Consider the following 144,179-nt stretch of genomic DNA (forward strand, 5'->3'; position numbering starts at 1 on the left):
CTCTCCTGAAGTGCAGGCACAAGTCACATGACCAGGGGCAGCTGGGAAATTGACAAAATGTCTAGCCCTATGTCAGATTTCAAAATTGAATATAAAAAAATCTGTTTGCTCTTTTGAGAAATGGATTTCAGTGCAGAATTCTGCTGGAGCAGAACTATTAACTGATTCATTTTGAAAAAAAAAAATTTTCCCATGACAGTATCCCTTTAATGAGTATTGCTGCAGTGACCATTTTCAAGTTAAAAGGTATGTGTACAGGGACATTGCACTTCAATTGCCCAAGAAGCAATTTTGAATAGGCAGCAAAATGTGCAGTTACTTTTAGGGGGGTTACTTACTAAACTCCGAATGCAAAAATTCCTGAATTATTTTTTTTATTTATAAAATCATACTTTTTTAAAAAATCACAAATATTTCAGAATTTATTTATTAAAATGGAAAAGTCCAAATCAGGAAATCTGGCGTCTCGGACCTATCAAGTTTGCATATAAGTCAATGGGAGCAGTCCCAAGGATTTTTTGATGTGCGCTGGGTTTCGTGCAATACCCCAAAGTTTTTGGGTAAAAAGCATAAGAAATTGGAGTTTTCGGGTGAAAAATCTGGAAAAATCACGAAAATCCAGTTTTTTCCCGCAAAGCAAATTTTTATGAAAATGTAATAATAAATAAGTGTAAAAAACCTGAGCAGATTTGATCGGCTTTTGTTGCAGAAAGTATTGATATAAAATCGGACTTTGATAAATAACCCCCTTAGACAACTGCACTTCATGCCTGTCTCTAATATAATATAGGGACTGTTAATTTTAAAAGCAACTTGGTGTTTTTTACGCTAAGTCACACACATGAATTGTCGCAACGCCACGTAAGAACAGGCAACGTTCTAAAAAGAAAAATAGATGCATCTTCTGAAATTGTTCAGAGACTTGAAGCTGTATAAAATTAAGGTTTCTGAGCTGCAATTTAAAGATAAATACATCCTACTTATATGCAGAAACTTTAAAAGAGGCGCATCAAGGATGTACGGTATAAAAATGATAGACACTGATGTCTTCCATCTTCAGGGAAATGTGGGAAGACAAAAAGGAGTAAAATGACGGCAATTTTAGATATTGCACATAAGGGCCGTCGGATTTAATGCACATGACAGCAAACTAAGGACGAGAAGGGAAATAGAGGCCTGATCACAAGTAGTGCACTTTCCTGCACTCTCTCAGAGCTCAGATAGACGATTAACCCCTCCTCTGCCAGAGAGAGCTCAAACGCATTGTGGCTAAAAGGTACAGGCTTTAAACAAACTGTCATATGATTTAATTCCCTGGCTAAAATCAGTGTAAATAACAGCAGCAAGAATGATAAAACAAATCAAGAAGCAGACCAAAATTTTTGTTTTTAACATTTAAAGAATTATGAAGAGAAGCCACCATGTATTTCTCATAATACTTCAAGAAAGAAAGAAACAAAAGTGATAAAGGGAAAGGCTAAAAAAAGCTTAAATGAGGCAAAAAAGAGGTTAGAGTTAAGGGAAGCAGCACATTAGAGGGGAATATATTTATATATATGTATACAGTATATATTTGTGTGTGTGTGTGTGTGCAGCATGGGCTGCAGTAGTTGTTGGAGTGAGATGGGGAATTGTATATGTTACACAAATACTATTGCCTTAAAACTGACAATGAACGTTTTTATACCCTCAGCTAAGGAGTAATGGGTGGAGACATAACTGGAGACATAACTGGAGACATAACTAGAGAAAAACTGATTCTTTATTTACCTGTGTAGATAATTCATATTGTCTCAATATTTGACAGCATTTGCATATATGTTTTATATCAAAAAAGGGAGGAAAATACAATTCACATGAAAACATGTTAAGCCATGTAGAAAATGCATATTTATAATTTTTTTATGATTTTTACTAAGGGGCAGATTTATCAAGGGTCAAAGTGAATTCGAGGGAATTTTCGAAGTAAAAAAATTCAAAATTCGAAGTACTTTTTTTTTTATACCATCGAAAAGCATACTACGACTTCGATTCAAAGTAAAATCGTTCGAATATATGACCATTCGATAATCTAAGTACTGTCTCTTTAAAAAAAACTTCGACTTCGCCAAATTAGATTAGATTTGAAATGTTTTATTTGGTTTTCACAATAAACCATAAGAATCAATATGATAACAAATAGTATGCAGAATAAGAAGATAGTTCGCCAAATTAAACCTGCCGAAGTGCTATGTTAGCCTATGGGGGCCTTCTAATGCATTTTTCTATGTTTTTCGTAGTCGAAGTAAAATCGTTCGATTTGAACGATTTAATCGTTCAATCGAACGATTTTACTTCGACCGCAAAACAGTCAAATTCGGTAAAAAAAACCTTTGATATTCAAAGTCGAAGTATAGCCATTCGATGGTCGAATTTCGAAGTATATTTCACTTCGAAATTCGACCTTTGATAAATCTGCCCCTAAATGTAAAATCTTACATTAAAAAACTGTAATAAGGGGTGGTTCACCTTTTAGTATGTAATAGAAAGGCTAATTCTAAGCAATGTTTCCATTGGTTTTCATTATTTATTTTTTATAGTTGTATCATTATTTGCTTTTTTTCTGCTGACACTTTGCGCCTTTCAAATGGGTGTCGATGACCCCATCTAAAAAGCAAATGCTCTGTTAGGCTACATATTTATTGTTATTACTACTTTTCATTTCTCATCTTTATAGTAAGGTCCTCTCCTATTCATATTCCTGTCTCTTATTCAAATCAATGCATGGTTGCTAGGGTCATTTGGACCCTAGCTACCAGATTGTTTATAATGCAAATTGAAGAGCTGCTGAATAAAAAGCTAAATAACGCAAAGACCTTATAATAATAAATAATTATAATAATAATAAAAAAAATTTTAAATAATTTTGTCTCAATTTGTCTCAGCATACCACTCTCTACATCATACTAAAATCTATCTCAAAGGGGAACAACCCCTTTGAGGAACCTGCATTGTTGATTTCAATGGACTATGCAATGTCTAGACTAGAGTGTTAAATACTGGTGCTATTTTACTTGTAACTCTGCCATACACACACTTAGATAAATAGTTGAATTGTAGAATTGAATAGTGTGTTTTCTGCTGTTTTTTTTTATTTTAAAGATATTAATTCTGTATTACACATTTATAAATAAGACTCCATATCTGGGATTAGGTTCAGACTGAATGCAAAATGTTTTTTAGCAAAAGTTGCCTTTATGTTAATTATTAGTGTGTTGCCAATGGGGATTTTAGACCTGGTTTCCTGCAGTTATTAAAATATTGCACACAGAAGCTGAAACAGAGATGATTACAGGTATACTAAATGTTAAATAAATGTATTGTTGCATTTAACTTGCTCCGACACCATTTTAATATGTAGATGATGGTGGAGCGTTGAGTTATTTTTCTTTTAATATCAGATGATTGTTACCGACAAAATGATCGAATACTTAAGTTAGTGCATTATATATGTATATATAACTTTATATTCACTTCACATTAACACTTAGGGGCAGATTTATCAAGGGTCGAATTTCTTCGAATTGATCATCGAATTGAAATACTTCGAATTCGAATATAGAATTTAAACTTTTTTCATAGAATTTGGGTATTCTGCGGTCGAAGTAAAATCGTTCGATTTTATCGTACGATTGTACGATTTGACTTCGACTTCAAAAAACGTAGAAAAATGCTGTAGTAGGTCCCCGTAGGCTTACATAGCACTTCGGCAGGTTTAATTTGGCGAAGTATTTAAGTCGAAGTTTTTTTAAAAGAGACAGTACTTCGATTATCGAATGGTCGATTATTCAAACTATTTTACTTCAAATAAAATTCAAAGTCGAAGTCGTAGTATACTATTCGATGGTTGAAGGATCCAAAAAATTACTTTGAATTTTCTGACTTCGAAAATTCCCTCGAATTCACTTCGACCCTTGATAAATCTGCCCCTTAATGAGTATTTTTAACATGCAGTGTCGGACTGGCCCACAGGGATACCAGGAAAACTCCCGGTGGGCCCAGGTGTCAGTGGCCCCTCATGCTGCTAAACATTTGGCCTATTTCATGGCCATTACCTATTTCTATGAGAACAAAGAGACTAAATAGATTGAATAATTGAATATATCATGTAAAGAAAAAAGACTAGCAGAATAGAGGTTGAATGAGGAGAGGAATTATAATAGTACTGAGAGTTGGCCCCTGATCTAAGGTCTTTTTGTGGGCCCCTGGTCTAAGGTTTTTGGGTGGGCCCCTGGTGTCCCAGTCCGACATTGTTAACATGCTGTCACTAGGCATAATTTGATTGGCACATGCTCACTTTATTACATTTGAGATATTTATTATATTTTAAACATGATATTTGGAGAACGATCTATAGCACTGTCACTTTAATACGTAATTACTCATCAATGATGTCACTCTTCACTGATTGGTTCACATAAGGTATATGTATGTAATTGGATTATGGACATGATTGCCTTGAGAAAGGTCCCTGATGGGACTGAAACGTCATGTCGGCTGCACATGAACTTTATAATACATTTATTTTAATTAATAAAAATACCAGTGTTGCTGGCCTTCTTTCAGTATATAGTGAATAAAGTACCCCCTTTTGTAAAATATAGGGATATTATAAGTTACCGAGGAGTTTCATGACCATATAAAAACACGAGGCCGAAGGCCGAGTGTTTTTATACAGGTCATGGAACTCCGAGGTAACTTCTAATATCCTCATATTTTACAACTGGGGGTACTTTATTTATTATAATACACAAATTTCAATGAGTCATGTGACAGAAATGACATCAGAACTCACCGTTTATAACTGATGACATCACTACTCACCGTTTATAAGGATATAATTTACAGGATATTCATGGCTTTTGTGTATTATATATATATATATATAAATATATAATGCACCTTTTACACGTTCATATCCATAAATCCCTTGATGTAGGATTGTATATTAACCCCTTTTATTCTGTGGCAAAAGAGCTACTTTTTTTGTGCCCTCAGTTCAAAGGCAATATCTGCACCCTTTGTAGTTACGGCCGTGCAACTACTCAGTGGACTACATCATCATCATCATCACCATTTATTTATATAGCGTTGAAAAGATAGTCAGTGCTTTACCTTAGCAGGGAATAAATGGTGGATAACAAACAAGTGTTTACAAAGTACAATAGGATTAGAGGGCCCTACAAATTAGAGTTTACAAACTAAAGGTTAGGTTACAAATAAGACATTAGGATTTTAGAAACAATTTTGTGATTAAGGGCCCTTACTCACAGGCGTTGAAGCTTGGTTTTTTTTTTAAAACGTTTGAATTCTCCTTTAGGGAGCGTTTGAAAATTTGAAAAGAAGGAGAAAGTACATACAAATAATATAGCCCCCTGGGACTCTCATTTGTTTCTGTAAACTATTCCTTTAACCTTTTCAGTTCCGGCTAGACAATAAAGCCAGCATTGAATAACTGAATCGTTTGTTCCGCTGTGCAATGAAAGCTGAACTTGCGCTGCAATATGCACAATCCTGCGAACTACACGGGCAGGTTTTGTGTTGCAACTGATGTGAACATTGTTTCAGTGTTGAGAAATGATACTTGGGGGCCAGGTAATTTGGGTAATTTGCACTAGCCTGATTCCATGAGGCTTTGCCTCCTATTTATTTTTTCTATGGCTGTTTCATGTGGTTCAGTTTTGCAGATGTAGGAATACAGTGCTGTGTTTATTTGTAGTGTGTTAACATACTCCACACCATAGTGCTATGGTAAAGGAAAGTCTGGGACATGCTAATGGAAGTATAAAGAAAAAGAATACAGTATATTCTATAAGTATCAAATTTAGCAACTCTTGCTTGTACTAATATACAATTACACTTTCTAATCAATGCCTTAAAGGGGTTGTCCGCCTTTGAGATAACTTTTAGTGTGATGTAGAGAGTGATATGCTGAGACAATTTGCAATTGGTTTTCATTTTTTATCAGGTTTTTGAGTTATTTAGCTCTTTATTAGGGATGCACTGAATCCACTCTTTTGGATTCGGCCAAACCCCCGAATCCTTTGCTAAAGATTCGGCTGAATACTGAACCGAATCCGATTTTGCATATGCAAATTAGGGGTGGGAAGGGGAATTTCTTTTTACTTCCTTGTTTTGTGACAAAAAGTCATGCAATTTCTTTTCCCGCCCCCTAGTTTGCATATGCGAATTAGGATTCGGTTCGGCTGGGCAGAAGGATTCGGCCGAATGCAACTGAAAAAAGCAGAATCCTGGCCGAATCCCGAACTGAATCCTGGATTCGGTGCATCCCTACCTTTTATTGAGCAGCTTTTCAATTTGCATTATAAACAATCTGGTAGCTAGGGTCCAAATTACCCTAGCAACCATGCCTTGATTTGAATAAGAGGTCTGGAATATGAATAGGAGAGGACATTACTAGGGATGCATCGAATCCAGGATTCGGTTCGGGATTCGGCCAGGTTTTGGCCTTTTTCAGCAGGCTTCGGATTCGGCCGAATCCTTCTGCCCGGCCGAACCGAATCCTAATTTGCATATGCAAATTAGGGGGTGGGAAGGGAAATCACGTGACTTTTTGTCACAAAACAAGGAAGTAAAACATTTTTCCCCTTCCCACCCCTAATTTGCATATGCAAATTAGGATTCGGTATTCGGCCAAATCTTTCACAAAGGATTCGGGGGATCGGCCGAATCCAAAAGAGTGGATTTAGTGCAACACTAGACCTTACTAGAAAGATGAGAAATGAAAATCAGCAATAACAATACATTTGTAGCCTTACAGAGCATTTGATTTTTAGACGGGGTCAGCGACGCCCATTTGAAATCTGCAAAGTGTCAGAAGAAAAAGGCAAATAATTATACAACTATAAAAAATAAATAATAAAAAACCAATGGAAAAGTTTCTTAGAATCAGCCTTTCACAGCTAAAGTTGCAGCAGTGCCTTCATAGTCTTGGCAATTTCTAACTGGGGAAAAACAATTCTAACAGGGCTTTCCACATAATATCAGTGATAGTACAGCACTGCTGAATATATTAAAAATATTTAATCAAAAAAGAACTCTACCAGGCAAATTTGTTGAAATGACCTGACCACAGACATCGTGCACTTAAAGCTTTTCAAAGTTTTTCTTAATTTCTTGTTAAGTGAAGTAAGTGAAGTAAGTGAAGAATGTACTATATATACAGTCATATAAAAAAAGTTTGGAAACCCCTCTCAGCCTGCATTATAATTAGGGATGTCGCGGACTGTTCGCCGGCGAACTTGTTCGCGCGAACATCGACTGTTCGCGCTCGCTGAATGTTCGCGAACGTCGCGCGACGTTCGCCATTTTGGGTTCGCCTTACCTGGAGCTTTTTTTTGCCCTCTCACCCCAGACCAGCAGATACATGGCAGCCAATCAGGAAGCTCTCCCTCCTGGACCACCCCCACACCCCCTGGACCACTCCCCTTTCATATATAAACTGAAGCCCTGCAGCGTTTTTTCATTCTGCCTGTGTGTGCTTGGAAGAGCTAGTGTAGGGAGAGAGCTGTTAGTGATTTGAGGGACAGTTGATAGTAATTTTGCTGGCTAGTAATCTACTTGATACTGCTCTGTATTGGAGGGACAGAACTCTGCAGGGATTTGAGGGACATTTTAGGTTAGGTAGCTTTGCTGGCTAGTAATCTACCTTCTACTGCAGTGCTCTGTATGTAGCTGCCTGCTGTGGGCACTGATCTCTTCTGATCTCATCTGCTGACTGCTGTAATAACCCAATAGTCCTTGTAAGGACTGCTTTTATTTTCTTTTTTGTTTTTTTACTTTGCTACTATAAGAGCCCAGTGCTATTAGTCTAGCTGTGTTGGCGAGTGGGACTGGTGTGCTGCTCCTCCTAGTAGTTCACCAATACCAGCACCAACCAGAGTCAAAATTGTTACAAAGTATCTTATTTGCACCTGTTAGCTGTTCTGAGCTCTCTGCCAAAAGCTAATTAAGTTAGAAACTGTTTTTTTTCTGGCTGTTCAGTTCAGAGAAAAGAGGGACTTTCCAGTACAAAAGAGGGACAGGGGGTTGAGTGGTCAAAAGAGGGACAGTTGGGAGGTATGCAAGTGCCACCTAGCTGTGTGAGCTTTTTCACATTCTGTCTAAATAACAATAATAATTCCGTGTCCGTAAACATCACCTGAGTGATGTTTTTACAGCAGCAATAATATATTCCGTACCCACTACTGTATACGTTGCCCTTGCAGGCATTGTTTGCCCAGTCTTTAACCAAGTGCCACATAGCTGTGTGAGCTTTTTCACATTCCGTGTCCAGAAACATCACCTGAGTGACGTAGTGTGATTTCTGCCCTTTACAGCACAAAACGCAGCGCTGTGTCAACAATGTATTTTTCAGATACATTTTTGCCCTTGATCCCCCTCTGGCATGCCACTGTCCAGGTCGTTGCACCCTTTAAACAACTTTAAAATCATTTTTCTGGCCAGAAATGTCTTTTCTAGCTTTTAAAATTCGCCTTCCCATTGAAGTCTATGGGGTTCGCGACGTTTGCGAACCGTTCGCATTTTTGACGCAAGTTCGCGAATATGTTCGCGAACTTTTTTTCCGACGTTCGCTACATCCCTAATTATAATTTACTCCACTTTCAACAAAAAAGATAACAGTGGTATTTCTTCCTTTTCCCAGGAGTACTGGGGTGTTTTCTGAACAAAGATTTTTAGTGAAGCAGTATTCAGTTGTATGAAATTAAATCAAATGTGAAAAACTGGCTGTGCAAAAATGTGGGTACCCCTGTAATTTTGCTAATTTGAATGCATGTAACTGCTCAATACTGATTACTGACAAATTGTTTGGATTAGCCTTGAACTTCATAGGCAGGTGTGTCCAATCATGAAAAGAGGTATTTCAGGTGGCCAATTGCTTATGTTTGACTCTCCTCTGAAGAGTGACAGCATGGGATCCTCAAAGCAACTCTTTGAGAACAATGATTGTTCAGTATCATGGTTTAGAGGAAGTCTACAAAAAGCTATCTCAGAGGTTTTTAACTGTCAGTTTAAAAGAATATAATCAGGAAATGGAAGGCCATGGACAGTCTGAAGCAGACTGTCCATGCTCGGCAGCCATCAAATTTAACTGAACTGGAGAGATTTTGTATGGACGAATGGTCAATAATACCCACATCCAGAATCCAAACACTCATCAAAGGCTATAGGAGGCGTCTAGAGGCTGTTACATTTGCAAAAGGAGCACAACTAAGTATTGATGTAATATCTCTGTTGGGGTGCCCACATTTATGCACCTGTCTAATTTTGTTATGATGCATATTACATATGTTCTGTTAATCCAATAAACTTTATGTCAATGTGAAATACTACTGTTTCCATAAAGCACGTTATATATTAAAAGGAAGTTGCTACTTTGAAAGCTCAGCCAATAATAAGCAAAACTCCAAAGAATTAAGAGGAGTTCCTAAACCCAGTCATTTTTTGCAAGATTCATATTTAGTCAAACTGGATCCAAACCCTAAAAATCAATTGACTTTAAACCTCTGGACACCTGAATGAAACAATTAAATGTTCACAGTTGATACTTTTTTTTTTTTTTTTTACAATTTTCTCAAATTTGAATATGTACAGTAAATTATAAATCTGGATACCTGAACTTTTTATGGAGGATTTGGTATTTTCTCTAAAACTAACTAGATATATTTTATCAGAGGATATATTTTTTGCACCAAGCATAACATTTGCATGACACATTTTTTTCCTTAAATCAGGGATAGTTGCTCTTATTTGGAAGACATTTCCCTTGGCTGCAGTAGAACAGGAGCAGAATCTGATTTATGTTGTGGCCTATAGGGTTATTGAATGGATCTTATATGATTTGGCCATACATATGCACAGCTGAATTGTGAGCTGAATGCTTGGAATACATGAAAGTACAAGCCCCATGGCTTCCAGGTTTAGCTGTAAATTCCCGCACACACCAGTGGGGGTCATCGATTGACTATATTTTAATTTCCAAGGACTCACAAGCTGATCAAGCTGTAACACACCAACACAGAGCAATGGTTAGTCATTTTGATCATAGATTAACATGTATGGCTGTTAGGGATGTAGCTAACTGTTCGCCGGCGAACTAGTTCGCGCGAACTTCGACTGTTCGCGTCCGCCGCAAGTTCGCGAACGTCGCGCGACGTTCGCCAATAGGCGTTCGCGTCAAAATCGTTCGACCATTCGACCATTCGATCGCTAAAATCTAACGATTTTCGTTCGATTCGAACGAAAATCGTTCGATCGAACGATTAAAATCCTTCGATCGTTCGAATCGAACGATTTTCGGATGTTCGAAGTTCGCGAACAGTTCGCGAACTGTTCGCATTTTTTGCCGGTGTTCGCGAACGGCGTTCGCGAACACATACTCGGCGGTTCGCTACATCCCTAATGGCTGTGGTAGACAAAATTAATTCATTATTCAAGAAATTAGGGACAGTATGAAATAACAATAGCTTCCCACAACCAACACTACTGAAAAGGCTGGACAGGATTATGCCATTTGCTAATGAACATAGGACAAAAGATTAAAAACCGACAAACAAAATCAGTCTTCAGAAACACCTATTGAGCTCCTCATTGTTGTATTTTGCAGACACAGATGACACTGTGAGCACAATGATCTCTGCTACATCTTGATAACATATCAGTAGACATATGCGCATGTAATTGCCTGTAACCTTTTTCCCTTACTACCAGTTCTCACTGCAGGATAATATTGTATATTTCTGAAGGAGTTCAACTATGTTTCAGGATCCACTTCATTTATGGACAATTTGGGTGAGATGGCATGTACAGATCAATGTAAACTTAATTCTTTTCATTCTTTAATTAGCCCTACCCCAATCATTTGTAAGATACGATTACAGATATCTGGATACATAAATAAGTAGTTACAGCAATATTATTCACTTTAATTCCCATTGTGAACCATAAGGATTGCACTTGACAGGTATGATATTTATTTAATTGTATGCTGCATTAGAAAATGCACAGCAAATGGAATTGTCATTGGACTGGGTTGGCCTATGGCAGCACAGTGATTATATTTAACAGCTTCAAACAAAGGTCTAATGTGCATTGTGATTCTAAATTACCCTGTCTCCTGACACTAAAACAACTAAAACCCAATAAATAATTCAGGGAATAACTACATGTTAACCCCGCCCTGAAGATATGTATTTATATCACAGCCCCAACTCTCTTCCATATATTTTATGTATTATACAGCGAAACCTCGATTATAAGTCCCCTGATTTTAAGTTTTCCTGCATTTTACATTTTTTAATTGTGGTCCCACCAATTTATAATGCATTTCCCTGATTTCAAAGCAAACGCAAACCCAAAATTTAAAAAAACCCTACCCCTTCCTCCTCCTCCAGCCTAAGTGTTACCCCAGGCAAATGCCCCTAACTCTTTACTTACCCCTCAGTGCAGATTCAGGCATCGGAGTTCATGGGCGCCATCTTCAGCCGCTTCGGTAATCTTCGGAATGAGACCGGCGCTTCTGCAATTTTCGTTATTTTCGTTGCATGCACAGTTGTCACAAGACAGAAAATTGTGAGCATGTGCCGCTCCGCCGGTCTCATTCCGAAGATTACCGAAGAGAAGACCATGGCGTCCATGAACTCCACTGGACAAAATCTGCATGGAGGGGTAAGAAAAGACATTTGCCCGGGATAACACTTAGGCTGGAGGAGGAGGGAGGGGGGTCCATGTAGGGTTGGGTTTTTTTAACTTTTGGGTTTGCTTCTCCTTTAAGTAATGTTTTCCCGGGTTTTACATCAAAATTTTGTCCTGATGTTCCCAAAAACTGCTTTTTCCCCTCTATGAATGTTATTATTAGTGAAATAAAGAGGTTTAAAATACTAACCAGATATTGTGCCATGGTTCTGCCTGTAAATGGTCGATTCCAAATAGTCTGCCCCTTATATAGTTCTGCACCAATCACTTATTGCTTTAGGTTGTGTATGTGACTGTCAGAGAAGACTAGCACATGCCCCCCATATTGTAACATTAACACTGCAATGTTTAACCTTGTTATTAACACAGTAAATATTGTATCTCAAAGTAAAACGGACTCCTGTGCTTATATCCTTTCAGTACTTGAACAAAAAGTTACTTTAACACATTTCCCTGATTTTACATTTTCCCGGATTTTACATATATATTTCCTGGTCCCCTGAAAAACATAAAATGGGGGTTTTACTGTATATTGGGAACTGTGGCCTGATAAGCAGAAACTAGGGGGGTTATTTATTATGGTCCGAATATCTGAAATCCAAACAATTCGTAGTTTTTGGACTTAAAAAAAAAACTACGAATTTTTCGTAATTTATTAAAGCCTGATGGTCTTAAAAGCCTGACTCCGAAAATCCGGCATCTCAAAGCTCTCGAGGTCCAGTATAAGTCTCCATTGACTTATACTGGACCTCGAGAGCTTTGAGATGCCGGATTTTCGGAGTCGGATTTTAAGACCATCAGGCTTTAATAATTTCCAAAAAAATCGTTGTTTTTTCTTTAGGGATTCACCGAATCCACTATTTTGGATTTGGCCGAATCCCCGAATCCATCTTGGAAGATTCGGGCGAGAACTGAATCCGAATCCTAATTTGCATATGCAAATTAGGGGTGGGAAAGGAAAAAGTGGGAAAAAATTGGTTTACTTCCTTGTTTTGTAACAAAAAGTCATGTGAAATCCCACCCTCCCCATAATTTGCATATGCAAATTAGGATTCGGTTCGGCCAGGTACAAGGATTCAGCCGAATCCGAACCCTGCTGAAAAAGGCCGAATCTTGGCAATATCCCGAACCGAATCCTGGATTCCGTGCATTCCTATTTTTTTTTTTAAGCCCAAAAACTACAAATTATTCGGTCCCAGCATCTGCACTGTTGTTCGTACTGATATCCAATAATTTCAGGGATTTTTGACCAAAAAGTCTGAAAATTCAGAAAAATTCATAGTATTGCGGAAAAGTACGAAAAATTCATACTTTTCGGGCAAAGCTCCGAAGTTATCACATTTTTACCTAAACCAAAATTTTTCTGACTTTTTAAATGATAAATGAGGTCCATTCGCACAGTCGGAGTTGATTGGATTTTTGTTAGAAATACTTAGAAAAATTCGGACCTTGATAAATAAGCCCCTAGATGTGAGGCTGTTATCAAGAAGTATGTGCTCTGGCATATGTATAGAGATGCTATATATGTGAAAAATTCCGTGGAATTTCTAAGAGACGCTGGAGTGAAAGCCTCATAACAATGCATTTGAAATTGGACCAGCTTTTCCAGCCTTTACTACTGCTTAGTAACCCAAAGGTGTCGGCTCCAGCTAAAATGAAAAAAATCGGTAAAAATGGTTATATTTTATTTTGCGCATCATAAAACATGTTGCAATTAACAGTTACGTTACCCACAGAGATATTTTGTTGGCCAATGTGCATTTCCTCTGTATGACGATATACTATGAAGTACAGCAACAGACATTCCTAAAGTTCATTTATAGGAATCTCCATAGTACGGGCTCATTGCCTGGTATAATATGTCTCCTTCTAAGTTTACAATATCCAGTATCGCCAATTCTTTCATGTTGTCATACCCCATTATGTTGAACAGGTGAAGTTATATTTTAGCAGCTTGTATTGTGACAGGCAATGAGGCCATGAATACAGATGATCATATTTTTGGACTTTTGAATATTCCTTTAACCCTTGCAGTTGCAAAAAGTGTTGTGTCCCATAAATAGCACGTATTAATCAGTGTAGAATGCCTCTCTTTTACTGCAGAGATGGCGCACGGTGAAATACAAAATTATTTGGAATGGACATATTTTTATATAAGGATTTACCAAAAATAAGAAACCTTTTTTTTTTTTGAGCATGAAAAAAAATCAGTTTTATCTTTTTAAAAGTTTTTTTTAAACTGTTCAGTTTAAATTTAAAGCAATGATCCAATATCATGGTCTATGTATGGTGCCACAAATAAACCAATGCTAAAAACGACATCCTATAACTTTCATTATTTGTGCTCAACATTACACAAGAGACTATAGATGGAAATATATTTTTTCTAGCATTACAGTATAGGCATTTGACCTGTTATCCAGAATGCTCGGGACCTGGGGATCTTTCTGTAATTTGGATCTTCATACCCTAAGGGGCAGATTTATCAAGGGTCGAATTACGAGGGGTTAAATCCCTCGAAATTCGACTGGGGAATAGAATCGAATAGGGAATTTACGCACTGGCGAATAGTCGAATGGGCGAATATTCGCCTGGCGAATAGTCGAGCAATCGAATATTCGATTGAAGGATTTTTATTTGATCGAATGAGTGATCGAAAGCCTTTTTATTCGATCAAAAACTTAGAAAAAAAGCCTATGGGACTTTCCCATAGGCTATTAAAGCAATTCAGTAGGTTTAATCTGGTGAAGTAGGCAGTCAAATGATTTTTAAAAGAGACAGTAATTCGACTATTGAATGGGCAAATAATCACAGCGTTTTTTCGCTCGATCTATTCGAATCATTCTACTCAGACGAATTTACGCCAATTCGAAAGTCGAGGAGCACAAAAAACTTTTTCCCCTCTATTCATTCATCCAAGCTTAGTAAATGTGCCCCTTAGTCTATTAGAAAATCATTTAAACATTAAATAAACCCAATAGGCTGGTTTTGCTTCCAATAAGGATGAAATATCTCTTAGTTTGGATTGAAACGAGTTACTGTTTTATTATTACAGAGAAAAACATTTTTGGATTTTTTGGACAAGTTTGGATTATTTGGATAAAATGGAGACTACGGGAGACACCCTTTCCATCATTCAGAGCTCTCTGGATAATGGGTTTCTGTATACAGATCTCACCCCTTAATGGGGTTGTTCCCCATTAAATTAACTTTTAGTTTGCTGTTGTATATAGTGATATTTTGAGACAATTTGCAATTTTCATTTGTGGTTTTCAGTTATTTAGCTTTTTATTCAGCATCTCTCGAGTTTGCAATTTCAGCAGTCTGGTTGCTAGGGTCCAAATTACCCTAGCAACCGTGCACTGATTTGAATAAGAGACTGGAATATGAATAGGAGAGGGACTGCATAGAAAGATGAATACAAGATTCCTCTGCACTCAACCCATTATCAATATATTTAAGACAGTGACATTTTGTGCATACTGCTACTAAAAAATGTCTTACCCTTTAAACAAAACAGGGATTGTTTGTCCATATATTGCAATATATTTAAGCTGGCCAACTACGTCAAAGTCATCCCATATCTGGCCAGTCCTATGCTCAATTTTCATTTGATTCATTAAGAATTCTATGGTTTCATTATACATTTTATAAAAGGGACGAATACGTTTTACCTGCAACTTACTTGCTGCTTTCAAAGTAAAACTCCCAAACTTGGCTGCCCTTTTATTAGACACCAGTGGGATCACCTGACTATAGTTGGAGAGGGTGGGAGCTACAACATGGAGCTGGTCACTGCTCCTGTATAAACTATAACAAACAAGGGAAAGTTGTGCTCACCACTAGTTTTTAAAATCATTAGGCGGGGGTGCAATGAGGGTGTGACGACAAAATACATATAGACAAATACAAGATTCCTCTGCACTCAACCCATTATCAATATATTTAAGATGGACAAACAATCCCTGTTTTGTTTAAAGGGTAAGGCATTTTTCAGTAGCAGTATGCACAAAATGTCGCTGTCTTAAATATATTGATAATGGGTTGAGTGCAGAGGACTCTTGTATTTGACTATATGTATTTTGTGGTCACACCCTCATTGCACCCCCGCCTAATGATTTTAAAAACTAGTGGTGAGCACAACTTTCCCTTGTTTGCATAGAAAGATGAGTAATACAAAATAACAATAACATTGTAGCCTTACAGAGCATTTGTTTTTTTTAGATGGGGTCAGTGACCCTCATTTGAAAGCTGGGAAGATCAGAAGAAGAAGAAGAAGGCAAATAATTCAAAAACTATAAAAAATAAAAAATGAAGGCCAATTGAAAAGTTGCTTACAATTAGCCATTCCATAACATACTTAAAGGTGAACCACCCCTTTAATGCAACATATAACTTATGCAACATAATTCATTACGGCCTTAGGCAACTCACGGGGGTTCATTTACAGTATATAAACACTGGGCAAATTAGCACCTGGGCAGTAACCCATAGCAACCAATCAGTGATTAGCTTTTTTCAGTCAGCTGTAGGTTGAACACTGAAAGCAATCATCTAATTAATTGCCATGGGTTACTGCCCAGGAATATATTTGCCTATTGTTGATAAATGAGTCCCACAGAGTCTATTTATGCCTTTGATACCAAATCTTACAGGTTAAGGGCTCATTTACCAATACTGTGTATATTTGCAAAAGTGCAGTAACCCATAGCAACCAAACAGCAATTACCTTTGATTTGACTTCTGCACATATCTGACTGGTAAAAATAAGTAAGTGCATTGTTGTTAATTTGTCTAGGAAATTGGGGCATTTTCTAGAATCCATTATGGGCAATCTTGCTCACAGCAGTTTAAATTGTACTCATTTAAATCCAACATAGACGCTAGTTGTCTTTAAGATGTGCAAATTGGGGTGACTCACCCTGCCTGCACAAAGTAAAGCTCCAATACAGAAAGGGAGGAACTCCACAGGCGATTTCGGCACGATCCGGCGTGCTGTGAAAAAAAGCGCAGGCGTCAAGTCGGATGCGACGGAAATAAGGTAAATAATGGAAATGTCGGATGAAGTCGCAGCGTTCATCCGACGCAACATGCACGCTGCGACACCATCCAACAATGCATTCACTTACTTTATTTCCGTTGCATCCGATTTGACGCCTGTGTTTTTGCACAGTGCGTCGGATCGCTCCAAAATCGTCCGTGGAGTTCCTCCCTTAGAGGTAGTGAGAGACAGTAGGTTAGGTATAGTAGCTGAAGACAACAGATAGATGAGTTGTAGAGCCTGCAGCTCTTCAGTCCTTGATGTGTAATTTTCTCTGCGTTGTCAGTTACGCAGTAGTGACGGGCAAATTTGGGGCGTTTCACCGAAAAATTTGTGAATTTACGGCGAACGCCGAAAAATTAGTGAAACTGCACCGGCATCCAAAAAATGGACGCCGGCGTCCAATTTTTTTTGACACCGCCGAATTTTGCGCTGGCTAATCGTGGCAATTCGCTGCAAATTCGCGCCTGGCGAATAAAGTCGCCCATCACTAGTTATGAGTTATAATACAACAACAGCTGAAAGCAACAGGTAGCATTCAATAAATTGTATGAACACATAACAGAACTTGCGGAGCATTTCGATGGCTGAGTTCATAAAATCCTCATTTATTGGGTATAGTTAAAAACATGTACAACCGGGCATGCTTCTGAGGAAGTGGCGAGACACCACGAATATGTATATGGGGTATTTGTCACAGCTATGTTGTACATGTTTTAATCTATACCCAATAAATGAGGATTTTAGGAATCCAGCTACCGAAATGCTCCGCAAGTTCTGTTATGTGTTCATATGATATTGGCCTGGACCGGAGGCGTGTTGCGCAAGCACAAAGGTCTGCTGAATCAAAGGTGCGGTGAGAGGGGGAGTGCTCCCATTTAATGCCTTTCTAGCATTCAATAAATTAAAGAGGTAACAAAAACACTCAGTATGGGATAGAACCCTCCCCCCCCCACAGCTAAAAAACAGTCTACATCTGTCATTACACTAAAATCAATAATAATAATAATAGAATAATAATAATAGAACATACAAATATAATCATAATAGAACAGACAAATATAATAATAATAATAATAGAATAGACCAAACAGAAGGGTGACAAAGGTTTTTGCTTTTTTTTATTCTAAAAAAAAAATTGTATGACTAAATTACTGAGAAGAGAGTAAAAAAATTAAAATTAAAAATTCCCCAAATTATGCACACACGTAATTCTTTCAGTCTGTTTTGATGACAAAAGCTGCAAATATCATATAATGTCACATGTAAACTCAGTAAAGAATTGGTAATCCTGAGATCTTTTAATGCAGCTATTATAATTTTTAGACATCTTGTTTGATCAATGGTGAATCGAAATGTGGTTGCATAAATGAACTCTCGCATACGGTTTGTGGTTTGATACCATTCCTTTCCAGCCTGGTGGTATTTTTATTGAATTGAGTTAGTCGAGTCAGTCCTTTATGTTTGTCTGCAGTCCCCAGTTGTTAGATGGTATCTGCAGGGCATAGTGGGAAACCACAACACAGGCCCAGATGCACACGCAGGCCGGGTCGAGGGATAGGTCAAGGTTGGAACGAAAACTGCTATTGATCTGGCTTTGAACGTGAGACACAGATAGCAAAGTGACTAAAGGGGGAGCTGTTAGACAAGACATTAACAGCTTTTAAAACTAACGATCAGAAGTGCCAGACAGCAGCATGCAAACGAGAATTAGATTATGTTAAATAATTCGGTTTTTTTTGGAAACATCCAAAGAAAAACAATAAATAAATTGTATTTATATTTCTTTTTCATTTCTACGGCATTTCCAAAACTATGGACAAAGATTTCTGGGTAACGGATATCTGCGTTTTTTTATTTCCGATTGCTGGGGGGGGGAAAAAAAATGTTAGATACATTTAGAAAATCATTTCTGACAGTTTTGGATTCTTAATCGGGTTTTCCAGACTGTATGAAATGATACTTAACATGTTGATTCATTTAATTGTCTCTGAGTGCATGTGTGTGTTGTGTGATAGGGTCTTTAGACTGTAAGCTTCACTGGCGCAGTCGCTGGTGAGAATGATGAACAATCTCAGTAAAGGACATAACATTGGTAAAGGATAATAAAAGTAATTTCAGTTAAGTGGTGCCCAGTGAGGTGTGAAGCTTCCTTGCAGACATCTTATACAATAGGAATTTAAAGAATAAATGTTGTTTTCAGATACAGTAAGGGGGTTATTTATCAAAGTCCGAATATTTTCAGCTACAAACTCCGATCAAATCCATTTGGGTTTTTTTATGCTTATTCATTATTACATCTTCAAAATCAGTTTTTTTTTTCCCGGGAAGCAAATTTTCGGGAAGAAATTTGCTTTCCGGGAAAAAAAATAATCCGATTTTCAAGATTATCAAGATTTTTTTTATCCAGTTTTTCGACCAACTTTCAAGATTTTCACGTTTTTTTCGGAATTTTCACCTGGTATTGCACGAAACCCAGCGCACATGAAAAAAAAAAATCATGGGGACTTCTCCCATTGACGTATATGTGACCTCGACGGGTCTGAGATGCCGGATTTTCAGATTCTGACTTTTCCATCCTCGAGGTTTAATATATTCCGAAAAATTTGTGATTTTTTTAAAAGTCCGATTTTATAAAAAAAAAGAAATCACAAATGTTTCGTGATTTTTGCATTCGGAGTTTAGTAAATAACCCCCCCAAGTGTCTGCATATCTGAGGACTCATAAAGCAGACACCTTTACATCTGAAGCTCCAGTCCAAAATATATGTAATTGTATATCATAAATATCTCCTTTTATTAAGAAATCCAAATAAAAAAATGGAGGCAAATAGTGCAAGATATACAAGTATTTTCTTTTTCTCTTTTGTTTTATAATTTTTTCTAGTTCACTACGCCCTTTTGAATTCATATTCTAAACTTTTCTGCATTCCTGACAAGGCTTATACGACCTGGGGGCATCCATCAATATGACAGCAGGTGGGGGCTGGGCATTAGCAGACCTTAGGTGAGAAAGGGGAGGAAAGACAACTGGAGAATTTTCTCAACCAAAAAAAAAACTGAAAGAGCTGTGTGAATGCGTGTTAGATCTACGAGACACACCTACCTACCTAACCCCCTCCCAACCACCACTTAGAACATCCCCCATTCATAACCACAGCCTTACAGATACCGGCAATTATATAATTAACTCTTCAAGGGCTGCAGAACAAAGCAGGTCATTGTTTTCCCTTGTAAAAGTCTCTCACTCATCTTTTACCACGTTAACTCTTTTCATAGTTGCAGCAACTTTCTTTATTATTCCACTGCTTGCCTTAACCCTTTGCTGGTTTGGAAAGGTCTAAAATAAACAAATACAGCCCAGATGAGATATAACAGCCCCCATGCTGGTGCCTTTAAAAGGATATATTAATATGGGTAAGGTCACACTGAGCATTTCGGGGAAATTTAGTCGCCTGGCGACTAATCGCCTCGTCTTTGCGGCGACTAATTTCCCCAAATGCCTTCCCTCACTCTGCACTGGCTAAAATGAAAAATCGCTGAGGCTAATCACACGCGGCGATTCATTTTCTGAAGTCGCCCGAAGTTTCCTCGCGAGGCAAATTCGGGTGACTTCGGGAAAAAGAATCGCCGCGTGTGATTAGTGCTGGTGATTTTTCATTTTAGCCAGCGCAGAGTGAGGGAAGGCGTTCGGGTCGCCGCATAGACAAGGCGATTAGTCGCCAGGCGACTAAATCTCCCCGAAAACGCTCAGTGTGACCGTACCCTACTAAGTTATCATGTGCTAGGCTGTGTTTGGATTCACAGCAATGTGAAATAAACCATTACTTGCCCCTTCCCCCCTTCCAGCCTAAATCCTGCAGTCCAGAGAGAGCCTTTGCTTATCACAAGAGGTTTAAAGGGGTGATGAGATATTGATGCTCATGAAAGAAGTAGTTGATATTTTTCATCTGTCCAGGTCAAAGAAAAAATGTCTCTGTATTCGCTACGACACAAAAAAAACCCCAAAACATGTGTATACAGAATATTTCCAATTTCTTTGCGGTTACGGACACCTATCTAATAAAAGTCACTACATTTAAAAGGTATGCATTTCTCTTTTCAAACTGAATATGAACAATTAAAAAATATTGACCCCTTATTATAGACATAATATAACAGAACAGCTTTGAAAATTTCCCAAATTGGACAGAGAGGTGAATAAATAAATGTGGATATAAACTGTTCTTCAGTGGTCATCGTGCAGCCTCCAGGGTAAAATTCTAGGTCTAATACGTGAATAAAGATTTTTAAATTGTCTTTCTATTTGCTTCAATTAATGGAAGTGATGTCACCCTGTGTGTGTGTGTGACGGAAATGTAAATAAATATGTTTGGGTGTATTTATACATGTGTGTAGCATGCTCATGTTTATGTGTTGGTAGAATGAATTCCTGTGCTCACAACATGTCCCCAGTGCTTTTAATTGTCTCCCTCAATCTCCTTTCTTCGCCACCTGCAAATCCTCTGCCTCTTGCATCTCCTCCATTCTGCATAATTCTTATGAGCCTCAGAAAGAAAAGGTGTCCTTCGGGAGAAAACGGCAATGATTTTTTATTATCTTATCCGTTTAATTATTACAAATTCCATGAATGATGCACAATATGTCACCGTGGAGGTATTAACTTTGCATTTTATTCCACGTTAACACGTTGTCGTTTTTTTTTTTTTTTTTTTGTAAAATCCTTTGAAATGATTCTCATGTATACATAGTCAGAGGCTGTTTAGTGTGGAATAAATATAGAGGCATTACATGGGTGTAATATTCACAATCAACCTTCAGTTGGCTGTGCTTATAGATAGAGATATTACCGTATTTGCCAGGATAATCTTATCCATAAGATGGCTACGGTATAAGCTTTTTGGGAAGGAAAAACACAAAGGTTGATATTTTAAAAAGCCGTAATAGAATGTGTCAGGTAGTACTGAACAAAAACATTCTTAAAAACAAAACAAAAAGGCACTGCATTGGAAAGTATCGTTTCCCACATCTTACTGGCAAATTGCAGAAATTAGACAATTGTTCTTTTTTGTTAAATAGACTCTGTATAATCGTCGGATGCAAGCCAATATAATTTAACCCTTTTGCCACACTGAGTGCAATGCAGAATCCTATACAGTATAAGCGCAGCCAGTGTAATGGTATTTCCTAGTGAAGTGGACAGACTAAACCCAGACACACATACAATGGGTTCTCTGCTTCTCATTATTCCGTGATTTACCCCATCTGTTTGGCAAGCAGTGGTCACCTTCCAGAGTTTATGAGTTCTGTGGACTTGTAATGGTATTTCCTAGTGAAGTGGATAGACTAAACCCCCTTACCCAGACACCCATCTCTGCTTTTCATTATACTGTGTTTTTCCTCTTCTGTTTAGCAAGCAAGAAGTCCATTGGTCACCTTCTAGTGCAGTGATCCCCAAGCAGTGGCTTGTGAGCAACCATGTTGCTCTCCGACCCCTTGGACGTTGCTCCCAGTGGCCTGAAAGCAGGTGCTTTTTTTTTTAAATTCCTGGCTTAAACGCAAGCTTTAATTGCATAAAAACCAGATATACTGCCTGTTAGCTTTAAGTCACATAGGAGCTACCAATACCCAAGCACAAACCTTATGTGGAAGCCTCAATAAAATTTGCATGTTGATACTCTCCAACATTATGCTCACTAGTAAAAAAGGTTGGGGACCCCTGTTCTAGAGTTTACAAGAGTTCTGTGCACTTGTAAATCAGGGCTAATTTAGCACAAAAGTAAAAGAATTCGGTCACTTATATAATAAATCATCTATTACCCTCACCAGGAACACAGCACACGTTGCAGAGACTTTTTTTTGTACCATAGAGCTTACACTTGAAATGTGGATATAGGGGACAAGTGCTCTGGGTACAGGACAAGGTGTCACATAGAACTGACCTGCAGCATTAGTATAGTGAACTTCCATCTCAGAATAAAATAATAATAATAATAATAAGAGGAGAAGGTGCCAGTGCTTTTCTTGCTACATTGGAGCTGTAGAGAGTGTGTGCCAGTGCATGGGTTTAGCAAGCAGTGGCTGCAGGAGAATGAGAGCTGTACAAAAGCCCTGTGCTGTAGGCATGTGGTTTTTCTTGTTGTGTTCAGGGTACAATGTTAAAAAGCCACCACTAGTCGCCCCCAGTGCTCCTACTCTTTCGGTCTTTTTGTCTCTGGTGCAGATTAAACGTCACGTCCGTACTTGAACTTGAATTTTATCCCATTGTACAGAGGCAGACCTAGCCACAGAGAGACAGAGAGCTCCCAGAGAACCAGGACTCCGCCATCTTCACATTACAATTAAATAGTAATAGCCAACAGCACAGCCCTGGCTCAGCAAGTCGTCCCAGTGGCAAGTGGAGCAGCGCAAAGTGCTGGGCGCTACATTCCAGGGCAGAGCCAGTGTAACTGCAAGGAGACTCTCTCTGACAGTCCCCCCTAAAGCAGCCGGGTCAAGCCTCCCTTTTTGGCATTATTTGGGCAATCGTAGTTTTTTTTTTTTTCCTTTTTAAATTATTACCATTTCTGTTTGGTTCCTGATTTTGCGCATTGATGGAAGAAGTGCCGCGCGCTGTGGACATAGGACGAGTGGACACGAGATCAGCCAATTCCTAATAAGTTGAAGATTGGAAGTGGAGAAACTAGTGCCCTCCTTGTTTGATTTCTTGCTGAAAGGAGGACGCTTATTGCCTTTCCTTGTCTTGCACAAGACACAAGAAGAAGAAGAGAATAAGAGAGAGGAGGAGAGGAGAAGAAGGAAACGTGGGGGTGGAAGGAGAGCAGGTCGCCTTTACGCACAACCGATCTCCGGGCGATGCCAGTTTAAATGCCAGGGCAATGTCCCGTCGCAAGCAGGGAAACCCGCAGCACTTGTTACAAAGGGACGTTATCGCACGTAAGTTTGCACGGGGCAAGCGCAAAGCTTGTAAGGACATGGGAAGGTAGAGAGGCAGGAGGGGGTCGGGCAGAAGACTTACCTGCTCCTGAGCTTTCCTGGGCTGCACGGCTGACAAGAAGCTGACTTGTGCAGGGTGCCTGCTTTTAATAAGTTGGCGAGTCAGGAAAAGTTAGCGAGCACATGGGATCCTTCTGACAGCCCGAATGGAAAAACTCCAAAGCCACTGTCAGTAAATCATGCTGCACACTTCTGCATTGGCCATTACAGCTGCCGCTATACCAAGCTCAGCACTTGCAAAACTGTTCTGTGCAAGTCATTCAACTCGTGGCCTGGGTGCGGTGCATTTAATTTGTGGCCTGGGTGCAGTGCATTTAATTCATGGCCTGGGTGCAATGTATTTAATTCATGTCCTGGGTGCAGTGCATTCAATTCATGGCCTGGGTGCAGTGCATTTAATTCATGGCCTGGGTGCAGTGCATTTAATTCATGGCCTGGGTGCATTGCATTTAATTCATGGCCTGGGTGCAATACATTTAATTCGTGGCCATGGTATTTAATCCATGGCCTGGGTGCAAAGCATTTAATTAGTGCCCTGGGTGCAGTACATTTAGTTCGTGGCCTGGGTGCAATGTATTTAATCCATGGCCTGGGTGCAATGCATTTAATTCGTGGCCTGGGTGCAATGTATTTAATCCATGGCCTGGGTGCAATGCATTTAATTCGTGGCCTGGGTGCAATGCATTTAATTCGTGGCCTGGGTGCAATGCATTTAATTAGTGACCTGGGTGCAATACATTTAATTCGTGGTCTGGGTGCAATGTATTTAATTCATGGCCTGGGTGTGATGCATTTAATTTGTGCCAGTGGCCTGCACTTACCATTTTTGCAGGCATGGGATTCATAGATTAGACTTGTAGTAATAATAATGATAATAATAATAATAATGAAAAGAAAAGCAGCAGTTGGCTTGATGAATCCACGGCAGCCGAGGCAGGGCAGTTGATTTGCAGTTTTGCTGCTGTGAAGTTGAAGGGGGCAAGGAAATGCTGGGGAAAGGTAGAGACCTGGGCAGGAACTGGCTGGGGAGACTTAATGACAAACACATGGCTAGGAGAGCGTTACAACTGTGTGGCTGCAAAATGTAAATGCATCGAAATTGGCAGCAGAGCCTGGGGAGGGAGAGAGAGGGGGAGTGGGAGAAGGGGGGCTCTGGATCAATTTATTAGGAGGGGAGAGAAACGTATGCCCTGGATGGGACATTAGCTTCTAGGATGTTTTTTTGGGGGGGATACCGTGGGGTCAGAGTTAACCTTAGAGCTATGAAGGTATGCTAACAGCAGGGAGAGGTGATGGATAGACTAAGTGCCTGGAGAATGTGGGCTTCCACAGTCTAACAATCTAACATATCCAAAGTAGGTTGAAGGAAAACGACAGGTCAGCTGAACTGGGAAGTGGGCTCCCCTCACACCTGTGTAATAGCATATTCTTCTTGCAAATGATACTTTATACGAATGAAAAGTTACAAACGAAGGAAAGTTACTTTTTGACTTTATTTTTTTAAGGATGTTAGTACTTCTGTGTAATGTCTAGGGATACGTTGAAAAATAGAGACTTTCCAGTTGTGTCAGAAGTGGGTGTCAGTGTGGCAGCTGTTAATAAGATAACGGGGGGCTATTGCATTTAATGATCTTTAGTTGGACCACCTTCCTGTCACTGACCCATTTAGGCAGATAAATCAGCCTGACCATAGATCCAGTTTGTTTAAAAGCAAGCTCACTGAGCTGACAATCTAATGGTGGTAGGTGTGCTGTTACATTGGCTTTCTGTGGAGGGATGGCTCCTGTGTATGGGCCTACAGCTGCCACTTTGCATTGGTACATTTTATACTGACTTGTAGAGAAAGGTTTGGTACCTAAATGAGAAATCATATACAGTTTTTAGCATTTACTGGTGTCAGTGTGAGCACATGGGCTCCATTCTGCTGATACAAACCGAAAGCAGCTCACAGCTACAAACAGGACTTTATAAAAGTCTTTTGTTTCTCTTTGCCCTCACCCACTGCCACTGTTTGGTTTGAGCTAAAAAGATATTCCTCACACACACACACACACACACACACACACACACTGTGAAATGCAATGGACTCCTCCATTACTAATTAATGTTATTCATCGTTGTAAATGTTCAGGGGTCACCCATGACGGAGGGTTTAATATCCCCCATGTAAAGTCCCTGGGAAAGTGACACGAGAGGTGACCAGGAAGACCTGGGTTAGTGGGGCTGCGTCTGTCACACAATAGCACACATGGCTTTATTATTTGGCTGCACTGTTTGTCTGGGAGCCGGCCCGGGGAAGGGGGGGAGATGTGTTTGGGGACATAACTGTTGGAGCAGGAAAGGTAAAAAAGCCAGACGGTACTCCAGGCTGATCTCCTTCCCTCCCACAGCTTCGTGCAAACCTGTACTTTGCACCCTTGTATCCTGCTGCACGGGCTCCTTAGAGCCTGGGAAGCTAAAGTGCAATAATAGTCCCCCGGCTTCAGTGCTCATTGGCCGGCCAGTTCCTCTTTCCCCCTGCGCTGCTGGCACTTCCATGATCTAGGTGTGAGGCGCCTGGGAGGGAGAAGGAAGGTGAATATTTATGGTAGATTTTAGCCAATTTAAATAAATAAATATATATAGGGATATATAAGGGGTTCTCCCCTCCCAGAGCTTGCCAGGAGAGCAGCCCTCTCTCTCTCTCTCTGCTGCTTGCTAGCCTGTGCTTTCTCCTCTTCATTCATTCTCAGATTTTTGTTTGTTTCGAGGAAGATTCTGAATTACTGAAAAAAATACCCATTTTTCTTTCCCTTTCCACTTTCCAGACCCTGTCTTTGCATTATGATGTTTTCTTTTTTTTTTTTCTTCTCTTAATTTTTTAAGCTATGTTGTAGAAGGAAGGAAGACAGGGATTTATTCCTCAGGAAGATAAAGGTGACTTGTATTTCTGTGCATCCCATTGCCCACGGGGTGAGGATTTGCTGTATCATGGCAATGAATATTCACTGTAGATTACACAGGCACCTGGGGCTCAACCAAGGGCTGATTTCTTAGGATGTTGGATGGGTGCAGTTTGGGCAGCTCTGGATAAAGCAGATGGCATGGTACCCAGTGAGTGCAGCAAGAATGGACCTTTTGGGAATAAGGCCTGTGTCTTTTTTTATTTTTGGGGGGGTGGGGTGATGCTGCAGTGACCCCTTCATTCAATGTGTCCAGTTAAAGGGAAGCAAGAAGCCACCAAGCAGGTAGGTATCATGGAGAATTTCAGATTATATGATATGAGGATCATTGATCAAGGTGTTTGTAGTGACATTATTGGCACCATTTGAATATTCACAGTGTGTTGGCCTCCTGAGCAACCCCTTGCCTGCCAGAGTTTCATGTGATACACTAGTTCATTCAACACTGGCAGATATGGTGTTAAATAACATTTCTGCCCCCCCCAGATTAAATAATTAACAGACTACTGAAATCTGTTCAGATTGAGGCCCTAAAACGAAATAATGGACGGTAATAGTAGTGATAATTCTAATGTCAGTGTGGAGCCTGTTGTTGTTTGTATGATAACTGACAGTTGGAAAACCAGGCAGGGATCCAAGAAAGCCAGACTTTGCCTATGTGTGTTCCACCTGGAGGATTTGGAAAATGTAGACATTCAGCCAGTAGCAACTGTAAATAATAAGTGCCACATTCAGTAGTCACGTAAGGCAGTGCACTTCTTTTGTAGCCTTATATGAATTTGCCAGCCAATCTTGTAAAATGCAGATGCACAAGGCCACCCATTTTAGGGTGAAGAGTTGAAGAGTGTTCTGCCAGGGCCACTCTTGTCATTTTCTGTGTAATGGCTGAAGGTTTTGGAAACTTATTTGCACATGGTTTTATATACTGTCTGTAGGTCTGCGTACATTCAAAACCTAAACCACATCTGCAGAACAATTCAACGGATGCATAAATACTAATACCAGCCTTGGTTTCACCGTGTTATACTCTGCAAGACTAAATCAAACAATTATATTTGATTGTGAGCATTTGGGCTTTCATTCAAGATGAAAAAATCAACTGCATATTACAAGTAGTGTAACAGTAGTGTAACAGAAGAAAAGTCAGTAAGTCATAGTTGATTGTAAGCTCTTCCGATGCGGGGGGGGGAATTTATCTGGGTTGGTTGAACGGAGGTGAAATAGCTGCAGAGTATTGATCGTGCTACTTCTTGTCTCAGATATGATGCTGTTTTGGAGTGTTTTGGCATCTTACGTATAAGCAAAAACAATAACCACTGCACAGCATTTCAGGCTGGAGGAGTAAATACAGTGTTCTGCTGCAACGTTCATAGTATGGATGCAGACAAAGGCCGATTATTTCTGATCATTTTAGGGGGTGCGGATACATTTGTTTATTAAAAGTATTCATGCTAGTAAGACATGAGGCTGAAACGAGACACTGTGGATGTTTTAGCATGAAAATACCTGTAGATTTAGTGGAGAGAGAGAGAGCTGTCAAACCAGTTTTTATTGTTTATTGTGTAAAAGCCTCTGGTTTCTGTTATATAGGAATCTGGTGACCGTGAGACCTTTCTGCATCCCTAAATGTTTTCCTTGCTTTTATTCCACTTTACCTGGATACATCCATTTTTCTATGCCTGCAGGGAAAACATGAAACATTTTAAAATCCTACATTTTATTAATTCATGATCATTTTGCATCTATTTCCCCCAATAAATGAAAGCAACAAAGGCCTATTACTTGCTTGTGCATCAGTCCTAAATGTTTCTCTTTCATTTAGTCGATGGAAAATTATTCTTAATGAGCATACGTTAAAGTTTTTTTAATTTTTATTTCAAACTGTACCGCGAAAGGGAATTTGCAGTGTGTGTCTGCAGAAAACATGGCAGGAATGTGCCATTAAATCGAGCTTAAAAACGTGTATCACTCTCTAAGACTTTACACCGATCTGTTATGTCAAAAATCTCTTTTTATATATACACACATATATATTAACATACTGTATGACTGTCCAAATGGGTTCTAAAGCAGACAAAAGTTTGTGATCGCCCAAACCTTAGAAATATTTGTCTGATATCTGAATCTAAACCTTTACTTTACCTGTAACCTACTTGTGTAAATGACATAATCCCAGCTTTAAGGTTTCATCAGCTGCAAAAGCTCAGAGGCAGAGACGTATGTTTATATCCCATGGGGTACATGGGAGAATATTAAGAGGTTGAGCTATGGTAAAGCTGAAAGCGAGAAAAGAAATTGTATTTTTTTTATTTTTTTTATTTATCTAAACTTAACCTCACAATGTCCGATACATTTGACACCTCTGTATAGTTTTCCTTTAGTATATTGATCATCTATTTAAAAGGGATATGGTCATGCTTTAGACATTGCATTGGTGAGGCTGTTAACCCCTTCACTGCTGGAACACCAACGGCCCCGGAAAATGATTGTGGTTAGCGTAACTCTTGCAGAGTTGAACGAGAAACATCAGTGCACGGGTACGACTAGATTTAAGGGTAAAAATACCACGTAAGTTGCTTTTTGAAGCACGGTTACATAGATTTCATGGCGGTAAAACCGGATTTAGTCTCTACCGGTTTACTTATTGTTGCCTGCGGTGATTTAGGTCTGCAGATTTGCTAGTTTTATTGCACATGCTAGTTTTTTATGAAGCATTTGCCTTTATTAAAAAAAGAAGAAAAAAAAAAGCGATACTAAAAACCACTAAAACCAACGCCACTTTGGTCTCTACTCAAATTGCTTGTCCTGCATCTGCAGAATGCTTGCCAGTGTGGGCAACACAGACCGGCTAGAAACAATGCTGAGAATAATTAAGATTTAATATAGTGCGGTGCAAAGAAGATTGATCAGATTATAAGCACCAAGGCCTTACAACAGTCATTTTTTTTTTATTATAACATTCCTTACTGTTGTCTTTACCTTTTCTCCTCATTCACCTTCCGTGTGACTGTGCTATGCATTGTTTATAGCTTTTTCAGTTTTAGAATAAACTTTGCAGTCTTCTTCAAAATATTTAATTTCTAAGAGGAGCATCTCAATTGTACCTTCAGGCGTTTAAGTGACAAACTGTGACTACTAGGGGGAGCTCAAAGCATGCTTCATCACTAGCTAGTGCTTGGTAGCGCTCTGTAGTCTCATTGTAGAAGACTGAAATCAACATTTATACTTTACAGCTTCATAATTCCAGGCAGAGAGAAGAGAAAAAAATTGTGAACATTGTCGGTTGCCAGCTGCATGCATGGTATTTTTTTTACTATGCTAATTAATTTATTACCATACATTTACTTTTTTTTTTTTTTTTTGTCATTTTATGTATTACTGTATTTTGAAGTTTTTCGCCGTTATCTGTAAAGTTCATTACTTGAATGTAGAATGCAAGCAAATGATAGGTACCCTTTCAAAACGATAAACAGGTAACCGTTTTGGATGCCTGGAAATGAGGGTTTTTGGAAAAAAAATGTACAAAAAACGAAGTTATAGTCCGACTTTTCTTATTGTAACGTTAATATTAACTAACTTTAATGCAAATGAGAAATAAACTTTTCATTCGGCTGCAGATACCTGCAGTTCGTTGTAAGGGTGCCCCAGGGAGTATAAGCGTTACGATGGAGCTTATGGTAATTGGAATGACGCAGAATACAGAATATTGCTTCTTTCAGTGAAGCATATAGACAATCTGGTCTCTTGTGGTATGCTTTCATTGTGAAAGATATAAGCAGCACTGTAAGGCTCCTTCGTTCTTTTCCTAGTATCAGATAACATAATTTATGTTCCTATAGATCTCTGCCTCCGGGAAGCCATTACATTTTCATTCTCATTTTTGGGTACGGGCAGGTAGACAGAGGGTTCGGTGTTACCCTTTTACAGGTAAGAGAGCTCTAAAAGGGAATGAATTGGGATAAAAATAGCTTCCCATTTACAGAAATACCTTAAATGTTAGAATATGCGGGGTGTGAATGTGATTGTAATTATGTCACCTAATTTAAACTTAATTTGTATGTGCCCAGACAAAATTCAGGTAGTTCAGACTTGGGGCTGAGAGGTGGGATAGGGACGATTACTTATAATGAAACATAAAACATATTTCTTATGGGTAGCCTTTATACCACTTATTAACTTGAAAATAAAGTGCTTGAAATAAGAGCTGTAGTTCTGCAATATACCTATTCGCCAATGAAGGCATTGCAGACTCCAGCACAAAAATAATGGGGGGTACCGAAATTATGCCTAAATGTTAAAAAAGGAACCTTACTATAAGAGCAAGCAGCCTAAAAATGATTATGCAAAAACGATTTAGTAAATCAGACTATAGATGTTGTTTATGATAAAACTGTAGCGATATGAGATTATTGCTGTGTGTGTGTGTTTTCTTTCCTTTTGCATATTGCATTCAGGAATCCAAAATATATTTCAGGATTTGCGTTCTCCTCGCAGCATATTTATAGTTTCAATAAACGCTTTTCAATAAAGTAAATTTATACTCTCAATAAGCTAGCATATGTGCTTCCAGTTCTGCTCACAAACTGTGAGGAAGCCTTCTAAAACGATTCTTCGCTCACTCTTAATTGCAAGCTCACTATACCAACAAAATGATGTATTATGTTGATCATTAGAATGCAACCCAGGGTAAGAATAAGGAGTTCATCACCAAACATCAAAAACATACTTCAGCCTGAGACACCTGCATATATATTTGTAGCTGTTCCAGTGCATTTCCGAAAAGGGTTTTTAATGTTATTAATTTTATTAATCTCTTCGCTTGTACCCCAGTACGAGCCAAGTAGATTTATTTGGGATAAAATGTACAAAAACAGTACTTTTGATTTATCTCAACCAGCCACTTTATCGTCTATAATTGGAATTGGCATCAGGAAATAAATACATTTATCACTATTATCATGAAGAAAGCGTCGACCTCATGAGATTATGTCATAACGTTTGTCCTTTGGTTAAACAGAAATAACACTGGGGATTTACTTTTGCAGGAACACGTTTTCCTTGTATTTATTTCATATCCATTATTTGGTATATATTCCAGATATCTATTTTCACAATAGATCCAAATTAGTGATGAACAATACACTGCAAAATTCATTAAGTGACAAGAGCATTCATAGTTTTATACCCTTACCCCCTAGTGCTATAACTTTCATTTGCACTTCTGCGCTGGAACATTCGTGGCTGCACTGAAAGCTAAAATCTGTGTGTTATAGATATCCTAATTTGCATTTGTTATTGGCTGCTGCAAATTATAGCAGCTTGTAGTTTTTTTTTACATTTGCAGTGATTTTTCTTTTTCTTTTGGCTGAATTTAATTTCAACAAGAGGATGTTCAGAATCTAAAGGGAAACATGCACCATTATAGGCAGTTGAAGTAAAAAAAAAATGCTTGTTTAACTTAAATACAGTAGTTGAGCTTTATCTCTTTTTTTTTGCAAACTGTGTCCTCTTTATTAGTTAAGTGCCATGTAATATATTGCTTTGTGTCATCCATTACAGGTTCTTCAAACAGTGAAGTGTTTGAGAATATCATTTTTCAGGCGTAGCACAGTAAAGTGACTTAATTTTAGTTTGCATGCTTAATAAGATCCAAAGTGTGTCTCTTAAAGAGCTCAGATCAATTGCAGATTTAATATTCTTGAAATGTAATACATTATTTAACCTTTCAATAACTGCATATTCAGTTCTTTACTCATAGCACACCATCAGTTTTGGTTAAACACATATTTTTTATTGTGACATACAATGCTATTTAATCTACAATCAGTTAAGGCATTTAATTAGTTCAGTCAATAAATCTGTTTTGCAGAAAGTTAAAAAAAAATAAAGCATTTAAGACACATGCAATATACAGTATCATGCAGTAACCTATAGGTTCTTTAATTATTATTTGTGTGCTATGAAAAGTTATTATGCAGTTTTTCTATGAACTCGCAATGTGCCAGCTGCTAATTCCTGTGCACAACACCAAAAAAAAAAAAAAAAAAAAGGAAAATGACAGTTGTTAACAAAGCAGTTTGGTTTCCATATAGCCTACATTTTCTTGTGCAATATGACTGCTAAGTCTGACACACTTCACAAGCACAGGTGCGTTTCTGGTTACCATATTCTTAAATGGATTTGTGCAAGAAAATAACTGCCGCAATGAAATGTTGAAATAAAAATAACTTGCAGGGTCTGTGACTGTCATTTGAATTTATTTTGCATTAAAAGGGCTTGATACTTGCACATGGACTCTTTCAGCAAACAAACAAAAAATTCTTACACTCCTTTTCATGCCAGGATGTGACCCTTTTGATTAGTGCATTAAAAAGCCTCAGGGGTTGACTTAAAACTGCAGTGTGGCATTGCTTTGCAAGCAGTGTTGTGTAACGTATAAATGTGATCAAGTGTAACACAAGGGAGTTGTGCGAATTGCAAGAACGGGTGCAGTGAGATGATCAAGTTACAGTACAAGGAACGAGAGCCCCTTAGTCAAAGTACAGTTTTTATTTGACTCATTTTCTGCATTGGGCATGTTAAATGTTTATAATATAGCTAATAAATGCATAAGTAGAAGGCACCACTTGCTGAGATGTTTTCATTGTAGCTGGAACATAGGATGATGACATGGCTCAGATGATGTCTCAAAGCCAGACAATAACTTGTAAAAGGGAATTTGTGACCTTACACTGTTATAATATATTGTTTAACAGCCACCTGGGCATTAAATGCAGTTAACCAACCTGGGGAAATGACTAATGGTCTAATGATGTAAAAGTGGAATTTGAGTATAGCGTTATGTTCATAAATACAATGAGAGCAAGTATTTATGCAAGGAGAAGGACAGATAGTTTGCAAGTAGGATAAAGGGGTGAACATTATATATGGTGCTAGAAATATATTCCTGACTCAGAGGGGGTTATTTATCAAAGTCCGATTTTATCTCAACATTTTCTGCTACAAACTCCAATCAAATCCTCTTGCTTATTTATTATTACATTTTCCCAAAAATTTGCTTTGTGGGAAAAAATACGATTTTCAAAATTTTTCACCCGAAAACTCTGAAAACTGAAATCTTTGGGGTATTGCACGAAACCCAGCACAACCTCGACAGGTCTGAGATGCCGGATTTTTGAATTCAGACTTTTCCATCCTCGAGCTTAGTAAATTCCAAAAAATTTGTGATTTTTTTTTAAAAGTACCATTTTATAAAAAAAAAAAAAATCATAAATTTTTGGGGATTTTTGAATTCGGAGTCTAGTAAATAACCCCCAGAATGTATAGTCTTGTATTTAAAGAGATACTGACACCAGAAATTAAACCTTTTTGTTAATACTAATCACAACTATCTGCACAAAACGGTCCACACGATCTATAGGTAACTTTGTAGTAGTAGTTTTTTTGTGTCAGTATCACTTTAACCCCTAAAGTGCAGAAAGGATTAGCAACTCCTGTCTCAAACATGATATAAATGTTTTTGTACTTTCACCCACTGGTAGAGCAAGTTTGGGAGTAACCAAGTGAGGAAAGGTCACTATTTTCATTCCTCCATTGTAAAGGTCTGTTTTATGAGGACTTAATAATAGTCAAGTAAAGGGGAGGGGGTAAAAAGTAAAATGATAGTGTAAAACCAAACCATTTCTTAACATAATTTCATTATAGTTCACATAACGCGGGTGGCTTTCAGGGCTCCAAATGCATCTCTGATACACTACTGATAAGACATAAAATGGCTCTCGTACACTAAAGAGGAACGCAGGTTGCAGGAAACTCACAGATTCAGATCTGAAGAAAGGTGGAGTATTTAAATAATAAATGTGTCACTTGTGACCCACTTGCAAACCTTTATTTCTACGGAAAATATTTTTATTTGCTATCGCACACATTTTTTTTTTTACATATGGCGGTCTTTTGGAAGAAACTTTTCAAAGGTTGTATTTCTTGTGGGAAATGAACATTTATTTCATATAAATGCATTTCATTTGTCTTTGTGCTGCTATTTATTTCCTAAGAGGAATTACATTTACCAACCAGATTATCGTGTTCGCTGACATCAATATTGTGCGGCTGCCACTGTAAAATGCTATAGTTGCCACTCTTTGGCAGTTGCGTTCAATCAAATTACACAAAATTGCATTTTTTATCGAAAATGTATATTTTTGCCACCGTAAAGTATATTGCTTTATTGTAGATATTTGAAAAAAATAATGGATTCAGCACAGTTTTTTTTTTATTTAAACAAAAGTTTGCCGGGGTCATGTAAAATCCTGTTTGTTGTGAAACCAGAACTATTTCTTTCCTTGGCAATTAATTTCGACCCTAAGCAATCTGCGCCTTTTTATCAAATACAACCTTTGACATTATCACAAACATTTTGGTAAAAAATAAATAAATAAATAAATATATATATATATATATATATATATATATATATATATATATATATATATATATATATATATATATATTAAACACTTTATCAATATCTTTCTATACATTTGTAAAATGTTGTATCTTCTCCCGTGTCGCTGCAATACCTCAAGAGAGAAAACATACGGAAGTGTGATTATGCAGAACATGTAAATAATCTAAGGAAAGAAATGAAGGTATAATATCAGTTGTATATATTGCTATAGGCATTCTGCATTTCTTATGGCAGGTGGTAGGCTAGCATTACATCCAGTAGAGGCTAGTCTTTTCTGGGCTTCTTTGTGGCATAAATGTTTCAACATTTATATCTCCTGGCATTCTTTATGTGAAAAAAATGGGTATATCCATGTGGACAGATTGAGTTTTCTGTAGACGTTACAACATATCTGACTTGAGTTAGCATGTGAACAATTTTTGGGCAATATTTTATCACTATCCATTTGAAATAAGAGGTTCTAAGTTTGCCAGGGTGCACTTACCCATTGCAACCAATAAGATGTTTCCTTTAAACAAGTAACCTGCTAATTGGATGCTATCAGTAGCAGCACTTAGGCAAGTGGCTTTTGTTACATAACTCCTAATAGTGTATTGTCAGCAAATAATATATTCATATTGCATTTAATTATTAAAGGCAGTTAACACAACTCAATATATATCATTTTTATTTTTAACAGATATAGTATTTGTGCGTGTGCAATTAATTTAGAAAGGTAGTTACATTGATGATGTGATATATGTAGAATTAAGTAGATTTGCATTTTTTTGAACACCGTGAATCTTCTTTTCAGATGTTTTCTTGTTCGTAAAAATCTTATTAAAACTTGGCTGTTGCAAGGTCTTTAAAACAACATAGTAGCCATTTTCTTTTGTTGCTGTTAACTTTCCCTCAAGCCCATGTTTTACCTTTTGTATAGATTGCATTTATTTTTATATAACTCCATGAATATGAATTTTATTTTTTTTTTGTAACAAATAGCACAAGACCACCACCACCACCTTGAAACAGTGATCACAGATGAGGAAGAGGCTATCGCCATCCCAGAGCCAGGAGCCATCAGCCTCAACAGCAGTGGGAGTGACCCAGACTTGTTAACATGTGGACAGTGTCAGATGAACTTTCCTCTGGGAGACATCTTGGTTTTTATAGAGCACAAGAAAAAACAGTGCAGTGGCCCAAGTGGGGTCTGTTATGAGAAGAGGATGGATAAAAGTAGCCCTCCTCCTTCAACTCGATCTGAGCTCAGGAAAGTGGCCGAGCCTGTGGAAATCGGCATCCAAGTCACGCCAGATGAGGAAGACCGTCTTCTTACGCCTACAAAAGGGATTTTCCCCAAGCAGGAGAATATTGCAGGTACAGTGCAATATACTGTTTACAGTTTATCAGCTATTGAGTGAGATACAACATTATATATACATATAACACATACATATTATACCCATATACTAAACTTTAGTATATTGGCTACAGAATGGAATCTCAGTCCTTACAGACCTCAATGAGTATATACTTACCCAAGATTTATAGACATTCTTTCTGTCTATTTATCTCCATCTGTAACTCTACATATTGATTTATGGATGAAGACGTGTTACAACACTCTTTAATCAATACTTATATGTCATATATAAATGTGAATAAATGTACACCTATTGCACCAGATACACATATAAATTACAAATAAAAACAGGCCCACACAGAAGTACTAATGCGATTCAGTGAAACATAAAAATCCCCAATGCTACAAGTAATAATTAATAAATAACGCTAACAATTTATATAATTTACCCTTCCTGTTTTCATTTTTTGGCACCCATCCTTTCATTATCTCATGGCTCTGAAGTTACACTGTTTTATGTTACAAATCTGGGGATTAGCGGTAATCCTAATGCTATTTTGCAAAAATCTTGTGAAGAATAGTTCTTTCTCTCAGGGTGCAGTTTCCTAGATTACATTCCTACAAATCGAATATTAACCCCGAGTCTTCAAATCTGTGTCAAAAGGGCTTGCATCTCTTTCAGTTGTCCATTTTACAATTATTATCCCAAATGGCGCTCCAATTTAAGCAAACCGGATCCCTCTTGTATCTCTAACAAATGCAAACAGTGTCTTGTAAAGTTTGCAGCTCAGCTCTATAATTTCAGCATGTTTCAAGCAATTGTAACAGAGGTCTCTCTTAAGGTGGTCATACTCGGGCAGATTAAAGCTGCCGATATCAGTCCTTTAGACCGAATTGGCAGCTTATCTGCTCATGTGTGGGGGCTCCCGACGGGACCAACCGATCAATATCAGGCCAAAAATCAGCCAGATATCGATCGGTCAAGTTTGATTTTTTGCACGATACAGGACCTGTCGGAGCCCATTCGTAGTATCATAATCCGATCGTTCAGCCCCAGGGCGGAACGTTCAGATTCACCCAATGTCGCCCAGCCGTTAGTGGGCATATTGGGTCAAGATCCGCTCGTTTGTCCACCTTGCCAAATGAGCGGACCTTATAGTATATGGCCACTTTTACTTAGGATAGATGTCCTGTAATTAAACTATACCTGATTAGGTGTAGAGGTTATTAATTTTCATGCATAAAAATATGACTGCCAACAATGTTTTAGTGCATTGTTGACTTAGCACTTTTGCATGCAGCTTGGCTACTTTGTTTTCTGAGTATTAGTGTGTTTCCTCATGTGCACTGCCTGAGATAGAGCTCATTTGTGACATGACAGGAGACATTCATAGCTGAACCCAGTAAAGCTTCCTGTTGTCAGGTACAGGCCATGCACAAGAGAATGATCCACCCAACTACTTTTTTAGAATTAATGTTGGAGTGACAAAAAGCAAAAGTTTCAGCTGAACTTTTTTTAAAAAAAAATTAAAAAAAATCACTTACCCTAATAGAAATTCTATGACACGAAACCAACACTACCATTAGTTCAGCTTCCTTAAGAACTCTCAAATTAAACTAGTGCAGATATCATGAAATATAACCTTTATGAAATATGCTTTTTGCATAGAGAAGATTAACTTCCGTGGTCATCCTTGCCTCATGGATGTCATAAAAATAACTCCGAACTCTTGTTGGTTCTCAGCTCACTTTCCTCGCTGTAGCTAGGCTCAGGTAAAACCACCTTAAAGGGGTGCTCCACCTATAAGTAAACTTTTAGTATGTTATAGAATGGCCAATTCTAAGCAACTTTTCCATTGGTTTTCATTATGTATTTTTTTATAGTTTTATAATTATTTGCCTTTTTCTCCTACCCTTTCCATCTTTCAAATGTGCTTCGCTGACCCCATCTATAAAGCAAGTGCTTTGTAAGGCTATCACTAATTTTTATATCTCATATTTCTAGTATCTTTCTCTTCTATATACATTTCATTTTCTTATTTGGACCCTAGCTACCATATTATTTATAATGGCGTCTGAACAGCTGCTTAATAAAAAGCTAACTAACTCCAAAACTTCAAATAATAAATAATGAAAACCAATTGCAAATTGTCTCAGAATATTGTTCTCTGCATCATACTAAAAGTTAAATCAAAGGTGAACAACCCCTTTAAAGGAACAGTTCAGTATAAAAATAAAAACTGGGTAAATAGGCTGTGCAAAATAAAAAAAATTTTCTTATATAGTTAGTTAGGCAAAAATGTAATGTATAAAGGCTGGAGTGACTGTGTGTCTAACATAACACAGCAGTTCTTCCTGCTTTGCAGCTCTCTTGGTTTCCACTGATTGGTTCCCAGGCAGTAACCAATCAGTGACTTAAGGGGGGGGGGGCACGGGTCATAACTGTTGCTTTCGAATCTGAGCTGAATGCTGAGGATCAGTTGAAAACTCACTGAACAGTTATGTCCCATATGGCCTTCCGTCAAGACGCTGACTAACTCAGAGTTAGAGAGCTGAAAACAGGAAGTTGTATTCTGTTCTGTTATGTTAGACATCCAGTGTCTCCAGCCTTTATACGTTACATTTTTGCTTTGAAACATTGTTTATTTTGCACAGCCTACGTATCTATTTACCCAGTTTTTATTTTTACACTGAACTGTTCCTTTAACAACTGTGACATGAATGTGTCCCTGGTGTCATCCGTAGTGAGAAAAAATGCTAGGATTCTGCCTGCAAAATACAAACGATTACTTCATCGCTTGTTGAAAAGATTCCCTAACAGAAATTCCTAATGTTTTTTAAAAATGTCTGCACTTTCCTTTTTTTTTTTTTTTTTTTAGAAAATCACAATGGCCAAAAACAATAACATAGCATTTAAGATGTAGAAATGTAATATGCACAAACTAAAACCTACCATGTTTTTTTTTTTTAAATGCAGACAAAACATTTATATCTCTCTTGTTTCGTAAAAAGCAAGGATTAAAGAATACAACCAGAATAGCTCAGATGTTAAATGTAATTTAATGTGGTGGAAGCATTAATTATTTTAGCTTAATTGAATTCTGAGCAATGCAGTGGCTGCAGTTTTGTAGAAGAGCTCTGTTTATTATTTTTTTTGTGTGTAGATGAGCAGTGAAGGAAACGAGAGAACGCCAGTTATTTATTCTGAAATCAAAATGAATACAAGTTACAATGAGGGGGCACCACGTAGAATTTGTGAAACCAAAGAGTCGTGGAAATAGCTTTTTTAGTGTCTGGTATGTTACCAATAGGCCCTACATAAAATCTAAAATACATTTAATAATACACTGCCATGTGGTAAATAGGAGTAGCTTGAATAACATAAATTGACTTGTTTTGAATGCTGCACTTTACAGTCACATTTGTTTAGTCTTCTTGGTATTCTACGCAGGGTACAAAAATGCATTAATGAGTTTAACTGCCTACCTATTGTCGGATCTTACAGTCTATGGTGCTTCCTCTTAAAGGGGAACTATCGTGAAAATGAAAATTTAACATAAGCTACAGCATACTGAAATAAGAAACTCTCCAAATAGAATCAATTAAATATTCTGCAGAGCCTCTGAAATAATCACGTTTATCTTCGCTATCCCTCTCTCATCATCTGTTTCTCTTCATTCTGTCTTCATGCTGCAGTTGGGTGTCAGATATTCATTGACAGTTAGGAAAAAAATAGAAACCTTTCCTAAGCAGAAGAACATCAGAGCAGCCTCTTTCTTTCTCCTGGTAGCAAGACAAAACAGAGGCGCCAAAAGGATAAAAATAGCTAAAAGCACTTAAAAACCCAATGGGTAATTCAGAGGAGGTAGTAATGAACTTACCTCCTCCACGCAGACACCAACGAAAGTGGTAATTTTCAATAATAGTTTATTCACAAAACAGTATTGCAACGCGTTTCGCAGGCATTTCCTGCTTCATCAGGCAATATGGAACGGGAACAAAAACAACAGTTTCTTTGTATAAACACGCCAGGCGCCTCTTTCTTTCTCCTGACCACTTCCTTGACTACTTGGTGGACAGCAGGGCCAGAACTAGGGGTAGGCAGAGTAGGCACGTGCCTAGGGCGCAAAGCTGAGGGGGCGCCAGGCACGTACCTGCTCTGTCGCCTACCCCATGTCCGTTCCCGTCTCTCCCCGGGAATTGTCTTCTGCGCATGCGCGGTGGAGCCAAATTTCGCTCATGTGCGGTGGAGCCAAATTTCGCGCATGCGCAGTCTAGCACGCACAGAGCCGGCGCCTGGCCGGGTTGGCCCTTCTCGGGTGGACAGACTGGTCTGAAACTGATCAGCAGGTGGCGCTGCTGTAACAAAATTCATTCATATTAACAGAACATGTATCCCTTAATATCTAGGAATTAAAACAAAATAAAAAATGTATGTAAATGACAAGCGAGCTTAGAATTTCACCCTCATCAATTTTACATTCACTCGTCAATTTTACATTTTAAAAGTTGACTTATCCTTTAAAATCAAGTCATCATGTCTCTCTACATGCAGAATTTGTGCAAAAGGCAGTCATTTTGTTAGATTTTGTTTGTACTGGAATCAGTTATTTGGATGAGCTCTAATTCATCTGCTATGAAAGGAAGCTCCCGTATAAGATATATTGGATCTAACTGTCAATGAATATCTGACACCCAACTGCTGCATGAAGACAGAATGAAGAGAAACGGATGATGAGAGAGGGATAGTGAAGATAAACGTGATTATTTCAGAGGCTATGCAGAATATTAAATTGATTCTATTTATAAAGTTTCTTATTTCAGTATGCTAAAGCTTATATTACATTTTTATTTTTGCTATAGTTCCCCTTTACTTGAGTGCAAGCACCTTAGACTCAACCTTTTTCTCTTTGGTCTATGCCATGCAGAATGTTTGGTGGCATGCAGTATGGCAGAATCAAAACCAAGCCTATACTCAAATGGTTAAAGATAGCCAATGTAAAAATAATGATTAAATGTCACTTCAGTTTCTCATTTAGACTGCTAGAATAGTATTTGCAACACATTGATGTTGTTGCTGTGAAATGTAGAATTATTTATAGAAATATGGCTTCTATCTAAGGTTGCAAAACTTAGAGGTGTAACATGGCTCAATATCTTTATTTATATCATATTTTTAAGTACTTTAAGGGGCAGATTTATCAAGGGTCGAATTGAAAATTTGAAATTCGAATTTTCAATTTTTTTATGGCCAAAACTGTAAAACTCATCAGAGTTTGAAAAATTTTAATTTTTAAATAAATTTCAATTGGTCGAATTTTAAATTTATGGGAGTTCAGGGGAGTTTTTAAAAACGCACATGAATTAGAGATTCAAACTTTGGCAAATATGCCCATAAATGTACATATTATTTTGTATTAAGCCTAACACAAGACAGTCACATGTTTGTTGCAACTTGTATCTTAATTTCGAAGTAAAAAATACTTCGAAATCCGACCATCGAATTAAAATACTTCGACTTCGAATATCGAAGTCGACGGATTTTTCACAGAATTTGGCCATCGAATGATCGAAGTAAAATCGTTCAATGGAGCGTTTAAATCGCTCGAACCGAACAATTCGAACGATTTTAGCGTATGATCGAACGATTTTACTTTGATGTGTAAAGACTTAGAAAAATGTATTAGAAGGTCCCTATAGGCTAACATGGCAGGTTTATTTTGGCGATGTATTGAAGTCGAAGTTTTTTTTAAAGAAACAGTACTTTGATTATCGAATATTCGATTATTCAAACTATTTCACTTCGAATCGAATTTGAAGTAAATTCGAAGTCGTAGTATCCTATGCGATGGTCGAAGTATCCAAAAAATTACTTTGAATTTCGAATTTTTTTACTTAGAAAATTCCCTCGAATTCACTTCGACCCTTGATGTATATTGACTAATGTATTCTAAGAAAAGGGATTAAAATGTCCTAAAAAAAAACAAGACTTCAGCAGATTTCTGTAGGGCATCTCCTCTGCAGCTTTTATCTTGAAACATTCAGAACAAGATTGTAACCTAGCCAATTCCTTTACCAACCATAATCACACCTAATTAGGGATGGTACTGAATCTACTGAATCTTTTTTAGAAAAAAAAATAACCAGGAAGGAAAAACAAAAACTAAATACAGAAATTCAGTCTATTGCTCTGTGAGCCTACCTTGGCTGGTGATTCATTAAATATCTTTGCTCTAGGATTGCCTGTGTCTTGCTTTGGGTTACTAAATATGAAAAGTGCAGCATAATCTGGAAGTAGAAGATAAACACTCCTACTGCCATAAATTAAGCCATCTGATTCATTTTAATTATTTTGTTACGAAATCGGTGTCTGGATGCAATTGATTGTTGAATAGAATGGTTTGGATAATCTTTTTTTGGTGACGGCTAATTATTAGAGCTGTCTTTGGCTAAAAATGCCTCTTTATTGCTCCATACCATGATGGGCATTAGGTGCCTGTGATGCAGACAAAGCTCTGACATATTTCATGTCTGAATAAGCAAAATTCAAGTACCGGTAGTTTTTCTGGTTTTGCTTCTTTATGTTGTCAAGCTGCATGTGGTTCTGTCAGTGAGTTTGCCTGGTCATCCAGAATGGAGTCCTGTGTTGACACCTAATGTATTTAGTAAAACAGGTAGGCATGACTGTAACTGCAGAAATGTTTTGTCAGTGGGTCAAAAGAAACTAAAAAATTAAAAACAAGCACACAATTTCCATGGTACGCAGTCTTAGAAGAGCCAGCTTGATTGCTAGTGTTTTGTATGGGGCTATAAGCAATTTGTTACTGGTTATGAGCGAATCTGACCCGTTTCACTTTGCTGCAAATTTGCAAATGGAAAAAAATTCAATGGGCAACAAATTTTTCTCGCTGCGAAAATGGGCGTCTTTTTTGCAGCGAGACCTTGCGAAAATATTTTACTACTACTTAGTACCGATCAGAGCACAATTCAGCTTTGAACATGGTGTATACAAATTTTTATAGTTGTCAATGCAAAGCAAGAAGTGATGTGATATGTAGTCAGCACCATATAGTCCTAACGACATACGATACAATTATTGTGTGTATAATGTTGTGGAAGTGTGACAGTACTACAGTGATCACAAGATTTGTTAATGGTAGCCTTTATGAGAAGTTGACTATAGCAGCTGAAATACTACGGAATGGCGCAATCTTATTGGTCAGGTGGACAGGGGTGGGATTTTGGAATAAATGAATAACAAACTGAAGCTCAGTCTCAGAACATGTAAAATCTCCTAGGTATGTTTAGTCACATTTGGTTATATATGAAAAGGCCCAAACGGATAGATCAGGGAAATTAGCAGGCACATTGCAGATAGGAGACAGATTGTTTAAAGGAATTGTTCAGTATAAAAATAAAAACTGGGTAAATAGTGCAAAATAAAAAATGTTTCTAATATAGCCAGTTAGCCAAAAATGTAATGTATAAAGAAGACTGGAGTGACTGGATGTGTAACAGCCAGAACACTACTTCCTGCTTTTCAGCTCGCTTGGTTTCACTGATTGGTTACTAGGCAGTAACCAATCAGAGACTTGAGAGAGGGGTACATGGGTCATAACTGTTGCTTTTGAATCTGAGCTGAATGATGAGGATCTATTGCAAACTCACTGAACAGTTATGTCCCATGTGGCCCGCCTTCAAGTTGGTGACTAACTCAGAGTTAGAGAGCTGAAAAGCAGGAAGTAGTGATCTGTTCTGTTTTGTTAGACATCCAGTCACTCCAGCCTTTATACAAGCCCTTTAGTTGATTCTAGCACAACTTGTATTTTTCATCAGAGTTACTTTCAATAAATTCAGTGTAGGTTGATTCTTGAAGGAAAACTATACCTCCCGAACAATGTAGGTCTCTGTAAAAACATATTGCATAAAACAGCTCACATGTAAACCATTTTTCATGTAAATAAACCATTTTCATAATAATACACTTTTTTAGTAGTATGTGCCATATAGAAATCATAAATCGAAAATTTCCATTTGCAAAATAGGGCCGCCCCCTGGGATCCTACGATTCACAGTGCACACAAACAAACAAAACACACCATCCATGTTAAGTCACATGAGCCAATTAATAGAGTTCTGTCTTTTGCTTCCACTCTTTTTTTGTTATTTTGTTTTTTTTTAAACTTCAAATCAAATTTGGACTATTCCCTAGTCAAATGACACTAAAATAAACTTGTAATTCGAATTTAAAAATTTAAATTTTCAATTCCACCCTTGATAAATCTGCCTCTAAGTGTGTCTTCCTAGTCTAGTATGCATTGCATCAGAAACAAGTACCTTATACTGTAGCTTTAGCAATGAGTGTTCTCACTATACTGCTGGTTACTATCATCTTGATGACGGAGAAAAGCCAGTGGATACTACTAAAGCCATAAATGGCTTCAGAGCGCTATAATGTTTGCAGTAAGATTTCTGGCCAGTGAAATAACAGCTGTGAAAATCCAGAGATGACTTATAAGATCAGAAATGAAATGCTTACTGCAGCACTGGCTCTTACTTGGTACAGAAATGCAAATTAACATATTAATAATTAGGCACTTTGTACAAAAGTGCTATTAATAGGTACTACAATATAACTCATTGAAAAATTGCTCCAGAAAGCTTCAAATTATGTAAAGGTTGTCTCTCATAGACTCCATTTTATTCAAATAATCCAAATTTTTAAAAATAAGTTTGTAATTCTCTTAAAACAGTAAGTTGTACTTGATCCAAACCTAGTTACCATTATTCCTTATTGGAAACAAAATCAGTATGTTGGGTGTATTTAATGTCATGAATACATGATTTTATAGTAAACTTAAGGTATGAAGATCTAAAACCCCAGGTTCTGAGCATTCTAGAAAACAGGTCCTGTACCTATGTGTTTAATCTCAGAAGTAACCTTCAGGGTGCATGCTCAATCTTTAGACATATAAGCACAATTTGGAATAAATAATTTCTGGACTGGCACTTGGGTCGAATATCGAGGGTTAATTAACCCTCGATATTCGACTAGGAATTAAAATTCTTCGACTTCGAATATCGAAGTCGAAGGATTTAGCGCAGATAGTTTGATTGAACAATCGAAGGATTATTCCTTCAATCGAACGATAAAATCCTTCGAATCGAAGGATTTTAATCCAACGATCGAAGGAATATCCTTCGATCAAAAAAAGTTAGCCAAGCCTATGGGGACCTTCCCCATAGGCTAACATTGACTTCGGTAGCTTTTAGATGGCGAACTAGGGGGTCGAAGTTTTTTTTAAAGAGACAGTACTTCGACTAGCGAATGGTTGAATAGTCGAATGATTTTTACTTCGAATAGTTCGTTTCGAAGTCAAAGGTCGTAGTCGAAGTAGCCCAAAAAAAACTTCGAAATTCGAAGTTTTTTACCTTCAAATCCTTCACTCGAAGTTAGTGAATCGGCCCCGTGGTGTCTTTTTATTTAAATATACACACGATACAGTACAACATTTTGGTCCTCATGCTTCCTTTTTCAAGAAACTTCGGACTACTGTATCATGTGTGTATAAATAAAAAGACACCACATCACAAAGTGAAGTGCTAGTCCAGGAATTATTTATAGTAACCAACATAAAGTGCACAGTGCAGTTAACCTAGAAAAGCCAAAAGTTAGGCATGTACAGTAAGCCAGGCACAGTGTTACTTTTTTCATTTGTAGACATCGTTTTGTCTTTGCTTGGTTGGACAAACAAAAAAGTAGTGTTATAGTACTATTATAAAATATATATATATACTACATGCACTACACATACACACATGCGGAACCAAAGCTATTAATCATATAAATTGTTGGTTGATTTTGGTTCTGTCTTGACTGCAGTTTTGTGAATTTTCAGAAACTTTGTCCTGTCCCTTTAACCTCTGTAAAGACCAAACTTGGCAGTATATATGTAACCTGAGATATTCTATACTGTTTGAAGTGTGTCATTTGGATAGCTCTGGTATGCATTTCTGGGATATGAAGCGGTCTGTTTAACACAGGAGTGAACACAGATTTCTCTTAGGAGTCATGTTTGCAGTGATGAAAAGTTAAATAAAAAATCACCCTGCCTTGACAACGATAGACAGCTTTTATATGTATTATTATTATTATGTAAACATATTTAAAGTATTACAAATATGACACACAATCCTTGTTTCTAGAGATGATTTATAAGAAATTTCAGCAGAATCCAAAAATGTCGAGGGTCTGTAGCTGTTACTAAAGGCTATTAACACCTTGGATGATGGCGAGGATTAGATTTCCTGGAAAAAGTCTTTTGAGAGTTAAAAAGCTGATTTAACACTGAAACCCCTTCATGCCTCTCAGGTTTGATTTCAAACTACTTCCATTCCTGCTCCTTGCACTCTGCTTCTGACCTTCACCTCTCTGCTTCTTTATAGCTTCATCTTATTCTAAACTGTAAGGTTTCTCGTGGGCTTGTAACGTACTAGTCAGTTAGGAACCTTTAAAAGCCGCGAGTACACTCGGATGCGCAGGGCACCCCTGTGGATTCCGGGTTTCACCGACGCCCTTTTGGGGCCTCAGGCTTTCTGCTGTGGACCCTACAAGGAGTGGTATAAAATAGAAACAAGTCCCGAAAACTAGGTACCGGCAAGGATTAGACAAAAACGTAGTCGAAGATCAGGCGAAAGGGCCAAGACAGGCGGCAAGAATCAAAGTCGAAAGTCAGGCAGAAGTCAAAAAACAGGAGTTCAAAAATAATTCAAGAATAACGCTTCGACAGGATCTGAAAACAGAAGCCAGCTTGGGCACTGTCAAAATGGAGAATTCCCTTTTTAAAGGGAATTTGGCGGCATCGGAGACGCGAGCATCATTACACTAGCGTCACTGCCAAGGAACCAACGCCAATGTCAATTTCCTGCTGACGTCAGTGCCTAGGCGTGCCTGCGCCTGGAGATGCCAGGAGAGTCACGCCGGGAGGTAAGAAGACTCTGGAATCTCCTGGCGCGTCTTACAGGGCTTTTGCTTGTCTCTGAAACTCCCTGCTATTAGACTCTCCCCTTTCAAATGCTCCCCAAAGCCCCACCTGTTTAAAGAGGCCCATTTGATGCATTATTCTGAATTACCAAAAATCAGCATTTAATAAAGAAGGTTCCAACTTTCACTGTTAATGAACTGCCGTTCAAACACTGTGGTGATAATGAAGGGGTTAATGCACTAAAGAATTCCAAACGTGGCACTTTTTCACTGAAAACACCTGCAGATTATCTGCATTAGCTCTGTCCAGTCCCCTTTCAAAATTATCTTCAGCAGCTATGTAAAAAATGTATAAATGATAAAAATAGATGAAGAATGCACGCTTTATATGAAGGCCATGTAGTGTGCTGAATCCAATGGACAGTTGTTTTGCTTTAGATTGATAGCTAATACATACAGTGGCGTAACTACCGGGGGAGCAGGGGGTGCGATTGGGCCAGGGCCCGCACCCCCTCAGGGCCCCCCTGCAGCTCGCGCACCACTCAGTTCTGCGGCCGTTTCCGGCCATACGGAGGGGGCGGGGCCCGGCTGCACGTCCCGCGCCAGGGCCCGCCCCCCTATAGTTACGCCTCTGAATACATACTTTTCATACACAAGATAAACTGCACCTTCAGCAGCCAAGTCACAATAAATAAAACCCATAGATTACCTTTCAAGAACTTTTAATGGGTCCTATCAGTAGGATAAACAAAAGGAGACAATATCAAATAATACTAATATTACATTGTACAGAGACATGCTCCTAAAGATTTCTTATTTATTAGACTATAAAAGCTAAAGTTTAGTGTCTGCTAGCAGCAATACCATATGTTGATTGCATTTTAGGTGGATTTTAAAATTTGCTATATGTTGTTTATAGTTATTGGTTGCATCTGTTCATGTAGCTAATGTAAGGGAACAGTTACATACATTAACATCTGACTTGCCTCAGCTTACCAATCTCCAAAATACCATATTCAATTTAGCGTTTTAAAGGAACAGTAACACCAAAAAACGATTTGTTTTAAATAGGCATGCACCAAATCCAGGATTCGGTTCAGGATTCAGTTCTGGATTCAGCCAGGATTCAACCTTTTTCAGCAGGATTCAGGCAACTCCTTCTGCCCGGCCGAACCGAATCCAGATATGCAAATTGGGGGCGGGGAGGGAAATTGCATGACTTTTTGTCACAAAACAAGGAAGTGAAAAATGTTTTTCCCTCTCCATCCTAATTTCAGGATTCGGATTCGGTTCGGTATTCGGCCAACTCTTTCTGGTAAAACTGGTAAAACTGATGTGTTTGCTTTAGAAACACTACTATAGTTCATAAAAACTAGTCACAATGGCGAAAATTTTAAAATGGCTATATGGCACAGGATAAATAGTGGATAACAGATAACATTATATATCTGCTATCTGCTGTGTAACCTGAGCCTTTTCTCCTTTGAATGGCTGCCCCCATTGCTACACAGCAGCTTATTTATATAAACAATAGTAGTGTTCCTGAAGCAAACACGCCAGTTTTACCAGTGCAGGGCAACACTGCATTATATTTTTATTACTTTAAAACAATTTTTCTGTTCCTTTAACAGGCCTGTATATCCTTATGTATTTCATTTAATACAGAGATCAATTGAAGGGCTACATCCAGACCATAGGCCTCTGGTTGGACAGCTATGCTCTGTAGTATGTATATCTATGTAGTTCTCTGACACTCCATCAGTCTATCTTTCTGTCAGTTGTGTAAGTGTTTTATGTCCACCCATCATTTTCATATATCTGTTGACATATTCAGATAGAGAGAGACTTACAGCATGTAATATTGTACTGAACTTTTGTATACACCCTGAGGATTTTTTTCTTTTGAGACTATTGTTTGGTCATGCTGGGTAAAATCTAAAATAGTGGGTGGAATGTCAGGGGATTTGGAATCTGGGCTCCAGAGCTAAGCCGGAAATCCCAGAGATGTAATGAAAACAGAGAGGACTTTTCACTCACACTGTGGCTTGCTGGCAGTGAGATCCTTTTCACGAGCCAATGTTTTCATTGTTGGAGTTCTCGAGAGTAGTGGGAATGACTCGTTAACCCTTTCACTGGAATAAATGTACACACCGCATCCTAACAGCTAAATAATATGAATATTATTATAAGAGTTTGATGTGTAATGATGAGTACTGGGACAAATTTACCATAATATTTCAACAGAATCACTAACTAAAGGGGTTATTTACTAAACTCAGAATGCAAAAATCACGAAGAATTCGTGATTTTTTTTTTAAAAAAAATCGGACTTTTAAAAAAAATCACAAATTTTTCGTAATTTATTAAACACAGAGTATGGAAAAGTCTGAATCTGAAAATCCAGCATCTCAGACCTGTCGAGGTTGCATATAAGTCAATGGGAGAAGTCCCACTCATTTTTTGATGTGCGCTGGGTTTTTGGCAATACCCCATAGTTTTTGGAGTTTTTGGGCAAAATTCTGAGTTTTCGGGTGAAAAATCAGAATTTGGATTTTTCACGATTTGTTTCGTTTTTTTTCCCGCAAACAAAATTTTCGGGAAAGTGTATTAATAAATGAGCCCAAAAAAAACCATGCGGATTTGGTTGGAGTTTTTTTCAGAAAATATTGAGATAAATTTGGACTTTGATAACCCCCCAAATGTTGATTTTATTTTCCAGGAAGTAAAGTGTATAACAAATTATATAGTCTCCATAACTTTGGTTACTTTTCAAGTGATTAGAATTTAAGGCACTGTGCAATTCGCATGCTGCAATAGGTAAAATAAAATGATTTTATTTGCTCTTAAACTTTTTTTTTTTAATCTAAAATCAGCTATTTCATATCCTACTTGCTGATTTAAAATATTAAAAAGCTGCACCCACCTTTTGAGTATTGTATTATTCTGCAGGCTCTTTCTACCCGGGCATCTCATTACAGTCATTCAGCTGTGGCATTATAAACATGGTGCATAACATTAGATCCATTCTGTGTATGAGAGCATCTAATCTAGTCTTTTAGAAACTCAGGGAGCAATTAAAATCATTACACCTTCCTCTGGATCGCTCTCTTATGTGAAGATGCCATGCAGATTCTCGGAATTTCAAGTCTGTGTATAATTTGGGGATAATTGCACAGCTGCTATGGGGGTCGTGCATCTCTGGGCTGACCTTGGTCAGTGTGCCTGGCCTCTGAATAGATGTTTGCATTCTGGCTTCCCCCTTTTTTGTTTCTCTTTGACAGTTCCCCCCACCTCCTTTCTACCCCTTGTCTGTTCTTATTCCATAAACACCAGAAACATTAGAAATAAGCTCCCATGGAGGGAAAAAGGCAGCTCCTTTGTGATTTTTTTCCTCTGTCTCTCAGCTTAGTGTAGGGATGGTTTACATTAAGGTCTTTAAAAAAAAAAACGCCTGTAGCCATCGAACTGTATTTGTATTATTAAACCAACGGAGGGCAAGCAAGGAAACACTTGCAATGAGCACTGCCTTGTTGTAGTGTAATCATTTATTTTCTTGGTTTTTAGGAAAAGCTCCGTCCTTAAAGCCTTGCCAATGATATAACAAATTTAGCGTGGCAAACATTAATATATCTAAACAGACACCACTTCCTAATGCAGAAAATCCGATTGTATGTACTCAGTCTGCAAGCTGAACTTTACAGGAAACAAGTCCGAAAATAACACATTAGAAAGTGTTAACGACAGGTCACCATGTCAGAAATGCATTTACGCTAGAGGGCGAAAGATGCAGATCGGAGCACACCTCAACATTGCAATAACTGCTTAGAAACAGTTGTGTTTGGGCTTTATTGCTCTGTCGGGGTTATAAAGTAACTATACTATTCTTTTCAGTCGCTGGTTGTGGGGGTGGGATTTTACCATCTCATAAAGACTACGAGATTGAGGAGAGGTTTCCTAAGCAGGAAGTTTTATTCTCATTTTTTTTTCATGGGTGGCAGCCAGACTTGGCACAAGGCCACTCTTTCGTTTGAAGGAGCAGAGAGCCATTCCAAGTTGAAATTTATTGAACAGACTGTAGTAAGTTCAAGGGCTGCAGGCCGCCAACAGTCTCTTTGTTTCTAATCAATTCTGCAAGCGCTTAAGCCAGTTTGCTTACTTTTTCCTTTCTACCCAGTAGACGGTGTCATCCTTAAGTTTCATGAACACATTTACTAAAATTCAGGGTGTTTTTAAGGAGTGGTTTTGTAAGTAAACGGTTATTGTCTAGTATAATGATGGAGTTTAAGCTGAATTTAGTCCATATGTTTTTGTTCTGATTTTGAAGGCTCTGCAGTATATTCTGTATAAATAAAAAAGGAGGCTTTTGGGTTTCAACAACTAAAGTGCAAAAGCTTTGTATTTATTTCTTGCCATGTGTATATACAGCACAGCATTTAACTTGCAAAGCAGTAGTTCCTAAGGAAACAGTTAGGGGCACTATTATCCTGTACACTATACCATTTTACTGAATATACTGTAAATATGACAAGGAATAGATATAAAGACTTTAAACTTAGCCTGCAACACCTTTGTGTATGTTCTTGTGTATGTGTGTATGTGTGTGTGTATATATATATATATATATATATATATACAATATCAAAACAGGGGGGTTGTGGGAGCACTCTAAAGGCTTTAAAGTATATATATAAGTATAATAAATGCTATTGCATATGTACCCAAAACAGGGGTTATTTTGTTACAAAGTTATGATCATAAAATTGATAAGCCACCATACCACGTCAAGGTAAACCCCGAATGGCGGTCCCTAACTTGTTTTATATTTTATGTGCATTTTAGCATTACCTGTAATGCTAAAGGATTTAGCCCTTAGTGAAAAAACAGCGTTCAACGGACATTGATTACAGGTAATGCTAAAATGCACATAAAATATAAAACAAGTTAGGGACCGCCATTCGGGGTTTACCTTGACGTGGTATGGTGGCTTATCAATTTTATCATCATAACTTTGTAACAAAATAACCCCTGTTTTGGGTACATATGCAATAGCATTTATTATACTTATATATACTTTAAAGCCTTTTAGAGTGCTCCCACAACCCCCCTGTTTGGTATTGTATATATATATATATATATATATCTATATATCTATATATATCTATATATCTATATATATATATATATATATATATATATATATATATATCTATATATATCTATATATATATATATATATATATATATCTATATATATATATATATATATCTATATATCTATATATATCTATATATCTATATATCTATATATATATATATATATATATCTATATCTATCCTTATTCCAAAATAGGTGCATGAAGAATGAAGTGTTTTAGGGGCCCATTTATTTAGCTACTTCGACTTTCGACTTCGAATCGAACGATCAAACTAAAAATCGTTCGACTATTCGACCATTCGATAATCAAAGTACTGTCTCTTTAAAAAAAACTTTGACCCCCTACTTCGCCACTTAAAACCTACCGAGCACCAATGTTAGCCTATGGGGAAGGTCCCCATAGGCTTCCTAGCAATTTTTTGGTCGAAGAAAAATCGTTCGATCGATGGATTAAAATCCTTCGAAATCGAAGGATTTAATCGTTTGATCGAACTATTTGCGGTAAATCCTTCGACTTCAATATTCGAAGTCGAAGGATTTACATTCGGCAGTCGAATATCGAGGGTTAATTCACCCTCGGTATTCGACCATATGTAAATCTGCCCCTAAGTGTTCTAAAGCAGAAATACAAAGATTTAAGGTGATGCATTCTATTAATCTGGACTGTTAATCAGGTACTGTGTAATTGTCCAACACCCGCCAACGAGCAGACTAGTCAGACAATGGGCCAGTTTATTGTTCCATGGAAGTAGTGTACATACATCTTGCACCTGGTTGTATGGACGTTCTAATGAGTTTTTATCAACTAATGTGTTTTTTGGCAGTCTTTAAGTTCAAAACCTTGGCTGACCTTAGAATTTAGGAGCTACCCAGCATTGCTGATATTTGTATGAAAAAATCACTTTTCTGCTAACAGACATCTTTTTATCACACACCGGTTTCAATATGAACATAGCTCCAGAATGATCTAGTACATCATGTGAGCAAAGAGGAGGATGTGGCTCTTCACTTAGGACCAGTTCTAGCTTGTAGGCAAAAGTCCCTTCGTAGTCTAAAATGACTAGACGTTTGTGATACATGCAAGCTTTTGGTCAAGCTGTGTTTGACTTTTTGACTTTTCTTCTAGCAAAATGTGGTAAATAGCTTATGTGACACTATTTTACAACATAACCATTTATTGCTAGTGTTGATTGTATAGTAGACTGCACTGTTTTATGGTATGGAAATCCTGGCTGATTTAGAAAGTAATGTTTTCTGTTTAAAATGAGGTGATAACATTGTCAGTAACATGATTTAGTGTTGTAGGGCAGACTGCACACATAACTTGAAAACCCTATTTTGGCTTGGCAATATAGTGGATGTTTTCTTCCTTGGCACTATTTATGCTAATTATGTAGAATGGTTGCACACGTTCTCCACTGCACATGTTCTACTTCCAAGGATCTTTAAGGGATGTTCTGGGGATGTTCACTACTTGTGCAGGCCTGTCGCTGGCTTGTTACATTTAGTGTTTTGAAAAACATTTAGACAGAAAAGCAAATATAAACTATAATTTAATAAATATACATATTCTGTGCTAACCAACCTTCAACACTCACTGATTGTAATGTGCCTGGTGGTGCATTTGTGTATTTATCTGTCCATTAGTAGAACTGCAGAAGCCTTATGTTGTACAGAGTTGCACAACTAGTCGTGACTGTGGTACCTGCAGTTGTTTAGAGTTCATCACATCAATCTATCAAAAGAGGTTGGAGAGAAAGTGTGAGACCAGGTGAGACACCACCTGTTAGATTTATTGCACCTGGATAAATACAATAGCAGACATCTAATCATTCCTCATCTACTGTATATATTTATTGTGAGACCACAGGCCTCATTTGCCAACAGAAAGTAGTGTACAAAGTGCAAAAAATGTCCACAGTTGGCCATGGATTTGTTCTTTGCAGGTTGCATTTCAGCTTTTGCAGATAGCCTTAGGCCTTTGTGCTCCGTTTTAGAGCACAGAGACCTGTGGACTGCTCTTAGAATTGTGTGTGGGACACTCGGCAGGGGCTCTTAGTCATCCTCCTCTCCCACCGTTTTGCTCTCATTCTGAGGCACAAGATAGTTGCAGCAGGATTCGGAACCCACTTTGGAAGCCCTGTACTTACTAGCCACCTTAATGACCCTTCATATCCCCCTCATTTTGCAAACCTTGTATATAATATATATATGTATATATGATAGCTATTGATGGATCCTTCAAAACCTTCATGCAGATTTGTCTATTCTTTTGACGATTAAAATGTTTGTCCCCATATGGTCTTGGACTTGGACCATTAGCCTCCATGTAGTTACAATGCCTGTGTGTCCTTCTAGTCATTTAGCTAGTTAGCTTACTACGTATTTCCTGGGAACACAGGTTAAAGTAACAATCTCTATCTGTCTTCTCAACGTAAGGGTAAAGCAAAAAATAGTTGTTATTATGGTTTAAATTTTTATAAAAAAAAAAATGTAAAACATAATCCAAGGAACCAGATAGAATACTTCATCCATCGAGATATTTTTTTCTTATGATACCTTACACATGGCCCCCACCCAAGAGACCCTCAGTTCTAGCCATCCTTCTACTCTGAACAAAAGTTTATCTAAAAGATACCCTTGATATATTTTAAAGGTTCCATCATTTTACCTCTTGATTTGCTTTGCTCTGATAAGGTATGTTCATGTTGTCTTTCATTAGGTTTTTAAATATATCAGCTTATGCAGATTTACTTAGTCTTCTATTCCATTCTATATGGTGGTGACTTTGATGCTTTGTATGTTTCTGAGCTTGTTTCAGGCTGTTTGTCGAATTGCCCATCCTGTACTGAAAATAGTTTATCAGCCCTGACTGTGCTCCTGGCACACGCCACAAGCATCCATTGTTCAGTAACTTATGCAAGTGTGTGTATTGTGAGGAACCAGCTCTGTCAGCATAATTGGACATTTGGGAAAGGAACACTCATGCTCAGTAATGATTTGGCAAAAAGGAAAAACAAACACAAACCAATTTAGCAGTTTTTACATTTATAATTTGACCGGTAAGAAGTGCAGCTTTCTCACTCTCTCTCTTTCTCCAAGAAGGCTGCATTTTTCACATCTGCCAGAGCCTGTACTATCATTCCCTGGGGTCCCATTTACAACAATCTAACAAGATAGGATTTGCCTGTGAATATCTGTAAATATGGCTAAAGATCACAAAACTAAACTCATCATTGTTGAAGACTAAAAGATGGAAAGCTGTTTGATGAATCCACATTGTAATGTTTTTCAACAAACGAGCACACTTAAAGTACATTAAAACGACAAACTGCAGATTTTAGCAGGAACTCGTAAATGGTAGTGTTCTTATTATGTATTTAAATACTGTAATTAACTACACTTTATAAAGTGTATATGATATATAAAAGACTAAGCCAATGTGTGGGTGCATTTTCAGAATTATTAGCAATCCTATTCCCAGTGCAATCCCAAGCTCTACACGTTCTACAGTATTGTACAAAGTTGTTAGTGTGGTCTATGATGAAAATACTTTATTACATAATAGACTAGTGCTCTGTTCTTTTAGCTTTGATATACTTAGTATTTCCATAGGTCACTTGAGCACTACTAAGCTTCTCTCCTTTGTGCACTTTGGTCAGGGGATTGCAGATCCCCTGGCACAAAATTTTTCAAAGGGCCTGGCGCACTCCGATCCACATCCTCCAGCCCACTTCCTGTCCCGCCTCCACCCATACAAATATGTAACTAGTATATGCTAAGTTTAGATGCATTGAATGAGCTTACCGCCATAAACGGTGGGCTGGGTGCACACGCCCCAGACCTTCAGCAAGGGGAGCAGATACCAGGAAACTTGAAAAGAGGCTGGCACAAGTCTGGACACACGAAGTAGTAAAGCTGGAGTCAGATTGTAAAAGGATTAAAAAAGCTTAAATTTTATTTTCCATAATTAAGAACCATGGCCTGACGCGTTTCGTTTCTACCAGTGACACATAGTCATAGCCTATGGAATTATGGAAAATAAAATGTAAGCTTTTTTTAATCCTTTTACAATTTGACTCTGGCTTTACTACTTTGTGAGTCTAGGCTTGTGCCAGCCTCTTTTCAAATTTCCTGGTAACTGCCTCCACCCACCCATGTCTCACTCACATCCCTCTCCGACTACACCCACTCCCGTCCGACTTGCTTCCCCCTTCCTTCCTGGTAAAAGAGAGCGGGTGGGGAGGAGAGTTTTTTTATTAGCTATAGAGGAAGCAGACCCCACAGTCTGCCCCCCCCCATTCCCTGAGCCCCCCTGCAACTGTGGGTTCTGCTTCCTCTATATTTATGCAACTGATGTTGTTTCACTGCTTGTAAGCTTTACAGGGCAGGGGCCTCCTTCCTTTTGTCTTTACCCCATGGCATATAAACTCTGTATATTTCTAATTACTTATTACAATGTTTCAAAACACAAAAACTGGATATAGGAATCACGGTTTGCACATAGCCTTAATGGAGGCTGTGCAGTGGCGGAACTACCGGGGGAACAGGAGGTGCGCACCCCCTCAGGGCCCCCCGGCAGTCCGCGCGCCTATTTGCGCAGCATATTCCCGGCCAGTTCCGGGTGTACGGAGGGGGGCGGGGGGCCCGGCTGCGCGTCCTGCGTCAGGGCCCGCCCCCCCTCTAGTTACATTTCTGAGGCTGTGGCCTTTACTAACAAAGTCATAATTGTATTTGAATGAGTGCAGCAAAGCTTAGCAATAAATCAGCAATAAGCTTTGTTAATTCTAGTGCAATTAATCATGCAAACCAACATAAACTGTTGTTTCTGTGGGTTACTGTGCCGGTGCAAATTTACATTACTATATTGCTATAGCACTTGTATGTGCGCATGCACTGTTTTAATATAAAGGTACTTATTATAATGAACTGCACAGACGTCTGAACAGTCCAAATTGGAGCAAACTGGCATTCATGCTTAGGGTTAACAACAGTCACCTTTATTAAGGTATAACTGCTCCAAATTACAGAGTATGTGCAGAGATAGGGGGCATTTTTCGAAGCCATGTGCTCAGTAAATATCAAATGTGTCCTTTATTAACCCTACAGTATCATGTACCAGGAAAATGTTAGTCAGTTTAGAATTCAGACATTTTTTGATTTATATAGGCATTTTGTTCATTTCTATTTTAATAAACATTAATATTTTTGCACTGTTTTTTTGGTATTTACAAGAATCACTGTAAAAGGATTTCCATTTTTTTGGCAACTCATGACAGCACAAAGCTTGTGAATTGCAATTGAAATTCTTGTGTTATAATCAGTGTCTTACCTTATGCAGCCTGCTGTTTAAACAAAAAAAAAAGGGTTATATCCTTAACTGAGCAACTATTATATTTTTAGAGTTCTCTAAGTAAGATATTTGTGAAAAAAATCATAATGAGCCCACAAATATATTGCTGGTAATAGCTGGACTCTATCTTTTGTCTGCTGCAGATCAATTACAAACATATTAGTGTTGCTTTATGTTCTACTGCATCTATTTTGGGCAGAATTAACATCTGAAACCATAAAAGTGTGCCTTAATGTCAGATGTGCTGTATAATCCATGGCCTGGTTTTGTTTAATTCCGGGCCTTCTTTTTTTTAATTGCAAGCCTGTTTCTGCATATTATACATAGCTAAATAAATCATGTTTACTCTTGGCGTTCCTGCTAGTGAAAAAAAAATGTCTTGGCTGTTTTCTCTTCCTCATTTCTAAGCATTTGCTTCCTACCTGTTTTTGAGTGAGTGCCCAGAAATAGTAGTTTTTGTCAAAAGAGGGGATTATGCCAGGCAGCTTCTCTGCTGCCAAAAAAACTGCTGGATTGCAAAAGCCGATGACGTTTTCGAACTGAGCTTGGGTTTCCTGAGAGGTTTTAGATAGTGAGAGATCAGGATTCTTTTTGGAATTCATGTGAGCAAACAAATTGATTAAATTAATTAAGAAAAAATATGCACTTCTTTGTAAGAGGATGGCGTTTAATAATTTTGTGAGAACGCACACTGAACCTCGGTCCCTACTGTATAGTAGGCTCAAATGTTAAAATAGTTATGACTTTAGCGGCTATTACTGTAGAAATATGTAGGTCCCCTTGTTTGCTGTCCAAGCTTCACACAAATAGGATTTGATGCGTGCAATAAATGAACAGTCTGTCTGATTTGCTGAAGACATGGGTTAAGGTGCATGCATTAAATTATGGCTTCTGTAATTGGGACTTTTAGCTCAATGATGAGGCCACTTTCAGATTTTTTTTTTAAAATTTGGCAGCATGAAATAATTTGATTTAATTTGAATTTAATATTCATTTGATTTATGAAATATCATTACTGCAAATCTTTCAATATCATTTCAAGATGTATTTTAAAGCTTTTAGCAAGTTTAATGTAAAATATTCTTTTGCACCTCCCACATATACTTCTCACACAGCATATGATATTCCATATCTAGTTTTCTAGATATTTGTACTTCATTGCTAACAGCCTATGGCATGCATTCCTTAAAGGGGACCTGTCACCCTAAGAAATAATTTCAAATTCTTTTCTATCATGTTAGTTGAGCAAAATAAACTTTACTTACACTGTATTTATTATTTAAATTTTGTTTCCTTCTGTTTTGTAATTATACAATCACAGCAAGCAGGCGGATGCCATTTTGTGGACACGGTTATTAAGGGAAATTGTGTATCACCCCAAAATCTTGTGTATGAACCAGAATGGGGGAGCTAATGTCCATGTGCAATTATAGAGCCTGAGGAGGGAAGGGGGAATGTGGGGAGAGCAGTGACATGTAGGAAGTGCTGAATGGAAAGTGAAAGTAATTGACTGCCCCGCCTCTATGCCACGGGCATAGAGGCGGGGCAGGTAATATTTGATTGACAGTTTAGATATTTAAACACCTTTATAACAGGTATGGATGTTTTAATGAAAAAAAATTTTGGGGTTCCATATTTAATTTGGAAAGGACTTTCATTATGCAGTTTTTTATGTGTAGGTGACGGGTCCACTTTAATAGCTACAGCTAAACAGCTTTTGGCACATGAAATCTATACTTAGGGGCAGATTTATCAAAGGTTGAATTGAAAATTCAAATTCGAAATACAAATCTTTGAGTTTTTTTATGGCCAAAATTGTCAAATTTGACTAGGAAGTTATTCAAATTCGATTGGATTTTTTTAAAAAAAAAATTTAATTTGATTTTCGAGATTTATCATACATTGGCCCTTTAAGAACTATAATTCGACTATTCGCCACCTAAAACCTGCCAAATGGGGTACGTCCAGGGATCAATTTGGAGTTGGTTGCAGCCTTCCTGATATTCAAGTTTTTTTTTGGAGAAAAAAAACTCGAATCGAGCTTTTGAAATTCGAATTGAATTTAATTTGAATACAATTTGAGTTTTCAGGTCGTTCCTATTCACCCGATTTTTATAATAAATTTTGGTTGGTTGAATTTTGAGTTCATGGGAGTTTATGGGAGTTTTAAAAAAACTCACATGAATTTGAAATTTGACCCTTGATAAATGTGCCTCTAAGCTTTAAAAAATAATGTTTACTTAAATTGACAAGTAAATTAACAATTCTTATGGAGGAATGTAATAATTGGAATTAACTAAGCATGATATGCAATGTGAACATTCCTTTGCACATTTTTAATATATGTTTTAGGAACATACAACAATTCATATACCAATGGAAAGAAAATTGTGCATTTTGTTAGTTGTGCTGGTGTGCAATGTACATTGCACATTGTTTCAAAACCATTTATGGGCTTGTTTTGTGGCTACACTTGATTTTGATTAAAATTAAGGCAGGAGTTACAGTGCCAGAGGGTTAAAGGAGGGGGGGGGGGAAACTAGCTTAAAGGAGAAGGAAATACATTTATGTAAATACAAAATGTTAAGCACCCCAAGTGATGGTATTGACTTACCTGAAAGTTGGTAGAATCAACTCACAAAACTTCAAATCAGTGGGTCCTGGTGCAGGTACCTTGAATGGCCACCTTCCAATCCTATTACATCAATTGGTTGAAGTATAGCACCCCAATTCTTTTCTTGAATAAAAATGCCTTTATTAGGAACACTGGCAGGACCTGGATAAACAACGTTTCAGGCTACACAGAGCCTTTTTTCAAGCTGAAGCCTGAAACGTTGCTGAAAAAAGGTTCTGTGTAGCCTGAAACGTTGCTTATCCAGGTCCTGCCATGGTTCCTAATAAAGGCATTTTTATTCAAGAAAAGAATTGTGGCGCTGTACTTCAACCAATTGACTTACCTGAAACCCCAGCTGACAACTGCGCTGGCCCGGGGTTATACCAGTGAGCACCACGGAGCGATCCACTTCCATCTTCTTCTTTCTTCGAATTTCCTAGGGCAAACGCATGCGCAGTTAAATGATATAGACGACTTTTTAGTTAAAGTTTGGCTTTTCGTTCTACTGCGGATACGCTGCCGCAAAAGATGGAGGAAGACAGAAGAGGATCAATCGGTGGTGCTCACTGGAATAACCCCGGTGCAGTTTTCTGCTGATAGGAGCACCGGCCCGGGGTTTGAGGTAAGTCAATATAATCACTTGGGGGTGCCTAACATTTGGCACCCTCAAGTGTACGATGCCTTTCCTTCTCCTTTAACAAGAGTTTTATTACCCAATTAAAACTTCATAAGTTTGAATATAGTCAGTGGTTAAGCAATATCTTGTAGATCTCTTTGTAAATGGCCATTCTTGTACTGTGAATAACACGCTTTTGATTGGCAGAGCTCCTCTATAAACATTAGAATATAGATTATATGCATATAACATGTTTACGTGGATTGATATTATTATTATATGACATTGTCCAGATCATTGTGAAATCAGTACCAAACAGTTTGCACTGAGTTTTATGTTTAGACAGTCCAAAATATCTTCATTCCTTTCCGGTAGCTTCAGATTTGTGTGCTCTGTTTGAAGAGCTTTGTTGTCATCTGATGAATTCTATGCAGTGTTCATAACACATTTTGTCTGCCCTGTTTCCCAGAATAGTTTTTTTTTATTATCATTTTATTATTTAAAGAACAGTGCTTGGTGACACTGCAAGATGAAATCCTTCTTGTCTGCAAAGCCAGCCTCCCCGTGATTTTAAGCAAGACTAATGTAAACGGGCCCATTTTAATAGATTTTTGTCAGGGGTAAAATGGAACAGATGTGGTGGAAAAACAGCTGATCTGTTATATATTGTAACTACATCTCGTGGTTCATAGGAGATGAAAATGTTTCATTGAGCCATTTATGGGCTTGTTTTGTTGCTACACTTGATTTTGATTAGAATAAAGGCAGTAGTTACAGTGCCAGAGGGTTAAAGGAGGGGGGAACTAGATTGGGTCTTAAGCTCAAGACAACTTGCCAAGATATTTACAAAGAAGTGATCATTTTTAATCGGGCCCATGCTAATAGCACAAATAGCCAAAATTAGACTGCAAGCTCTTCAGTTGGATGTGCATGCCTAATACCGCAATAAGAGTGTATTATTTATGGTACGTAACAAAATTTCCTTTTTAAATCTCTATTCTTCCTTTGTGAATAAACCCCGAATAGGAATAGCATCAGCTTCTTCTTCTCAGAATATTCTTCATTAGCATTTACACAATGCCTCGCATGTAATTATAAACAGGGTAACAGCATATCCAAAATTAGACATGAAGCTACAATTATCAATCGTTTAAAACAGTTTTATTCCTAGAAACAAAATCATTGGGATCTATGGCTCCTTATTAAGCCCTTGGTATGTTGTTTTTGCAGTTAAAAGAATAATTAATAAAAAAACATCGCTTTTGGATTTCCCTTTTCCAATAGATATCTTTTTATTGGCGAATTGAGCTATCTTCTTCCAGCACATATAAGGGTTTTTTTTTTTTGCTGGCTTCTCTGTGACTCCCAAATCTTCTGCGTCTATATTTCCATAGCTGCATGCTTGTTCTTTGTTAATCACTTGGCAAGCGCTTATTTGAATATTAAAAATTTCTTTAATCATCAAAGGCAGGAGCACAGCTTCATGAATATTCATATTTTTCTCCTCAGACTAGATTCTAGTTCATTACCCTGCAGTAAAGCCAAACAGTCATCAATCGCGCTCATTACAGCCGCTGGCGTTTTGATTGGCTGCCTGCTGCTAGGAGCTTCTTTTTTTTCTTTCTTCCCTCCTTTAGTGAGACTTGCCGTGTACCTGCCAACAACAACAACAACAAAAAAATCAATATTGGTAGAATACAGTAAAAACAATAAAAACTTTGCAAACTTGTCAAACCTGCTTCTTTCTTATAAAGGAAAAGAAAAAAATAATACCTACATATATGTAACATGAAACAAGAGCTTTGCAGAAGAATATTTGTCAAGAGAGTTGACGTAAGTTTCATTTGCATAATGACTTTGTACTTCTGCATTAATAAAATTTGCATATGAAGCCATGTTAATTACTCCTGATCATGCTTTTTGCATTCATGCATAGTAATTTTCTCCGACTTGTGAGAATTAATGTCTTGGCATTGGGGGAGGGGGGGAAGGGACACGGTACAGTCTGCAATATCTTTAGTGACGATCCCTTTCTTAACTGTTGAAGCTCTTGAGTGTATTCTTGAGTGGCATGGTCAATTCAGATGATAGAGAATATAAAGCTGCAAATGAAAAGCAATTAAAAAACCTGTAAAAATAAAGTAACATTGTGAGTGAAATGAAAAGAGGCCAGAAGCTAGGTTTTTTTGTTGTTATTCAATCAGTATTATGTGTTAGCTGAGACAATAAGACGTATTTTTTATGTCCCCAAAGGCAAGCTTCTTATTTACTTTTTAGAAGCTTCTGTTAAAGAACTCAAAATGGAATGACCTTTTAAAGGTAACCCTAGCCCAGCACTAAGTCAACCCCAATGGGATGTCAACTATGCATTGCATAAAACTGGTGTAGACTTCCAATCATGTGTGTTTTATTCAGTATTGATATAGATCCAACGTTGGCTTCTAGTGTGTGACCCTCTTCTGCATATTTACAGCTGAAATGTACATCTGCCTATGTCAGCTTTGGCACATGCTGCAAGGGGCATCATTGTTTCACACTGGGAGCCAGAAAAAGGTGATTGCAGCTTACATTATATTGCATATTTCTAGTGTATACCAGCTCAATGGGTAACATGATGTAGTTGGTTGAGGGCTAAAGTCAACCTCTAAAGAAATCACTATACCAATCAATATGAATTTTTGTCCTTTGCACATATGATTGACCAGCTTGACCATTCTCACCTTCTAGTGCAATCATTTTGAGTATTTACATTTGATTGCATCTAATTAAACATCCTTTGCCTACTAACCTCTATTAATACCTGTGAGAGTTCAATAGGCCACCGAAAAAGTGGAGGTTCCACAGCCATTCCCAGGACTTCTGTAATTTTATTTTTGGGCTGTTCTGTAAACTCTCGGATCAAAACAGTGTGTGCCCTAAATCCTTAAAACACAGTAGTGGGGCTCATTTATCAACACTAGGCAAATTTGCCCATGGGCAGTTACCTATAGCAACCAATCAATGATTAGCTTTTTAAAGCCAGCTGCAAGTAGAACAATGAATGCAGCAATCTGATTGGTCGCCATGGGTTACTGCCCATGGGCAAATTTGCCCAGTGTTGATAAATAACCTCCACTTATGTGTGCCCAACATTTGGTTGTAAACTATATATTTAAAATGGAATTGTGCTGGACATTTTCCAACAAAATATATTGAGGCGTTGGAAGATACAGATAATGGGCTCATCTGTTGGCATGTCATGCACCGGATTGTAAATGTTTAGTTGCTTACTACATATTAAGCATCCCCTAATCTTTTCTTACATAAAACATAATAAGTGATAGATGGCATTAATGAAACAGTTCATAGTTTTTTTTTTCCATTGAAGATGGAATACATGTAAGACTAGATAGGTGTTAATTGTTCCCCTTTGTTGGCAGGTGTAATTCGCTCGACGGAAATCTTTTTTTATGCCCTTCAGTTGCAAAGGGTTAACTTGACAATCCAAAAGACTTTTCTTCTGTCTGGGAAACTGGGAAATGAAAAGTAAGGGTTTTCTCCACAGACCTGTATGCAAAATGAAAGCTTATGAATGCTGCTCCCATTAGCAGTAAGAGGGAAAGCTATATTCAGGTTACAATAGCATTTACAGTAAAACTGCTGGTCCAGCACTAATCTTGCTACAGTTTCATGGCAGAATACCTTTTGCTAGGAACTCTGCCTAACTGCCTTCTTCTTCACATGACATTTTTTTCTTCCTGACCTCCTTATTTCACAACTGGAATACAGCAGCCACTCCTGCTTTAAGCTATTTCACCTCTTGATGCTCAACAGTTTCCAGTTCCTTTGCTCACTATATGACAGCAGTATTTTACTGAACTACTATTTGTGACTACAGAGGGGCTTGTTCGGAATCATAAAAGTGACACACAAAACACTTTCTGGCTCCATTAACATGATTAGACCTTTCCTACTTTTTTAGTACTGAATAACAGGGACTGTACATATCTTGAGGGTACACAAACTCTTGAGGGTACACAAACGTATTTAAGGCACTCTGTTAAATTAAAAGATTTTATGGCTTCATCCCAACAATACATTAGAATATCTTAAGAAGTGTCTTCAATCTCCTGAAGAAGTGTCAATCTATTATATGAGTGTGTATATACAGTATATGTGTGTATATGTATATATATATATATATATATATATAGTGATGGGCGAATTTGCGCCATTTTGCTTTGGCGAAAAAATGCACAAAACGGCATTGGCGTCTTTTTTTTTTTTTTTTTACACCGGCGTCCGTTTTTGACGCCGGCACCCGCCTTATGGAAATTCGCCCATCACTATATATATATATATATATATATATATATATATATATATATATATATATATATATATATATATATATATATATATATATATATATATATTTATATGATCACCTGAAATTCCTTCACTTTATGCATGGCCCCAAATTGCTTGCCCATAGTAAAAAAAAAAATAAATAAAATAAATTGTTTACCTGCATCTGGAATCAACCTTAACTACAAGCCCCATAACCATTGGTCCATACTGTACTTTCCTTCTAGCAAACACGATTTCGATGCAGACTTAAAGGAAAACTATACCCCTCGAACAATGTAGGTCTCTATAGAAAGATATTGCATAAAACAGATCATGTGTAAAACCCTGCTTCGTGTAAATAAACCATTTTCATAATATTATATTTTTTTAGTAGTATGTGCCATTGGGTAATCATAAATAGAAAATCACCATTTTAAAAAATAAGGGCCGCCCCCTGGGATCGTATGACTCACAGTGCACACAAACAAACCATACATGTTAGGTCACATGAGCCAATTAACAGACAGAGTTCTGTCTTTTGCTTCCACATTTCTTCCTGTTACAGGGGGTTATTTATCAAAGTCCAATTTTATCTCAACATTTTCTGCTACAAACTCCGATCAAATCCACTCGGGATTTTTACTCTAAGATTTTCCCAAAAATTTGCTTTGTGACAAAAAATCAGATTTTCACGATTTTTTTGGATTACTCATCTGAAAAACTGTTTTTTCGCATATTTCACCCAAAAAATCAGATTTCTTATGCTTTTTGCCCAAAAACTTTGAGGTATTGCACGAAACACGTCGCTCATCAAAAAAAATCATTGGGACTTCTTCCATTGACTTATATGCAGCCTCGACAGAGATGCCGATTTTCTGATTAGGACTTCTCCATCATGGGGCTTTAATAAATTCCAAAAAAATTGTGATTTTATAAAAAAAAAAAAAAATCACAAATTTTTCAGGATTTTTGCATTCGGAGTTTAGTAAATAACCCTCTTAGAACTACATTATTTGTGGTCAGGTGATCTCTGAGGCAGCACACAGACCATCACGAAATGATGGTTCAAGGCAAGAGATTTAAACGGGCAATATTTACTTAAATATATATTCCAGTTTGTGAGAGTCTTTAATATGCCATTTAATGCGATATAAACTATCTGTTGCTTAAATATTCAATTTAGGAGTAAAGTTTTCCTTTAATGAGCCACAACATTAAAAAAAAACAACTAAAATTCCTCTTCAAAACACTGCTATAGTTTTGTTAAGAAATATATTTCAGATAGGTCATGCTTTGTATGCTTTTTAGAGGGTTATTTTTGCTGATTTACTATGCAGAGCTGTTGCGTTATGTTTAACTTTAATGTGTTAGATTAGGAAGCAGATCAGAAATGTTGATGACAGGAAATGAGCGTGTGCAGAAACTTCCCATGAAGACCAGACCTCACAAAAAAGCACTTAGTGTAAAATTTTTATTCCTGATACTTAGAGCTGAAGTATTTACATAGGGAATTTAGATCACTCACTTGTGGTTTTGGCAAGAGCTTCACACAAATGTTTTGCACTGGTGGTCTCTGAGCCATTTAAGATAAACGACAAAATCAAATGCAGTCCTTTCTGAGATGAGAGCGGGAACTGGTGCCAAAGATGAAGTATTTCCAATGTGATCACAGAGGGAGTTGCCAGATCAGTGAGCAGTGGTGTGTGTCTAGCTAAACGATGTCTTTTTGGTGTACATAATCTAGCTCCTGTCATTCCATTATCTTATATTAAAGAGAGGTAACGCAATCTTAGAATGGGTTGATAAAGAAATACTGTAGATGGATAGTGATGGGCGGATTTATTCACCAGGCGCAAATTCGCGGTGAATTCCCACGATTTGCCGCCGGCAAATAAATTTGCAAAGCCCTCGCAAAATATAACCAGCGTCAAAAAAATGGACGCCGTTCCGCGAATTTCACGGGAAATTTATTGGCGAAGCGAAACGCCACAAATTCACCCATCGCTATAGGTGGATAAAGCTGACAGAAGGGTGGTCAGATCATATAAACGTATAGCTAAATAGATTGTATTTAGAGTTTTTGCATGAGTTTTTATATTTCTAACTTTTATTTATTTATATATGTGTGTGTGTGCATATACACATACACACACACACACACTGTATATAAAAATACAAGGTATGACTATGTGCCTGCTGTTCATAATAATAATATGCAGTGAAACATATGTTGTAAATTTGCCTCTAAACATTTATTATATAGTAGACATTTTCAATAGTCTGCATTACCATAAGCAAAACAACCACAATATTATAGGGTCTTGTGTGAGGAGAATGATCTATTCTGAGCAGAATGGAGACAGACTGGATATCAAACCTGTCACTCCATAACCCCCAGCATGCCTTTAGATATGATGTCTGTTGCAGGATACCGAGTGTTGTATTTAAACAATTTTGTGTCATTATATTAGAGAGATTGTTCACCTTTGAGTCAGCTTTTAGTATGACGTAGAGAATGATAGTCTGAGAGAATTTGCAATATGTTTTAATTTTTTAATATTCGTATTTTTTCAGTTATTTAGCTTTTTATTCAGCAGTTCTCCGTTTGCAGTGTCAGCCATTTGGTTGCTAGAGTTTAAATTATCCTAGCAACCATGTACTGATTTTTAAAAGAGACTGGACTATGAATAGGAGAGGGCCTGAGTAGAAAAACGAGTAATAAAAGTAGCAATTACAATACATTTGCAGTCTTGACAGATCATTTGTTTTTAGATGGGGTCAGTGTCCCCCATTTGAAAGCTGGAAAGAGTCAGAGGTAGTGACGGGCGTAACGCATGCCCGTTGACTTTAATGCGCCTCAAATTGTCACAGGCATTGGAATTGACACCAGCGTCAATTTTGACGCCCACGTCCAAATTCTCGTTTTGCGAATTTTTCACCTTTTCGTGAATTTTGCAGGAAATTCGCAAATTTTTCAGCGAAGCACGACAAATTCACCCATCACTAGTCAGAGGAAGAGGGAAAATAATTAAAAACTATACATAAAAATAGTGAAGACCAATTGAAAAGTTGCTAAGAATTGGCCATTCTATAACATGCTAAACATTTACTTGAAGGTTAACCACCCCTTTAATGCCTTGCCTGTGAGGGTACCAACAAACATTGGTTGTAGTCTTTTGTGATGATGTGGGGTCTTGCACTTACAGATATCTTGACTTTTTTTTTGTAAAGTACCAACATATTCCACAGTGCTGTACAATAAATGGCTGAATACTTTGAAGATGACATATATAAGCAACCTCTGATAACTGATACAAGAGGTACAAAGGGTCTTGTGCGAAAAAGCTCTACTTCTAGGATAATAGATTCTGTTGAACCTTGGAAATTCATTTTAACTGCCCCTTAGACATTATTACATTTTTCCTATCTTTGCACCATACATAATAATGTACTTGGCATAAACCAATATTGAACTTGCAGGCAACAAAAATCCATCACATTGGAGTATTGATTTGTTGAAATGTTATTTAGACTTTTATTTAATTTCTGCAATCCCTCCCCCCCCAGCTATAGCAAGACTTCGTTTATCTGTGGTCTTGTGAAATCTGTGTCCGTGCCTTTTTTCTTTGGGTGGCTGAGCTGGGTGTGTTAAGGTGTGAGACCGTTTTAGTGGGTGCTGAGCAGCAGGAATCTGGACTCTGTCCTCAACAACTAGCAGCCACTGATAAAATCTCACTTGAGAAAACAAATGGATTGTGTTGATTTAGAGGCTGGCATTCCAACATGTTCCCTGTAAATGGATGCCGGGCCTGTCCTTACATTCTTTTAACTCTTGGAGCAGTTCAAAGGGCCAATTATTGCTCAAATCTATACTCAAGTTTATATTGTTCATTAAAAATTAGCGAGTTAGCCTCTCAAGTCTTACCTGCTTGAATAAAGCTATCTTGTATTGCTTGACAGGAGAGACACAGCCAGGTTTCCATTTGTAAGGCAGGGAGGACTTTATATCTTGCACCACACAAGCTCAGTTCTTGAGACATTCTAGAGCAATGGTCCCCAACCAGTAGCTCGGGAGCAACATGTTGTTGACCAACGCCTTGGATGTTGCTGCCAGTGGCCTCCAAGCAGGTGCTTATTTTTGAATTCCTGGCTTGGAATCAAGTTTTAGTTTCATAAAAACCAAAGTTTACTGCCAAACAGAGCCTTATATAAGCTGCCAGTCCTCTTAAGGACCACCAGTAGTCAACCACAATTTATAATTGGTACCCAGGAACTTTTTGCATGCTTGTGTTGCTCTCCAACTTTTTTCAACCGGGTTGGGGATCCCTGTTCTAGAGAGTATGCTTTCTTTCCCAAAAGAGCTTGATGTCCATCTGATACACTTGAGTATTTTGTGTTAAGCATCTGTATATTATTTGTGAAGTTAGCTAGCATTAGGCAAAAATACAAGCTCTCCACTTTCAGAGGCTAATTTACGTTCCCTTTCTTTTTTTTTTAAACAAATGTGATGAATTACAGACCAAGTATTGTTTTTTTGGCAACAAAGTAGCCTTATGAAACAATCCTAAAAAATAAAGAAAAATAAGAAAAGACTCGGCAATCTAGTGTTAGTGCAGTATCTTTTCTTTCATTTCCAAATATGTACAAGGTTTACCTAAAAAGTCCACACAGTTAATGTGCGAAGCAAAACACAAAGCAAAAGAAAAATCCAAGCATTTTCTTGAAATGGTTGGTACTGATAGTTCTTGAGTGATTGCCTCACTGGAAAGAGATGCCAGCTTTGCGGAGAAATCGACTTGTTTTCTAGGCTTCCCATAATTACTGCTGCAGTCTACAGCACTTAGAGAATAGGGTATATCAAAGCACATGCTAAGTGTTTATGACAGTATTTGGCCAAGCTCTGCCTGAAAGAAACATTATCTTCCCTTGGAAAGTAAACGAAGACAAGACGCCCTTAACCCTTGCATCTCTCTATCCTCTCAGACACAACAGCACTACAAAGATTTGGTCAGGAAATCATTACCTATTCCTTTCTTTGGTTTCCTCTAGAGGTGACGATACAAGTTGAAGAATTTATAAAAAAAAAAGAAGGTTAAAGTAGTTATTGAGTTATTGTACTTTTTTGGTAATTATTGGAATTTTGGTAACATAAACCTTGTAAACTTGATTTTTTTTCCCTAAAATTCCAGACATACATGTGTAGTTGTTTTAGACACATCTGTCACCCATGACTAACAGTCTAATGTTTGAATGTATTGATACCGGAGAAAAGCTTTCAGGAGGAGAACTAATCTTACTAGTAGATTGTTGGTGTAGACAGTGGAACAACAGGGGCACATTTCCATCAAGTCGCATTTCATTCAGTAACTGACCTTATTTGTAATATGAATAATACTATTTGGAATAAACACATAAAATACATCATTCTCACGGTATCCCACTCCACAACTGTAGTTTCCTACATTATGAAAATATTTCTTATATCTGGTTCTCGCACAACTATCCCTCCTATCTCAGCTATCACTATTTAGTATAGGGGCAACAATGATATTCTGATAAAATGTGAAGGATCTCCATTTTTTATTTTGTGTGGTTTTTGAGCTATTTGCCTATTTATCTGCTGTTCTACAGCCTGAAGTTGCCCTTGTTTGTCTTTGTTTGGTCAACCATTTGTATGAACTGTCAGAAAAGGTTCTGTGGAAGGCACAGTGGAAGTGGAAGGTTACATCTTCAGAAGAATGGACCCAGATGTTGTATAGCTGTTGAAACCCTCCCACATACAGTATAGTATGCCTGACAGTTGGGCTATAACTCAAAAATGTTTACTTAATATAATGACTAAAGTGCTGCCTGGGTATGCCTCCTTAGCCATTAAATGCATACCTCTTAAAATGTTGTTTTAGCCAGCTTTATGACCCACTGCAGCATATAAGGCCTATACAAAAAATGTGCAAAGAACTACAGAAACTCCACATCATTATGTGGACATTCTGCTAATGAACACTGGGATGCAATGCTAGCTAGCTATGACTGTGGGTCATCACAGTTACATATTAAGGCCTGTTTGCCTTATGGATATTTAGATTTAAATGTATAACATTTATGGTCAATTAACAATGTAGGGTTGCACGGCCTACATCTTGAAATAAAAGAATAGCTTGATCACCTTACTTATAGCTATCACTATACATATAAATAACGTGACAGAGTACACATAGTTGGTCAAAGCAAGCCTAGTTGATAAGGTTTGAACTGAAATGAACTCAGAATATTAATTACATTTAAATAGCACTCTAATTCTGCATATGAAACTTGATGTCAACCAATAACCACATTTTTAATATGTTTCCTCAGGAGGTTGGCTATGACTTGCCCTATTAAGTTATGGCTATCATTGTCTCACAATAGATGTCACAATAAATGTGCACTGATGTCACAATTCAGGACATTATGGCCTACTGATCACTAATGTTATGATAACATAGAGCAGAAAAAGCCTTAAATGGGCTTAAATTACTGAGGAACCTGATGGCATCAGTTAATTTTACTGTTTAGTGCATGTGGGATTAATCAGGACCCACAGCTCCGATCCTCAGCATGAATCTCACGTGGCCCAACCAGTGGGCGTAATCAAAGACTCCTATTTCAAAATCCATACAAGATGTTGCTGTTTTTCTCTAATGACACTATGAGCATTTGGAAATGCATTCTCTCCTTCTCTCTGTCTCTCTCTCTCTTCTTTAACTTTTTTTTTATAGCCATCTTAAAAAGGAGTTTGGATATTTAGCACAGCTGGTGCTCATTACATTATGCACTATCAATAAAATAGCATGTGTAATTAATTTTTAATGCAATGCTGTATGCAGCTCTTTATAGTACTAGATGAGGTGAGCTGACGCTGGTCATTGCTGTAAGGAAAGCCCATAAATAAAATTCCTTGATAATTTATCTTTATCAAATTCACAGCCAACGAATGTTCAAGTCTCTGGTGCCTGATAAAATTGTGTTGTGTTAAGTTTCAGGCCTCTGTTTCAGGAAAAAGTGAAGGGTTTTTACAAGGAGGAATATTTAACAAAGTGTTACTTTGCCAGATATGAAAGAGCATGTTGTGGCAATGATATATGCTTTGTTATAATGTAAGAAGTCACCTGATCAGTCCTGTCATTATCATGCCTAGAAGCTTAATTTAAGAATTAAATTGCATTTACAATTAAATTATCTTCCAGGACGTCTGTTTTACTCAATATAAAGTATGATACTGTTGCCACAAATGAACTTTTTCATTTTGAATGACCATTTATTATATATGATACTTGGTCCGAATATCCGAACCTCAAATAATTTGTGGTTTTCGGAGGAAAAAAAACGAAGAATTTTTCACGATTTATTGAAGTCCGATGCTCTAAAAACTCAGAATCCGAAACACGGCATCTAAAAGCTCACAAGGTCCTGTATAAGTCAATAGGGAAGGTGCACTGATGTCCGTACCGATATCCGATGAGTTAGTGGGTCCTGCGCAAAAAACTCAGACAACTACAGAGTTTTTTGCGCAGAAACCACAAACAATTCGGAGTTTTCAGGGAAAGCTCCAAAGTTTGCCCGACCCTATTTTTTCTGTCTTTTTTTTCATAAATAAGGTCCATTCGGGCAATCGGAGTTGCTCGGATTTCTAACTTAGAAATACTCCGATAAATTCGGACCTTGATAAATAACCCCCTTGGTACCCCCTTCTTTAGCAAGCAATTTAACTGGGCTTAAATATGGACAGTAGACTCTAATACATACAGTGGATGTTAGCTGAGCTATTTCATGATGACTGTAGCTAACCAACTTACTAAAAAAGTTCATTCTTGTTGCAGGACTTGGTCTGGAACATGTAGAGGCCCATTTATCAAAGGCCGAATTTTAAATTCATGTGAATTTTTTTAAACTCTAATAAATCTGATATGCTTTTCTAATGAAAGTTATTCCCTCTGCAAAATGTTAGAAGGAAAATGTTAGATGCTGGAACACTATAATTGGCAAAATGCTATATTCTTGTTTCGTTTGAATGCAAACCACAGAAATTTAGTACTGTTCATTTATAATTTTGATTAGGAATTGGTTTATTTACACTACATTCTTGCAGTTAGTATTGGGTGCCTCAGTGTTGGCCAAGAAGCAGGCAAACTTTTCTTTCTCGCTTACATCAGATAGTACTAGTTGCTTTGCTGTTGACATCACTAGCATCGGACATGGGTATCTGAAATGTTCCATTAGGCTGCACATTTGTGGCTTAGATTTATTATATAATCTCATTTGTTTGAGCCATTGTTCTGTGAATTCTACTCAACTTCAATGTAATTGGCGGCAACAGTTTTTTTTTTTTTCTGAATGGCATGATATTTATGCATTAGCATTATCAAAACCCGGGAGAAATCATTCAGAACTGTGAGAGTGCAGCGTCACTTTTTAATTTCATGTTGATGCAAAGCCCTGAGTAATTTTCTCCCTGTCTATTCCCATTGCATCCGCCAGGATGATTTTCCAGGCTTCTTAGATCAGGATAAAAGGCTATTTTTTTTTATTGCACTGCAAGATGTAACGGCAAACAGAGCAACTGTCATTGTTTGTAACTCTTCTTCTTTTGGTTTAGTGGAGCCAGGTTTTAGTTTTATTTTTATCATCTGTTATCTATTTTATTAACTTTATATAGCACCGACACATATACATAGTTCTTTATAGAGATTATACATCATTTGCATCAGCCTCAATCTAAGGTCAAACATACAACATAAACATAATACAAAACATCTTGAAAATAGTGAACAAGCTGGAATCATACTCAGGACCACAGTCTCTCTGGCTTTTTATAAAATTAATTTTTCTGTGACCACTAAAATTGTAAAGGCATTGGACCTAATTTACAAACAGGACAAAAGGCAAAGTACAATATGGTTGTTTGTTTTCCCACAATGCAGCATTTTGTATCAGAATTCCAGCAGATTTGTGCCTGCCTCAAGTTAATGTGAATGTTTGTTTACATGTGGACACAGTAGTCTAGAAAACAGAGCCGGAACTAGGGGTAGGCAGAAGAGGCACCTGCCTAGGGTGCAACGAAAGGGGGGCGCTGGGCAGGTACCTGACTTTTGCCTACCCCTAGTCCATGTTCGCTGCTCCTCCCACTCTTCCAGCGCTCCTCCCCGCCTCCCTCCCCTCAAACGCTTTCCCCGCCTCTCACCACTCCCCTCGGTCGATTTGCTCTGCCTCCAGCGCTGTAACACTCTCCTCTCCGGCGTTGTGCGCATGTGTGCGCACAATGGTTTCAGGAGCACGTCCGTGCGAGCGATCGCGGAGGGGAGCACGGAAGAGAGCGTGGAGGGGAGTGCGGTGGCCACCCGGGACGCCTAGGGCGCCCGGTTGGCTTGGCCCACCACTGCTAGAAAATACAGGCACAAAATAAAGCAAGTTTCAAAAGTCCTCAAATTTAGCCCAGATCAATGATAGATTTTAAGTACAGGTATGGGATCCGTTACCCATACCCGTTATCCCGAAAATTCTGAATTACGGAAAGGCCATCTCCCATAGACTCCATTATAATTAGTGATGGGCGAATTTGTCCCGAAAATTTTTTTTTCATGCCGGCGTTAAAGTCAGTGCGTCCGAATAATGTTGACGCGCGACAGTTTTGATGCGATCGATTTTTCTGATGCGCATTTAAAAATTTTTGACAATGGCAAATTTTCCCGGCAGTTTCGCAAATTTATTTGCCGGTGGCGAAGCGGGGAAATTCGCAGTGGATTCGTACCTGCCGAATATTTTCTCCCATCACTAATTATAATCAAATAATCTAGACTTTTAAAAATCCATTTCCTTTTTCTCTGTAAAGTAGCTTGTACTTGATCCCAACTAAGATATAATCCATATTGGAAGCAGAACCAGCCTATTAGGGTTATTTAATATTTACATGATTTTCTTGTAGTCTTAGGGGCAGATTTATAAAGGGTCTACCGTAAGTGAATTTCAGGGAATTTTCAAAGTAAAAAAATTCGAAATTCAAAGTAACTTTTTGGATACTTCGACCATTGAATAGGATACTACGACTTAGAATTTAATTCGAATTCGATTTGAAGTAAAATAGTTTGAATATTCGACCATTCGATAATTGAAGTACTGTCTCCTTCGACTTCAATACTGCGCCAAATTAAACCTGCCGAAGTGCTATGTTAGCCTATGGGGACCTTCGACAGCATTTTTCTAAAAATCGTTCAATCATACAATAAAATCATTCCAAATCGTTCGATTCCAAGTATTTAATCGTTCGTTGGAACGATTTTACTTCGACCGCATAATATACAAATTCGATAAAAAAAGTTCGAATTCGATATTTGAATTCGAAGTATTTTAATTCAATGGTCGAATTTCAAAGTATTTTTTACTTCGAAATTCGACCCTTGATAAATCTGCCCCTTATGGCATGAAGATCCAAATTTCGGAAAGATCCGTTATCCGGAAAGCCCCAGGTCCCGCGCATTCTGCATAACAGGTCCCATACCTGTACAGTGTTCCCTTGTACCTTATAATGTTTCAATCTAATTCACTAGTAATAGACACAAAAGAACTTATGATACCAAAAATACATAAACAAGGTACAAGCATGGTCTGTATGGTTTTAACACATGAAGATGTGCACTTTTTTTTATTGATGTCTGAGATCAAAGCCAACAATACAAAAAATTATATTTTGTATATACCGCTGCAAAAAGTAACACAAGCAAAAATAAAACACTTGCGTCTTTTTGATAGTTTCCTTGTAACTAGTTATCCAAACCTATTGCTCACTTAAACTGCAATGAAAAAAATATTAGACTAAGTTTACCATATAAAGATATATTGCCTCTCTTTTAAAGAACAATTCTTTCAGTTTCTTTTAGATCTTTAGCTTGAAAATATCAGGGCCTCCTACATTTTGCAACAGATGTTTTTGCTTGGAAAGAGAGAGTACGATAAAGAGCACAGGGGGAAAAGAGAACTGTTCCTTTAACACAAAGTTTACTGTCAGTTTTACTGTGCCTGGTTTCATTTATACTGGAGCCAGTCTTACTGTGTTAGACCCGTTTGCATTCTGAAATTAGTCCTAAACTCAATGGCAATGCCAAATTTGAATGTTTGTGTTTTATTTCGAATTCTTTTCACGGCCAGTCAGAACCGTCCAGGCACACATACAGGCTGTTGCGCCCCAGGAACAAAGTAAGCAAAAGCTTGCGTTTTCCTTGGCAAAATCCACAACCTCAAAAGAGTGTGGTGCCCAAAATAGTAGTATTTGATTTTATTAAAAAAAATCTATCCAGCAAAACCAGATGTGAGAAATAAACATGCCCATGTTAGGTTCCCAGGTTCTTAATTAAAAAAAAAAAATAATTAGAATTTGATGGCATGCTAGCAACAAATGTGGATGGATGGGGGGGCATTTCATATTCATTTTTTAAGAGTATTTTGTGTTACTTGGCTGATTGAATTAAAATAGATGTTTATCAATATTCAGGCGGACACTGCAACTCATTAGACACAAGTCGCAGCACGAGGTTCTTTGATTTCCTTATGAAAGTAGTTGCCACTATGCAATGATGGTATGGGTATTTTAGCACTTAACAAGACAATCTTAGGTAGTTTATGTAGCTGGCTTTTTTTAAAGCCCAATAGCAATGCTGTGATCCAATATTAATGATGTAGAAGAAACACATCAGAACACAAGAACACACTTGTAAGTGCAGGGCGAACCCTTGCAATTTTTGTCTTGTGTTTCTTCTACGTACTGTATGTATTGGGAGGTTGCCGTATCCTCCATCACTGAGCACCAAGCCTACCAAACACTATATAATAAGGATGTGCGAGTGCCCTTCTGCTACCGAGATTAATCATCCCATAATAAAAGTAGAGGTAATAATACCAGCAATTATTATCCAAACTGAAGGGTTATCACCTAGTTTCTACTAACATTAAGGTGCAAGGAGGCATGAAGTAGACTGTTTACCTATCCAGCATGTATTTAAAGTACACATGTTTTTGCCAAGACTTAGGAGAACATTTATTAAAGGAGAAGGAAAGGCTAAAACTAAGTAAGCTTTATCAGAAAGGTCAATATAAATATACCAGTAAACCCTCGAATTAATGCAACTCTGAGTCCTCTGTCAAAAGAAACACCACATTTCTTTCCTTCTATTGTGTACACACATGGGCTTCTGTATCAGACCTCCTGTTTTCAGCATAAACCTCCAGGGATAGGGCTTGAGCATGCTCAGTTTGCTCCTTTCCCGCTCCTTTCCCCCCTCCCTCCTCCCCTACCTGCTGTAATCTGAGCTCAGAGCTATGAGTGAGCAGGGAGATACTCATACAGAAAGTGATGTTACACAAGCTAATATGGCAGCTGCTATCCCGAAGAAACAGAGCTTCTAGAGCGGTTTACTCCGGTATGGTAAAGCATTATACAGAATAAATATAGTGTTATAGCTTTCACTATTGTGGCTAATCTATGGACCATAAACTGCTTCGGTAGCTTTCCTTCACCTTTAAAGTCCTAATGCTTTTTTTTTTTTTCACTGTAAAATCTGAATTTTATATGTATATAAAAATAAACAAGATTAGCACGCACTCCTGTTCATTTGCCACTTATTGGATTTAAAGCATCATATCAATAAACATCAACGTTTCAGTTCATGGACTAGAACCTTTGTCAAGATGTATTGACATTGTTATACGGAATACTCAGAATCTGGGGGTTTCCAGATAACAGATATTTCTGTAATTTGGATCTTCAAACCTTAAGTCTACTAGAAAACCATTTAAATATTAAATAAATCCAATAGGCTGGTTTTGCACTCAATAAGGATTCATTTTATCACAGTTTGGATCAAGTACAAGGTACTGTTATTTTATTACAGAGAAATAGGAAATCAATTTAAAAAATCGGAATTACTTGATTATAATGGAATCTATAGGAGATGGCCTTTCCATAATTCGGAGCTTTCTGGATAACAGGTTTCCGGATAACAGATCCCATAATGTATGTGTGTGTGTGTGTATATATATATATATATATATATATATATATATATATATATATATATATATATATATATATATATATATATATATATATATATATATATATATATACACAAACGCAAGACAGACTTCTCTCAATTGTCCTGAACTCTGTTACTTGTACAGGTATAGGATCCCTTATCCGGAAACCCGATATCCAGAAAGCTCCGAATTACGGAATGGCTTTAAAACTTTTTCTCTGTAATAATAAAACAGTAGCTTGTACTTGATCCCAACTAAGATATAATTAATCCTTATTGGAAGCAAAACCAGCCTATTGGGTTTATTTAATGTTTAAATGCATTTCTAGTAGACTTAAAGCATGAAGACCGAAATTACAGAAAGATCCGTTATCCAGAAAACCCAGGTCCCGAGCATTCTGGACAACAGGTCCCATACCTGTAATAATGTTACTAGTGCTAATAATGTAGATGAGCCGCTAGATACTTTCAGTAGGGTGTGAGCACCTATTGCATTCACTTTAAAGGAGAATTCAACCCTTAACTTGAAAAAACCCTACCCCCTACCTTATGTATACCCCCCTCCCTCCTCCCACCCCAGCCTAGCTTCTACCCTAGGGAAATGCCCCTAACTTTTTACTTACCCCTCGTTGCAGATTCAGGGGTCGCAGTTCACGGCAGCCATATTCTGGTCTTCAGTTATCTGAGACTGAGACCGGCAAAGCAGCAGATGTGCAGTTTGAGCAATTTCCCGGTTTGCGACAACTGCGCATGCGGCAAATAGATGGAAATTGCCAAAGTGCCAGAAGAAGACCCGAAAGAAGGCTGTCGTGAACTCCGATCTACTAAATCTCCCCAAATCTTAGCGTGTGCCCTTACCCTTATAGTTATAACATTATTAGCTTTGGATGTAACTTTTTTGTGTTGACTGCCATCTAGACTAGTAGAAATAATTTTCTAGCTGTCTAAAATATAGAAGTCTATCATTAGTTCTTTTAGAGTTCTTTGGAATAAAAGGTGCCATTCGATGGAGCCATGTATTGCAGTCTTTCATTCAAAAATATGCGCCTGACTTCCCACTTTTGTATCTTTCAATACATGTAAGGAGAAAGTAAAGGTTGTGCACACATTCAGTGTAATTCATTCTATTGACAGCAATCATGATCCAGAGCCTGTTGAAACTTCACCTCTAATTGAAATGGGAAAGGTAAACCAGTTTCAGGGCTCTGCACACTGTAATTGCAATAATTTAATTTAACTATTTAACCTGTAATTCAGTGGTATTTATTAAAGAGCATGGGAGAAAATGAGGCCATTAGGAGCCAGAGATGAATACATTGAAATGAAAATGAACGCTTCTAACTGCTAGTTGACCTTCGTTTTGTTGCAGTTTTTATTAGGCTGGTCATGGTAATTACCGGGACGTGAATCACAGAGAAAAGTGAATAATTCCGTAATGAATTACTTTTTCTTCATCTCTCGTATCCCAAAGAGTGTTTTAAGAGCACACAAGAGCAACTTCATTTATCTTGGGACAGAGTACATTGATTGTGCCTATTTAGGTAACTCCACTTTTATGGATCAGATTTTGGGGCATATTTATAAATGTTTGAACTATGCCAGACATTGCCACTTTAATGATGCCATTATGTATCATACCATACCATGAATGTTTGCCTGTATACATGTGTTATTATGTGTCACATATTACATGTACTATGAAGCATGAAAAACCTGCAAAATTAATAGAGAAAACTGCTGATTTTTGTAACAAATCAATTAAATGTTATGCCTGCAGCATTGTAAATTAATGGCAGAAATATTGGTGTTTGTCGGATGTTAAATAAAACACACCATAATTAGCACAACGCATAGGGGCACATTCACTTAGTTAGAGTGAAGGAATAGAATAAAAAAAACTTTGAATTTCGAAAAAAATTTTGGCTACTTCGACCATCGAATTGGCTACTTCGACCTTCGACTTCGAAGTCAAACGTTTCGAACTAAAAATCGTTATATTCGACCATTCGATAGTCGAAGTACTGTCTCTTTAAAAAAAAACTTCGACCCCCTACTTCGCCACCTAAAACCTACCGAGGTGCAATGTTAGCCGATGGGGAAGGTCCCCAAAGGCTTTCTAACAATTTTTTGGTCGAAGAAAAATTGTTCGATTGATGGATTAAAATCCTTCGAAATCGAACGATTCGAAGGATTTAATCGTTCCAACGAACGATTTTTCTAACTATTTGAGGTAAATCCTTCGACTTCGAAGTCGAAGGATTTACATTTGCCAGTCGATTATCGAGGGTTAATTAACCCTCGATATTCGACCATATGTAAATCTGTCCCATAATGTTAATTCAAGACTTCACTTCTTCACTTGAAGAGCAAGAGAGCTTGCAAACTACACCATATATTTTGCACCACTATTTACACCTCTTTTTAAGACTAAAACATTTTACACAGCTTTATAATGAAGTCTCTTTTGATTTTGAGCATTTTGATCCCATTGCAGAATGACTTTAAAAGAATGGAATAAGTAGCCAATTTAAAAGCAAACTTATATTTGTATGTAGTAAGCTGTTGAAGTTAGTATTTCAATCTTCAATTTTTCACACTGCAATTTGGTTTGCTTGGGCAATGGATTAAGTAACCGACAGTTACTGTACAATAAAAGAGAGCATTTTACTGCAGGAACCATGGTTAGTAGTACTATTATTTGTCAGGGATTTAATAGAAAATCCCCAATACACATACAAAGAGTTATTTAGAAGCAAGCATGGGTGTAGAAGTTTAACAGACTGGAGTGGGGCAGATTGGCAGAAAAGCAAAACCGACTGAAGCAGGACAGAGCAGTTGGAGAAGTAAGACAGACTGGAGCATAACAGAGCAGGTGGAGATGTAGGACCAAGTCAGGGGGTGGTAAATCCTTCAGACAAAGAGCTGTTTGGAAGCAAGCATTGGTGTAGAAGCAAAACAAACTGGAGTGGGACAGGTTGGGCAGAGAATCAGGACAGACTGGAACAGGGCAGATCAGGTTGTGGGATTTTTTGTGATGCATGAATGAACACCGGAGTGGGATGGGGAAGCAGGACCAAGTCAGGAGGGTGGTAAAGAGCTGTTTGGAAGCAAACGTGTGTGTGGAAGCTAAACAGACTGGAGTAGGACAGAATGGGCAGAGAAACAGGACAGACTGGAGTAGGACAGAGCAGGGGGAGAAGTAGGGCAGACTGGAGTGGAACGGAGATGCAGGAACAAGTCATGAGGGTGGTGAATCCTTCCGACAAAAATCTGTTTGGATGCAAACATGTTTGTAGAAGCAAAACATACTGCAGTAGGACAGAGCAGGTAGAGAAGTAGGACTGATTAGAGTGAGTCGTAGAAGCAGGACAGAACCAAAGCAGAACAGGAACGAGGCAGGACTAGACAAGAGATGAGTAGGAGCAAGGACAAGGAAGGGTAAGATCAGGAAAAGCTAGAGATAGGTGCAAGCTGCTTTGCTCAAACCACAAGCAGAGTATGTCAGGTCTGGCCACTGTTGAGTGACCAGCTGATAGGAGTCTATATGCAGAGTAACCTCGAAAACTCTATTGAATGACTCGGAAATTAGCAGAAGCCATAGTAAGTGAAATAGAAATAGGTTTAATGAGCAAAAAAATAAGAAACACAGATATAAATGCAGACTGGGTCCAAATAGATTTCCGAGGAAGTGCCATGTGGCACAAAACGCGTCAGTAGTCAAAGTTGACATGCCATTAATATTTGCCAACAAATAAAGAAACTTTTATTCATCACGATTTAACGTGTCAACGAAGTCCGTATTTGTGATACCTTAAAGGGGTGTAAAGGCAAAAATATAAAACCCCATTTTTTCTTTCTTTAATGAAAAAAAGTATCTCCAATATACTTTAATTAAAAAATGTGTACCATTTTTATAATAAACCTGACTGTATGCAGTGAAATTCCCCCTTCATTTTACTTGCTTTGACTGCTGTGGATAGGAAACTTCAGACGGTCCCTAACTGCTCTGCAGGGAAAACGATCATACATTCAAATGGCAGGGGGGAGGCCCCCCACCTTACTTCCCAGAACTCGAGCAGCTTTGTTTGTTTGCCTGTAAAGCAGCCGGCGACTGTGTTGAGATTTGTATCTGCAGACCCAGTGCAGTCTGCATATTCTGATTATTAATCAGTCTTGCTAAATGAGCTAATATGGCAGAAATTATTTGACCTATGCGGTCTTGATAATTTATGATGCTCCCTTAGCTTAACCTCTCAACAGACACCCAGACCACACTGAGCATGTGCGTAGTCTTGGTCTTGCAAAGATGTTTAACAAAGTAACAAGTTGGTGACCCCCTGCGGCCAACTTTGAAAACATAAATCCTTTTTTTAATTAGGCTTCTGGTGCAGTAAGTTTGTTTAGTATACAAAATACAGCATTTCTAGCATTATTCTATTTTAGACTTTAGTTCCCCTTTAAAAGCAAGGAAGTAATAAAAACATTGCACTGTTCTGCTGTTCTGTTCAATTTGTAGCAGGGATGTCTAAGAGTGCTAACTATATTCTAAAAGGATAAAAATAAAAAAAAAGAATTGTGCTCATACGGGAAAACGTTTTAATTGGATTAATGAGCACTATATTAAGTACAGTCTTCAGAGTGGTGTTGTTCGAATCCATCCCTAAACGATACGAAGGTAGACACTGTCATGTATTGGAACTTTAAAATCCCTTCATCTGTTCAGTTGCTTAGGAACAGGATCATTTGTCATGTATTTTAGAAGGGGTAAAATTGCATGTACTGTTGAAAATGCGATGAGCAGTTTCGATCATATCTAATTCACATTTATATTGCTGTGGATATTCGTACTGCCCAGCTGCCCTCTAAAAGACTCTGAGCTGTGGGATTTTGTGATGCATGAATGAACACTGGGAAGTTAGCCAGAGCTGTGCTCATAAGCTTCTTCATCATTTATTACTTTCTAGTTTTAATTGTTTTCCTGGGGTTTTTTTTTTTGAGATATTTATCTAGGAAGAATAGTGCTTCCTTACTGTGCCCTGCACTTGCTTTTGAAAGCTACAGAGGAAGACTGTAAATTACTGCCCACAAAAAAAAGCGCATCCTAGCATTAAATAAACATTTTAGCACCTGATAAAAAAAGCATATTTACCAAGAGATATTTATTGTCAATCTACTTGTCATAAAGGGTTGTACTTGAGGTTTGCATGTTGCCATGAAAGAGACAATAAACCAGTGATTTATTCTGTCTATCTAGTTGTTTATTATAATCAAAAACTGCAATAACCCAGGTGTAGTGCAGGCAAAGAGTTACAGTAAATACCATGTTTATGGCAATGACCTTCCTTGCTCAAGACATAAAACTCAAACATCTTTCGTAAGGCGTCCCGCAATCAATGAAGTGCTAGGAAGCACAGCAAAGCACTTCATAGTTTGTGCAAAAAAAACCCCAAGTATCTCACATACCAAGATAATAATGTTTTACATTTTCCTTGCAAGGAAAGATAGATATAAAAATAAATAAGCACGAGGATGGCCGTGCCTCCTTACCTTGGCAACATTTTCTCAAGAACTGATAGTAAAGGGCAACGAAAGTCTAAAATAGAATAATGTTAGACATGCTGTATTTTGTATACTTAATATAAACATGAACTTACTGCCCAGAAGCCCAATTAAACAAATGATTTATGCTTTCTAAGCTGGCTGTCATCTTGTAACTTTGTTAAACATCTTTGCAAGACCAAGACTATGCACATGCTCAGTGTGGTCTGGGCTTCAGTTGGGAGGTTAAGCTTAGGGATCGTTATAAATAATCAATACAGCACAGGTCAAATAATATCTGCCAGAAGCCGATATGGCAAGACTAATTAATAATCAGAAAATACAGACTGCACTGGGTCTGTGGATACAAATGTACACAGTTGTTACAGGGAAACAAACAAAGCTGCTCGAGTTCTGGAAAGTAAGGTGGGGGGCTCCCCCCTGCCATTTGAATGTATGATAGTTTCCCTGCAGAGCAGTTAGGGACCGTCATAGCAAGTAAAACGACGGGGGGATTTCACTGTTTTTTATTATAAAAACGGAACACATTTTTTAATTAAAGTATATTGGAGATGGATTTCTTTTTCATTAAAGAAAGTAAAAATGGGATATTATTTTTTTGCCTTTAATATACCCGAGTGCAACAGTTAGGGGCATATTTATCAAGGGTCGAATTTCGAATTGAAAAAAACTTCGAAATGCGAATTAAAAAAGACCAACATAAATTAAGTCAAAGTTTTTTTTTTTGGTCGAATAGGTCCTAATTCTGCCAAATTAGAAGCATACAAATCGAAGGAATAGTGCATTCGATCGACTTCGATCTTCTTTTTTTAAGGTCCAGTAATTGACTCCAAATGGGTTCTATGAGATCCCCTCATAGGCTAAAACAGCAATTCTGCAGGTTTTCGATGGCGAATGGTCGAAGTCTAATTTTTAAAGAGACAGTACATGATAAATTTCGAAATTCAAATTTTTTTATTTTTTTCAAATTCGAATCGAAGTACACAAAAAATAGCTCGAAATTCAAATTTTTTTCATTTGAAAAATTAACCACGACCTTTGATAAATCTGCCCCTTAGCCTCACAATGATTGTTTATATATATATATATATATATATATATATATATATATATATATATATATATATATATATATATATATATATATATATATATATATATATATATATACAGTGCTGGGTTACTGGGAAATGACTGCAGAACCATATAATGTAGTAGTTTCTTGTAACTATATCACAGGATCTCGACTATCTGCATTGCACAGTACCAAATGCTTCAAATTATATTTGTTATAGGGAACATATGCCCTTCTTATAAATGTGGCTCTTTCTTTTTCTTTTTTTTTTTGTTGTTAATAGAAAAATTTGAGTACAGTTTATTGTGTGCTGAGACTAACCCCAAACATATTCACAGACAACTACAAACAGTTCTACCTGCTCTCATAAATTAAAGGTACTTTCTTTACCTGTGGAAATAATCAATCTTGGTCCCTTGGACTAGATACAATTTTCTGATGTTTGTATATAATATTATATACCTGGCCGAAAAATGTGGGGGAGGGTATCATTTTTAAAATAAGAGAAACATAAAGGAAAATATTGTACATAGAAATGAGAAGAGAATTTACAATTAACTGAATAATATAGTGGCTGGTAAAGAGATGTCTACTTGGTTTTAAAGAGAGCAGTGGAAAATGCCATGATAGGTAGTTAAAAAGAAAAGTCAAATATGAAGAATGTTTAAGGAGAAGCAAACCCAAAAGTTAAAAAAACCCTACCCTCCTACCCTACATAGACCCCCTTCCCTCTTCCCCCCAGCCTGTTACCTCGGGCATAAGCCCCTAACCTTTTACTTACCCCTCGGTGCAGATTCAGGCATCGGAGTTCACGGGCGCCATCTTTAGCCGCTTTGGTAATCTTTGGAATGAGAATGAGGGATTTTCGGGAGTTTTGGCACATGCGCAATTATAGCGAAACAGAAAATTGCTCCAACTGCGCATGTGCTGCTCCGCCGGTCGTATTCCGAAGGTTACCAAAGAGAAGAAAATGGCTACCGTGAACGCTGGACAGAATCTGCACGGGGTGGGGGGTAATTAAAGACTTAGGTGCATTTGCCTGGGGTAAGGAGGGAGGGGGGGAGGAGGGAGGGGGGTCTATGTAGGGTAGGGGGGTAGGGTTTTTTTACTTTTGGGTTTGCTTCTCCTTTAACAACAACAACAACAGTAGTTACCTATTGTCTATAGTAGGGATGCACCGAATTCACTATTTTGGATTCTTCCGAACCCTCGAATCCTTCACGAAAGATTCGGCCAAATACTGAACCGAATCCCAATCGGTGAGAAGGGGAAAAACCTTTTTACTTCCTTGTTTTGTGACAAAAAGTCACGAGATTTCCCTCCCGGGCAGAAGGATTTGGCCGAATCCTGCTGAAAAAGAAGGGTCGGACTGGGCCATCGGGACATCGGGAAAAACCCAGATCTGCACCCTGCGCTGCTTTTCTTTTTCCTGCATGAGTGTGCTTCTGGTGACGCGCACACGCACTCCTGCTGGCACGCACACGCGATTTCTCTCAAGTGCACACGTTTTTCCGTCCAAGCGCACACTCGCGGTGCGGGGGGGTCCAGAAACTGCAGCCCCAGGGGCCCCAGGGGCCCCAGGGGCCCCGGGCCCCCCAGTCCGACCCTATGAAAAAGGCCGTATCTTGGTTGAATCCCGAACTGAATCCTGGATTTGGTGCATCCCTAGCCTATAGTACCCCCTACTTGAGGCTATACAGATATTAGTCACCAAATAGTAAAGTGATCATATGAAAGTAGGAATATATTTAAATTAAGATGCTGGTATGTGACCTGTGATTAGGCTGCTGGTATAATCATTGGAGATTATAACAGGATTATTTACTGGATACCATGCCAGTAACACTTCTTAGCATAATAAGGAAATCGAACATTTCAACATCTCTAACGGGCAATTCATCTGTACTTCAATAATCTTCAATAAACAGCCCTAGTAAAAATTTGCATAGAATTTAGAATTGGAAATATGGGGCTTCCTCATGTTTAAAAGATAAATATAAACACATATTGTATGTTTCAAAATAAAAGCACAGCTGCAATCCTGTCGAGTACAGACCTCCAAAAATGCACAGGATTGTCAGAATGTTTTATGATTTTGGCCAGAAGGTAGATCATTTGCTTTTTAACTGTGGCATTTCATGGAAAACCACAGCAGATTAAAAAAAATGCATTTGCAGTGGAAATACAACCCAGTGTTTCCCTGGCTGCTCCTTGCACCAGCTTTGAGCATCATGTTCTTCCAGAAGCAAAAGCTTGTGAATACTCTTTTTTTTCTCTCTTTTCATTCTCAAATCATCTGCAGTCAGGAAGATTTTCGCCGCTCTCACGGTGTTATTAGAAAACGCGTGGCTGGGACGCTTGAAATGAGAGAGCTACTGTATGCAAGAGAGATACTCACTGTGTGCTATCCAAGGAACGCCTGCCAAGGCAGTGTATGAACAGGAGCCAAACAAAACACAGGCATCTTTCCAGCAAAACCGGCGCTCTTCTGCAAATAGAGGAAAAATTGACTCTCATTCTAGTATCGCTATTGCAACCCTGATTGTTTTAAAAATAGGTTTTAGGCAGCGTGCTCTCATAGGATTCTTAGCATTCTTTTATTCAATCTCTTATGTAATGAATACTGATCCAGAGGAGGAGAGCAGTTTGTTTTGCCTGAATTCACTTTCCTTAGTATTTTGCCAGCAAAAAATGGATGATGGAACCTTGTACCTAAATTAAACCACATGTCATCAACTAATCATTTTTTTTCTTTCATGTATTCATTGGTTGTATTCAGGACAATTATTCATTTATTTAACTTTGCTTCTTCCCATATTTTCCTGGCTGCCTGTATTATAGTTTAATGCACTTTTTATGCTATATTTGATTTTTTTTGCTTTTCTAGGGATGCACTGAATCAGTATTAGGCGAGATTCAGCCGAATACCGAACCGAATCTTAATTTATATATGCAAATTAGGGGCAGGAAATGGAAAAAGTGGAAAAAAAAAATCTTCTTTTGTGACAAAAAGTCACGTTTTCCCTACCCGCCCCTAATTTACATATGCAAATTAGGATTTGATTCGACCAGGCACAAGGAATCAGCCAAATCCAAATCCTGGCCGAATCCCGAACCGAATCCTGGATTCGGTGCATCCCTAATTAATTCATAACCTTGTCTTTGAGACATTTAAAAGAAGGCTGTAAGAGTGAATACAGGTAAAATTTAAATGATAGCATTAAAATATATTTTGTTCCATCGCAGTAGAAGAAAGAGTGCAACCTTATTTTTGGCTGTAAGTAGACTATTTCTAGTTTTATGAACACCACCATGATAGCATTCATGGAGATTATAGGTTATTCTGTGATTTCATATATATGATTGTATTCACTATCTGGATGAAATAGTCATTGTTAGGCTGGAACCTTTACAAAAAGACTCTAAAACAATCAGATTTTGAAAATCTAAAAAAAAAAAAATCAGAATCTGAAATAAAAAAAATGCTATAATCAGTGTGTTGGTTTTGAAGGATTCCTAATTGTAGTCTAATGCAAATGACCAGGGTAATGATTCTAATGGACACTTACATAAATGCACAGCTCGAAATGTCTCAGATTAAGGACAAATTTTTAACTTTATAAAGTAAAATAAAAAGTGTGAAGACTTGTTTGGCAACATAGCAAGCTAAAATAAAGACTTTAAGGGGGTTATTTATCAAAGTCTGAATTTCTCAATATTTTCTGAAAAAAACTCGGACCAAAAAAATTTTTTTTCGGCTTATTAATATACATTCCCGAAAATTATGTTTGCATGTTTCCTAAAATATGGCACATAAACTATACACTGGGCTCATGTGTAGGGCATTATAACAACTCTATTTTCTTTTATTAAGGTTTCCTGGGCTTGTGTAATGTAATGTATTTGCTGCAACATATACGTCCATTAAACGTAAACTTCCCGCCGTATGCAAATTAGGCAACGCTAGCGCAACTTCGCTTGCCACAGTAATGATAGCGTAACTTCGCCAGCATTCGGTGCCCTGGATGCAACTTCGGATATTAGTGAATTAGTGTTGTCCTGGCGAATCTACGCCTGCCGAAGTGTTGCGATGTTAGCGAAGCGGACGCTAGTGCAAATTCGTCGCTTAGTGAATCTGCCCCTTAGTGCCTTTTATTACATATGGGGGATAGATTTTAACATAGTCACCTATAGAAAGCAGAGGCAATTTAAAAAGAACTCACAGAGTATACTTTACAATGATGCATTAAATAAACTGTCTATACAAGTGAACATCATTTTGTTTTGCTGTTACTCCATATCAGTCTTAAAATCCTTTATGGAAGCAAATACGATAATGAGGATTGAGATAGATCCGCCCTTTACAAATACAGTAACTCTGGTGATTTGGTTAGAATTGTCCTCTGTGTAATCCTACGCACTAGTACTTGTTGGAGTGCCATACACTGACATTCCGGAAGCATCTTTATTCATTCCATCAGCCAATATTCAATTCAGGAAGGGTGAAAGCAGCAGGAACATTCAGCCCAGTGAGATTGACCAGCGTTCCTTTCTGTTTCTCAGTCAGCTAGATGAAGGAACTTGGCATTGTCAACGAGTGAAAGCTCTGCAGAAGTGCCGCAGGTTTTTCATATGGAAATGTGAAGTAATGGGGTGATTAAATAGAGCTGTATATTAAAGTACATCTGACATCAGAATTAGCATAATGTGCTCTAGCCCTAGGCAGTAGTACTTTATTTGCCATCTGCGTCGGACCAGAATCCCCCAGGGAAGCGCTAAAATATTCTGAATAAACTCAGCCCGAGTTCTTATTGAGAATAAAATACCATTTGTGGCACCTCGTATTGATTCGTCTTAATTGCGGTGCAGAAAAGAACATTCAGCTGCTGATGACTTTTGTGCCCGGTGACAAGGCGGCTGGAGTTATTCTAACATTACAGTTGGTTAACCCGAGTAGGCTGCCTTATTCAAGAGAGGTGAAACCTTTGCCTCTAGGTGGGTTGACTGCATTACAAGGAAGGGATATTATATCTTTTCCTCGATATTCACCAGTTTCTGCCAGCTTAGCCGTCTTATGCTGTTTTTTTTTTTTAGATAGAAGCTCACATCATCTTGGGGTGTGATATCAATATTTGATGAATTTGTAAATCTTTGTGCAATGTAGAATACAATGGACAATGTCTGCAAAAAAAGATATTTCTTGTAGATCTTGATTACTCTTAATGGACCAATATATAATCAACACGGTTAAAGTGTTTTTCCCGCAATCTTTAACGTTTAGAATTTAGAATTTTTATGCGTGCAGTTTATTGTATATTTCCCTCAAGCCCACTTTATAACCTTTGCTGAGCTAAAGACCAGAATCCAGTCTATTATACCTGTAGAATAAAAGAGAATTCGCTGCTTACCCGCTACACGCAATGCTTCTGTAACTCTGGGAAAATGTATTTCATCTGCAAACAAATTTGCATGTATGCAAATGAATGCAATTTTAACTCCACTGCAGCAGAAATCAGGTATGTTCTTTACGAGTTGAAAAAGAGCAATACAGGTATGGGACCTGTTATCCAGAATGCTCGGGACCAGGGGTTTTCCGGATAACAGATCTTTCCGTAATTTGGGTCTTCATGCCTTGAGTCTACTAGAAATTCATTTCAACATTAAATAAACCCAATAGGCTGGTTTTTGCTTCCAATAAGGATTAATTATATCTTAGTTGGGATCAAGTACAACCTACTGTTTTATTATTACAGAGAAATCATTTTTTTAAATGTGGATTATTTAGATAAAATGGAGTCTATGGGAGACAGCCATTCCGTAATTCGGAGCATTCTGGATATCGGGTTTCCGGATAAGGGATCCTATACCTGTACAAGGAATATTCAAATAAGGATTCTTTGAATAAAAAGCACAACTATGAGCATAACACAACATTCCATATCTGGGATGCAGGGAGCCGTTCTGCATATTCTGTGTGTCACCAGCAATTATAAAGTCCACTTTTTACCCTCTCGTTTTCTATTATTATACTCAGTTTAAATATTCACACTTTCACCACCGACCTTTGTCTGTTTTATTGCATACTCAGATCAAGGGAATAACCTTTAACTTCAGAGACAATTGAAGCAAATTTACAAGTTGCATGTATGCTGTTTTCTTGTGTTATATAAATCCCAGCAGACCTGAACACTTTTCTCTGATGCCACACCACACAATATACATATATTACAGCTTGTTTGTTCTGCTCTGCTAATGGGTCCCTTTTGTATTAGGTAACCTATGTAATGCAGCATCCACTCTCTCCATAACGTCAATTATCCATAGAGCTAAATGTACATTATGTTATAATATGATTTACAGCCTTTGAAACATTTCCTCAATTTTAGTAGGACAGCTAAACATGGCAGCATGAGTAGCTTTTTAATCAAACAAAGTGAATTTAAAGAAAAAATATGTACCATATGCATAACAGCAAATTATACTTTGTTTATCTGGTCCTCCAAAGAATAGGTAACAGAAGTGTTATACGAGTGAAAATGCACCTGTTAATAAGCTAGGCTTAGCATATGTGCTGCCATATTGCTTTCCTTTGGAAAAGCATTCTCCACAACAAGCATTGGTAGTGCAATCTCAATACTGCATCATGTATTACATTATTTAAATAGGCTGTACAGAGATTGGTCATTAAGGGGCAGATTTATCAAGAGTCGAATTGAAAATTTGAATTTTTAAATTCGAATTTTGAGTTTATTTTAGTGTAATTCAACCAGGGAATAGTCCAAATTTGATTCAAATTTAAAAAAAAGTATTTATTTATCTATCATGTACTGTCCCTTTAAGAATTCAAATTTGACTATTCGCCATCTAAAACCATCCGAATTTGTGTTTTAGGCTATGGGGGACCCCCTGCAATCAATTTGGAGTCGTTTGGTGGACTTTTGAAATAAAAAAAAAAATAAAAAAAATTTTTTTTTTTTTTTTTTTTTTGGTAAAATTCGAATCGTATTTTATTTTTAATTTGCATCCTATTCACCTGTTTAAAAAAAAATTGACCCTTTATAAATCTGCCCCTAAATGTACAAAATGATACCTTGCTCCATCTATTTCCTTTTCTTAAAACCTGCACCTGGGCTGCTCTGAGGTTCAAATATCAAAAACACGGAGCAACAGGAGAAAGCATTTAATTAATAAAATGCCACCTTGAACAGTCCATCATTAAACAAATCCAGCACATAGCAATATAGAACCAAGATCATTTGCTTTACGCGTTTCGTGGCATCTTGCCTCTTCCTCAGAAGCGATCACTCCACTCTGAGGTTCACAATGCCTTTACCTGATGCACCACACCAGGAGTTGGTTTCTCATTATAGTGGGAATATGGAGTGTGAACAGTGGGTCATTTTTAGTCTGGCATAAAGAATTAATGTCTTAGGAAATATTCTGATTACAGAAGACAAATATAGGTATTAGAGACACTATGGGGGTTATGTAATAAAAGGCACTAAGTTTGCCCAGGAGCACTAACCCATAGCAGCCAATCAGCAGGTAGAATTTACTGGTCAGACGTTTAAAAGCAAGTGTCTTATTGGTTGCAACCCCATTCTCCTTAATTCAGACCCACCATTGAAAGACCAAAAAGTATCATCCATTTTTGTCAACTATTTTCCAGTCCTGCCATCTACCCTTACTTTAATTAGATGTAGCACTGAACAGCAGAACATTTGGACAAGCAATCTGATGGAATGCGACCATCTGTTTATGGCTTGTATGACTCTGACACATCTTTTTGCGACTGCTTAATAACAAAAACGAAAAAAGCAAGTGGCAGCCTTAAAACTCTTAGTGTATGATTTTTTTTTTTTTTTTTTTTATAAAATCTGACTATTAGGGCCAGATTTATCAAGGGTCAAATTTCGAAGTGATAAATACTACGAAATTCGACCCTCAAATTGAAATACTTCAACTTCGAATATCGAAGTCGAAGTATTTTTCACTGAATTTTGCCATCGAAGATCGAAGTAAAATCGTTCGAATAGAACGATTTTAGCGTATGATTGAACGATTTTACTTGGTCTAGAAGGTCCCCATAGGCTAACATAGCACTTCGGCAGGTTTAATTTGGCGAAGTATTGAAGTCAAAGTTTTTTTTAAAGAGACAGTATTTCGATTATCGAATGGTCGCATATTCAAACGATTTTTACATTGAATCAAATTCGAAGTAAATTCGAAGTCGTAGTATCCTATTCGATGGTCAAAAATTTCCTCGAATTCACTTCGACCCTTGATAAACCTGCCCTTTAAAAAATCACGAATTTCAGAATTTATTAAACCCTGAGGATGGAAAAGTCAGAATCAGAAAATCCGGCATCTTAGACCATTACATTCGGGAAAATTTAATAATAAATAAGTGTAAAAAACACGAGCCGATTTGATTGTTGTCTGTAGCGGATAATGTTAAAATGAAATCGGACTTTGATAAATAACCCCCATAATATCTGATTAGCTTTACAATACCACAATACTGTTCCTTTGTTATTATAGTATCCTTAGTATTCCTTGCAATCTGATCTATTTTGCAATGTATCACAACATTTGTAAAATTTACCAACATGTAATAAATCATCCCTAATGTCTTATGCACTGTTTGCTTTGTTTGAACTACTATATAAATAGATGAACTTACATATAAATCAACCGAGTCTTTTAAATATTTAACTACTTTATAGCATTAAAGTTAACCTATAAGTATAAAGAGCCACGTCTACTGTGGAATTTATTGAAAGAGAATTGTTTTTCAATGCAAGCCTTACTTATTTGTAGGTATTATTTTTGCTTTTTTCATTAAATGGGCAGTATATCTCTCTTTTAATATGAGATCAATGAATTAGGTTTGTGCTAAACATGCTTTTTGCCTATTTTTTCACGCAAATCACACATCTAATCACATTAATTACATGTCTATGGTTTTTATTATTTATAATCCCCCAGCATAATAGACTCCAGTCTATCTGTTCACTGGTAATCTAATTATCTGCCTTACAAGGACTAAACATGGAGTAACTTGAATTTCTGTGTTTGTCCTGTTTAACTCAAGGAATAACAATGGGCAAAAGTATGTTTAGCACAAGCCCTATTCATTTTGCTCACGTTGAGAAGGAGGTGTGCTGTGTGCAGTACAACAGTAATAAAATAAATACAAAAGGCTTTATTTTATTTAAAGTTATTTTATTTAAGGGTAGGGACACACTGGGCGATTTGGGGAGATTTAGTCGCCTGGCGACTAATCGCAGCGACTTTTCTCCCCGAATGCCTCCCCTCACTCTGCGCCTGGATAAAATGAAAAGTCGCCGGCGCTAATCACACACGGCGATTCGTTTTCCGAAATCGCCCGAAGTTGCCTCACGAGGAAACTTCGGGCAACTTCGAAAAACAAATCGCCGCGTGTGATTAGCGCAGGCGATTTTTCATTTTATCCAGGCGCAGAGTGAGGGGAGGCATTCGGGGAAGATTGGTCGTGGAAAGTCGCGGCGATTAGTCGCCAGGCGACTAAATCTCCCCAAATCGCCCAGTGTGTCCCTACCCTTAAGTTGTAATATATTAAGAGTGGGATAAGATGTGTACATTAGTTATTGTTGGTCATAGTCGGAAAATTAAATATTTGGAACAGAAATATAAAAGCAAATCAATCTAGCACATAAAGTGTGTTGTATTCAGTGAATAGCTTAATGTTAAACTGTTAATACAAAATCATTTTAGCAATATTTTATATTTTGTCTTTTTTTTGTTTTTGACAGGTAAAGATGAGCCTTCAAGCTATATTTGCACAACATGCAAGCAGCCTTTCAACAGTGCATGGTTCCTGCTTCAGCATGCTCAAAATACACATGGATTTCGTATCTACCTGGAAACAAGCCCATCTAGTAACTCTCTTACTCCACGTATCACCATTCCTCCACCTCTGGGACCGGAGACTGTTGTACCATCCCCTCTGATGAACTTCCTTGGGGACAATAATCCCTTCAACCTTTTAAGAATGACAGGGCCTATTCTACGTGATCACCCAGGCTTTGGTGAGGCTCGACTCCCAAACACGCCACCACTTTTTAGCCCACCCCCACGCCATCATCTGGACCCGCATCGCCTTAGTGCCGAAGAAATGGGGTTAGTTGCCCAGCATCCTAGTGCCTTTGACAGAGTTATGCGTTTAAACCCCATGACAATTGAATCTCCAGCAATGGATTTTTCCCGAAGGCTAAGAGAACTAGCAGGGAACAACTCCACTCCTCCAGTGTCACCGAACCGCGGCAATCCTATGCATCGCCTGTTAAACCCTTACCAGTCAAGCCCTAAGTCACCTTTTATTAGTACACCACCATTGCCACCCATGCCCCCTAGCAGTACTACTCCACCACAAACCCAGACAAAGAGTAAATCCTGTGAATTTTGTGGGAAAACTTTCAAGTTCCAGAGTAATTTAATTGTTCACCGACGCAGTCACACGGGAGAAAAACCTTATAAGTGTAAGCTGTGTGATCATGCATGTTCCCAAGCAAGCAAGTTAAAACGTCACATGAAAACGCATATGCACAAAGCTGGTTCAATGACTGGAAGGTCTGATGATGGACTGTCTGCTACTAGCTCACCAGAGCCAGGCACAAGTGAGCTAACAGGAGAGGGTGTGAAATCCAATGAGACAGATTTTAGAAATGAGAGTGACCCATCTTTATGCCATGAAAATGAAGAAGAAGAGGAAGAAGAAGAAGAAGAGGAGGAGGAGGAGGAAATAGAGAATGAAAGTAGGCCAGAGTCAAGGTTCAGTATGGACTCTGAAATGAGCCGCAATCGTGAAAATGGAGCAAAGCCAATCCATGATGAGAAGTCCCTTGTTCTTGGAAAAGTTATGGATAATGTAAATTTAGCAAGCATGCAGGCATATAATGATATGCTACATGAAAAACATAAGAGAAGTCATTTCATGAAACGATCTTCTGATCCGCGAGATTTATGTCAGAGAATTCCAGTGCATGAAGATACAGTGGAAAGAGAAATGATCCCTAATGATGAAGGGACAGTCAATGGAAATTTTGGACCAGGTGAACCATTTCCAGTCTTGCTCCCACGAAAACCGATGCCCATTACTAGTTCTGGACTAAACAACTCATCAAAAAGGATAAAAATTGAGAAAGATCTAGATTTACCCCCAACATCAATAATCCCTTCAGAAAATGTTTACTCCCAGTGGCTAGTAGGATATGCAGCATCAAGGCACTTCATGAAGGATCCATTTCTAGGATTCACAGACTCTCGACAATCTCCTTTTGCAACCTCTTCTGAGCACTCTTCAGAAAATGGAAGTCTGCGGTTCTCAACACCACCAGGTGACATGCTGGATGGAGGTTTCTCAGGGAGAAGTGGGACAGCGAGTGGTGGCAGCACACCTCATATCAGTGGACCAGGGCCTGGCCGACCAAGTTCAAAAGAAGGAAGAAGAAGTGACACATGCGAATACTGTGGCAAAGTGTTTAAGAACTGCAGCAACCTCACGGTCCACCGCAGAAGCCACACTGGGGAACGGCCTTACAAATGCGAGCTCTGCAACTATGCATGTGCCCAAAGCAGCAAGCTGACACGCCACATGAAAACGCATGGCCAGATAGGTAAGGAGGTCTACCGCTGTGACATTTGCCAGATGCCCTTCAGTGTTTACAGCACCCTGGAGAAACACATGAAAAAATGGCATGGAGAACACTTGCTGACAAATGACGTCAAAATTGAGCAGGCAGAAAGAAGCTAAGGCCCCCTATATGGGTTTAATCAGGGGTCTGGGTATCCATTAAATTTGTACAGATTTAACTATTGCCAACTGAGAAAAGCTGACCTAACTTGCCTCCTTAAAATAGCATAAATATGTTAAGTGTCACAAATGTGACACTTAAAATATAACCTGTGTCTAAATTTCTATTAAATCTGAGGGTTGTATAAGGCAGTAAAACTTGTGGAGCCTTTTAACTGTGCAATAATTTCTGTATTTATTGGGGTTTTATTTGTAATTTTGGCATGTGCAGGCATTTCTTTTTTCCCCTTGCTGTTTAAATTTCTTCTTTTACCCTTGTTCTAATGTGCTAAACTCTCTTTTTGGGCTTCAGGGGCTACCAACCTGTCCAATTACTGCGCTGCCATACCCCTCCAGAACTAAAGGGATTTATTATCTATTCCTTAACCCAATAGTAGCCTGAGATCCTTATCCTTGTAGGGAAGAGACATATCTTAAATTATCATTTTGTGGGCTGCTACAATTCCTGAAATTTAAGCTAAACTTTTGTAATTTCTTGCAAAGAAGCCATCAGCTGTTTGATTTAAATTATTTGAAATGTTATTTTACCTATGCTAAAATAGAGGAATTCTCAGCGGATTACAATCTTCGAAATATTAGCACTTAATTATATGGCGTGATAGGATCTTGTATACAGCAAATACAATTTAACTTGCAATGCCTCAATTTTGCTTTTCTTGAGGATTAAAAAGCCACAGTCTCTAAGAATATGCAACATTTAGCAATGACACAAAATGTCTTTGTATCTCAAAATGTCTTTCCTATAATTATTTCATAGTAGAATTAGTGCTGCACAGGTAGTATAAAAAATATACATTTAGTAGAGTAAAGATACAGCCTGACGATGTCAACTTAACCCCTTTTTACTGCCAGGGTTACTTGAATTTCATTGTTGAACAATGGATTTCTGGTTACGCTTGCAGAGAAAAATGTTAAGTACTGTGGACCATTTTTAACATAGGATGCACCTACAGTTGTTTGCAGATGAATAATGTTGAAAACTGTTATTTATTCTAAATAATGCAAGTTAAAATGATGACACCTGCTTTTAAGATCCTTTTTCCATTTTTCTTTTCTTTTTCTTTGCGTGCACCAGGAGGACAGCAGAGAAGAAAAGGTTACCCATTTTAATTATGTCGACCGCACTTTATAATTTTTTTTTTTTTTTTTTTTTTCTCATTTAAATGGCTTCTAAACAAGAAATTACAGCATATTCTCCTACTCAACCCATTGGTGGGTGACCTCTATAAGGGAACATCTGAGATTAAGTGTCAGTGTTGCTAAGCATGGCATTCACAATGCTGGCACTATAAAAAGATATATATAAAAATATATATAATTTATTGGACGGTTTGTCTACTGCCATTCAATTTGTTGTGAGTGCCTTGAAAACTGATCTTCCTATCTGAGTCTCTCGAGACAAAATGCAAAACATTTTTGTGAAACATAAAAAAGACTTTCTAAAAATAGTAATACAAGAAAAGTACATTTCTTTAAAAAACAAAAACAAAAAACAAAAAAACAAAAAGCCACATTTACTTATAAAATTCCTGTTTGAAGATAGTGGACACATTATTGCCATAAGACCCAATCTAATGAAGATGTTTACCCAGCACAACTTTGAACGTTCTCTGGCTGATTTATTGTCAGCTTTTTTCTTTTCAGGACAACGCTGCTTAGAAAACGGAATGAAAATTATTTACTGCTGAATTGAAAAATGAAATGACACAACTTACCAGTTATCGTTGAATGGAAAAAAAAAAAACAATTCAGGAACAATGGCTAATTTTTTTTTATTGTTAAATTTAGTGCACTCTGTCTTAAAATAAGTTTACAGTATTCAATACGTACAAGGGTAAAAAAATATAATTGTGTGTATGTGTGTTTGGACGAACTTTTCTTTTCAAAGTTTGCTTAATAGGTTATAAAATGCCATAATGGCCATGTGTATATTGTTTTTCTTTTGGTGACGGGGGTTTTAGTATATATGATATATATTAAAATTTCTTGATTACTGTAAAAGTGGACAAGTATTTGTAATAATTCAGAATGCCTGGGCATTTTACAAAACCAGAAAAAAAAAAAATCCTTGAAAATGTTGCAGTAAAATTTAAATGGTGGGTCTATAAATTTGTTCTTGTCACTGTAATTGTAAAGTCTAAGTTTTAGTATTTTTTTTTTTTTCTGCTTTGGGTGTTGAATTTATTTTATTTTTTTGACATGTATAGAAACTTGTATTTGGGGATTAAAAAGGTGATTGCTACACCATGTAGAAAAAGTAAGTAGAAAAAAAAGTGCTTAATATTGTTATTGCTTTGCAGAAAAAAAAAAACACATTTCTGACCTGTGCTTATTTACTTTCCTCTTCCCCCTCTGGAATGGATATTGATATTGATTGGTTCACATAATGTAGGCACTTGCTGTATTTTTACTGGAGCTTGTAATTTTTTAACTGTACGCTTGTCCTTTTAAAAGGATTAATTGTACCTTTTTGCTAGTGAATTTGAAAAAAAAAAAGGAATTGTGCTGCCATAATATATTTTTTGAATTTGGCAGGATAAAATATTGCAAAAAAAAAAGGGAAGAAAAACAGAAAACCAATCATTTGTAATTTAAGTCCTACTGTACAGAAAAAAGGAGGTTGTTTAACAACATCCAGGTTAATGAAACAAAACAGATTTCTTAAATGTTTTGTTCACTGGTAATTTAAGTTGTACATTTTCTGTCATTATTGGCCTATAAAATAAAGTACTGTTCGTACAGGGATGTAACACCCCACCCCTTGGGTGCCTGGACCTTGTATCAAGGCCTTAGCAGGTATGGACTGATTGGTACTAGTTACACTTGTAAAATAATATCAGTTTTTGTATAAATACTATGAGAACATTCCATGTATGCTCGTGAATATTCCAGGAACCTCTTATAGAGTGAGAAATTCTCCGCAGTCCCACCGGTATCTGTTGAACCCACTGTACAAAACAAAAAGTGATTTTTTTTTCTGTTGATACAGATGCAATTGTGTTCATAAATTCAGTGGTCCAGGCCCGGTCATCCCATCCCTTGTTAGAACAGGACCTATTCTGAACACAGGTCTTGCCAGTTCATATCATATCGGCTTTGCTCTCCATTCCTTTTTGTACATTCCATAAAATGCTGAATGTGTGATGGGCTGAGATGAAATGTTGTATAAATGCAAACACAAAGTGGCTCCAACTGCATATCTATCGTTTTCTAGTGCATTATGGGAATTCTGAACTTCATGCCTTCTTCCTATTATTATTATTATGATGAGGATGACAGCTTGTCCTAAAGACAGTGCTTTGCATCTTCAGGCATCTCTGTGGCCAATTCTAATTTTGATTATATGCCATAAATGTTTGTTTGAAGTAAATATCACCAGCAGATCTGGGTAACCTCTTTTTTTTCGCCAATACGGTTTGCAATTAAGTGAAGCCCTGCAGCACTCTAGAGGTTAATGATATGCATCTTATTAGCTATTCACAGAACAAGATAAATAAGCACAATGTAATGTTTTGGCTGTGCACAGAATGAAAAAAGTCTACTCTTTAAAACATTGACCACAAGCACAATATGTAAGCTGCTCTTTATTTTATGTCCACCCTTCCCTACACTCTGGTTCTCTGTGGTCATCAGTATTTCATCCCAGTCCATTATAAAAGACAGTCCATGACATTGTTCATTGCAGCAGCCTCATCATTATGGTGCTCTATGTATTTTAGAACTGCAAAGCAAAATGTCACTTAATTTGTTTGCATTTGTATGGCAAGGCAAAATATTTTTTATTACCTTTTTCTATTATTGTATGAGCTTTTGTTGTTTACTTGGAGGTTTTTGTCTTTTACTACAAGTTTGGAACTATTTATTATTGCTTGGTATTTGTGCTCTGTTTAAAAAACAAGGGCACTTTTTTAATTATGGATAAAATGTTGGGACGGCTAGAGGTCATTTCAACATGGCTTAGTGAAATATTTATTGTTTTTCTTATTTTCTCTGTACAAGATTATGGCCTCTTCATTTTATCTTATTGTCACAATGTTGAGTTCAGCATGTGTCTGCCATTTCATTTGTTCGCTCGTTTAAAACAAGGCTTGTTCCAGTTTTCAAGTTATTACAAAAAGAAAACGAAAAAAAAAAAAAAAGATAATAAATTGGACATTTAACTTGACTGATCTTCAGATTGTTTCTGTTTTTTTTTTTTTTGGTTTCAACAAGTGGATAGGAAATGTTTTTCAATTTTCATTGGTCCATTATCAATAAAATATTTTTTACCGTGTCTTAAGTATGACATACTTTAACCCACATGTAGTGTATCTGGCCTGCGCAATGGAATTTGGAAAAGCTTGCCTCAAACATATACAGCATACATTTCTTTTTAATTTTTACTCATTTAGTATTGATGTGTATTAGCAGTCAGCTTCCTTTCAGGAGTAGGAAAATTGCACACAGCATGCATGAGGCAGAAGCACATTAAAATGTATTTATTATATGTGATCAAACACATGTACTTTGGTGCAACAAATGAATCAGATTATGTACATAACATACAGTAAATGGAACATAAATACATTCCAAGACTGTGGGCAGACTTGACTGATATTAAATAGAGACTCTACATATCCTCAAAACTAGACTATTTTAGATGTAGAGGAGAAGACCTGAGTTTACTTTGGATTGGTGAAGGTCCACACCATGCTGGCAATTGCCTTTACATTTGTTGGTGTGCTCTTTCCCTATATGGAATCTGAATGCTGTGTTTGGCCTGGAAGTGGCTTGGGAGAAAAATGAACCTGATTATCACAAGTAAGTGGTAAAAATGCCTAAAATCAAGTTATATTGTAGGTCTACAGCTTCATTAAACACATCTATTAAACGAAGTAAACCATCTTTGCCATACCATAACCATTAAAATCATAAACAAATAATAGCCAAATGCCAGCTACCACACTCATGGTGGGCATGTTGAGTGAAATGGCAAGCTCAGAGTTGAATACCTGCCAACCTCTGTGACATAAACCATACAAAATAAGTAGCATAATGATAATTATAATGATACAGTTGGTATAGATAACAAACCATTTAAATGCTGATATATGGCAGATTACATGACATGAGAAAAGAGCGGGGAACAGACTACGGAGAGCTGACATAAAGGTGGGTAGATAGTGGACCTCCAGCAGAGTTCCTGTGGTCAAATATTGACAGGTAAGGCCCCACTCTGCCTCTCTCTCCTTCATTTGGTGCCAAACAATCTGTTATGGATGTATGATCCAACGCATCCACTTTGCTGCAACCACATGAGTTAGATCAGTTCAGGTCAACTATGGGAACAGTAGTGGAGCTGTGGCTTTTGCATGAAATTTTCAAACCAGTCTGATTTGAATGGTACAAAGATATTATTGGAGACTGGACACCAACATACAGTATATGTACTGTGACAGGCTGGCTGCTTGTACATGTAATTTTTGGGGGAACTAGTAAATGGTAGGCAGCAAGCCATAGGCATCTGTATCCATCTGCATATTAAACAAGACTTTTTAGCCCTTAATATTTTATTTTAAAATTTTGAAGATTGAAGGCAGAGAAATATTTCAACAAAAGCCTTCAGATATACCAAGGTGATTAACTTGCATCCAAAGTTCTAACAGAAAAATACTTGAAATTATTTATACAGTATATCCACTTTTAAGAATCTCTGGAAGCCTACAATAAGCCGGTAATTAGTGGAGCTGTACCAATAACATAGCGGTTCCATCCATGACCACTCATTGAGCCTCTTCTTAAGCAGTCTACTTGATATTGATAGATTGGAGTTGGAGAAATTCATTTAGAAAGGTTATTCATAAAAGCTTATTCATAATTAAACATCTCTCTGAGGCCTGCGAACTTTATTGACATGATAATGATCTAATGCTTGGAATTCAGGAGTTAGCAACCATTTCCAATAAGTCTGCCTGAAACTATAGGAGTCATGCCCTGGCAGCTCATCTATGGCAAGTACTCTGCCTGGAATATGCTGGCATGGCAAGCAACAATAGCAGCCTTTTTAAAGAGAATTTATTATCCCTAAAGGCATGATTGCAACTTACCAAGCCCTCCTAGGAGCTGCATTGAGGTTTGCAGATGCACGTATATGTTTATCTTAGCAAGAGCGATTGCTTGTTTCAAGTCGACTCCTTTATATAAAGAAATACAGTGTACTGCAGCTGTATGTTCCCATGCCTTATCTAAGAAGGCCAAGCAGGAATATTTAAACATTTACTCACTGTAAATTACAGTATCAATAAGGTCAAATCAAGCATACACGTTACTTTGGCTCATAGGGAAACCTAAATCATTTAATTAAAACTGTTTCAGTGCAGATGTCAGTTCATGTGGAAACACAAATCTATTAAATGTGGCCACATATTGGAGCCAAGTTATTTGACCTTTTCAAGGAAAACCTTTAAATAAACATCATGTTATATACTATGGGGGAATTTGCAAATAAAACACAGGCGTAGAATGCATCAAAACTGCAACTTGGTCGCACTTTCTGGTTGGCTGAGCAAAACAGCTACACAGTCTGCACAACTGTGACTAATATTGTACATTGCACCAACAGGTATATATAACTTCTGCCCAGTATGACTGAATGTACACTGAATCTCTCTCAAAAGTGCACAAAAGTATATATTGATGTCCTTATTAGGAGTTTGTGGGTCAGGGATCATCAATAATATGTACATATCAGAGGCTGCTCCCCAAAGCATGTGGTAGAAGGATTGAAAGAGAATCAATGGAGCCTACTCAGTGAGTACCTTAGGATCCCACGACACATTTATTATAACCCTTTGTCTGGGGTTTCCACCTTCGGCACAAACAAAATAAAAGAGCAGGATGAAGACATTGGGGACAGAGCAGTGACATATGGGGGTGGCTTCATGACATTTGGGAGCATGTTTGTGCCTTGCAAGGGCGGAGCTATGACATCAGAGGAGGTTATTTGCCAGATTATTGTTCAGGTTTCACAAGGCTGTTGTCAGGGCAAAACTGAACAGGTGGCAACCCTACATTTGCCCCTGTGCATACAAGGTTGAGGGGGTGAAGGACATTGGCATTGCTCTTGTTTTCATGTACCTTTCCATATGTGAGGCACTGTTTGACAAATGACATAACATTTCGAGAAAGGGATGTGACCAATTAGTAAACTAGCCCCAAAACCCAAACTGTTAGATTTCACTTTCCAACTGCAATTTGTCCTGTGATGGTCTTATGGAAAACCTCAAATCTACTCAACATAAGCACATTGTAAGGAGCAAAGTAAAAGGCATCATGGATACCCTCAAGCTGCTGCTGTAGTAATAGTGAGGTCAGGCACCAAGAAGTAAAATAATAGAACTAATGACTGAAATGAAAGTTCCTCTACCCAGGTTACACCTCCTACAATCTATTTATATTTCTATTATTACATGTGCCTCATTCCTCAGCCAGTGAATTTATGTTGCTTTACAGGAGAACTAAACCCCTTGCAGCTGGTTGGCACTCGTTCACCCCCTCCACTGGCCCCCTCCCTGCATCCTCCATGCACGGTGTTGGACCCACTGGAATGGGTCTCTCCTCTGGAGACATTGACCTGTATATGCAGAACAGTTCAGCAGAGCACAGGGGAGCCATGTTCGCTAGCTTTGGTATCCCATTAGCTGGGGTCTCCCATTAGCCCCCCTCCACCGAGGAGGGTCGGTGGAGGGGGGCTAATGGGAGACCCCAGCTGCAATTAGAATCCATCTAACTGAAAAACACCATCTAACTATAACCAATATATTGTATAAGCATGCATGTTATAGGATACTCATGGATTTTTAATATGAAACTTTTTAAATTGTAGTGTTATAAACAGTCCCTTATGACATCAGAAGGTGTTATTTATAACACAAAGGAACACACACAGCACTTACATATACACATACTATCAGAGAAATGCTAGTACTAACTATTGAATATATGTCACATTAGCACCAGCAGATGAACTTACAGAAGTACCAAAAGAAGTGCTGACAGGTGCCTTCTTTCACTGCTCATTTTAGCACTGCATTGATTTTGGAAGGCCCAATGCATGGAGTCTCTTCAAGTCAGGTGCATGTATAGGAGCAACCAACTAAGGGAACCCTGTGCGGTTCCCTTGCTGGGTTCTGCATTTTGCATTTGCATGCTATTCAACAGAGAAGGATGAACAGGCACATGGAATAAGCAAGTATTTAAGCACAAGGGCAGGTATGGGATATGTAATCCAGAAACTGATCATCCAGAAAGCTCCAAATTACAGGAAGACCATCTCCCATAGGCGCCATTATAAAGAAAAACTTTTATTAACTATAATTATTACTTTATTTAACTTTTAAAAATGATTTCCTTTTTCTCGGTAATGATAAAACAGTACCTTGTACTATGATAAGACAATTCATGCTTATTGGAAGCAAAACAATCCTATTGGTTTTATTTAATATCTAAATAAACAAGTAGACTTAAATTAACCCCCCATACCAACAACTGCCAGGGATTGTCCCCCTCTCCCACCCCTTAAAAAATCTGACCTCCTGTTCTGCATTTAAGAGCAGAGACAGTCGCTCAGATATGGGGAGATTAGTCAGCCAGCGACAAATCTCCTCTTCTTCGGATCAACTAATCTCCCCAAACTGCCTCCCGTCGGCTAGATGGCAATGGCAATTGGTGCGCTTAGTTTTTCGAAGTAGTCTGAAGTTGCCTCGCGAGGAAACTTCAGGCGACTTCGGAAAACAAAGTCTTCCGAGTGCCACCCCACCGATGATTTCGATACTAGCCGATGGGAGGCACTTCGGAGAGATTAGTCGTCCCGAAGAAGAGGCGATTTATCGCCGGCCGATTAAATCTCCCTGAATCTGAGCATCTCTGCCCTTAGGGTCTGATTTTTTTAAGGGTTTTTTTTTAACTAATGCACAGTGTGGGGAGGGAGTCAGGCAGTTTAGGTGGCTTTTGGTAGGGGTAGGTTTAGTTTTTACGGCAATCCAAATTATGGAAAGAATCCTTATCAGGAAAGCCACAGGTCCCGACCATTCTGGATAACAGGTTCCATACCTGTTCCTTTATTAATAGCATTAAATGGTGCACATTTTAATGCACTTGTGATCATTGATGAGCCTTTATAGCCAATAATGAGACTAACATTTTAGCGTCTGCATGAAAAAAAACAGTATGTAAAGTACAATGGCTGAGATTACTCCAACTCTCTGGTTCCTGTGCAGATGGCTGTTTTTGGTTTGGCTCCTTCAGCTCCATTGTTTGCACCTCTGTTATGCACAAAAGCATTTTATTCAACAAATGCTTTGGTACATTAATTGACCTACATCCCACAGTGCTAGGCTGTGGTAAATCTTGATACAGAATTACAAAATAAATACCCTCAGATACACAGCATAATATGACAGCACTGTTTGCTGCTGCACAGTTTAGAAGAGCAATGAACCCATCTTTAAAACAGCTTTCAGTGTTTACAAGAAAGATTTTTAATATTGAAAGTTTTCTCTTGCAGATTACACTTGTCCACTAATCCCTTAATACCTTGGGGACCCCCTATCATGTTTTCACTTTCACATTCTCGCTCAGCATGTTGTAAATTGCATATTGCTGGTCCAAAGTATTTCCATTTCTGGGGATCTTCTCTATCTGTGCTGAAAAAAAAACACATAAACAACAAAATCTGCTTGCAGATTGGCACCTTCTGGTAATGTGATATTATCTGTCCAATTTGCATCATGGCTGGTTGTAAGAGAGAAAAAAAAAGCTTTCCGCCAGAGGGAACTGACATGGATTGAATTTCAAAGTTCTGTGTTTACACCAAATAAGCATTAAATGAGTGGATTAACATCCGTTTATTGGCTATAGATGCCTTGCAGTCTGGGTCACATTTACCTGCTACCAGGGCCGCCATCAAGGGGGCACAAGGGGTACAATTGTACCGGTCTGAAGGGGGCGCTTTGGGACATTGCCTGTTTTCGGCACTTCCGCATTTCGGAAGGCGGCATGGTTTCGGCGCTGTCAAGGCAGGGCCTGGCTCTTTCGAAAAGTGCAGCACTGCCGGGCCCCCCTTGACAGTGCCGAATCCGTGCCGCCTTCCAAAATGCGGAAGTGCAGAAAACAGTCAATGTCCCAAAGCTGCAAAAAGAACCAAAGTCACAAAAACAGCCGAAACTGAAGTCCTGAAGCGGCTAAAAGACCCAAAGTCACGATAGGAGACGAAGGTGAAGTCCTGAAGCCACAAGTTCAATTCTACTGAACATCAATGTGTGTGTTTTTTTATTTTTTTTAATCCCTTGGCCACCAATGTATTATTTTAATTATCTATAGGGCCTGCCACCAATGTTTTTTTTTTAAAATATATTCTCTGGGGCCCCAATTTTTTTTAACTTGTAATGGGGGCCCTGGCGCCAATGTTTTTTTTAAAAAATATTCTTTGGGACCCCAATTTTTTTTTTACTTGTAAGGGAGGCCCTGGCACCAATGTTTTTTTAAAAAAAAAACATTAATGGGGGCCCTGGCGCCAATGTTTTTTTTTAACTTATAAGGGGGCCCTGACCATCAATAGCTTTTTATAATTTGTGTGTGTATGGGGGGGTTACCTTTTTTTAGTGCTGTTGTCTGTATGGTCTTTTAACTGTGGTGTGGGTGGGATTTGGGGTGGGGCTCAGGGGCCGAGGAGGGCCCCGAAAATGTTGTTGTACGGGGCCCTGTGATTTCTAATGGCGACCCTGCATGTTACACTTTACTAGATACTAATCTATAGACATACAGATGTGATCTACCCTTCAAAGATCACTTGGTACCGATCAATCTAGAAATGTGCGCTCAAAATGCGTCCCACTATTAACGTTTAGTATAAACAGCCAGCAGCCTGGTGTCTCCTGTTTCTTACATATTTGTCATGCGGTGCTTTGGCAGGCGAAAAAAAAAAAAAACTGTTGCTGCTGAATTTAACAAGACTTCAAATTTGAATTCAGGCATTCGAGAATGAACACAAAGAATGACACTAATAACAGACATCGTTCAGCTGAACAAAAAAATATTCTCTTTGCCTGTAGCTTGGAGCCCTGACAGAAGGGTTATTGTAACTGAAGTCCAGACATGCAAGGGGGCCAGCTCAGGTTATAATACCTAGCTAACAAGCAGGTGGGCCTTGTTAACCCCGTTCTGCTCAGGCCACGAATGACATGACATACACACTGTAGTAAATTAATGCATTCAGGGAGCTTAACCACCTGCCCGCTGGGCAAGGAACAATTATGCTCCATTTATGAATCCTTAGAGGTCTGCATTTTTCTGAAAATATGTTTGGCCCTGGTCATTTTATTGTGCGTAACACAGAGGCTTTTTTGTCTGACAGATAACCGAAGCATCTGCTATCATAAGTAAAAGCCGTGTATCAGGTCAGAAGTAAGATGACAGCATATAAACAGTTACTCACAATCCTCCTTTTCTCCACCTATGTGCGGATTTGTGCCAGCGCTCATTGCCGAGACACTGCAGTCATTTCATTCTCATTTTACCCAGAGGTGATCTTGACATTTGTAAGTCAGTATTTAGATGTTCTTTCTTGTGCCATGAAGTATTTTATTTACCAGCAAAGTGGAAGCAGGAGAAGGCTGCTGTACGTCAATAGTACTTCGCTCATGCAATGCAGGGCTGGTATTTAAACCACTGTAATGTCTCATTATATCATTATATATATATATATATATATATATATATATATATATATATATATATATATATATATATATATGTGTATATACATTCATTCCTTTTTCATTTTAAGGCACATCAGAGCGCCTGGCTGAACCAAATCAAAACCCTTATAATCAGGTGACTTTAGACAGAAGGTGCAAATTAATTTTTTTCATTTGCTGTTTTTTTTTCCCTTATTATTGAGCTAATTTACATGTGTAATTTAGGGCTTAGATTGGTTTTGAGTAGTGATGGGCGAAATTGGCGCGCTTCGCCTGAAAAATTCGCAAATTTCCTGCGAAATTCCCGAAACGGCGAAAGATTAGCGAAACATCAGTTTTTTTGACGCCGTCGTCCGTTTTTTTTATGCCTTCACAACCGGCACCTGGCGGCGAATCGCGGAAATTCACCGCAATTCACGCCCATTCGCCGCCAATTTGCGCCTGGCGTATAAATTCACCCATCACTAGTTTTGAGATCACTTAGGGGCCGATTCACTAACTTCGAGTGAAGGATTCGAAGTAAAAAAAACTTCAAATTTCAAGTAGTTTTTTGTGCTCCTCGACTATCGAATTGGCGTAAATTCACCTGAGTAGAATGATTCGAATAGATTGAGCGCAAAAACGATGCGACTATTCGCCATTCGATAGTCGAAGTACTGGATCGAGCGCAAAAACGCTGCGACTATTCGCCCATTCGATAGTCGAAGTACTGTCTCTTTTAAAAATACTTCGACTGCCTACTTCGCCACCTAAAACCTACCGTATTGCTTTAAACGCCTATGGGAAAGTCCCATAGGCTTGTTTTCCAAGTTTTTGATCGAATAAAAAGGCATTCGATCGAATGAAAATCCTTCAAGCAAATATTCGATCGAGCGCCTATTCGCCTGGCGAATATTCGCCAATTTGACTATTCGCCAGCGCGTAAATTCGCCCGAATTGTCTATTCGATTCTATTCGATTCTATTCCCCAGTCGAATTTCGAGGGATTTAACCCCTCGAAATTCGACCCTTGATGAATTTGCCCCTTAATGTTTTAGTGGGTATTCTCTATTTGGCTGAATACAACAACAGTTGTTTTCTTAGCTTTTAAGTTATTAAAGTGACCATTGCAGCGCACAAAGCAGCTGCCCCTTTATAATGGTGACATGCAAGTCACTTGTGTTTATGTGTAGAATGCAAAGGGAACCCTGGAAATTGCATCTCCTCAAGTCAGCTGCATCTGTGCCATACTTGGCATCTTGTGTGCAAATAATTGATGCAGGCAGAACTGCCGGATGGGCACGAAGTTTATTAAATTTTAAGGATACATGTAGAGGGACATTTAATTTCATGCAATTTGCATGTGCATTCTTAAATGACTCCCAGAAAAATAATAGAACAACTATATTAATTAGACATTATAAATGAGTGGTCAGCAAAAGAGCTACAGTTATTTGCTTTGTCTGATAACACTTTCCTCAATATTTTACTCACACCTTCCCATTTAGTGCATTACTTAATAATGATGATGCTAATAGGCACGAGGTTTCGGAATTTCACTTTCCAGGATTATCAGTAACTCCTGTTCACTGCACGTTACAAAAAAATGACATTTATTTTCAGGCAATTTGTAAGCAATGTGAAAATTATAATATGCCCTATGGGGTTGTTTTTAAAAAATGCTTCTGTAATGCTGCACCTCAGCTAGGTATGGTCCAATGACACCCGGTAAACTGATTAAAGCGAAAGTCAGTGGGGGTCATTTATCAACACTGGGCAAATTTGCCCATTGTCAGTATCCCATGGCAACCAATCAAATTCATTCATTGTTCTACTTGCAGCTGGCTTTTAAAAGGCTATTCACTGATTGGTTGCTATGGGTAACTGCCCATGGGCAAATTTGCCCAGTGTTGATAAATAAACCCCACTGAGAGAAATAAAAATATCTTTCAAAAGACTTCCATCTGTATTCATATTTTTATTATCTGGTAATTTACATGCAATCTGCATTTTTCTAATTTTTAGATTTTATATTCACAAATATTATTGCTTTAAAGGACTCTTGCCAAGAGCCCTTGTTAATATATGTATCTTTTGTGGATAAAAGATGTTTGTAGAGAAAAAGTAGGTTTGTGGCTGTAATATCAGTATTGCATTATTAACAGTGGCCATACGACAATAACAATCAGGATTTCAGTTCCAAACTTTCAGTACCACAATGCTTTTCAGACCTGGAAGTTGGAACTTAGAAGGAAACTGACTCAAAAGGAACAGGCAGGGATAATCAGTATTGTAGTCAAGATTCAGGCAACAGTAAGGACAGGCAACGGTAAGGGGAGGCAGCAATCAGGATTGTGCTCCCACCACAAGAAAAACAAAACTGAAAACAATTTGCGGTTCCCTGCCAAAGTATTCATTCACTTGCCCAGTTCTCTCTTTTTACTGAAATACTAAAATTGTGTCTCTATGATATTTTTATTTCAAAGCATTGATACTATGAAAATAAAAAAAATGGAAATATACTGTTTTCAAAAGTATTCAGCTGGCATGCTGTGATACTTGTAAAGGCACATTTTGCTGCAATAGTAGCATCTTTGTCTTTTTGGGAAGTAAGAATGTACCTGTAAATTAAAGTGTGCCAAAACCTAAACAAATACCAAGGTCATGGCTCATACTTCCATCTATAATAGCCTCCTTTCGCTTCAGAAGGAGCCCTCCACTACTCAGATGTCACCAGGTCTTAAAGAGTTCTGGGCAGACAAGGGAACTGAACGTGTACAGGATGGATGAGGAGCAAGGAGTGTAATCGAGGGACAGGCCGAGGTCAATGCCAAACAGACTGTACAGAAATCTGGAGGCAGAGGTGTAGTCAAGGTCACAGACCGAGGTTGGTACAGGCAGTGAATTAGCAGAAATCAGGGACAGGCAAGGGTCAAAGAACAGAGATCAGAACTATAAGTGCACCCAGGAACTGTTATGAAATAGCCATATGTTGGGCAGTGAGTGTTTTGTTGAGGTCCCTTTAAATATTTGAATTTTGTGCCAAGTGTGAAGCCATCAGAAGTGGTGCGCTGAGAAAGGACGCGCATGAACGGAAGCTAGCGGCGGGGGTCCCCGCTGCCCCACTAGACCATTAGGTTCCCTTACAGTACCAGCTTTGCGCACTTTTTGGAAGCAACTTTTCTCCTGGCAGATTTTCTACATGTAATTCAGAGTTAATGAGAGGTTCAAACGGGGTTTTCAATAGTCCATTACTTGGTCTTGTGTGTGTGGGATCATTTTCCTGCTGAAACTTTTTCCCAAGATTCAGTTTTGTTCCAGATCTAAACAGGTTCTTTGCAGCATTTCTCTACATATTGGATCTAGCAAGATCCTCAGATCCTGCCCAAATGTATCATTATGGCAGGAGGGCCAAAACACACAGGGCGTGGCTAAAGGCACAAGGGACTACATTTTAAAAGGTTAATAAAAAGGTAAAAAGTACATGTACTAGTTAAAGAAATGCAGTTTAAGCTTTAAGTTTAGTGCCTAAAACGCAACTACTCTCCAATGACTTATTAGGAATGAAGAGCCATTGTATCACCAGTAGTGCCTTTTGGGGGCCAGACACATAGATACATTGCTACTGAAATTTCCTGGCTGTCCTTGCCTGTCACTGTAAAGAGGCAGCCCAGTCTGGTTTGTGGTCTGTGAGGGCTGCAAAGACATAATAACTGGAGCAGACTCTGTTTAGTACTTTCCCATTCAGCTATGGACTCATGTATCGACCAAACCACCGGAAAAAAACCTCTGAGCTGGTGATCTCATTCCATTATTTTTAACTTCATACATTGATAATTAATTTGTCTGACATCATATTGATTTCTTACCTTACGTTTTATTGACTTTGTTTTCTTTCAAATGCAGGAATGGCAAAACTCCCATTATCGTGAACCTAAACGCTGTCCCACAGATCGTATGTTTTGATTCGGTAAGGTTTATTTAAAATGCTCCAACATAAAAAATACCTTTTTATAACAGGAATGTGGTTTCAGAAATTAAACCATTGATATTTTGAACTTTTATGATAGAAGGAAATATTTTTGCTCAAAAGAAAATTACACTATCCTAGGTGGTGTGTCACTCCTAAGGTTGAAATTACATTTTTGGTGAATTTACCCCAAAATGAAAATCGGCAAGCTACCCAGTGAATCGCGAAATCGTGAAAATCAGTAAATTGCTGAGATTTGGTGTGAGCAAATTCGGAGTTTTGCTTTCTGCAGTGGAACGCACACAATGTGATACATCAGGTGCCATCTTGGATTTTTGGCAAGAGTTATTTGTAAAGTGAAGACATCACGAAAAGGCTATTGGATCCAGCGATAAGTGACCTGTCACCAAGTGACGGTGCCCAACTGTAGCCTTGAGGAAAGACGCAACGCACGGAAAGCAGGATCTGGTGAGATCAGGCCATTATTGTAGGGCACGTGTAGCTAGAAAGAGAGGGGTGGTGTGTACGCCCCATTTAACCTCTTTTGTAACCTTCTCTACATATATCTCCACATAATAAGCCTGGCAACCCATTTGGGAAAATTACCTCTTACTTGATTACCAAATTGGAGAACTATAACTCACACCACAATAGTCCCAAGTTGGAGAACTGTAACTTACACCAATTTTACGCTACATAATTGCTGTTGCAAGACTGGGGGAATCATTCAATACAACCTAGGAGATTTGGAAAATGCCTATTACTGTGATTTTAAGTGTCCACCTACCTGAATCATTTTGAAAAATCTTTTCATGTATTTATATGTTGGGTTCCTGGCCGGCCAGGTTTTAAATGGAAATTTTTTAAAGTAAAAGAAAATTTGTATACATTCCGATTCATTTGGTCTCCAAAAACACCTTTAATCAATTTATTAAATCTCCCGTTTCCTTGGACCTAAACGCTGTCCCACAGATCATATGTTTTGATTCTGTAAGGTTTATTTAAAATGCTCCAACATAACAAAAAATGTGCTTTCATAACAGGATTGTGGTTTCAGAAATGAACGTATCCCTTTGATATGTTGAACTTTTATGATAGAAAGAAATATTTTTGCTCAAAAGAAAATGACACTACCCTTTGCCCTTCCTTTTTTAATTTCAGCTCCTTTTAACTCAATGACCATAACCCATGTCTTTAAAGGGGTGGTTCACATTCAACTTTTAGGGGCAGATTTAATAAGGGTCGAAGTGAATTCGAGTGAATTTTCGAAGTTAAAAAATTCGAAAATTCGAAGTAACTTTTTTGGATACTTCAACCATCGAATAGGATACTACGACTTTGAATTTACTTCGACTTCGATTTGAAGTAAAAATTGTTCGAATATTCGACCATTCGACAATCGAAGTACTGTCTCTTTAAAAAAACTTTGACTTCAATACTTCGCCAAATTAAACCTGCCAAAGTGCTATGTTATGTGGGGACCTTCTACAACCATTTTCTAAGTCTTTACACATCGAATAAAAATCCTTCGATTGATCGCTGAAATCCTTCAAATCGTTCGATTTTTATCCGATCGCAGGATTGCCAAATCTGCTGAAAAAACTTAGAATTTGATAATCGAATTCGAAGTTTTTTAATTCGATGTTCGAATTTAGAAATTTTTTGTACTTCGAAATTCGACCCTTGATAAATCTGCCCCTTAGTATGTTATAGAATAGCCAATTCTAAGCAACCTTTCAATTGGTCTTCAGTATTTATTTTTTATAGTGTTTGAATTATTTGCCTTCTTCTTCTTCTGACTCTTCTTCTGACTCTTTCCAGCTTTCAAATGGGGGTCACTGTCCCCATCTAAAAACAAATGCTCTGTAAGGCTACAAATTTAATGTTATTGCTACTTTTTAGTACTTATTTTTCTTTTCAGAAACTCCAGAGCAGGTGTTAATGTTAACCTTTGCTTAGCAATGTAATAATCGCAAGCAAATTATTATACAATGCGAGCAAACTTTGCTTGCGATTTTTAATTACAATTCCCCTTATGAACACTTTAAACATCCATTTTTTAAAGGAGCAAAGGAGAAAGATTTAATTGGATCGAACCTGGATGGGTTTTGACTTCTCAAAAATAACTTTTAAATGAGGTTTCCTTTTATTTCATAGCAAAAATTAGTTGTTTTTTGTTAGGATTAACTTCCAATAAATTATTCTTCTCAATATATTATAATTTGACCAGTCCATTAATTGGGTCATTAATGAGCATTCCTTTTTCTTCCTTAGGTGAAATGATTCCTTCTTTCATATTCAGTCTGCTGTCAGTGCTACAAATTGCTTTAAGAAAATGTGAGTAAAAACGTTTTCATACTTTGATACCGATGAAAACGGCTGCATTGTAGCAGAGGATTTTGATCAGCTGTTATTGTGAAATATTCTCTAGTTTAACATGACATTTTTCCAAAAACTTTTATACTGGATAACACCTAAAATAGTTCTTCCATAAAAAGGTAAAGTAAGATATTTTGAGGAACAGAGTTAAGTCATATGGACTGTGAGTTGCTGAAAAGAACTATCTATTCAATGACCAGTATGTTTCTTTATGTTAGGACTTTTCTGAAGGCAGGTGAATGAATATGACTTGGGTGTGCAAACCTGTAGAAAGGAAATACATGCTACTTGTCACCCAGGGTCCATTGACAGAAGCTTGTATCAGTATCATAAAATATGTTTTATATTGAAGCATCTTATACTTAATTTGGAGATTCTCCTGATATTCTGGATATAGTTAACCGCTCTGGATTCTGGCCTAGACGAGAAGCACAAGAGGGGCAGATTAAAAAAGACTATAGAAAGGAGCAGGCAAAAAATACTAAAGTAAACCTGAAGTGGTCTTCTCATCGCCATATATAATCCAATGTAATACCAGGTGTGGGATCCATTATCTGTAAACACTTTTTATAGAAAGCTCTGATATATGGAAATGCCATCTCCCATAGACTCCATTTTAAACAAATAATTTACATTTAACATTGAAATAAAAACACAATATCTTGTACTTGATCCCAGCTAAAATATATTTAATCCTTATTGGAGATAGAAAAATCCAATCAGTTTTAATTCATGTTTAATGATTTTTTTATAGTAGATTATGTACAGAAAGTTCCTTTATCCTGAAAACCTCAGATCATGAGCATTCTGGATAATAGGTGTAACAATTGACTCCCTAATTACAGAACAAGTGCCAGGCTCCCGGTCACGACTCCGATTACGCCTGTAGCAGCCGCCTTTGGCTTCGGGAGGAGCCCTCAGCTACTCAGATGCCGCCAGGTCTTAATAAGAGAGGAGCCAAGCAAGAGATCTGGACAGACAAAGGGGCACGGTCATTACTGAGGTTTTGGACGGAAGGCAATAATTCAAGGAGTAGACACAAAGCGTAGTCAGGCAGGCAGGGTTCATGCAAGGTCAATCAGGCCAGGGTCGGTACAGGCGATGTTCAATTAAGGTCAATCAGGCCAGGGTCGGTACAGGCAGCGTTCAGAGCTCAGAGTTCAGGGGTTAGGCAGGCAAGGGTCGGGATTGGCAGAGTTCAGGATTGTCAGGCAGGCAAGGATCAAAACCGGAATCAAAACAGATATAAATCACATCCAGATACTAAACAAGTTAGACCTAACAACGGGCAATGAGTTTGAATTCAAAGTCCCTTTAAATATTTGAATTTCGATCCAATGAACTTGATGACTTCACGCGCATGGCCCTCATGAAGAAGAGTAGCCCAGTAGACCAGTAGACCACCAGGGTCACATACCTGTATTATAAAGGGACCTCTAGAAGGTTATATTTACATATAATACATTAGTAAAGACCTTTTTAACATTATTGGGTTTCTGGTTGTACCTACTGAGTCATCTGTAAAAAACAGAGGCCATGACCTTGTGATATTTGTGTATATAAGTGTGAAATTCAGTCTTAATAATTGGTACAAATGACAAATCACAATCCAGTGTCTGCATAGAAGACGACGTGGACAGGTATCCAAAGTATTTTTTACTTGTTGTAAAACTGCAGTTCCCAGTGCCCTGCAATAACTTGTTAAAACTCACTACCATCTGAATCGCAGACAAAGGACTACTGGCATCTGAATCCCAGAGAGACAAAGGGCTAGAAGAAGGTGGAAGAAGCTTTCATAATGTTTCATTAGAGCAGCTGCTGTAGTACATTCAGCCACTAACATTGTCATTGCCAAGTGGCTGAATCTAGAAGGAAGCACTTTGACAGAGGGCTTTAATTCAGCTGAAAATCTGTTTAATCGTAAGTGAAACAGCGCTCGGTATCCTTCTTCCTCACTCCATTTTCTTATTTACATGCTACCCAACCCTGTCCTGGCAACACTACATTTGTCTGTGCAGCACAGAGCATCAGTGCTATCAATCACTTCAGTTCCCTATCAAACAGAAGCAAAATAAAGCAAACGATGACAACATTCTTCTTCCTGTACCTCCATCTGTAAATGATGGATTAACTCATTTTGGTTCTGCAGCCTGAGAACACAAGGCATTTGCTCATGGTCTGAGCTCTCAGGATTTTTATGTTCGTGAAACAGAATAAGAAACTGTTTAAAAATAAAATACTGTCGGTGACGGCAAAGTCTATTAACATGTGAAACAGTAAGAGTGGAAATTATCTATTGAAACAGTGGGAAGGATTTACATTTCCCCATATCTCCAAAGCAGCTGTGGGCTTTTTATATATCCAATCATGTCAAACCATTTATTTGCCTGATAGCTCACCAAAGTCACATATACAACTGTAAAAAACACATTAGCTTGTGCCATAGTGCAAATCTTTGATGAGTATCAACAGAAAAAGTAATAGAATTAGGATATTATCAGGCCTGTGGTTGTAATGCTGTTAGATGGTGGCATTTTAAAAGGTAGACAAAATTACCCTTCTGTAGCTGTGTGACCTGATATGGCTATGTATTTATTTCTGTCCCCTATATCCCTCTAGTTACCTCTTCCATCTCTCATGGAGAGAAATTGATGTAGATGCCTGGAAACAATCTGTATAACTGGAAAGTAATGGAAAAAATGATTTTTTTAAAATTACCTTAAACAAATCTCCATTTACATTACTTGAATGTTGATATTTATAACATAATATATTAAATATATCTTATATATTAAATGAATTACTTAAAGTATCTGGTTGGGGCAAAAATTGAGGAGAACAAAAACAACAACAACCCTGGCATGCTTTATCAATGGCATTTTCATTATTTTTGTAACAGAACAATACCTACAAAGGATCCATGGATCCTCTCTCCGAAAAGCTCAGGGTTTCTATTGTGTAAGACTCCAACACACACACAGGTGCTAAATGCCCCAGAGCAGTATCCGATAGCAGCCAGCCATAAAGGAAGTTTGAGTTGTCTAATAGATAGATAAGGGAAGATAAATACTGATTGGTTTGTTTGCACAGGTAAAATTTGCAACAGTGCAGCAATGAACTATTACAAACCAATGAGATTGTCTGAGTTTACAAAGATTGAGTTGAATGCAGCATTAAAGTCTATGGGAGATTTACACGCTACATTGTATTTAACAGGCTTTGATAAGCTAATATCATAGTCCCCTCCCTAGAGCCTGTGTTTATTATTGGATCTTATTTAAATCTTATAATTTATGACTGTTTTGATATTTCTCTGTAGCTGGTGATACATAAGCTAATATAAAGCTGTGTTAATGGCAAAACAATCCTAGTGGTGCTTTTTTAATGTTTTAATATTATTAGTGCTGATTATAGAAAGATCCATTATTCAGTAAACCACAGGTCCCAAGTATTCTTGATAACAAATCCCATGCCAGCATTTGTATATGTTACCCGGATCCTTCTTTACCTGCTGTTTTTGGCATTCATTTTTGTCTCAAAATATCATTTCTATCTCTAAACACAACTATCATAATCAGGAATCTCATCATTTTCTTTGTACAGTCAATTTTTGCAGATCCAGTGATGTCATTTTTCTAATCTGTGTTCATTAGAGCGTCCTGCAATGAATTATGAAACTGCAAACACCTGTCACTTTCCCTTCCTCACTGCGGCAGGACGACCCTAAAGTTGTTCAGACAAATACATCAAACACATTCATATAGAGAATTGTTTAAACCAGGTAATTTTTCTCTCTCTCTCTCTCTCTCTCTCTCTCTCTCTCTCTCTCTCTCTCTCTCTCTCTCTCTCTCTCTCTCTCTCTCTCTCTCTCTCTCTCTCTCTCTATATATATATAGCATGTATGTATAACTTTATTAGTAAAGTGATGTAAGGACCTACAGCGCTGTACAATGTATAAAAGTATACAAAGAGAGGAAATGTAACATAATAAATACTATCTCTCTCTGTCTCTCTCTCTCTGTCTCTCTCTCTGTCTCTCTCTGTCTCTCTTTATATATATTTTTTCCTGCAAGTGCCGTCACTTCTGGATTTAATATATATATATATATATATATATATATATATATATATATATATATATATATATATATATATATATATATACACTATATATACACACAGAGCTTAAGTGCCATGCAGTAAGAGAAACAGTAGGAAGGAGTTCCCTGCCCCATAGAGCTTACAATCTAAGTGATAGTGGTACTCTGAATCTAACTACCTTATTTAAACATAATTAATGGTGTCTTGTAAGAAGATCAAGCAAAAGGGCAAGAGTGTGCTATACAACAAAACAATTACAGTAAAAAGGTCCATTTACCAAGGACATAACAGTATGTTTTGGGGATATGCATGCATTTAAACCACTAATGTGTATGTTGTGTTTTGGGGGTAAAATTGCAAAACTATCACAACCTCTTTCAGACCAAGAATGGATTTCTATTTGGGACAATGCAAAAAGAGTTGCCGCCTGTTCTAGACGAAAAAAACATATTTATTAAAGTCATCCGTTTATCTATTGCGTCTAAATGGAAATCCACCACACCTCTGACCTTAGCAGAAATAAAACGAAATGTGGAATACGGTTCCCCACTCTTTGAGGTGTGGACTCCTTGGGTATTATTAAACTCCAATGACAGAGTATTCATTGTATGTAATTGAACTTGTATTATTTAATATGCACCTTTTTTTCACACTTTACTTTTATTATTACTCTTATTGTACTATTGATTTATTTCAATTTCCATTGTTATGAGTATGGCTATGTTGAACTGTTTAGCCGATACTGACTTTTTGATACGTGCTTGATATAGGCTACTGTGCAATGTATGCAATAATATATTTGTATATTTTACTGTCAAGCAACATTGTTACAAAATTAAAAATAAAAATTGCAAAACTATAAAATCAAATAGACGCTACCGTGTCACAGACACCTTGACAGCTCCTGTGATAATAAAAGGCAGTAGCAAGAATAGTTCCAATTATAACGCTATTTTTCGGATTGTGTTTTGTAAACAGAAAAGATCAAAATCCAAATAGGTTAAAAGATGTTTTGCCTTGCCTGGCCTGTGACTGTAAGGGTTAATGAGCAGTATTCAAGAGTCTGCTGTGAAGATTCATTCATGGGTGTTGCTTTGAAGTCAGGGTATGGTCTGCTAAATTAAACATTAAGTGCAATTACAGTTTTGGAAGGAAACTCAATCTGCCAGGAAATCTGAGCTTGTCCGAATCAGAGCTTTGATTGGACAAAAACAGTTTTTTCCTGACCCTTTCTGTAGACCCTCTTCAGCGCACGGAGGCCGTTTGTGCAAGATCGGCTCCAATCAGAGTGTGTAGTATCAGCTTGCTGCGGTTCAGGCAACCGGGAGGCTCTGGAGGGTAGTTGCTTCTGAAACTGCAAACTTGGTTTGGAAAGTGGTCATAATTCTTTGTTCTAGCAATAACGTGCACATTTTACAGTTTTACAGAGCAGAAAACATGTCACACCTGCATTTTTGCATCTAGAGAGACTAAAGCAAGGATGTGGTCAAAAACATCAAAAAAGACATAAGAATGGGAGGGTGACTTTGTTTCATATTTATATCCTGACAACTCAAGAAGAGACTGTAAGTTTTAATGAGCAAGGAATATGGGTGCTATATAAGCATACAGGCCTCAGCCTACTCAGTACATCAATTCCCTTATCAGATGAAGATCTCTCTACCAGCCGGATGCTATTTTCATAACAATATATAACGTCTAAATTAAATCTCTCAACCTACATTTTACGTTGCATACTACAGCAATGAAGATTATTTTATTTATATATTCATGTTTTGGAAGACTTGTCATTTTTCTAGAACTTGGGGTAAATACTGAAGCAATGAAGTTCTACTTGTTACAGATGAAGCCACTAGGTACAGTATTAAATGAAGCCCCCAGAATGCTACTTAGTATATATGATATAATGCCTGAATTCCTAAGGGAAAAGTTGATAAAAATGTTTTGCCAAGTGGGACCTTTACATTATGTTGCCCGGAGAAAAATCGAAGACAGCTACATTATTAGGGTTATGGGTCCTGGCTTTTCAAACCCTGCTTGTTGAGCCGAAGAAACAATAGTCTGGACCAAAAACATTTTAAGCATAAGACAACATCATTCTTGTAGAATTTTATTTATACAATCATCTATTGCCTGATGCGTTTTGTGTCAGTAGGACACTTAATCATAGGCTTGTGATTAAGTTTGTGATTAAGTCTATGATTAAGTGTCCTAGTGACACAAAACGTGTCAGGCAATAGATGATTGTATAAATAAAATATCCATTTTTTATCTACAAACTTTGGTCTGATCTAAACGTGAGTTACCAGTGTGCCCTGCACCTACATTTACCTTTTTCATATACAAGCCAAACAAGTAGTTAGCTCCTCAGAGTTAAAGGATACCCGCCACCCGAAAAAATTATTCTTGAATTCTATTTAATCATGTTAATCAAGCAAAATAAACTTTAATGACACTATATAAATTATTTGAATCTTGTTTCTTTCGGTATGAGAATTCATAATTATAGCAAGCAGGCAGGAGCCATTTTGTGCACACTGTTATTAAGGCAAGCCTTACATCAGGTCAAAATCTTGTTTGTGCACCAGAATGGGGGACCTGATGTCCATCCCCATGCAAGAGTTACACAGTTAAATGGTAAAGAGAGAGGGGGAATATGGGGAGAGCAGTGACATCTAGAAAGTGCTGAACGGAAAGTGAAAGTAACTGCCTGCCCCGCCTCTATGCCTACGGCATAGAGGAGGGGCAGGCAATATTTGATTGACTGCTGAGATTTTTAAATGAGTTTACAACAGCTATGCACGCTTTAAAAAAAAAAAAGAATTTGGATTTCCTGTTTAATTTGAAAAGGACTTTTATTATACAGCTTTTTACATCTGGGTGACAGGTTCGCTTTAAGCAGAGTATCCTTTGTACAGAGGCAGAGAGAGAGAAAAAATGAAGTGCAAAGACAATGCACAGTCATGGACTTAATAAGATTCATGACCTCAGTAGTGGCCCCAAGGCTCCTATTATATTGTATCCTACCAGCAAAACTGCATTAAATAAACAATGCCAAACAATGTAATAAACAACAACTACCAGTGCAATAATAGTATTCATGACACCCTATTCATGACACTTTTGTTGTTTAATTTAGGAGAGATGGAAGGACTAGGCTTCTCTAACCATTTTAAATGTATAAATAAAGGGAAAAGCTGGACAGGACAAGATGCGCTTATCAGCGTGGAACTACCCATGATTCTGAGCAGCCACACTGTATTCTGTTACACCAGACTGAAAACAAATGATAGCACCACACCCAGGATGTAAGTTCACAGGCAGTGGCCCTTGTTTATATTTGTTTTGCTTTTTGTATTTCCTGGAGGCACTACATACCTAAATGATGCTAGAGAAGTTGCTCCCAGACTGCAGGCTGCCCTTGGTTAGTGGCTCTACTTGCTCTCCTAAATACTTCTGGAAGCCTGTGCTAAAGTTTAAATAGGGTTCGGATGACCTTTTAATTAGAAGTATTTTATATGTCTTGTAATAAGATGGGGTAGACCTGATGTTGGACCTCAAAATAGGGCTGGAAACAAATAAATGTTGAGAAACCTCAGCTGTGTGGGTTCTTTGTACAGGTAATAGGTATATTAACCTGTGTATGCCTTTTTATGTATACATCTCATCAATAGCTTACCCAAAATGTATTTAGTCCTTGTTGGTAAATTAAAAAAGACCATGCATGTGGGGCGGCATTAGGCATCAGCTTTGATGAGGTAGCAATAATAAAAAATTATATATAGATAAATAATCTTGTTAAAATTCAGCTATAAAATACAGGTATAGAATTTGTTATCCAGAAAAGACTGTCTCCCATAGACTCCATAATAATCAAATCATCCAAATTTTTAAAAATTATTTCCTTTTTTCTGTAATAATAAAACAGTAGCTTGTACTTGATCCAAATTAAGATATAATTAATCCTTATTGGAAGCAGAACCAGCATATTGGGTTTATTTATTGTTTACATGATTTTCTAGTAGACTTTAGATATAAAGATCCAAATTATAGAAATATCCGTTATCCAGAATAACCCAGGTCCCAAGCATTCTGGATAACAGGTCCCATACCTGTAATGTGGTAGAATATAGGCAGATAAGTACAACTCCATCTTCACTGAAGAAAAGTAATAGTATATCAACTATATAAGATGTTTATTATATTAAGCATGGATGCAGGAAATATTGGGTGACATTGCCTGTACATACTTTCTGAAGGGTTGTTTGAACAAGCAGAAGCTCTGGTACACATTATACAATATGGGTATAGAAAGGTTTGATAGGAATTGTCCTTGGTGCAAGGATGTGGGTTTGAGCACAAGTTGCTTTAATAAATAAATCCTACAGTAACTACTGTATTTATAAATAGTGATGGGCAAATAAATTCGCAGCGAATTCTGCGTTTCGCCGTCAGTGAATAAATTCGCAAAACTGGCCCAAAAATTTGCCGGTGCCAAAAAAAATTGTTAAAGTCGCTTGTGTCAAAACCCTTGTGCATCAACATTATTTGGACGCCCATTGACTTTAACACCGGCGTCAAAATTGATGTGATTTTTTGGACGTTTTGAGAATTTTGCAGGAAATTCTGGCGAAGCAAAATGGGACAAATTTGCCCATTACTATTTACTGTATAAATGGCAAGACGCTATTTTGGTCAAATGCCACATTTTATAGTAATCTTATTTTTTCATAAATGTTTTAATTTGTGGTGCCTATTTGTACTAATTCTACCAGACGTTTCAGTTATGATTATTTTTTTTTACTTGTCCAAAATAGGGTGAAAATCCATCAATATTCAATAAATCATGGAAAATATGCAGAAAATGCTAAAGGATTGCTTTTCTAGGTCATGAAACATTTTTGTACAAGGTGTTTTACTTTTAAAATACTGCTTGTAAAAACGAAGCGACTGCTTTAAGCAACATATGAGAAAATGGGATATAATTACTGTGTGGGCTAAAGAAGTGACCAGAGTCTTTGTTTAGGGTCTGTAATAAAACTAACTCCAGGCAAGGCAAGTGTTCAGCATATTAAGAAATTGTAGCCTTACAGGCTTACGTATGTGCAGTGGAAATAGGCAGAGACTGATGTCGTGTGAAAAGGAGGTCATGGTTATAATGCAACTTGAATACTTATCAGTGGTCAATTTATGAGTCAGTTTGTTCAGAAATACCATTCCCCTTAATCCCCATTTCCTGGTACAGTAATATCAATAACTTTTTTATAGGTGTGTGGGTGGGGAATTACTGAGCATATTTGGACCAGAAATTGGGTAAGTATGTAAAATCTTTGCATTATGGAATATGGACACTTTACATCAATATTGATTTTGATGTTGGTGAAATATTTGTGGGAAGCAGCCAATGAGACCACTAAATGGTGCAACATAGGTATGACTGGGGTAATTTTAAAAGTTACAAAATATATTTATCTATTAATTATAATCATTCCTTTGCTATTAGTTTACAGTAATATAGGTAGACATGGGGGTGATAGACCAACCATGGTTGGCTCAGAAGTGCTCCCCAATTTGTTATCACTGTAATATAAAATCTAGCAGATAGAGTGGGTGGCCTTAATAGCCAATGAGAACATTTTTGGTTTTAGTAGATACAGAACAATGTTAATCCAAAGACTTAACTTGATAAAGTTGGAGATGGTTTTTGGGAAGGTCTTTTGTCTTTTTATGAATCAGCTAGGCAAGTCTTTGAGCAAAGTGTTGAACTTGATGGATCTTTGGCATCACTTTTTCAATTTCTATGTTACATTGAATTTTATCAGAAATGGTAACCACCTCTCCAGTTGGGCACAAAGTCAAGTGTCCTCCTCTGTCTGCCTCTTATGCCATCTTTTTGGGACTCCCACCAGATGATTTTGTGATTCTCTAACAATCAATTTCATTTCCTGTTGCCACCTGGGTCAGCTAAAAATCACTCTGGTTGGACATTAAGGAACTCATATGCTGCATATGTGCATGATTGGATTGTACAGAAGGGAGGGTGAATGCAGCTTTCTCCTGTACAATTTTAAGCCTTTACAGTCAGTAATTTTATTTCATGCCCTGCCTATCTTGTCTTTAAATATTCCCCCCTTACCTTGGTGGCTTTTAAGATTAAAAATGCTATTCTTGTGAATGATTATCAATCTCATAAGACAAGACAACACCCACAATTCATATTCACAATGAAAAGCTTGCCCTGTGTAATGTATTTATCTAAAGAATTTGTTTTTTTAACCGGTCCAGGTAACCATCACTCTTTTTCTGTGTAGATCCCTCCAGGTCAATTTTGGTCAGGTCCAATCAAATGTTATTACTCAAAGTAGAAAACAAGGTCAGTCCATGACATCCAACAGCTCAAATGATGGATCAGTCAGACCTGGAACAAGAAATGACCCTACTGCTCTTGGACCCTGTATGCTTGGCCTAAGAGTGGAAGTGAACCTAAGAAGAAACATTCATATAAATAAGAATATAACTATTAAAAACAACACAAGTCTGTTACATGGAAGCTGTCAGCTCTATAAATAACTTGTTGTAAGCATTTTTAATTGCAAAAAGAAATGCAAACATTGTACTCATTTATGAAACACATTAAAACATTGTGATCTGATGACAGTGACAGTGACATGAAACAAATCTGGGAATCTCAGGTTAAAAAATCCCCTGTTTGACTCTGATTACTTTTACAGGGATTCAGATGTTAGAAGTTGGTTAACAAATTCTTCGTATATCCTGTTGCTTAATAGTTTATTGAATTTCCCAAGAAATATGACCCTATAGCTAAGTAGAGACATGTAGGTTTCACTGGTGGGCGTGACTGTCCTCAGATTCCTCTGGCTCAGTAGGCAGGTCTGTCTGATAGAAAAAAAATTAAATAGTACAGTTTATTTCTTACACCCTTATCTTATACACCCATGTCTGATAGCAGTAATGCTGGTGGGACAGTATCAGAACCATAAAATAAATGTATTGCATGACTTTTTAAATCTCAAGAACTGTTTTTTGCAAAACAAGGACATTGTTTTCTGAAGGACCCATTGACCTCTGAAAAACGACATTGGTTAATGGAGAATGCAGGATGTGTTTAGAAACATGCTGGAAGAACCCTAAGGGCATTTACAGATGTTTGATATGTAGTGTGATTTAGTAGTCTTCACTAGTGAAGGGAGAATTTATTCGACAGGCGGGAATTCACGGCGAATTCCCGTGATTTGTCTCCAGCGAATGAATTCGCGAAACCACCAGCGCCAGCATTTCCACCAGTGAATTTGCACCGGCGTCCAAAAAACGGACGCTGGCATCAAAAACAGACGCAGGCGCCGTTTTGTGAATTTTTCACAGTTTTTCGAATTTCTCAGGAAAGTCACAAATTTTTCGGCGAATCAAAACGCCCCAAATTCGCCCATCACTTGTGTTCACCTTCAAGCAGGCTGCTGGGGAACTCAGGGGGTATACTTAGGGGGTTATTTATTAAACTCCGAATGCCAAAAACCTGAAAAATTTATTTTTAGTGTAAAATACAATTTTTTAGTGGAAAAAAACCCACACATTTTTCAGGATTTATTATACCCCGAGGATGGAAAAAGTCAGAATCTGAAAATCCGGCATCTCAGTCGTGCCGAGGTTGCATGTAAGTCAATGGGAGAAGTCCCAAAGATGTTTTTATCTGCGCTTAGTTTCTTTCAATAACCTGAAGATTTTGGGGTTTTCAGGCAAAAATTTTAGTTTTTGGCTGGAAAATCATACGATTCGTATTTTTCATGATTTTCCTGGGTTTTTCTCGTAAACAAAATTTTCGGAAAAGTGTATTAATAAATAAAACTTGTGCGGATTTGGAAGGAGTTTTTTCAGCTACAACTGAGATAAATTCGGACTTTGATAAATAACCCCCTTATAGTGGTGGATTAAAAAGTAGTATACTTGGCAGGCACACATTGCTATATGGCCATTTTTGACACTGCTACTGGATCACTGGCAATTGATCATCAGAAGTGTTCTGGTCACTCTTAGAAAGATGCTCCAGCATTAACTGATCATCTGCTCAGTAATAAATGCTAACAAAATCCTCTTCATTGTGACTGTAGGTTTTAAATTCTGTCTGTACCTGCAGTCAAGTATCTGCACCAAGTTGGTAATTACTAGTGTGTAAGTAAAATGAGTTTAGGTTTACATGTAGGGGGTTATTTACCAAAGTAAGAATTTATCTCACTCTATTAATACACTTTCCTAAAAAATCTGAAAAAAAACGTGAAAAATACGAAATTTATGAATTTTTTCGGGATTTCCACCCGAAAACGATTTTTTCAGATTTTTGCCCGAAAACCCTGAAAACTTCAGATTATAGCATGAAACCCATCTCAGGTCAAAAAATCTTTGGGACTTTTCCCATTGACTTACATATATGCAACCTCGGCAGTTCTGAGATGCCTGATATTCGGATTCTGCCTTTTTCCATCCTCATACTGTATATATATTTTTGTATAATAAATTCCGAAAAATGTGTAAATTTTTTTTCACTAAAAATTCAGATTTTATACTAAAAAAACAAGAATTTTTTGGTTTTTTGGCATTTGTAATTTAGTAAATAACCCGGTAGTGTTAAAGCAGTTTATCTGTAAGCAAAGTTCCTACCTTAATTAAAACTGCTGGGAAATGTGTTTGGCTGTTATTCTCCTATAGGAAAGGGTTACAAACAAAATCAAGTCAGGGGTTGTTTTAACAGACAGGTAAAAAATCAAGTTGAACTTGTTTTTTTAAGCCGTCTGCATATTCTGCAACACCATCTACTGTGCCTGGGGCTGATATAAAATGAAACTGGAGAGGTTTCTTGACAAAAGGCTAAAAGCTTACAGTCTTTTTTTTGTTTTTACCTGAGTCCGTGTCCACTAACGCGGCCCCTTTACACTATGGACGGATATAATTCCCTCTTTCTGTTAACAGAAAAGCTCCTTTACATTTAAATGTGACCTTAGTGCTTTTCAGAAATCACCGGCACATCTGACTACACTTGAGGTTGAATCGAGCTAATGGCATTCACCTCGTCTTTAGATGCAAAATTGGGAGATAAAAAGACCTTGATGTGAAAAGGGAAGAGAAGGGGGGGGGGGGGAATGGGAGCATCAGGGTGGCAGAAGCAGATTAGAGATACTTCTAAAAAAATCTTGTGATTCTACAGTGATAGTAAAATGTCTCCTTTTCTTTCTAGAAAAAAAAAAGTAGAAGAAAAAAAAAAGTAGAAGAAAAAAAACCCGTACGGTCCTGGGAGATGTCCTTCTGCTTTTACTTTTAATGATAGAATCTTTTTATTCCCTCGCTGAAGAAAATTTCAATGTAGCTGCATATGTGTCCAAGAGATACATTGACCTTTAGCAAATCTTACTTTTTTAAATCAGATGGAATGGTTATTGCAATATTCCTGCCCTGTAAGATTAAAAAAAAAAAAAAAGAGCTTTCTTCCGCAGTAATCAGACCTGGATTACATTTATTAAAAGTGCAGCATCTACATTTAAATGACACTTGTCATTCTTGCAGAATTATATTAAATCCTCTCAAGCTATTGAGCTATCAAGTGACCGTCTGGATTTTAACCCCAGTGGAGCCTGGCAAAACGCTGGAAATTCTTACGAATAAAAGAGGATAAAAAAAAATCCAAAACTTTTGCTATAAAATGTTAGACAACACATGTCCAACTCAGCAGTCAGATTCTTCTCTGAGTATGATGGAGATTGTGGCTTAGAACCAATGCATATCATGTGAAAGTTTTTCTCCATATTGTACAATATTATCTTTTATTTCCTACTGGAAAACTGTGGTGTTTATACAAATGGCTTGTAGATGCCACTGTGCCCAGACTTATACTGCGCATACTTCCTGATAGCTTAAAAGTGAAAGTTACTTTTGTGTAATGGCTGCATGAGTCTCTGCTAATAAAGCACTGTTATACTTTACTCATCCTCGGCTACCCAAAACATAATAGATGACGAGATGGATCTTCTACTTCTGCAGCAGCCTGCACATTTTCTTCCAAACCCTGGTGAGCCTACCATACCTTTTACTGCTTGGATTCGTATGCTTGAAAATTACATTATTGCTGCTGACCAAGGGGAGATTTCTGCTGCTAGAAAGATTGCTTTACTTATTCACTGCCTGGGAGCAGAGGGACAGCGTATATTCTATACATTACCATTACCTGATGATACTTATGAAACTGCTCTTACTGCTATAAAGAACTTTTTCGTGTCAAGAGTAAATGTGGTTGCTGAAAGATATAAATTCCAACAGCGTGGACAACGTAATGGCGAATCCACAGAACAATTTGTAGCAGCTTTGAGAGAGCTGGTTGTTACCTGTGACTTTGGGAATCTAACAGATGAAATGCTAAGAGACCAAATAGTGGAAAAAACAAACTCACCTCGCATTAGAGAGAGACTGCTCCTAGAGCAAGATTTAAACCTTGCAAAGGCTATTACAGTTGCTAGCCAAATTTAAACAGCAGTGGCAGAGGCTAAAACTCTCAGTCAGGGAACTGCTGGAAATGTACAGATTGTGAATTCAACACTGTGGCCTAATAATGCACAAAAATATTGCTTTCGCTGTGGTTCAACACAACACACTGCAAATCATGTTACATGTCCTGCAAAAGCTAAACGGTGCCACAAATACACAAAAGTAGGACATTTTGCTAAGATCTGCTGTAGTTCTGCTAAAGATGTTCATGAAGTCACTAATAAAAATGTTACAGTATTAGGTGTGGATAAAGCTGGTACATTTATTCCAGGCAAGTTTAAATGCAGTGTCAGTACTGCTTCTGCTGACAAGGGACACTCCATTAACCTGATGCTTGATACAGGTTCAGCTGTTTCTATACTACCAGAGGATATTTTCTTGAAATACTTTGCAAAAGATCCGCTTGTTGCACCTGCCCTGAAACTGGTCAGTTATTTAAAGGATCCAATCCCTGTGCTTGGTTGCTTGCCAGTGACTGTACAATTTGAATCAAATACTGCAAAATGTGACTTACATTGTGAATAAGGGTACTGCTATACTTGGAAGGGATTTCTTTGCTGCATTAAACCTACAATTTAGTTGACAGTCTCATTACCGGCATCTCAGACCTGTTGAGGTTGCATATAAGTGTAGCGCTATAGTAAACTGCTTTGTATTTAGCAGTTATAGCTACTTTCCTTTGTGGGCTGATACCACAGATGAGCTCTCTTTCTCAGGGGTAAGCCCTCTCAGCGGGGTGGAGGCAGGGTGTAGTGTAACTGTAACTAGGTACAATAGCACAATGATGGGCGCCAGTAGTTGCCCAGAGAAGCTTAAAAGAAGAAAATAAAGTTGTTATAATGCCCTACACATGAGCCCGCTGTATAGTTTATGTGCCATATGTTAGGAAATGTAGGGGGGAAGCCGGTTACCCCAAAAAAGTCACGCTGTTTTGCAGCCTATCACGCCAGCCTTTTGTGGGACTAAATTTTTAGGAAGTCCTATCTACTCTATTGCACTTCGTCTGGTCTGAGGTGGCAAAGAAAAGTCTGGCCCAAGAGGTAACGTTCAGTAAAATCTGCATCTTAGTGAATTTGCGCAGTTACGTCCCTTCGCCAGAGCGCAACTTGCCTGGTGATTGAGTGCGAATGAGCGTCAACGTCAGTTTCTTTCACTAGCAAAGTTACGCCTGCACCCGTTAGTAAATCAGTGAATTTTCGCCAACGTTAGTCACTTCATTCTTTAGTATATTTGCCCCATGATGTCTGGTGATTATAATAGAGTGAGCTCTTATACATCTTCTAGGCAAAAGGAGCCTCCCTGTAAGATATATTGGATCATTCATCGGACACCCAACTCCTGAAGACAGAATGAAGAGAAACAGATGCTGAGAGAGGAATAGTGAACATAAACTTGATTATTTCACAAATGGTACAGAATTTTTAATTGATTTTATTTAGAAAGTTTTTTATGCTTTAAAGCCGGCCATTGACCAGCTAAAACTGAAAAGACTACTGAATTACTGAAATTAATAAAAATAACCTATTTTTGGTTCAAGCTAGGTTGCTAGCATGCAGTTACATACAACATTGGATGGCATGAACCCCAATTCACTTATAGTACATTTCAAAATTTGCCATTTAAATCTGATTTTAATGTTCAGGCATAACACCAGTTACACCAGTTAGTGATAATACAACTATTGTTATAATTATTGCTTATTTTCCACTTATTAACCTTACAATAATTAGTTTGAAGGACATTTGTTGATCATTTACAGCTGAGAGACCAAAATAGATCTAAGGAAGACAGACTGCAATATTAGCATTAGAAATGCTGTATGAATTGCCCAAAGGAGAATTCTACTGTAAATTCGTTTTTGAGATTACTGTATTTAGTAAGATTAGAGATTCTAATGAATGTGCTGAGGTGGTGTGTGTCAGCCTTTGAAGAGGTTACCTAAGAATTAAAATCATTTCTGCACCACTTAGATTAGTGTCAGTGGAATTAAGAGTGGTGTTACCAGCACGCCGTGTGTAGAAATTCAACAGCTTTAACCTTTCCCTGATACAGAATCTTGAGCTATATTGCATTAAAACACACTGCTTAGAATTAGAATGAGAACATATTTGCAGAACTGTTAAACCTTTAGTTACCACAGTCCCTTTCAAATCTCTGACCACCTGTGCTGAAGAATCATTTCTGTGATTTAAATCCATCATTGCCGTAACGCAATCAAAACAAACAAGAAAGATTTTTTGTGTAAATCACAGTGCTGGGTAAAATTGCCATGCTCCAGGGTTAGAAAAACGAACTCTGCGACTGGGGGGGCATAACAATTATTGAGCTGCATGGTTCTCATTGGATCACATGCAACAAATGTCTTTAATCCATATTGTGGCACACATTGGCAAAAGTGCCGGCTCTGAGTACTTTGATCTTGGGTTTGGTTCGGGTCATGGCACTAGGGATTTTGTAATGTTTTCCCTGTGTCCAGTATTTGTCTGGGCTTCTTCTGGGTGGTCTAGTTTCCTCTCACATTCCAAAAACATACAGCTAGGTTAATTGGCTTCTGATGAAACTGACCATAATGTGCGTGTGTGGTTGTTTGAATAGTGGCAGATTGTTAGCTTCACCGGTTCAGGAACTGCAGCTATGTGATGGATTAAACAACCTGGTATAGTATATTTGTTACATATAAATAATGTATAATGCTAATAATAACTTTGTGACAATTATCTGCATGGGAGAGCCGATGAACTGCTTAGCCCGAGAGTTCCCTGTTTTCCCTGTGACTTTAGGGCTCATTTACTAATTTAAAATAATAAAAAGTGCAAAAATGTAAACTTTTTAGAAGTTTTTCCCTCCAGAAAAAAGGTTGATAGCGGGAGCTTGCTAAGTAGCATCTGATACAACCTCTGCTCCATGCACTCATAAATGTGCATCCATTTTGGATAATCATTGGCAAGTTGTGCCATGTATGATTATTACTGCCTTTGTATTGATGTCACTAACAGCATTAGCGTATAATTCACTTGGCACCATGGGTGACTGTTCACTTGCTTACATTTGCTGGAAATTGTAAGTTAGAAGGAATATAAGCACATATAGATAGAGTGTTTATATAGTGAATAAAATAACTCTGCTGTGAAATATAGAGATATTATAAGTCACTGAGGAGTTCCATGACCATATAAAATCACAAGGCCGAACTCTGAAGTACCAAGGGGTTACAAGTAACAGGGGGTACTTTATTTATTCTAATACACAAGTTTCAGTGAGTCATGTGATAGACATGACATTACTAAGCTCCGATTATGACTGATGACATCACTGAGCACTGTTTATAAGGGTATCATTTACAGGATATTTATGGCTCTTGTGTATTATAAAACCATATTCTTACACAGTATGAAATAAATGGCACTAAGTTTGCCTAAGAACATTAACACAAAAAGATGTGTTTTTTTAAACAGCTGACCAGTAAATTAGACTTGTAACACATTTTTTTACCTTTTACTACAAAACCCTATACAGTATGGGGCAGATTTATCAAGGGTTGAATTGAAAATTCAAATTTTCGAGTTTTTCTGTGTTCAAAACTGTCAAATTTGACTAAGGAATTATTGAAATTAGATTTGAGTTTTTTAAAAAAAATTGATTTTCAAGATTTATCATACTTTCAGAACTCAAATTTGACTATTTGCAACCTAACACCTGACAAATTGCTGTTTAAGTCAATGGGAGACATCCAGGGATCAATTTGGAGTTGTTTGCAGCCTTGCTGACATTAAACTTGAATCGAGTTTTTTAAATTCAAAACAAATTAGATCAATTCTATCCATCCCACTTTTAAAAATAATAGACTTTGATTGGTCATGGGAGTTTTAAAAAAACATGAATTCGAAATTTTACCCTTGATAAATGTGCCTTCCCGTGTCTAATATATAGCCCCAGGTCACTTCTTAAGACTATGGTCGCTCTAACTCGCTCTACTTGTACAGCTAATCTGTACAGCTCAGGTAGACTGTATGAGGCTAAGTGGGAATTAAAAGAGCAGTAATATATGCATTTTAACATTAGTTCAATTAATAGGGCTGAAAATAGTACTTGCCTATTGTTTTAATCACAAATAGGGAAACTGAAGCTACTCCATGTTTAGTCCTTGTGAGCAGATACTTTGATTACCAAACACATAGATAAACAGACGTTCATTATGCGGGGGGAATATCTGATAACTGGTAATCTAATTATCCACCTTGCAAGGACCAAACATGGAGAAACTTTAATTTCCCTGTTTGTTTTGTTTAGTTCAAGATATAACAAAAACATATAATTTTTGTGATTAAGACGAATGCCAAAAAGAATGTTAAGCCCCAGCTATATTGTTTGCATGGTGAACAAGGGGTATACAGCTCGTTTAATCCACGTCTCACATCTTTAGATTTTAAAGGTACAACTAAAACCTCTTATCTCAGATCTCACCAAAAGAAAGAGCCTTAACAGGGGGTCCATGTAGCAGGTGCTTCCTAAATCCTTTTTATGACTTAGCCTTAAAAGGGAGCCCACACAATGGCTGCTTTTGATTAAAAGAGAGCTCAATGAAGCGGGTCATTTACTAAATTGATGACATGACTAAATAGAGCCATGTGTTTTAGCTGCTTTAGTTCAGTTTTAGCAGCCATACTAACCAAACTTGACTAGAATATTCTGTATGTGCAAAAAGATGTTGTACTTACAACCTAACTAGACCAATATCTTGTAGAATTAGATCAAAAGCAACTGGACTTTCTGACTTTTTAATCAGACACTGCTGGTCATATGTATAATGCAGCCAAATCAGTTCCTGGAATGATCCACAGAAACCTTAAAACATAGAGTTGCCTAAAACATGATGGGAATTTTCACCAACAAACGCTTCACCAAACAATTCGTTACCAATACGCTAATTCACTAAAATGCAAAGTTGTGTCCTGGGTGCCAAACACTGGTGACTTTTCATTAGCGTCACATCGGCAGTGCAAGTGTTTCAAAGCAAAATTATGCTAGAGATCGATTCTGCCTAGTGAAACTTCATTAGTCCTTTTACGCTTAGGTCAATTTGAATAGGGAACATTAAATTCGTATGGACATCTTTATTAGAGATGTTGGTGCAAATGCTTGAAGTGGCCACGTTTTATTACAAATGTCCAAGGAACCTGAATGAAGATAAAAGAGATCCTCAAACGCCCTACACATGAGCCCACCCTAAAACAAATGTTCCATGCCCCTCAAATGTCTGGAGAAAAATTTTAACAAAAAAGTTTAATGGTAAGGACTTTTGCAGTCAATCCCACTTAAAAAAAGGACAAGTCGCCAGTTTTTTTACAACTTTAATGCAGTTTCGGCAAACAGGATATGATGTCACTGACATAAGATTGAGGAAGATCTTGCTTCATTTTAGCAGTCTACTCTGGTGAAAGAGGTAACGTTCAGTAAAATTCGCACTTCACTGAATTTGCGGAGTAATGATCGTTCGCCAGAGCGAAAAGTCGCCTGGCAATAGAGTGCAAAGAACGATAGCAACGATCCCATTCGCTAGCGATTTGTCACCTACACCTGATAGTAAATTGGTGATGTCCATACGGATAAGATTTCTGACAAAATGTCACTAGTGTTAGCCACTTCACCCTTTAGTGAATCTGCCCCGACAAGTGAGACTAGTTCAGTGCTCCCATTGTAATAGCTGGGACATTAGTAACAATGCCACCCTGGATGGTAGCATCTGCCATACATACGTGCAAGAAATGTAATGGAAAAGGTGTTAATTGTGTTAATTGGCATGAATTATTCCCACCAGATTGGCTTTGCAGATTGTAAAAATATACATATTTATTAAAGAAGACATTCATATACATAAAGAGATTAAAGACCTTGAATAAAAGGGCCATATTTTCTGCTGTGTTCCATCGTTCATTCTTCCCCACAGATTTAATGCTGCACTGTTGTTATTAGCAAGCACACTCATTCTGCCAAGCCATGATACAGTCTGGCTGTATGATAATAATTGTGACTTGATTTGTTACATCCAGTACAGGTGCACAGAGGGCATTCAAAGCTTCCTACCTCAGCTGTTTTATTTCTGGACTATGAAAATAATAAACCAACATGTAATAAATGATGATGTACCTAGACAAGATACAAGCGTAGTTTGTAAATCAGTTATAGTCAAGAGACCGTCTGCAGTCTGCTATTAATACTTTCCTGTAGACAAATGCAAAATGAAAGGAAAAGTTCTGATTTGCAAATTGCCCTTTTGCTATATTTCACTTTACTGATACATTTAACTGCTCTTCTCCCTATTTAATATGTCGTCCCTGACATTTTGGTTTCAGATGAAATGGAATCTATTTGATATGGGACATTTAATCCTTACCAATCTGCATATCCCGTGGAAATTGGCATGGAATTCCCCAGGTGCTAAAACTGTGTCTCATTTCCAGCATGGTAACAGCCATCTTGAATTCAATCCCATAGATTAGTTTTAGAAAAAAAGTAATGGCAAAGAACATGTAGTTACTTTAATAATATATGCACTTTTATTTCTAAAACATTGAAAGTACAGTATTTGTGTACAGGGCCGCCATCAGGGGGGTACAGGGGGGACTGTTGTCCCGGGCCCTGGTGGTTTGGGGAGTTAAGGGGGGCCCGGCCGTGCTGCATTAACTTGCACTTACTTGCATTTACTTGCACAGCCGGGCCCCTGCATCAGAGCTCCGATGACTGGCTTCTTGTGTTCTGATTCGCCATGAAATGTAAGTCCCGGTAAAGCCACATGCGGATTGGTTGGGAGAAGTTTGAACCTCCCCTCTACTTTAACCAATCACCATGCGGGTTTACCGGGACTTACATTTCACTGGCGAATCAGAGCACAAGAAACTGAAGATACCGGCATCTGAACTCCCTGGCTAAGGTACGTGCAGTTTTTTTTTTCTTTTAACTTGTGGGGGCCCTGACCAATTGTTTATTTGTTTATTTTAAATGTATGGGGGCCCTGGATAATAGTTTTTTTTAATGTGTGGGGGGCCTTTGCTATTTTTTTTTTTTTAAAATGTGTGGGGGCCCTGACCAATTGTTTTTTTGAAATGTGTGGGGGCCTTGCTAATTGTTTGTTTTTTAAATGTGTGGGGGCCTGGCTAATTGTTTTTTTTAAATGTGTGGGGGCCCTTTGCTAGTTTTTTTTTTTTAAAGATGTGTGGGGGCCCTGGCTAATTCTTGTTTTTTTAAAAAAAAATGTGGTGGCCCTGGCTATTTTTTTTTTTTTTGTTAAATGTGTGGGGGCCCTGGCTCATTGTTTATTTTTAAAATGTGTGGGGGCCCTTGCTAATTTTTTTTTTTAATGTGTGGGGGCCCTTTGCTAGTTTTTTTTTTTTTAAAGATGTGTGGGGGCCCTGGCTAATTGTTGTTTTTTAAAAAAAAGTGTGGTGGCCCTGGCTATTTTTTTTTTTAAATGTGTGGGGGCCCTGGCTCATTGTTTATTTTTAAAATGTGTGGGGGCCCTTGCTAATTGTTTTTTTTTAAATGTGTGGGGGCCCTTTGCTAGTTTTTTTTTTTGAAGATGTGTGGGGGCCCTGGCTAATTGTTGTTTTTTAAAAAAAAGTGTGGTGGCCCTGGCTATTTTTTTTTTTTTAATTTGTGTGGGGGCCCTGGCTCATTGTTTATTTTTAAAATGTGTGGGGGCCTGGCCACAAATGATTTTTTTCTTTAACCACCACCTGACACCAAAACTTGTAGGAGGGGCCTGGGCACCAAAGTTATTTTTTTAACTCGTAGGGGGGCACTTAATGTTTTAATGCCTGTGTAATGCCTGTGTCTTGTGTGGCCTTCATACTAAGGGAAGGGTGGCGAGGGGGGCCCAGAAAATTTTGTTGTGCGGGGCCCCGTGATTTCTGATGGCAGCCCTGTTTGTGTATCATTCATAATCAGTAATAAATTGTTTTTTAGTCACTCCCACTATATTGAGTAAATGAGGCTCAACCTGCCACATACAAGCATACATGTTTCTTCGTATAATTTACTGTACATACAAACTGTCTATACAATTATTGGTCCATGTGTGACACCTCTAAATAAGTGTTTTTTTTTTATATCTAACACTAGTTTGTTCAAATCCATGTTGGTTGGCCAAACCTCAGTGTTCTATGGTCTTTATGCTCCCTCCTGACATATTTTACACCATTGGACACATGCTCAGGGGTCTATCTACCTAGAAGTAAACTTCAGACAATGCTTTACAATTAGGCCACATTCCCTGTAGGACCTGATTCTCAGGTACAAATTATTATACTGTATTATGGCCATGAATGTGTGTTGGTCTCTATGTCCTTAAGGCTGGGAGTACCTCTGTCTGTTGCTAACTTCGGTTTTGAAATACAAACAAAGTTCATTCAGCGCTTAAATTGTGAAATCTTCAACTGGTGTAAAGAATCTTGATTGTAACTGCCCTTCACTGGTCCACTCTGCTGGACTCTCCAATACAAAACAAATCTCTGTAGGGAAGCGTAAAAATGGATACTATGGTGCAGTACCCTTAAATTTGTATATTAAAGTGCCAAGTGCAACACCCTGTGCTGTGTTAATTACATAAAACTGCCATGTGCTGTATACCCTTCAGGTAAGTTAGACCAAGGATGGTAAATCAGCCCACCTCTTGTGAAATTGCCTACTCACCAGATTTTCAAAGTATGTACACATCAAGCAAACTGGTGCTGACTCCAAGGTGTCAAGACATAACAATTAAAACTACTCCTGATCCTTAACACGTTTCACGTGGAGCGCTACACTTCTTCAGAAGGAAAATTACTAACCTATAATAGTCTATTCTAGGAAGTTCATTGCTTAAATATTTTTTGGGCATCACAAATAAGCAAGCACCACATCTACTCTTTTGGCATTTGAAGGTGCTTTTTAAACCAAAGTGTGGTGGTGCCTCATGTCTCCTATATCCCCAAATCCGGGATGGAGTTTACATGTTTTTGATGGTCCGTGCCCTCCTAAAGCACACCTTGGGTTTATCAATAGACAACTGGTTTAAAATGGGGTCTGCTGTAATCAAATGCCAATGGTTTAATATAATATTTTTGATATGTCCACCTGCTTCATTGTAAAAAACGTCCTTTTATTTGGTTCTTTAGACCCTTGCTTGGCCTTTAATAAAACGTTCCTGTCTGTTTTAGATGCAGACTCATGTGCTGTTTGTATCAATTCCTCCCTGTAGCCTTTCTCCTTGAACCTGGTTTCTAACACTTGACATTCTTCTAAAAAATCGGACTCCCTGGAGCAGTTCCACCTAGCACTGAGGAACTGTCCCTTTGGTATGTTCTTAACACAGCCCTTGAAGTGCCCACTGCTGGCATGCAATAGGCCATTCCTATCAGTGGCTTTCCTGTATAGCTTACTTTCAACCTTCCCATTCTGAATAAACAATGTGACATCAAGATAATCTATTTTGTCCTTTTTCACCTCTGCAGAAAATCTCAAATTAAAATCATTCCGATTGATAAATATAATAAAATTCCTGGCGCTCTCAACATCCCTTTTCCATATAAACAATATATTCTCCTTATATTGAACATTTTTCCAAATGTTGATATCCTCCCATACCCCCATATATAAATCAGCGTATTAAGGTGCAAACTTACTACCCATTGCTGTTCCTTGCAACTGTAAATAAAATACATTTTCAAATTGAAAATAATTATGTGTTAAAATGTAATTAATAATGTTTACAAGGAACTCCTGCAAGGGCATTGAATGTTCACTTTCTTTTCCTTAGTTTTTCACCAACAGATTCCATCCCTTTCGCATGTGGAATACTAGTATATAGTGATGTAACATCACATGTTATCCAGACAAAATCTTCTTCCCATTTAATTTCATATTTCATTATTTTGTTTAGAAGATTGGTTGTGTCACGAAGATATGACTCTTGATTTTGTACTATATCAAGTAAGTGGAAGTCTACAAACTCTGAAAGATTAGTAGTTAAAAACCCAATGCCTGAAATTATGGGTCTGCCAGGAGGGTTATTAAGACATTTGTGTATCTTGAGGAGATGATAATATATTGCTATTCTCGGGTTAAGGTTGTTCAAAACATTGAACACCCCATCTTCCAATATGTGTTTCTCTTTTGCCTCTTTTAGCAGAAGTGTAAATTCCTTTATAAACCTATTCGTAGGGTTATGGTCTAATTTGCAATAGGTGGATGTATCAATAAATCAAAAAAAACCATAATCCTCCCTCTGCTGTATGATCACGCCTCCCCCTGTGTCGGCAGGCTTAATAATGATGATATTATCTTTCATTAAATTATATAGGGCCTTTTTTTCTTCTCCTTCGAAGGTGCATTAAATAAAGCATTGATCTCATTTTGAACTATATTATGGTACATTTTAATATATTCTCCCTGTGAATCCTTTGAGTAAAAATTAGATTTAACCGATCCATGAAACCATTTGAAATATACATCTGGGGACTGAGTTCAATTATCAATAGCTTCTCCATTAGATCTTAATGCAAAATGTCTTTTAAGGGTAAGTTGACGGATACATTTATGCAAATCTATATAAGTCTCAAATTTACTTGGTCCACTACAAGGGGCAAATTTAAGGCCTTTATTTAATACTGATATTTCTTTAGTTGTAAGGGATTTCTTAGATGAATTAAACACATGTGAGGTGGTTTTCATTGAGGACCTTTTCTTTTGGACCCGTTTCCCGGCTCGCGTTTCTCTAAAACCCCTCTTTATCCCCCTTGGTACTGGATAGGAATGAAAATCCCTAGTCCTATTGCTTTGGTTTTGAAAGCAATAAAAAATACCCATAGAAAATGTGTTGCTTATCATTAGTAGTGATGGGCAAATTAGTCCAGTTTTGCTTCGCTGAACAATTAGCGAATTTCCGAAATTTGCGAAATGTGAATTTTGACGACCACTTCAATTTTGCCACTGGCGTTAAAGTCAATGGGCGTCGAATAAGGTTCATGAACAAAAATCAAATGAGGGACTGCACACGCTAGTAAAAATAAAAAGTATTTATGACATCAAAAGAAAAGGGGTTACAAAAAGAATACCAAAGTAAATCATTAGCCCAGAGTGATGAATAGCCCAGAGCAGAGTGATGATTTGGAATGCACATGAGTTCCACCGTGCTACCTGTTCAGGAATCACACTTATTCTGGCGGTTCAAACTAATCCTCATCAAGAGGAATGTCATATGTATAAAGTCCAATAAATTAAACAAAGTACATGCTAAGGATTTCCAATCCTGCTGAAGATAATTAAAGACAGACGTCAGAGGTCATTTCTGCTTCATTCGTAAACTGGAGTAGCGGATCGTTGCATTCTGGGCTGTGATATGGAACCCATATGCGTTCCACCATACTTCCTAATTGGTCATCACTCTTGTGCTGCCGGTTGTAGCCAATCCTCATCTAGGGGAATGTCAAAAAGAATAAAGTCCATTACATCAAGCAAAGTATAAGCAAAATTGGGATTTCCATCTGTTCTAATGAATGAACAAAAGATCATTTTAGGAATTACATATGCTCTAATCTATATAGATTATATAGATGATTATATAGATTAATTATGCAACATTATAACCCAATTCTATCAAAATTCACCAGACATGTATGGCAATGTACTAAAGAAATACAATAAGTATACAAAATTATAAAGTTATTAGGTTTCAGAAAGAAATAAAAAAAATTAAAAAAAAAATCTATATATAAAAAAAAAATAAGGTCACAGGTCATGTGATTCTTATACAGCTGTATATATTAATGGTTCAAGTTCTGGTCTGTATGCCTATTGATGACATGGAAGCATAGGTAGATGCACCTAATTGAGCAAAAACCCCATTAAAAACAATCTGTGAGATAAGTTCACTCATGTTTAAAATTTTTCAGTGGTCAGTGGTGGTAGATCAGACTGGAATTTGATCAATTGCATTGATTGGTAAGGAGGTCTACACATTAACCAGTAATTATTTGGGTCAGTCAGAATGTGACCAAAATGTATGAAAATTCAGAATTCAACTTTAAAAACCTAAAAGGTATTCTGTCATGATTTTTAAGGTATGGTTTTTATTTTCTAAAAGTGTGTTTATTGCAAATTATTTATTCTACTGTTTAGAATACTTTTGAGCCAATAATTTTTGTTTTCTAGCTGTAATATTGATATATAGGCAGCCATCTCAGGTCATTGTGCCTGATCCTGTGCCTCCAGAAGTCACATGACTAAAGGCACCTGGGAAACTGACAGTATGTCTAGCCCCATGTCAGATTTTAAAATTAAATATAAAAAAATAATTTGCTCAAAAGGGGGCAGTATTGTTAGTGCAATGAGCACAATAGCATTCACTGCACTAGCGGAGCTAAGTTTCCAGGTTAAAACATAGAAATTTTAAAGTTACAAGATGTATCTTTTTGCCGCCCCTCATAACCGGCCGCTCTCACCTTGTCTCATGGCAGCAGTGGCCCTGACTACATTGAGAATGAAATTGTAGGAGAGATCAATCAGAAAGGAGATGGGAACTAAATGCATCTAAAACATAATCTCACTCAGTATAATAAAGCAGCATTATGTTCTACCTCAGCTTGATCTTTAAGTTGTTGATAATCTATGGAAAGTGCTGTAGAGTTGCAAGTGATGCCTGCTAGAATTGGGAAAAAAGATTGGTCTCATCTAAATAAATGGGAAGAAAAATAAAATCATATCTATCCCTTAATTAAGGAACTTGTTTTCTTTCTTCAGAGGCTGATTTACCCTCTTGGTTACAATTCAGCATTATTTGCAATTGCTAGTATTACAGAGTTGGCTGGCAAACCACCAATTTGAGAGAGAACTATTTCCACATACTTATATAAGGCCTACATTTATAGTATTTACATGCTGAGGTGATTACAGCTAAATAATTTTATACTGACAAATCCATTTTGTTTCATTACATTTATATTGAGAGTTTGGATTGAGGTTCTGACCTCCATTATATAGCAAATAAACACTGGTCATTTTTCCATTTGTTGCCAATTTTCATTCAAACGATTTAGAATAATTTAGTGAATTTGGTACTATTTGAATACTAAGTTCTATATATATGAGGAGTAACCTCCCAAATCTACACAGATATTTCATAGTATAAAAACAGCTATTCATCTATGACAGGGGTCCCCAATCTTTTTCAACCACGAGCAACATTCAGATGTAGAAAGAGTTGGGGAGCAACACAAGATTAAAACTGTTCCTGTGTGGTACCAAATAAGGTCTGTGATTGGCTATTAGTAGCCCCTATGTGGACAGGAGGCTCTGTTTGGCAGTACATCTGGTTTTTATACAACCAAAACTTGCCTCCAAGCCTGGAATTCAAAAATAAGCACCTGCTTTGAGGCCACTGAGAGCAACATCCAAGGGGTTGGGGAGCAACATGTTGCTCACGAGCTTCTGTTTGGGGATCACTGATCTAGGACAATAAGACAAAATACAAGAATATAAGAACAAGCACCAGAGATAGAGCTATGTTATGTTTTTTCTTTTCAAAACAGTTTTATTGATTATCAATACAGTGTATATTTGCATCATAATTTAATAATTTTTTCATTGTATTTTCAGATAACAGATGCTCTTCTACACAGAGAAGAGCGCCTACGTCACATTCAGTTATATTGCAATAAAACAAAGTAAAAACGGCATTATCATTGCTTCTCTATCTGTTAACATTATACATCAGAATAATTGAATGATAAAAATTGTATATCAATAAAAATTTAACTAAGAAAAACTTAACTGTCTTTTTCTGTCTGTTCCTAAAATGCTTTTTGATATTATTTATAATTCCAATTAGTGGTGGGCGGATTTTTCGGCAAGCGCAAATTCACAGAGAATTCCCGCGATTCGCCACCGGCGAATAAATTTGCGAAACCATCGCAAAAATTCGCCGGCATCCAAAAAAAAAATGGACGGCGGCTGTTTCTTTGGACGACGGGGCATTTTCGCCTGCGAATGTGCACCGGCATAAAAAAAAGGACATTGGCGAAAAAACGGACGCCGGCGTCAAAAACTAGATCTTTATTACAGTCTTTATTACAATCTAGTATACGTTATCCATTGTGTCCAGATTTTGATGTAGGTATTATATTTATCTACAGTTATACTCAACATTCTGAGCTAGGGTATGTTTTTACTTACTACTTACTCGTACGAAGCATGCTATATAAGCATAGTAAATGTTCTTTACTATGTTGGCTTGTGACTATTATTATTATTACACTGACACTGCTAGCTGACAATTATGAGAAGTTATGGT

General features: G+C 37.7%; 1 protein-coding gene across 4 annotated transcripts; it reads left to right on the forward strand.

Moving 5' to 3' along the window:
* The first annotated feature begins 23,008 nt into the window (after positions 1-23,008).
* On the forward strand, positions 23,009-101,309 carry bcl11b.S (BCL11B, BAF complex component S homeolog). Of its 4 annotated transcripts, none has more exons than XM_018232387.2 (4): positions 23,009-23,730; positions 36,181-36,555; positions 95,085-96,947; positions 98,220-101,309. In XM_018232387.2, the coding sequence occupies exons 1-4, from the start codon at positions 23,673-23,675 to the stop codon at positions 98,252-98,254; spliced, it is 2,331 nt and encodes a 776-aa protein (XP_018087876.1). In that variant the 5' UTR covers positions 23,009-23,672; the 3' UTR covers positions 98,255-101,309. The 4 variants fall into 4 exon arrangements, with proteins under 4 accessions (XP_018087876.1, XP_018087875.1, XP_041431245.1 ...); XM_018232386.2 differs by having other exon boundaries at positions 98,789-101,309; XM_018232385.2 differs by having other exon boundaries at positions 23,010-23,730; positions 95,085-101,309.
* Positions 101,310-144,179: the final 42,870 nt, after the last annotated feature.

Source organism: Xenopus laevis, chromosome 8S (genome assembly GCF_017654675.1).
Source record: "Xenopus laevis strain J_2021 chromosome 8S, Xenopus_laevis_v10.1, whole genome shotgun sequence".
In the NCBI taxonomy this organism is placed as follows: Eukaryota; Metazoa; Chordata; class Amphibia; order Anura; family Pipidae; genus Xenopus; species Xenopus laevis.

What these genes read in the sequence shown, in the direction of transcription:
- bcl11b.S (XM_018232385.2), top strand. Translation starts at nt 23,673, where the DNA reads ATGTCCCGTCGCAAGCAGGGAAACCCGCAGCACTTGTTACAAAGGGAC. An exon ending in ACAAAGGGACGTTATCGCAC is followed by an intron (nt 23,731 to 36,180) that starts GTAAGTTTGCAC and finishes TGTAACAAATAG; the next exon opens with CACAAGACCACCACCACCAC. An exon ending in CAAGCAGGAGAATATTGCAG is followed by an intron (nt 36,556 to 95,084) that starts GTACAGTGCAAT and finishes TGTTTTTGACAG; the next exon opens with GTAAAGATGAGCCTTCAAGC.